Raw genomic sequence first — 124,919 nt, forward strand, 5'->3', positions numbered from 1 at the left:
GGGATTAGTATTGCTTTGTGTCTTCAGTATTGCATTTTTCTGTAGTCTCTGTTGTATGCCTTGCTTCATATCTGTAATGCAATCTTTTATGTTTAGCATGTTCCATCATGTAGTTGTTCGCATGGTGAAATATCGATATGTTCCAACCACATGGTGCCATGTGTCAGGGACCGAAGATGTGTCTAAGGCCCTGCTATATTTAGTCCACTTTTATGCACATCAACCATATACCATAGAAAAAGATCTTATTGTTAGCTGGTAGGATTTTAACCTTCAGAAATGTAACTATGTATTGGTGTCTTGGTTTGAAAACAAACCAGTGGGAGATCACAAGTCAAGATTGAAATGAAATATAAGTGAAATAATACAAGGAAAAGCACTGACAAAGTCAGATACAACCTAACACCCTGTTAGGGTGGTAGTAGCAGTCCAACTGAAGTAGTCCAGTTGAAGCGGTGATCCTGTGAAGGTCTAGTCTCCAGCTGAAGATCCAGTGGTAGCTCTGGTCCTCTGGGAACCCAGTAGACCGGGCTAGCTCAGGCACTTCCAGGGCCAGGTTATATCCAGGTGGGGACACCTGGTTCCTCCCTCCTGGGCAGAGCATCCCACAATGGGATGAGATAAGTCCATGAGTCACACGGTGGGTCCCTGATGGCCCATTGCCTGTCATGCGGGGTGGGTCATTAGCAGCTGGTAACAGCTAACGGATTGGCCCATTGCCTGTCATCTGGAGTGGGTCATTAGCAGGTGATAGCAGCTAACGGCCCACAGCTGGTGGTAATAGAATACTTAACTACATCTATATTGCAACCTAGGACATTATCCACCCCTTATTCTATTACCATCTACAGAGTTCTCACTTAAGATAAGGTCTCCTTGTGGTACACAACGGGTTTCCCCATCTGCCTTCATCACCCACCAAGTATACCCAGGTCCTTGGGCAAAAACCACTCCACGGATGGGTTTGCCTTTGCCTGAGGTGGGACTAATCCAAACAGTCTTTCCTAAGAAACCTCTTACGTGTACCACAGGGACTTTATCTCCATCCACTGTGTGCAAAGGTTCGGACTCGGCAGGACCGGCTCGATTGATAGAACCCCTTGTGTTAACCATCCAGGTGGCCTTTGCTAAGTTCAGTTCCCAATTTTTGAAGGTTCGCCCGCCAAGTGCCTTCAAAGTTGTCTTAAGTAGTCCGTTGCACCATTCAACTTTCCCGGCAGCTGGTGCATGATAGGGGATATGGTATATCCATTCAATTCCGTGCTCTCTAGCCCAGGTGCTTATGAGGCCATTCTTGAAATGGGTTCCATTGTCAGACTCGATTCTCTCAGGGGTACCATGTCTCCACAGGACTTGCTTTTCCAGACCCAAGATGGTGTTCCGGGCAGTAGCATGAGGCACAGGGTAGGTCTCTAACCATCCTGTGGTTGCTTCCACCATGGTCAACACATAGCGCTTTCCTTGGTGGGTTTGGAGAAGTGTGATGTAGTCAACTTGCCATACTTCCCCATACCTGTATTTTGACCATCGTCCACCATACCACAGAGGCTTCACCCGCTTGGCCTGTTTGATTGCAGCGCAGGTCTCACAGCTGTGGATGACCTGTGAGATGTTGTCCATGGTCAAGTCCACCCCTCGGTCACGAGCCCACCTGTATGTCGCATCTCTCCCTTGATGACCAGAGGCATCCTGGGCCCAACGAGCTAGAAATAATTCTCCTTTGTGCTGCCAGTCCAGATCCACCTGTGACACTTCCACCTTGGCAGCTCGGTCCACCTGCTCGTTGTTACGATGCTCTTCATTAGCCTGACTCTTAGGTACATGTGCATCCACGTGTCGAACTTTCACGGTCAGCTTTTCTGCCCGGGCGGCGATGTCCTGCCAAATCTCAGCGGCCCAGATGGGTTTTCCTCTGCGCTGCCAGTTAGCCTTTCTCCAGCGATCTAACCATCCCCACAGTGCATTGGCTACCATCCAGGAGTCGGTGTAGAGATAGAGCCTTGGCCATTTCTCTCGTTCAGCAATATCCAAAGCCAGTTGGATGGCTTTAAGCTCTGCGACCTGACTCGATCCACCTTGTCCCTCGGTTGCCTGTACAGCTTGTCGTGTGGGGCTCCATACTGCAGCTTTCCATTTCCGATCTGCGCCTACAATTCAGCAGGAACCATCAGTGAAGAGGGCATAGCGTCTTTCACTCTCCGGCAGCTCGTTATACGGGGGTGCTTCTTCAGCACGTGCTACTTGCTCCTCTGCTTCTTCTGAAGATAATTTAAAAGTCTCACCTTCAGGCCAGTTTGTTATAATTTCCAGAATCCCAGGGCGATTCGGGTTTCCAATACGGGCGCGCTGCGTGATGAGGGCAATCCATTTGCTCCACGTGGCATCAGTGGCATGGTGGGTAGAGGGAACCCTTCCCTTGAACATCCACCCCAGCACTGGCAGTCGGGGTGCAAGGAGAAGTTGTGTTTCTGTGCCGATCACCTCTGAGGCGGCTTGGACTCCTTCGTAAGCTGCCAAGATTTCTTTCTCAGTGGGAGTGTAGTTGACTTCAGACCCTCTGTAACTTCAACTCCAGAATCCTAGTGGTCGACCTCGGGTCTCACCAGGCACCTTCTGCCAAAGGCTCCAGGACAGACCATGGCTCCCGGCTGCAGAGTAAAGCACATTCTTTACCTCTGGTCCTGTCCTGACTGGGCCAAGGGCTACCGCATGAGCGATCTCCTGTTTGATCTGGGTGAAGGCTTGCTGCTGTTCAGGGCCCCAGTGGAAATCGTTCTTCTTGCGGGTTATGAGGTAGAGAGGACTCACGATCTGGCTATACTCAGGGATGTGCATTCTCCAAAAGCCTATGGCGCCTAGGAAAGCTTGCGTCTCCTTCTTGTTGGTTGGTGGAGACATCGCGATGATCTTATTGATGACCTCAGAAGGAATCTGATGCCGTCCGTCTTGCCACTTTACTCCCAGGAACTGGATCTCTCGGGCAGGTCCCTTGACTTTGCTCTTCTTGATGGCGAAACCGGCTTCCAGGAGAATTTTGATGATTTTCTCTCCTTTCCCAAATACTTCCGTTGCTGTGTCCCCCCACACAATGATGTCATCAATATACTGCAGATGTTCTGGAGCCTCACCCTTTTGCAGTGCAGCCTGGATCAGTCCATGGCAGATGGTGAGACTGTGCTTCCACCCCTGGGGCAGTCGGTTCCATGTGTACTGCACACCTCTCCAGGTGAAAGCAAACTGAGGCCTGCACTCTGCTGCCAGAGGAATGGAGAAAAAGGCATTGGCAATATCAATGGTCGCATACCACTTTGCTGCCTTGGATTCCAGCTCGTACTGAAGTTCCAACATGTCCGGTACAGCAGCACTCAGTGGTGGTGTGACTTCATTCAGGCCACGGTAATCCACCGTCAGTCTCCATTCTTCACTGGACTTACGCACCGGCCATATGGGGCTGTTAAAGGGTGAGTGAACCTTGCTGACCACCCCTTGGCTCTCCAGTTCCCGAATCATCTTATGGATGGGGGCCACAGAGTCTCTGTCAGTACGGTATTGCCGGCGGTGCACTGTTGCTGTAGCAATTGGTACCCGCTGTTCTTCAATTCTCAGTAGTCCTACAGCAGACGGGTTATCTGAGAGACCAGGCAGGCTATTCAGTTGTCTTATGTCTTCTGTCTCTACGGCTGCTATCCCAAAAGCCCAGCGATGTCCCTTCGGGTCCTTGAAATATCCACTCCTGAGATAATCTATGCCGAGGATGCATGGGGCGTCTGGACCAGTCACAATGGGGTGTTTCTGCCACTCATTCCCAGTTAAATTCACTTCAGCTTCCAGTACAGTCAGCTGCTGGGATCCTCCTGTCACCCCAGAAATAGAAATGGATTCGGTCCCCACATACCTGGATGGCATCAGGGTGCATTGAGCGCCGGTATCAACCAAAGCCGTGTATCTTTGTGGGTCAGACGTGCCAGGCCATCGGATCCACACAGTCCAATAGATCCGATTGTGCCTTTCCTCTACCTGGCTAGAGGCAGGGCTCCTCTAATCCTGTTTTTGGTGCTTGATGTTCTTCTCCTGTAAAAGTGTTCCTGAGGTCCCTTCAAGAGGATCAGTCATATTATCACTTCCATTCTGTCTGGAGTTCTGTCCACAAGAGACTGGGGCGGTGTTGTACCTAGATGAGCCTCCTGAAGTGGATGTTTCTTTTTTCAATTCATGTACCCGGGCTGCTAAGGTGGAGGTGGGTTTCCTATCCCACTTCCTCATGTCTTCCCCATGCTCCTGAAGGAAAAACCAGAGGTCACGTCGTGGAGTTTGTTTTCTTTCCCTGGCTGGAGTACGTCTGCTCCTGATGGCAGAGACTCTGGTTGGTTTCGGTGTGGCATGAAAAAATCCTTCTTTGAGCTCTTTCTTTAGTTTCTGGTGGCTCTCTTCAATTAAGCTCCGGACTTGCTCGGCCAGGTTTGTTTCTACCGATGAGACCTGGGTCCGTAGTGGAGCGGTGACAGTGTCCTCGTAAATTCTCAGTTTGTTTGTTAACATGCCCACCTGGTCTTCGCCTTCCCTCCACTGCAGTGTTGCCAGGTAACAAGAGTATATCTCTGGTCCGAGCCGTGCGAATCTTAGCCACATTTGTGAAGTGCACCGGACATTATCTGGGCTCTTGGGGAATCTCTCGTTGTCTGAGAAAATGATCTCTAGCACGGCCAATTCCCTCAGGCATCGGATCCATTTTCTTTGGTGCATCTGGAGGTCTTCTTTGCACAGGTATCTGTCCCGTACACTCGCCAGCAATCGCCGCCAGAGGCTGAGAGTTTCCTGGGTTTTCCCAATCCCCTGGTCAATAACCACATCCTGGGACAGGGATCCCAGTTGCCTGGCCTCACTTCCGTCCAGAATGGTGTCATTAGCGGCGGCATCCCAGATGCGGAGCAGCCAGGTTAAGATGGACTCGTTTGCCTGCCGGGTGAATTCCCTCCGTAGGTCCCGCAGCTCCCCCAGGAATAGAGAGCGAGTGATGATCTCCGGCTCTGTCTCTTCTGCTTGGTGAGATGGTCCTGCCGCATCCTCGTCAGTCACTATGTGGACTGATTTGCTCTTGGATTTCTTTTTCTGGACGGGGGCAACTGCTACCGGCTTCAACTGTTCTGATTTGGTGATGGTCTGTGTTGAGACGTCGACTGCTCCTTTGGTTCTTTTCCTCTTGCCTGCTGATTTGCTTCGTTTCTCCTCCTCAAGAAGACAAAGTATTGTTCTGTTCTTCAGCATGAGGTACACGGTGCTGGTCGCAGAGAAAAAAGAAAACAGAACTGACAGGAAGATTATGCCATCCTTAGCATCCAGGGAGAACTCAATATTGTCAAGGACGGCTGTGCCTGACCTGAAATGTTGGAAGAAACCGCTCTCTCTTCCTAGCCCCAGAGGCTGGGTGCGATTGCTGAGGAGGTCCCAGACGAAGCAGCTCAGGTTAGGCCAGGCAGACAAAGTCGAGTAAATATACCGAATGGTGTTCATCGCCTCACAGGTTACTATGCAATAGGCATAATAAACCAATAGAGCAATTCTCATGCCATTCCCTGGTCGCAACAGGAGCAATACGACGGGCAGATAGTATCCCATTTGAGGAAAAATATAGAGAGCGAGATTCAGTACCCTTATAGATAAGCTGAGCATCATGGTGATAGGATTTCTGAGTTTCCCCAGGTCGTGCCCCACGTTGGGCGCCAAAATATGTCTTGGTTTGAAAACAAACCAGTGGGAGATCACAAGTCAAGATTGAAATTAAAAATAAGTGAAATAATACAAGGAAAAGCACTGACAAAGTCAGATACAACCTAACACCCTGTTAGGGTGGTAGTAGCAGTCCAACTGAAGTAGTCCAGTTGAAGTGGTGATCCTGTGAAGGTCTAGTCTCCAGCTGAAGATCCAGTGGTAGCTCTGGTCCTCTGGGAACCCAGTAGACCGGGCTAGCTCAGGCACTTCCAGGGCCAGGTTATATCCAGGTGGGGACACCTGGTTCCTCCCTCCTGGGCAGAGCATCCCACAATGGGATGAGATAAGTCCATGAGTCACACGGTGGGTCCCTGATGGCCCATTGCCTGTCATGCAGGGTGGGTCATTAGCAGCTGGTAACAGCTAACGGATGGCCCATTGCCTGTCATCCGGAGTGGGTCATTAGCAGGTGATAGCAGCTAACGGCCCACAGCTGGTGGTAATAGAATACTTAACTACATCTATATTGCAACCTAGGACAATTGGTCACCTGGTGGGATTCATCCTGCAAGAGAGGAACAATGCAAAACAAGCTGTTGTTGGCATGGAGCTATTATCATGGGTCATTATGACCTCATCTCATATGTTGGCCCCATGTGAGATGATGTTGAAACTGGCCACTCCTGAGGAGGAGCTATGAGGTGTGGTCCCAGGGTGGAGGGGTGAGGACGCCATGATGCACACCATTTTCATCCAGGGGACATGCTGAAGGTGCGCTGCTTTCCTACCCCTCCAGCTCAGAAGCCATGCTCCATCTCCTCCTCTTGCTTGGCAACTTCTTCAGAATCCAGGGGGCGGAACATATTTATTGCTAGTGCAACTATGAAAATCAACTTGCTTTGCAATTCTGAATGTGTAATGAGTTTTTTGTGCATGAGCATCCTCATGAACCTGTAGCAGACAGGAAGGCAGCAAGAGATCCAGCCAGAGCTTGGAGCTGGTGGAGAAGCCTCAGGCTGGGGAGAAGCCCCACAAGTTCTTGGAATGTTGGAAGGACTTAAGCCGGAGCTTCAGCCTGAGGGAACACCAGAATATCCACACTGGGAAGTGGCCCTTCAAGTGTGGGGAGTGTGGAAAGAGCTTCAACTGGAACTCCAACCTGATCCAGCACCAGAGGATCCACCCTGGGCAATGACCCTACGAGTGTAGTGAGTGTGGGAAGAGCTTCAGAGCCAGAGCACCAGCCTTATCAATCACTGGAAGATCCACACTGATATAAACAAATTAACAAGCTGGCATTTTTAGAAATATAATATTGAACATTTATTAGGAGAACAAAGACTTACAGCTGGAGGTGGGAATGGCAGGTTTGTCTTTTTCAGCCCAGCCCCCCCTCCTGTAACCTATTCATTTTAATGTGAGCTTAAGTACTTTCTGTAACTGTTACATATTCATTAAGTCCCACAAAAAACTATTTACACTTCAACCACTCCTCTTTCTTTGATCTTTGCCCCCTTTCGCCAGCGTGGTGCCGTCTTGGTCCCTCTGATTTGGCTCAAGGCTGAAGGCTGAAATCTTCTTTAGCTCTAATTCAATTTGTGGCTGACAGCTGCTCAGGGCAGTGTGAATGGAGATAACAGACTTCCTGGGATGCATGAGGCCTGTTTCTTTTTACTCCTTTAGGGCTTCTTGATCTCTGGCCTTGTGGCTTATCAGTTTAAAAGACATTTATTACCATGTATTTTGTGAGAAAGGTCTGCTCACTACTTAAATTTTGAAAGAATTTATTCACTCATTTTCATAGTACAAACAATGATAAGATGCTTAGAATGGCTGTCTGCCCTTACACAAAGCGAAGTGCAGCACTGTGTGTGGCTCAGACAACCTGCAGCCAGACAGCCTCGAGGACTGTGTGGCTACATTCGATTCCCCACAAACCCCACCCTATCACCTCCCTTAAGCCCTCCCCCAAGCTCTGAGGTGATTTTCTGGAGATTGTGTCAGTCCCTTCAATTGGCTTGTCACTTGCTTCCAGTTGTCTGGGATCTTGTCATAGGCTCGGTCTTCACCCCATGATCTCCTTGCATTTATCCCTTTATACAAAAATTATATTCAGACTCTTCCTTTGATTACTTCCCCTGTGTTCTGGAACATTCTAATCCTCCATATCATTGAAATATATTATGAACCTAAGCTATAACTATCATTAACTTACAATAAAGGTATTAATTTGACACAGTATCAACTGCCCAAAAATACAACTATTTTAGCAAAAAGGCAATGGGGGACAAATAAAAAAAAACTCATTCCACAAAGTAGAGGGTACAGTGCTGGGTGCTTAGCTGCTTGCCCAGCTCTCCCCTTTCTTAACCATAACATTTAAGTTAGCCACAACAAATTCACAATTAGACATAACAAACCTATAGAGGTAACCATAACATTTATCAGATAGCCCCAACAAATCTATGGAGGTAGTCATAACATTTATCAGTTAGCCCCAACAAATCTATAGAGGTAGCGATAACATAAACACAACCATTAACCATAACAAATACTTCATAACCCTTTACAAAAGTCAACTCCATGACTTCATTTATAACATATTTCTTACCACGTTCCTAGCATATTACAACTATTTTCAAATTATAATTCACTCTAACTTTGTTTCTACTTAACTATATTTTATCTTAGTGCTACTTTACACAGTACCTTATCACTTGTAAATGTTAAATTCATATATGTGAAAGCCAACCTTCACTATTCACTCATTTATCACAATAGTGAGGAATGGGCCTGTACCTGCTCCAAATGTGGGAAGAGCTTCAGGCAGAATGCCTACCACAGGGAACACCAGCACATCCATATTGGGGAGAGGCCCTGTGAGTGTCACGAGTGTGGGAACAGGTTTCAGAGCAGCTCTGATCTCCTTGTTACATCATGGATTCACACACAAGAGAGGCCCTTCCACTGCTCCACCTGTGGGAAGGGCTTTTGTTATAAATGAAGTTGTGGAGTTGGTGTTTGTAAAGGGTTATGAGGTGTTTGTTATGGTTATTTGTTAATGGTTGTGTATATGTTATGGTTACCTCTGCTAATTTGTTATGATTAATTGTTGAATGTTATGTTACCTGTATAAATTTGTTGTGGCTAACTGTTAAATGTTATGGTTAGCTCTATTGATTTGTTATAGCTAATTGTTAAATGTTATGGTTAAGAAAGGGAGAGGAATGGGTGTTAATTAGCATAAGGGGAGAGCTGGGCGGGCAGCTAACCTATCAGAAGACTCTAGAAATGACGAGCCAGCCGGGACTGAGGACAGTGAGCCAGTCTGAGCACTTTGGGGAGGCAGGGTTAGGGGGTTATAAAAACTGTATCCCCTAGCCAGGCGGTGTGCCTCTGGCTTCCCCACCTCAATGGGTAAGCACCCAGCGCTGTTCCCTCTACTTTGTGGAACGAGTTTTTAATTTTGTCCCCTATTGTCTTTTTGTTAATAAATGTTTAAAATATTACTATAGTGAGGTTCGTTTCACACACATTCAAGCTGTAGCAGTGTGAGGGGGTTGCCCATTGGATGGACTCAGGTTGGAGGAGTTGCTGCAGGACTCTCCCATGGGAGGACTCCAGGGTGCAGCAGGGGAATGAATCCTGGCCCTGAGCACTGGGAGAAGCCATGGGGGATGAACTGACCATGGCCCCCATTCACTGCACTGCTGGGGTAGGAGGTAGAGCTGAAACGAGGGAGAGGTGGGAGGAAGGTATTTTTAAGGGTTTTCTTTTACTTCCCATTCTCCTGCTCTGAGTTTGTTACCAATAAATTCAATTCATATCTCCAATTTTGAGCCTGTTTTGCCCATGATGGTGATTGATGAGGGATCTCTCCTGATGCTTATCTCAACTCATGAACCCTCAGTTCAATTTTCACTCCTCTATGCAGCTGTGGAGGGTACTGAGAGTGTGCCTTTGGTAGGTGCCTGACATGGGACCTGCTTCACCCCACTCCAATGTGACATGTCCTCCTGTGGCCCTGTGCTGTGGTGCCACTGCTGCTGTTGCTTTTGTCTTCCTTATTATCTTCTCTATTGCATCAAATGCTTGTGAAATGCCCCTGCTGTCCCTTGTGTTCTCTTGGCGCCAGCAGTCACATCTCTTGGCCTGCTCCCCCTGCCCCGTTCCATGGAGGCTGGCAGAGCCTTGGAGCTGCCGTGGGGGCCGTGGGGCTGCCCCGGGGGCTGCGTGCTGAGCTGGGGCCTCTTCCCAGTGCTCCCAGTCTGCCCATCCAGCCTCGAGCAGCCAGCAAGGGCTTCAGCTGGGTGGGCAGAGAGATGTTGCTGGGGGCTCCCACCTCAGTTTGCCTTAGTTCTTCCCAAGCTGGAAAAAAACGATTTGAGGAATTTTCTGCCAGAAATCTCTCCCCTCCTCCGCTCAGCCAAAGGTGTTTGGAGCGATTTTCTCCTTTTGGAGGAAATCAAAGCGATGCATGGATGCTCCTAATTAGGCGGTATAAAAAGTGAGGCTCCAGGGATTCCCGCTGGGCCGGAGCCACTCAACAGGCAGGGCGGGGAAAGCCGGGCCGGGAGGTGCGGAGAACTTTGTCGCTATTTGCAGAGCAATGGCGCCGTGGGCCCGGGCCCGTTGCAGGGCTGTTCCTCATGTGCGGCTTTGGCCTCGGCCAGCCCGGGGGGCACTGAGAGCGCGGGGCTTGGGTTGTGCGCTGTGCAGAGCCCGCGCCTCGCTGCCCTTGGCTGGCTGTGCTGTCACTCGGAATTGTCCCAGCGCAATTGCTGCTCGGTGCCAGCGAGCGGGGACAAGGCCGGCGCCGGTGTCGCCCCCAGGCAGGCAGGCAGGCAGGCAGGGCTTTAGTGGGGCAGCAGCGGCGCCATGGTGGGAGCGTGTGTGCGGCCCGGGAGCGGCGGCAGCGGGCGGAGCCCGGGGAGGCGGCGGCGGACCTCGGGGAGGCGGCGGCGGAGCTCGGAGAGGACGCCGCGCAGGTGAGGGCTTGTTTTGAGGCTCGGGGCTCGCTGCGGGCAGAAGGGGTGCCTGGGGATGCTCTGGTGGGTTCGTTCTCCCGTGTCCCCCACGTGTTCCCCCTGCCCTGAGGGAGCGGCTTCCCCCGGTCTCGTTGCTGCTGCTGCCTCGGCAGGAAGCGGTACCGGAGCAAGGCTGGCTCATTCCAGGGAGTAGGTAGGACAGAGGTAGCTGCCCTGGTTGCTGTAGGTAGGACAGAGGTGGCTGCCCTGTCGGCTGCCCTGTGTGGGATAATTCACGTGGCCAGAGGTTTCTGTCCCCAGAGAAGACAGGAGTCCTGTACAAGTGACTTCGTTTATGAACAAAGAGAGTGGCCATGGGGCATTTTCCAAGGGGTCTCTAAAACGCAGACTCCTTTTTATCCTAATTTTCCTCACTGCATCACCCTCTCCCTTTCCCCCTGGCAGAGGTACTTGGAAGGTACAGACTTCCCAATCCACCTTCTGCATGTCCCCCTTAATAGGTACCCTTACTTTGTATAATATATGATATTCGTGGCTCTTTTATGTCTTTGTTGTTGTGGACGTTCAGGAGTCTAGCAGGACCTTGGCTGAGCAGCAGTCGGTGTCAATTAAACAGATGGTTTCTCCTATTACTTCATTATCTACAAGTCCCTGGCCCTATCTCTGAGCAAATTCACATCATCTGTTTGTAAAGAGACATACCTCTTCTTACTCCGTTTGATCCCTCCACTTCCTATTTTCTCAATAATTGTCTTTACAAACTTTGATTACCATTGACTTAATCTTTTCTTCCTGAGCATTCTTAATTTTTTTGGATTATTCTCAGTGACCACACACTCTGTCCTTTTGTAGCCATTTCTGGATTAGGAGGCCTGGCTGCCATCTGCATCCCCTTGATCACCTGCTGAATGATCTGCACTCAGCAAGGTGTCGTGCATGGGGATTCGCCCCAAGTGGGCCAAGTGAAGTAAAGAGACACTTCAGAGACAAAGTCAGAGAAGTAGATATTTGCTTTATTCGGTGCACTGAGTGTGGGGGATTCCCTCCTCCAAACACACGCACCGGGCACTTCCAACAACAAAATGTTATGGGTAAAATTAATGAATATTCATCATATTCCCCTGGATAGGAGTGGTTATACAAATAATTTCTCGGAAGTCATTAATATCATTAGCATGTGCACCACACATGTGCTGTATGTGCCGGTCGTCTTTGGAGATCCCAAACACACCTCCAAGATGAAGGTCCCAGTAGTTTTCATCACAATGCACTTTTCACCTTTCTATCTGGAGCATGCATAGTCTTTCATGGGATGATTCAGCGGTTTCTGTGCTGGCTTCAAACAAATTCTTGTTCCTCTTGTCTTGACAAGATTAAGGGAATCCTGTTTTTCCAGGTTTGAGAATTCACATATTCTATCTCTCAGTAGTTAACTTGAGTTACCTATTGATTACTCTTTTCTCAATGATAAAAATATGAGAGTTGCTTCAGCACATAAGAGGAGAAACAGCATTCCTTCAACTGCTGGTCTCCCTGGGAACCACGAAAATGTGTCCCATTCCTATCCTTTCCACATTTGCATTGGTACCTGAGCTAGTTTCTTATTTCCTTTGTTATATATTTTACTACTTTTCTGCTGTCATCTATTTGCAAACAGCAGTTTGAGTAATTTAATTTTCCACAAACTCCTCCTCCTTCTCCTAATAGATAATCCAGTACCATCCAATGTTGAAGTATCTCATTCCTCATCTGAGTGGATTGGTCAGCAAGAAGGTTGGGAGCTGGAGGTGTGTCACTGTTTAACCGCTAGCAGAGTGAAGAAGTCCAGTCTTCAGTGTGGGAAAATGTCTGTTTTTGTTAATTAATTTCAACCTATATAGCCTTTCAAAGATCACCAGGATTGGTCAGTTCAAAACCTCCCCCTAGGCCAATTGGCCAGGCTTGAACCTTCCATATCTCAAGAGACCATTTTAACAACATCCAAACTTTATCTTTGTTTATAAAACACAGAGAAAATTTTCTCACAGGAAAGGTCTGTGCTTGCCACAGCTCCCCCTTTTTATTTAAGAACAGAAGGCATTGCTAGTGAGCCTCAGTGGATCAGCGTGAAGGATCTGCTTGGTAATGGCCAGTTACCAAACAGAGCCTGCTTGAAACTCAAGAAGGGGTCTGTCTGGCAGTGGCCAGCCACTGAACAAAGCCTGAACCAGATGCTGATTAAGATGGTCAAAGAGACTCCTTGCAATACCCTGGATAGAGCATATATAAAACCTAATTCTACATATAAATCTATAATTCAACAAAACATGCATTCAAAGTCTTTGCTTTCTGACTCCATAAAATAAATTTCAGTCTCTGCTTGTGGATGGACCAGCTTCTTGGTCATCATCAGAGGGATCACTTGGTTGGTGTTCTGCATTTTGGTTGTCATTTTGAGGTTGCTGGTTCTGTCTCGGGAGACGCAGATCAAGGCGGACGCATTTTGCAGGTAGCCATCGTACCCCAGTATCTGTGGAGATGCAAGCATACCCCCGACCCCAAGCAATAAGGCTCATGTGGGCCTTCCCAGGTGTTAGTAAGTAGGTTCCATACCCATACCTTTGCCTGGGGCAAACGCAACTCGCCTGGTGACTGCAATGCGAGAAAATGGTTCAAAATCACAGGATTATTCGAATTCGGTGGCACTGTAAGGTGATGGATTGTGTACAAAGCTTTTGCCAGTCGACTCTGTGGTGTTTCCTCATGCATTCCCCCTTTTTGCCTTTCCAAAACACGCTTCAGGGTACGTATGAGCGTTTTCAACAATGGCTTGGCCAGTAGGAGAATGCGGAATACCGAATGCATGTAAGAACTGCCGCATCTTCTGTGAGGTGTAGGCTGGACCATTGTCGGTTTTCACAGTGGCTGGCGCCCCCAGGACCGAGAAGGCTAATTTCCAATGGGCAATGGCATCACGACTTTTTTCTCCAGTATGAGCAGTTAGTTGCCCACGTAGCTGAGGAGAAGGTGTCAATAGGCACATGCACATACTTGACTCGGCCAAATTCAGGAATGTGTGTCACATCCGTCTGCCATGACTGTAAGGCCTTTAGACCTCTGGGGTTTACCCCCGGTGGCAGAGGTGCAGCAAGTCCGTGGCAGTCAGCACAAGCACTGACAATGTCACGAGCCTCAGCTGGCATCAATTGAAACTGCTTCTGCAGGGTATGTGCACTCTGATGAAAGAAACTGTGCGATGCCTTGGCCTGTGCAATTTTGTCAAGCTGAGGTGCCACCCATGCAGGGTTGGCTAACGTCAGCCCTGGCATTGCCATCCGTTATAAAACCTGGTAAATTGGTGTGGCTTCGAATGTGCAGAATATAATATGGATGCACCGGAGCCTGAATTGCCTTCCACAGGGTTCGCAATAGCAAAAATAGAGTCGCATTATTGACTTCTTTTAGAAGTTAACAATCCAAACGTTTGGTTATGTCTGCTACATAAGCGGAATCACTGACCAGATTCAAAGGCACCTGAGAGAACCTCTGAAAAGCCATGGCAACTGCTTTCAATTCAACCAGTTGAGCAGAGCCTGTCTTGCGGCCTTTCAGCACCTGCCACTCAGATCCTTCCTTCCAGCTAACAATGGCCTTTCCTGTTTTCCCAGAACCGTCCGTGAAGACGGTGGGTCCATGAACTAGCACCCGGCTGTTCTTTGGCTGTAACGTAAGATTGACTGAATTTGCCAGCTGCAGCAATTTGTGACTGGGCAGATTATAAGCAATCTACCCTGAGAAATTTTGCAGGGCACTTTGCAAAGGAGCGCTATTAGCAAGACTCCATTCAAAATTGTCCTGTGATACCGGAACAACAATTGTTGCAGGATCTGCTGCCATCAATTGTAAACACTGATATCGGCATTTAGTTATCAGGCAAGCTATCAATTCAAACAATGTGGGTGCTGTCTTTTTGGGCTGATGGGGCAAAAAATACCCATTCCAGGATGTGCAGAGGATCATCCCATTGTTTGTTCCACTGGCCAATGATACCTGTAGGATGGAGGTCTGGAGCAGTAATGAAAACAGTGATATCAGTAGAGGGATCTACTCGATAAACCTGATGAGCAGAAACAGCTTGCTGCACTTCATTCAGCACTTGTCGCGCCTCGGGAGTCTATTGCCGAGGTGAGTTTAGGTCAGAGTTCCCCTTCAAAATATTAAAAAGTGGGGAAAGTTGTGCATTGGTCAGTCCCAAATACGGATGTAACCAGTTGATGATGCCTAGCAACTTTTGGGCATCATTCAGAGTCTTAATAGTGTCTGAAAACTGCACCTTTTGATGCTCTATGGTTCAATCCAAAATTTTGACTCCCAAATATTTCCAAGGAGGCTGTTGTTGAACCTTTTCCAGAGCGACTTGCAACCCGTAGGAAAGCAAGGCATCGAGCAGTCGAGGCTGTAACCTCCGCAACTCATCCTGGGTGGCTGCTGCCACCAGGATATCATCCATATAATGGTAGCAGAGTGCCTCAGGGAACTGCTCACGGATTCCGGACAAGGCCTGCGTGACATATCATTGACAGATAGTCGGGCTATTTTTCATGCCCTGAGGTAACACTTTCCACTGAAATTGCTTTACACGCTCCGCATTGTTAATTGCAGGCACAGTAAAGGCAATTTTTGCCTGTCATTGGGGTGCAAAGGGATTGTAAAAAAGCAATCCTTCAAATCAACAATCAAGATTTCCCACTCTGTGGGAATCATCGTGGGTGAAGGCATGCCAGGCTGTAAGCTCCCAATACTTTCCATCACTGCGATAACTTATCGGAGATCTTCCAACAGTCTCCATTTCCCCGATTTTTTCTTAATCATGAAAACTGGGGTGTTCCAGGGACTGGTAGAAGGTTCTATGTGTCCCAGTTTCAGTTGCTTCTGAACCAGCTGACAAAGGGCGACTAACTTGTCTTTTGGCAGGGGCCACTGTGGTTCCCATATAGGTGTTTTGGTCAGCCATCGCAAAGATAGCGTGGAATACAGTGCGCCCTTGCACACAGTGACCCCTATTAAAAATTTGTTGTGATTCGCACCCCACAAGCTGCCAACACATCCCGTCCCCAGAGGTTCACTGGAGCTGGAGTGACATAAGGCCGAATGGAGGCCATGTGTCCCTCTGGATCCTTCAACACAGGCCACTTACTCAATCGACTCTGTGCTGTTCCTCCCAACCCCGCGATATTCAGTCCCACCGGGCACAAAGGCCACGTAGGAGGCCATGAAGCAGCAGAAAGGATCGTTGCATCAGCACCTGTATCAATCAAACCTCGGACTTGAATTCGATGCAGACGTGCTTTCGGCATGATGAGGGTACAAGTCATCTGTGGTGACTCATTGGAGATAGATGCAGCCCAGTAAACCTGCGAAAGTCCTGGCAGTTCAGTGCTGTCACCTCCACCAACTTGCTGGTCTACCCTGGGAACAGAAGACTCACAAGGCAACAAGTGAGCAAGGCAACTGTTTGCAGGAATGGTGACAGGGGGGGTCAGGTGTGGAAACCGTAGCATGAATTTGGCCCTTGGAAGAAGCAGTTATGAACTCTGGAAGAACTAGGATCCCTTGGCTGGTGGCCTCAGGCCCCGCCACAAGCAGTGCACTGGCCCCCTGATCCAGGGAACGATCTACTTCCAAGGGAACCCTGCAGGCATCCTCAGATTCTAAGACGACTGTTGCTGCGGTGTAGGCGTTGACTCGGGCTGAGCCTTTGGTGCCTCTTCCACACTGACCTGGTAAGCCTGGGTCATCACCCTGTTCTGGGGGAACTGATGTGATGGGGGGCAAATCCTCCTTTTTACACCCCTCTTCACGTTTCCCAAAAGGGGTTGACCATCTGCATGGTACTGTGACCTGCAGTACTCTGAAGTGTGACCTGGCCTACCACACCTCTTACACTGAGGAGTCTTGGTCCCTGAATCTCCCTTTTTTCCTGAATTTTCTTTATGTTTTGACTTGACTCATTTTCGTTTGTTCCCAGATTTGGGCTGTTTTTGTCCCTGATCAGAGGGTCCCTGATCTGAGGACAGAAATGCAGCCAAAGCGGATTTCCCCTGATTTTCTGACTGCACCCTGGCACAAGCTCACATCATCTCCTGGATGGAAGGATGCCCCGGTAGGGCATTGATGATCCTTCTACACTCGTCATTGGCATTGTCTCTTGCCAAATGTTTCATCAGGATCTGTCTTGTGAACCGATCCTCATCCTGCTTTTCCAAAGCTGCCGCCAGCTTCTCAATAAATTTCAGGTAAAGTTCAGATTGCTCCTGCTGTATCTTTGTATACCGTGTTTGCGGGGCAACCATCTCAATAGTTTTCAAAATGGCTCCCATACCGAGCTGTTGGGTTTGCTCCAGGATCCGAGGATCCCAGGCAGCTTGAACATTGGGGTTAGTGAAAGGTCCCTTAACCATGAGGACATCAGCCCCAACCATGCACCTAGGGTCCTCAGCATGCAAGGACACATTTTTCTTCAGCTGATCCTCAACCAGTGCTTTCCAATTGTCCTCAAAGGTGCTGTATTGCTTGGGGTGAAACAGCACCTGAGCCAGATACATAATATCAAATGGAGCAAGCAAATCACTATTTATCACTCTAAGAATTTGCATCATGGCTGGAGAAGACATGCCAAACGTCGCTACTTTGGTCGCTAAGTCATTTGTCGTGTACCATGCGATGGTGGAGTGGCTGTTCCTTGTGTCCATAGCATCTGGGCCAGGCACATACACTGGAAAATCCTGAGTGCCCCCTTGTGGGAAGCCACCACCATCCGAACCTGCCACAGCAGATTCGCACCCTGCCCGTGCTTTGGGCAATCTAATCTTTTCTGTAAGTTCCCAGTCTCCTGCCTCCAGCGCACCCTGCTTGACTGATTCCCAGAACTGCAGGGAGTCACGTGGGCGAAAAATCCCCATGCCATTGCAGCGTCTCCAAGGGTTAGCCAGAGCCCAATGCCTTTTCTTTTTTGTCGCCCGCGCGAGCCTCCGCCCAGGAGGGAGAATACCCTTCTCATCACTGTCTGAGTTGTCTGAGTAGGGCTTGCAACCAGCACTTCCCATCACAAAGGACAGTGACTGGCTGGAGGCAGCGCCCACGCCAAGAAACTGCGCGGTGACTGGGATGGGGGAGGGGCAGGGACACGGCGGCATCACCAGCGCGCTGCCGGGCGCGTTTGCCAAGCCTGCCGGCACAGCGCCAGTACGCTGTGCCAGGGCTGCATTCACCACAGAACCTGGCAGGGGAACTGTCATCTGCCTGGGGACGAAATGTCCCCGTGCTGCTGGCACCAAGCCGGCTGCCGAGCCACCGGGAAGTCCAGACCCCATTCGGGGTCCCGGGGGATGGACTTCCGGCCTAGCCACGCACGGACAGGAGGGCCTGCGTGAGAAGACCTCCATCTGCTGTCGGATCCCTGCCACCTGGGTCAGTAAATCATGAAGAACCGCAAGCGGAGGAGTTTCCGCCACGCCCGGCACTGATGCCGTGTCCGCCAAGCCGTGGGGGAGTCAGGTCGGCCCCGCTCCCGCGGGAGTGCCAATCAAAGTCTCCGCAGTAGAAGCACCGCCTGCTGGAGGCTCCTCTTCTGGCCCCTGCGCTGCCAGAATGGCGGCTGGGTCCAGAAGTTGCTCCCCAACCACCCCGGGAAGCTGCCCTGACTGCCAGGCATCCGCCGCAGCCGGCGGCTGAGCTGGGGCCGGCTCGCATGGCCATGGCGCCACACCAGTCTCACCCGCGCTGGCTGCAGCCGGCCGCAAACCTGCCGCTGCCGTGCTGGGGTCCGATGGGGTGCCAAGACCCCCCCCAGAGGCGTCCCTTCTGGTCTCTGCACAGCCAGAATGGCAGTGCATCCTGGAAGCCGCCCCGCGAGGGAATTGGCTGGGCCCGCAGCTGCCGCAGCCTGGGGCTGCACTGCTGCCAGGTTGTCCAGGCTCGGCAAAATGCCAGCTTTGCCCGAGCCAGCTGCTGCCCGCACGGGAACTCCTGCAGCAGCTAAAACCACTGGCAGGTCCAGAATCGGAACCCCCGCAGCCTCGAGTTGCTGGAACGCAGCCAGGGTGAGCAGCAGCAGATCCCGGTCCGCGGCAGCACCCCCCACGTGCGTCCCTCCAGCCCCCGTGGCGCACACTGGCTGCCCGCGGGGGAGGGGCATCCCAGCGCCATTCTGCGGGGGCAGGGAGGGTTTCTGAGGCTGCGCATTGCGCGGTGGCAGAGGTGGGGGGGACCTTCACGGTGGCCATGTCAAGAGCCGATTTGCGGCCCTCCTCTCTTCATCATCTTGGCTAGCTGTTTAGTCGGGTGGACATAAGTACGTTTCGGCAGGTCAGTTGGAGAAACATACTGAGCTTTCGCAGCTGCATCCGCCGCCAGGGACGGGACTTCAGAATCTGTCTGGATCGGCGCGTCCTTCACACACAGCCCCACGAACGAGAGCAGGGGTTCCACGCCCATGCAAGCCGCGAGCTGCGACTCATAAAATGCCTGTCCCTTCAATGCGTCCGAAATGTCTCTCCAAACCCCATGGAAGCGGACTGTAGTCCTGTCTCCAAGCATCATCTCGGTGGCCAGGGCCTGGCCGACAGTGAACCAAAAGTCACAGCTCAGTTCCATGCCCCAAATGTCCCAGGCCACGTGGTCCACAACCCACTCCAACAAGGCCCAAGCGACCTGCGGCGTCTGATTGGCCGCTGGGTCATCCTCAGAGCCCTCCAGAAAAGCCCGCAAAAGTTCATCGGGGGGGGGGGTCCCTCGTCCACATCAGAACCAGCCATGCCCAACGGCAGGCAGGGGGTTTGGGCCCAGTCCAAGACTGCGTACCTGTAGTTGTGCACAGTACAGATTGGTGGTCACCAGATGTCGCTGTCAGACTGCTAGCAGAGTGAAGAAGTCCAGTGTTCAGTGTGGGAAAATGTCTGTTTTTATTAATTAATTTCAACTTATATAGACTTTCAAAGATCACCAGGATTGGTCAGTTCAAAACCTCCCCCTAGGCCAATTGGCCAGGCTTGAACCTTGCATATCTCAAGAGACCGTTTTAACAACATCCAAACTTTATCTTTGTTTATAAAACACAGGAAGAAGAGAGAAAATTTTCTCACAGGAAAGGTCTGTGCTTGCCACAGATGTGTCTGGTTGGTTATTTCCAAGACAGCTTGTAATCTAATGATGCAATTCAAATTATAAATGGGTTCTCTGGCTCCTGATATGAATTTATTAGGGTTCCCAGGGGCTGGTCCATGGTGTTGTAGGATTTATTCTGGTGGCCATTTATATTTTCCCCATTCCCCAATCCAAGTGTACATCATCCTACACTTGGTTTCCCAATTGATTTCCTTGAACATGCTGTAGCAAAAAAACCCAGTGCACCCTCTATACTGTAGACAATGATAGCACATGTTGTAGTGGGAAGAGGGATTATCCCCTGCCACTTTTTTAGTGAAGTTTTCATGACATTTTCCATTTGCTGTGTTCCTTTGCAATTTAACCAGTTATCCTCATTATGGGCTCTGCCTTTAACTATACAAATTCCAAATTGCAATCACGACAGCCTGTCCTGGGGTGAGGGTAATCCTGTTTATTCCCCTCTGATTGTTCATATGCTCACAAAATGTGGTCCTGCAGCTTTAACTGCATTCAGCAGATGGGAGGAGAGAGGGTTGTTTAAAACCCTTCCCCAGGCCTCTCTGCAGGGGAAGCAAGGCAGAGGAAAAGACACTCCTGGGACTGGCTGGTGGCTGCTGTCGACGCTGCGAGTTTTTCCCTGGGGGTGCCTCTTCGTCATCTTCCTTTTTGGACCCTTTTCTCCAGTTCGCTTTCTTGCCAAAGGAAACCCAAGGAGCTCTGGAGGACGGCAGACGAGAATCCTCCAGGGAGTTACTGGAGCAACTCCGCCCATCCTCTGGGGGCCTCCGGAGAGGGGAAACTACGCCTGGGAAAAGGACACTAAAGTTTACCACCTGTTAAGTCAGGTTTAATAACTTCTTTTCCCCTGTTTTCCATTCCCCTGTGCTTTGCAGGGCACTCTGTGTTTTGTTAAATAAATAGGTTGGGGTTTTTTCACTTTCATTTAAGAAATTCTGTTGTGAGTGGGGGGGAGGGGGTACCAAAGCCCTTGGCTTTCTGGGGAGGCATTTGTTCGGAGCGCTCTCCACCTAGAGAAATTTGTCTCTAATCCAGGACAATATTTGGCGCCCAACGTGAGGCTAGAGAAGATGAAAAAAAACCCCTTAATAATTGCATTCTGGTTTTGAACGTTTTGTATTGGATTACAGCTATCAGTAGTCACCATGTTGTTTGATGGGAGGTTGATGTGATACTGTCTGTTTGGAACTTAGGCCTGTTTCCCTACCAACAGGTAGGGACAATTTTGTCCCTAATGTATAATTTTCACAGATCAGGGACACGACTCTGGCTTGGTATAGTGTTTTGCATGATCCTGACAATCAGTAAAAAGGTACTGAAAACAGTTAAAAATATACATGCTCTGTTGCTTTCCTCTCCTAGTTTTAGTAGCTTTTTTTGGGGTTTTGTTTGTAATATTACCCAACGTGCTAGAGGAATAGATGATGAAGCTTCCTGGCTCCTCACCTATTTTCTTCCCTGTAAATCCAGTGTATCACCTTTTGAGAATGTCCAGTTTCCCCTGGATGTTAAAGAGACCATTTTCCTGGTAGTACTGGTGCTTCACCTGGTAGTTTCCATGTATATGATGTTCAACGTTTCCAGAATGAAGGCTGAGAAATCCAGCGGCTGAGCAGGAGCAGACACCTGACCCAGATGTGGGAAAATTTGAATGGTGTGGAGTATGGGAGGACATAGGTAAAACTTTAAGGAAATTCTCTGACCCAATAGATTGGGAATTTTACCCTGGACAAATCCCGAGACCAGCTGAGGTGGGGAAATATCTGAAAGAGAAGTGCAGAGACAACTGTAGTGCAATATGTTGGGCCCTGGCATATGCTTATTGTACACTGTCAGAAACTATAGAACAGGAAGTCAGGGAGCCTAAGCCAATGGCAGTTGCTCCCGTTACGAGAAGCAAGAAAACCCAAGTCAAGACTGATCACCCAGGTGACGGTGGGGAGGGATCCTCAAGGTCAGCAACTGAGTCAGAGGTCATTGTCGAATCCACGACTGTGAGAGACTTTCACAGTCTCTAAGAAGAAAAGATTATGTCCTAAGAAAAGATTATGTCCAACGAGATGATGAATCTGTAATTAGTTGGTTAGTCCATCTTTGGGATGCCGCAGGCGATATTACACTTCTAGACGCTACTGAGGCAAGGCATTTGGGGACTGTGTCACGTGACCCAGATATCAGCCAAGTGATACAGGATGGGACTGACTGTTGCAGCCTCTGGAGACGAGCTATCAGAGCTGCGAGGGAAAGATACCTGTGCCTCGACGATCTCTATATACAACAAACCCCGTGGAGGACCATAGAACAAGGGATTCAATGTTTGAGAGAAATGGCGGTGGTAGAGATTGTCTTCCCAGAGGACATAGGAAACCCGCTTGTGGACCCAGATGGGGTAGAATGTACACCTGTGATGTGGCAGAAGCTCGTACGGCTTGGCCATCAGAGTACTGATGCCTAAAATGCTGGTAAAAAATGAGACACAGACACTGCAGTATAGGGAAAAGGGTACTACCGTGGTTTAATAGGATCCCAGGTGCACCTTCATCAAAGGTGGTACCACGACGAAAAGGGTGCCCAGGTACAACGCGTATACAATTTTATGGACCTCACCAATTAGCATACTTATCTAAAATTCCCCAATAAGAAACCTAACAAATGAAGTAATTGCCCCCTTATTCTAAATACCCCTCCCTCAAAAAGGCTACAACTTAATTTACAAAAACATGTTCCAGAGATGAGGCTCCGTTCAAGTTTGGTGCCTCATGTTCTTGAGATTGTGGGGATGTTTCGTCTTTTCCAAAGAATTTTGAACAAGGCTAAAGTACAAGGGTTATAAACATGTGGGGCTAAGATACAGGGAGTGAAAAGTACAAGAATGGGAAAGGGTAAAAAGCATATAAAAAGGGTATAAAAAGAGTATAAAGAGAAAGGACAAAAAACCATCAGGCCTCAGTATGCTTCTGCTTTAGCAATGATGAAGCAAGATGATGGGCGTGAGACCATGCGTGATATGGCAAGGAAGCTCCGAGCATATGCAGATGCTGTGCATGGCCCAATGAATGCAAGAATCTCAGCTGTGGAAACACATCTGAAGAAACTAGAAGATAGAAGAAAATCATGAGAAACTCAGTAAGGAGATTAAAGACAGCCTTCTCCAAATCTTGACAGTACATATCAGAGGTTCTGTTACTCCACGCAGATGCTCCTCAGCTATGAGAACTGGATACACCCCTCAACGTGAGTTGGGGTACTTCCTGTGTGAAAGAGGAGAAAACTTGAAGAGATGGGATGGACAACCCACTACTGTCCTGGCACGATGAGTGCATGAATTGAAGGAGGGCAAGACTCAGAGAGGGAACTCTACCAGAAGGGAAGTAGCTCCAGTCAACATGTCCGATCCCCTCGAAGGAACCTGTAATACACATGCCCACCAGTGTTAGAGGGGCCTTGCCTCTAGCCCAATAGAAGCCAGGGAAAATCGTATTTTTTGGACAGCGTGGATTCGGTGGCCTGGCACATCAGAGCCACAAAAATGCGAGGCTTTAGTAGACACTGGTGCGCAGTGCATGATAATCCCATCGCGGCATGTGGGGGCAGAACCTGTTTCTATTTCTGGTGTGACAGGAGGATCACAAGACCTGACCCTGGTAAAAGCTGAAGTGAGCCTGACTGGAAAAGAGTGGAAAAAACATTCCATTGTGACTGGCCCAGAGTCCCCATGTATTCTGGGTATAGACTTCCTCCGAAATGGATATTTCAAAGACCCAGAGGAACTCAAGTGCGCATTTGGGATAGCTGCTGTGGAGACAGAGGGCATTAAGCAATTGAACACCTTGCCTGGACTGTCAGAGAACCCATCTGCAATAGGACTCCTAAAGGGGGAAGAGCAACAAGTCCAGATTGCAACCTCAATTGTGCACCGTCAACAGTACCGGACAACTCGTGATGCCATGATTCCCATTCACAAACTAATCTGTGAGCTGGAGAGCCAAGGGGTGGTTAGCAGGACCCATTCGTCCTTTAACAGCCCCATCTGGCCTGTGCGCAAATCTGAAGGAGAATGGAGATTGGCTGTGGACTATCATGCCTTGAATGAGGTGACTCCACCTCTGAGTGCTGTCGAGCCAGACATGCTGGAGCTCCAGTATGAGCTAGAGTCCAAGGCAGCGAAGTGGTACGCCACTATTGACATTGCTAAAGCATTTTTCTCCATTCCTCTGGCAGCAGAGTGCAGGCCTCAGTTTGCTTTTACCTGGAGAAGTGTGCAATATACCTGGAATCGACTGCACCAGGGGTGGAAACATAGTCCCACCATCTGCCATGGGCTGATCCAGGTTGTGCTGGAAAGGGGTGAGGCTCCAGAACATTTGCAGTATATCGACAACATCATTGTGTGGGGGAACATGGCAGAAGAAGTGTTTGAGAAAGGAAAGAAAATCGTCCAAATTCTCCTGGAAGCTGGTTTTGCCATCAAAAAGAGCAAAGTCAAGGGACCTGTCCGAGAGATCCAGTTCCTGGGAGTAAAGTGGCAAGACAGACGGCATCAGATTCCCACTGAGGTCATCAGTAAAAGCCCCGCAATGTCTCCACCAACCAACAAGAAGGAGACACAAGCTTTCCTGGGAGCCATAAGCTTTTTGGAGAAGGCACATTTCTGAGTACAGCCAAATCGTGAGCCCTCTTTACCTGGTTATCTGTAAGAAAAATTATTTCCACTGGGGCCCTGAACAGCAGCAAGCTTTCACCCAGATCAAGCAGGAGATCACTTATGCCATAGGGCTTGGCCCAGTCAGGACAGGACCAGAGGTAAAGAATGTGCTTTACTCCACAGCCAGGAGCCATGGTCTGTCCTAGAGCTTTTGGCAGAAGGTGCCTGGTGAGACTCGGGGTCATCTATTGGGATTCTGGAGCCGAAGTTACAGAGGGTCCGAAGCCAATTACACCCCAACAGAGAAAGAAATCTTGGCAGCTTACGAAGGAGTCCAAGCTGCCTCAGAGGTAATTGGCATAGAAGCACAACTCCTCCTGGCACCCTGACTACCAGTGCTGGGGTGGATATTTAAAGCAGAGGTTTCCTCTACTCACCATGCCACCAATGGCACATGGAGCAAATGGATAGCTCTTATCACATGGCGCGCCCGTATGGGAAATCTGAATTGCCCTGGGATCTTGGAAAGAATTACAAATTGCCCTGAAGGTGAAGATTTTAGTCTGATTGAGGAAGAGGAGGTGGAACAGGTGACTTCTGAGGAGGAAGCTCCACCATACAACCAACTGACAGCAAATGAAGCACATTATGCTCTTTTCACTGATGGTTCCTGTCGTCTTGTAGGGACAAAACAAAAATGGAAAGCAGCCATATGGAGCCCCACACGACAGGTCACAGAAGCTACAGAAGGAGAAGGTGGATGGAGTCAACTTGCTGAATTCAAAGCCGTTCAGTTAGCCCTTGACATTGCTGAAAGAGAGAAGTGGCCAAAGCTCTGCCTCTACACCAATTCATGGATGGTAGCCAGTGCTCTGTGGGGCTGGAAAAGTGGAAAAAGGTTAGTTGGCAGCTTAGGGGAAAACCAGTTTGGGCAGCTGAAGAATGGAAAGACATCACTGGCTGGGCAGAGAAACTATCGGTGAAGGTCTGCCATGTAGACACCCATGTCCCCCAGAGTCGAGCTAATGAAGAGCACCGAAACAATGAACAGGTAGATCAGGCTGCAAAGATAAGGGTGTCCCAGGTAGACTTGGATTGGCAGCATAAGGGAGACTTGTTCCTAGCTCAATGGGCCCATGATGCCTCAGGCCATCAAGGCAGAGATGCCACCTATAAGTGGGTGCGAGACTGAGGGGTGGATATAACCATGGACTGTATCTCTCAGGTTATCCATGACTGTGAGATGTGTGCTGAGATCAAACATCTCAGCAAGTGAGTGAAACCCTTGTAGTATGGTGGAAGGTGGTCAAAATACAAGCATGGTGAGGCCTGGCAGATTGATTACATCACACTGCCTCAAACCCGCCACAGTAAGCGCTATGTGCTCACAATGGTAGAAGCCACCACGGCGTGGTTGGAAACCTACCCTGTGCCTCACGCCACTGCCTGTAACACCATCCTGGGCCTTGAAAACCAAGTCCTGTGGAGGCACGGTACTCCTGAGAGAATTGAGTCAGACAACAGAACTCCTTTGAAAAATAGCCTCATAAACATCTGGGCTAGGGAACATGGCATTGAGTGGGTATACCACATTCCTTATCATGCACCTGCTGCTGGCAAAGTGGAATGGTACAACGGACTGTTAAAGACCACCCTAAAGGCACTGGGTGGGGGGACTTTGAAAAATTAGGAGTGACTTTTAGCAAAGGCCACCCTAGGTAGTCAGTACCCGAGGCTCCAGCAACTGAGCAGGCCCTGCCCAATCTGAGCCTCTGCATACAGTGGATGGAGACAAGGTCCCAGCAGTACATGCCAGATGCTTGTTAGGAAAAACTGTCTGGATTAATTCTGCCTCACATAAGGACAAGCCCATCCGTGAGGTTGTCTTTGCTCAGGGACCAGGGTGTACTTGGTGGGTGTCTTGATTTGAAAGACAGGTGTCTGCCAAGAGAGGTTGAACCCTCCCTTAGAACAGAGAATGTGATTTTTTTCCCCTCCCTCCGAATTATTTAATTTTGTAAATCAAGGGCTTTCAGGCAAAGGTATGGAAAAAAAGGAATATCAGTTCTTTACTAGTATCTATAAATAAACAATAACAATAATAGCAAACACAACTAGAACCAGAAAACCAATAGCAGATGACTTGTGAGCTGCCGAGCCTTTTCCTGTGTGGTGTAATCACGGTTGCAAGCAGCAGGGGCGCTGTTGAGCTCCCGGCCAGGCAGGGCAGGTGCGATGACTCCCGAGCGGCTGAAGGTGGCGCTGTGGCGCAGGGTCAGGTCAGCCTCTGGCAGCTGTAATGGCAGAAGAGGCTGAGAAGCACGCAGGGCAGCGAAACAGCTCGGAGCAGCGAGAAAGCAGGGCGGCAGGGGCGGGCACCGGTTCTCTCTCCCGGGCCAGCCAGCGAGGCAGCAAGGATTTCTGCAGTCACAGCAGACGCCGCAGTCTTGTGCGGCAGAGGGCGGGGGCAGGCAGCAGAGGCCGTGGGACTCTCCTGGCAGCAGCCACTAGGAAACGCAGCCCGGGGGGGGAAACGTGCCCTTCCCCATGGGGAGAAAGGTTGAATCAAAGCTCACCCAGCCAGGAGAAGAGAAAAACAGGGCACAGTTGGATTTCCTCTGGTCCCAGCCGAAAAGCAAAAAGAGCAGCCTCTCCCCTCAGCGTCCGAACCACGAGAGACCTGTTCCAAGGCCCGGCTCTTCCCTTCACCTGCCCTGCCCAAGCCCAGCTTTTGTCTTTTACAAAAGGCTTGATGGTTCTAAAACACCCAACTATTTGTTGCTTAGTAACAGGAATGGGGAGAAATTCTAATGTACTCAACCCCCGACAGTGGGTAATGCAGGAAGATGGAGAAATGCGATGTGTCCCTCAGGGAGATTTAATTATGGGCGAGGACCACGTGTAATGTTGGGAGACACTGACACTAGTTGTACATAGTTATGTGTATATATGTGTATATATATGTGTGTGTGTGTGTGTGTGTGTTTAGAGTTGAAACTTGTTAGAGTGGACTTTAAGCCAACGATATGGAATAAGGGGTGAAATGTCCTGGGGTGAGGGTAATCCTGTGTATTCCCCTATCGTTGTTTGTATGCTCAGAAAATGTGGTCCTGCAGCTTTAACTGCATTCAGCCAATGGGAGGAGAGCAGGTTGTTTAAAACCCTTCGCAAGCCTCTCTGCGGGGGAAGCGAGGTGGAGGAAAAGTGTCTTGGTTTGAAAGTCAGGTGCCTGCTAAGAGAGGTGGAACCCTCCCTTAGAACAGAGAGTGTGATCTCCCTTCCCTCCGAATTATTTTAATTTTGAAATCAAGGGCTTTTGGGCAGAGGTTTGGCAAAAGGAATAACAGTTCTTTACTAGTATCTGTAGCAGACTAAACAAGCAATAACAGGAATAACAACAACAAACAAAACCAGAAACCAGAAGCAGATGCCTTTTTGAGCTGCTGAGCACTTTCCCGTTTGGTGTAATCACGGTCACAAGCAGCAGGGGCGCTGTTGAGCTCCCGGCCGGGCAGGGCAGGTGCGATGACTCCCGAGCGGCTGCAGGTGGCGCTGTGGAACAGGGTCAGGTCAGCCTCATGCAGCTGGTAATGGCGGGCAGGCTGAGAAGCAGGTAGGCAGCTCGAGGTGGCAAAGCGGGGTGGCAGGGGCAGGGGGCTGGCTCTCTCCCGGGCTAGCCAGAGAGGTAGCAGGGACTCTGCAGTTACAGCAGACGCGGCGGTCTCATGTGGCAAAAACGGGGTGAGTGGCAGGGTTAGCCGGACTCCCCGGCAGCTGCTGCAAAACGCAGCCAGGAGAGTGTGCACTCCCAGTGGGGAAAGGGGTTGGGTCCCACGCCTTTGCCCAGCCAAAAGCTCACCCAGCCAGAAGAAGAAGGCAGAGCACAGTTGGATCTCCCTCGGTCGCAGCAGGAAGCAAAAGTAGCTACTTTCTTCCCCGTGTCCCACAAACAAGTGTCTGGCCGGCCGGGAGAGCTTCCTCTCCACACCACACCCAGCCCAGAGCCTTTGTCTCTTAATAGCTCTGAGCACCCAGCCATTTGTCTCATAGTAACAGGATGGAGGAAAATTCCACCTTCCCCAACCTCCAACAAAAAGACACACCTGGGACTGGCTGGCGGCTGCTGTCGACGCTGCAAGTTTTTCCCTGGGGGTGCCTCTTCGTCATCTTCCTTTTTGGACCCTTTTCTCCAATTCGCTTTCTCACCAAAGAAAACCCAAGGAGCTCCGGAGGACAGCAGATGAGAATCCTCCAGGGAGTTAATGGAGCAACTCTGCCCATCCCCTGGGGGCCCCCGGCGAGAGGAAACTACGCATGGGAAAAGGACACTAAAGTTTACCACCTGTTAAGTCAGGTTTAATAACTTCTTTTCCCCTGTTTTCCATTCCTCTGTGCTTTGCAGGGTACTCTGTGTGTTTTGTTAAATAAATAGGTTGGGGTTTTTTCACTTTCATTTAAGAAATTCTGTTGTGGGGGGGGGGGTACCAAAGCCCTTGGCTTTCTGGGGAGGCATTTGTTCGGAGCACTCTCCGAACAAATTAGAGAAATTTGTCTCTAATCCAGGACACAGCCACGTACACACATACCCCCAAAAAATTTTTTTGAAGCAATAAAAATTTTTTCTTCTTCTTCTCCTAAGACTAGGAATGGATTCTCACACCCCTGGCCCAAACCTGACAATATAAAAGTAGGATTATTAAGAAAAAATGTTCTAATAGTGTCATCTAATCACAGCCAGCCCAGTGGTGGAGGATAACCAGGGTAAGGAATTCCAAATATCGATTACGAGGGAGATGATTGAATATCTGCCCTGGGTGTGGCTGTTGTTCTTGCCAAAGCAAATGGTAAAAGCCATACCCATAGCATCTTCATTTCCATCACCAGCTTCAAATGTTGTTTTGTTATTTTGCCATTTATTCTTTCTACCTGACCCAAACTCTAAGGGTGCCAGGGGTTTAGAGGTCCCATTGTATTCCTAAAGCAGCCATAACCCCCTAAAGGATCTTTCCTGTAAAATTAATTCCCCTGTCTGAGTCTATTGCTTTCACAAACTCATATCTTGGAAAAACCTGTTCCAAAAATACCTTAATAACTGCTCCAGTTGTTGCTGAAGCTGTTGGAAATGCTTCTGCCACCCTGTCAGCTGACATGCTGTTACCAGAAGATATTTAAGCCATCCTGTGTAGGGCATTACACTCACAGGCTCTTACAAGCTCACACAGCTCGGCCATTTGGGCTGATGATGGGGACAGTAAGCTGTGCTTTGTCTAATTCCCTTTCCTTAATAATAGCTTATCCTATGACCCATTTCCCTTCTACAGCCCTTCAAGACCCATCAATAAACACATTTTCTCCATGGGGCAAGGGTGTGTCTCATGAATTTCTGCTAGCCCAAATCTGGAGCTCTGTCACTTGAATGCAGTCATGTGTTTCTTGCCAGCCCCCTGTCGAGGGCCATTCAAACGGGAGGCTGGGTTAAACCCTTCCCCTGTCCTCAATTCTAAATCCTCCTGTTCAGTTAAACAAGTTTCCTATTGTAATAACTGAGCACTGCTCATCCATTTAGAGGGTCTTTTGGTTACCAAAGCTTTAACTTGATGCCAGACTTTAACAGTAAGAGATTCTGCTGTTGTCAGTTTTTGGACCTCGGTTCCCATTAAAGCCGTGGCTGCACAATTCTCCAGACAGTGAGGCCACTGTGGCCACTAGGTTAAACATTTTAGCACTAGAATTCCTTTGGTATGGCCCTGTTTACCATCTACATACAATTCAAATTCTTTTTCTGTGTCTGGGAGGACCAGGGCAGGAGCCTCTGTTAATCTGCTTTCTAAAAGTTGAAATTTTTGCTTTCCTTCTGGTGTCCATTATCCTGTTTCTTGTCTGGCAGGATAGGAGTATTATAAGGAGAGATCCCTGGCTCCAAAAGCCCTGCCTTTAGCAGGGACTCAATACCAGGCTGTAACCCCTTCCTTGCCTCCCTTGGGATAGGGTATTGCTTTTAGACACCACTTGTCCTGGTTGCTTGAAATTAATTTGGAGAGGCTCCATATCTAATTTTTTCCTATTTTCCTGGAGCTGCCCACACTTCTGTGTTCACTTCAACATAGGCTTTCTCAGACATTTCACACAAAGTTACAACAGCATTAGCCTCTGTATCATCTTTTACACTGTTAATCCCTTACCATTAAATTACAATCACAATTAGGAGCAAACAGAAATTCCTGCATTTCAAACCCATCCCCAGCATCTCCTACTACTAGTGGTTGAATAATACACACCTGTTCATCTGTCCTACTTCTTCCTGAATAATCCAAGAACTTCTTGACTAATTTCCTGCCTTAGGTTTAAGATTCAAAGTGGATCAGGATGCCCCTTTGTCTATCAGGAAATGCCTCCTCTTGCTCCAGACCCAATGTGGATGTTCTCAAGGGCTCCAGTGTGATGGATCCCTGGTCTAATGGGAGCTCTGACACCCCTACCAATGATCTCCATTAATGGGTGGACTTCCTCCTGCTGAGAGTCCTCCTGCTTCTACTTCCAGTGTTCTTGTGCCCTGCAGATGGAGCCCTGCTTCCTTCCCAGGGGCTGTTTGGGTCAGCTTTCCCCTGCTGAGGAGGGCAATGCCTGTGCCACATCCTTGTGGCTGACACTGTCCCCTTGGTCCTGGAGCCCCCTTGGGCCCTGCAGTTCATCCCTCAGGGGCTGCAGAAACTGTGCCATGGCCTTTGCCTTCACCTTGGCCTTTTCCTCATCCCTTCTTCCATTCCCCTGCTGTGCCTTTGTGACCAGCTCCTCCAGGGGCTTATTCTGCAGCTCCTCCAGCCCTGCTCACTGCCTATGGGTGCTCATCCTGTGACAGCTGCTGAGCTTTCTGCAAAATCATTAATTTCTCCAGTGACCAAAACAAAATCCTTAAAAGAAAATCATGATCCTTCCACGTATAATCCACATTTCCCAGATATTCCTTCCTCCTCCTCCTCCTTGTGCTCACCCTGTCCTCCATTCCCCATATCCCAGAGCCACTCCCTGACCTGCCGCAATGTCCAAACACAGATCCCTGGGGCCTGGCAGGTGGCCGGGATGCCCTGCAGCCTCATGGCGGCCTGTGGCCACTCCCAGCCCTGCCCGGGGAGTTAAGGGGTCAGGCAGTGCCCAGCACTGAGCCCCGGCTGCCCCATAGTCCTGGCGAAGCCCTACACTTCCTCACAGGCCCCCATGCTGTGCTCCCATCCTGCACCTCTGTGCTCACTCCGGCCACTCCCCACTACACAGAAACTCCCTGAAATCCTGATCTCCTTGTTTTCCTGTCCTGGAAGCCACGGATACAAAGGATCTGCAGCTGGCAATTTTTGAGGATAAGACCGTGCTGAAAACCAGCTCAGTCCTCACTATTTTTCTCTTCCTCCTCTTTTCCATCTTCCTTTCTTTTACCACATAGATTTCCCCTGCTGCCACTTGCCTTAACCATATTCCTGCACATTCCACTTCAACCAAACCTTTCCCAGCACACCAGCACCATCCGTTGTCAGACCCCTTCCCAGCTTCCTTTATTATCTCTGCTGTGCGTCTACGTCCTTAATTACCTCTGTGAAAACGTTCAAACTACCTCGACATTCTTCACCTTATGTATTACATACAATATTCATTGCCCTGTTAAGTCTTTTTTCTTCTGGTAGTTCAGGAATTTAGCAAGACCCTGGCTGAGCAGCAGTCGGTGTCAATTAGTAACATTTTCTGGAAGTGAAGGTTTCTCCTTTTACTTCTTTTTCTCCAAGTCCCTGGCCCTATCTCCAAGCAGATTCACCACATCCGTTTGTGAAGACACATTCCTTTTCCTCTCTCCATGGGGGGTCCCCCGTTTGCGGGACATTCTCCCTGAAGCAGGGTGTCTTGCTGCAGACTCGGGCAGCGCTCAGCCAATGAGAGCTCGCGGCGCTGATGACTCGTTGCCAGGCAGACCCGCAGCGCCCAGCGCTCCCAACCTGGAGCCCACCTGCGCCCGTCCTTCGCCCCCAGTGCTCCCCGCCAGGGGAATGTGGGGAGGGGCAGGTGGGGGACACCCATGCCAGGCCCCCCTGGCAGGGGGGTCTGCAGCACAGGCTGTGTGCGGTCGGGAGCGGCCGAGAGCCCAGCACTCCCCCCGGCCCGACCTGCCCCAGCTCCATAGCTGCTCCTCCCGTGGGGTGGGATGTGATGGATTTGGTTGGGAAGAGGGAGCCAAGAATGGGTGCTGGGCATGGGTGAGGAGGAGAAGGAATGGAAGAGCAGGGTTGTATAACAAAACAGAGGAGAGATGGACGTGGGAGCAGGAGGAAGAGGAGGAGGAGTAGCAGCATAAGGAAGAGGAGTGTGAAGAAGAGTAGGGATACAGGAGGAGGAAGAGGAGCAGGAAGAAGAGGAGCCACAAGGTTCCAGCACTCCCTGCATCTGCAGCCTCCCCAGGCCCAGGAGCATCGACCTCCCAGATCCAGCAGGTGACCAGGGAGGGAGATCCATGATTTTCACGGATCCTGAATCTTGGTATTTTTAAGGTGCATTGGGCTAAATGTTGGTGCTTTGGTTGTTTTGGAGGCTAAATCTTTATATTTTGGAGGAGGTTTTGGCTGAATCTTGATGTTTTGGGGGTTTTTACAGACAGAAGATGCCAAATGACTTCCTGAGATGGACTTGGGTAGGAGGAACCCCCAGCCCAAGGTGCTCTCCCCTTGTTTTTCCCACCTAACCAGGATTTGTCATTGCCAAAGTGTGGCCAGATGGAGTAGGAAAAGTTCCAGAGATCACGCATGAGGAGGGGCTGCAAAGCCAGCCCAGGGAGCTGCAAGAAGGAAAGACTCTCCCTGTGCTGGGAAGGCAGCCAGAAATCTAGCTGGAGCTTGGAGCACGTGCAGAAGCCTTAGGGTGGGGAGAAGCCCTACAAGTGCTTGGAATGTGGGAAGAGCTTCAGCCAGTTACAACCTGATCCAGTACCAGGTGATCCACACTGGAGAACAGCCCTGTGAGTATGGGGAGTGTGAGAAGAGCTTCAAACACAGGTCCCACCTGATTCGGCACCAGATGCTCCACACTGGGGAATGGCCCTACAAATGGGGGGAATGTGGAAAGAGCTTCAGATGCAGCTCCGACCTTATCCAGCACGAGAGGATACACACTGGGGAAAGGCGCTATGAGTGTGGGGAATGTGGGAAGAACTTTAATCACATCTCCAGCCTCATCAATCACTGCAAGATCCACACTGGGGAACGGCCCTACAAGTGTGGGGAGTGTTGGAAGAGCTTCAGCCAGATCTTGCAGCTGATCCAGCACCAGAGGATCCACACTAGGGAATGGCCCTATGAGTGTGGGGAATGTGGGAAGAGCTTTAGCCACAGCTCCAGCCTCATCAATCACTGCAAAATCCACATTGGGGAATGGCCCTACGAGTGTGGGGAATGTGGGAAGAGCTTCAGGTGGAGTGCCAACCTAAGGGCAACACCAGGTGATCCACACAGGGGAATGGCCCTATGAGCGCAGGGAGTGTGGGAAGAGCTTCAGGCGGAGCTCTCACCTATGGGAACACCAGCGCATCCACACTGGGGAACAGCCCTATGAGTGTCCTGACTGTGGGAAGATGTTTCAGACCAGCTCCAATCTCCTCCTCCATGAGCGCATTCACACAGAGGAGAAGCTCTTTCGATGCCCCGCCTGAGGGAAGGGCTTCAAGCAAAACTCCACCCGCCTCACCCACCAACACATCCACACTGGGGAGAGGCCCTACAAGTGTGGGGAATGTGGGAAGAGCTTCTCACAGAGGTCTCGCTTGACCCAACACCAACAGAGGCACCGGTAAGGGAAGCCCTGCGAGTGTCCCGAGTGCAGGAAGAGCTTCTTGTGCTACTCCAACTCCATCCCCCAGGGGAGGATCCACGTTGGAGAATCCCCAGTTACCCCCATTCTGGGTGATCCGTGTTGAGTGTGGGGAAGGTGTTGTAGAGATTTCTTTCCCTTTTCCTCCTGCTGGGATTTGATTGGGATTCACTCCCTGTGCTGGGACTGGGTCTGTTTTGCTCATGCCCCTCCAGCCCTGCTGTCACTCTGCCCCTGCCTGGCTGCTCCCAGTGTTCCCAATAAAGCTTTCCAGCTCTCCTTGGCTTCGTTTATTGCAGGACAGTGGGGAGGGACTTGGGGGGACCCCAGGGGGATCAGTGACTCGAGGGCAGGTTGGGAGTGCTGGGCGCTGCTGGTCTGCCTGGCAACTGGTAAGTCATTAGCGCCATTTGCTTTGGTTGACTGAATGTTGTTCAACACCATCTATGATTGGCTGAGGAGAGCCCCAGGAGTTGAGAGAAGACCACGAGTGATCCCAGGGGCTGTGGGACAGTGTAGGAGGGTCTCGGCACTGGGGTTCAAGGGTCTCGGCACTGGGGTTCAAGTGCCTCCCAAGGCCCCCCCAGAGTGGGCTGACATGGGGGGCACACATGGGGGTTACCATTCCTGATCCATCCCAGGGCCAGGTCTGCTCCCCCCAATCACAACTTCCCTGCAGGGTCCCCCGAAGTTCCTCCCCACTGCCCCCCAATAAACAGTAACAGTGCAAACTGGGAAGCTCTGTTGGGAACACTGGAAGCAGCCAGGCGGGGGGACAGCAGGGCTGGGGAACACACATGACACCTCCAAAATCAGCGTGGGGACAGAGTGGGGGGGTCCCGGCCAGGCCTGAGGCCACGGGGAGGGGCTGCGGCCACCAGCAGCTCAGGAACTCTGTGGGCAGAGAAAAGGGGGTGACATCAAGCTGGGGGTCCCAGGGGGAGCACAGCCGCTCCGGGGCAGGGGGGACACGACCCCCGGGACCCCCCTCACCTTCTTGCGCAGGTAGAAGCCGAGCCCCAGCGCCAGAAAGGTGAAGCCCAACACAAAGCCCCCGATCCCCATCAGCATCTTGCTGTGGGCAGCATCTGGTGGCATCTCTGGTGGGTCTGGAGTTATCAGGATCCCCAAAAACCTCTCATAGACACCCCCAGACCCTCCAACTCTCCTCCCAGCTGCCCCCAGTCAATCCAGGAACCCCTGAAATTGGCTCCCAATCATTTCCCAGCTTTCGAAGGACCCACCAAAGTCACTCCCATCCCTCTCAGGATCCCACAACCCCCTCCCAGTGTCCACCCATCGCCCAAGGACATCCAAACCCTCTCCCTTCCCGGCCCAACCAGGACTCACCAAGACCCCTCCCAGTCTCTTCCCAGAACAACCTCTCGCTTTCCCATCCCCAGTCTTCTTCCAGCACTACAAGCTCACTCAAACTCCTTCTGCGTTACCCACAGCACCCTCAAACATCATCCCAGTGTCCACTAGGACCCCCATAACCCCATCCCACCTTCCCCAACATCCTTCAAAACCCTTCTCAGACCTTCCAGACCCCCTTGCCTGTCTCCCAGTTTAAGTCAGCCTACCTTGACCTCCCTCCCAGTTACTCCCAGCACATCCCAATCCCCTTTCCACCTCCCCCAGTGCCTCCCCCGCTCCCCCCGGCGCTGTGGGCTCTGGTCGTACCCCAGTGCCGCCTCAGGGGCTGCTCCAGGCTGACGTGCTCCACCTGGCAGCTGTAGGTGACCCCGCGCCGGGGGGGCGTTTCCAGCAGCACCAGCAGCTGGTAGGTCCAGTCCCCATTGGGGAGCAGGTCGGTGGCCACCACTTGCCCTGAGAGCTCCTGCTGGCCCTGGAACCACCTCACCTGCACCTGCGCAGGGTAGAAATCCATCACGGAGCACAGCAGGCGGCCAGGGCCAGGCTGGGAGCTCGAGGGCACCAGCGAGATGGACACGTTGGGGGGCACTGGGAGAGAGTGCAGAGATACTGGGATCAGCTGGGGGTGCATTGGAAGAGAGTGGGGAGGGGTGATGTGGCATTGAGATTGAAAAGAGGGCACTGGGAGGGAGTGGGGGTGCACTGAGAGAGATGCGAATGGGTTGGGTGGCACTGGGAGGGCACTGGGAGAGAGGGTGGAAGTTTGGGAGTGGATTGAGAAGGACTGGGGGTGCACTGGGAATGGACTGAAAGGGAGTATGAGGGACTTGGAGGGTCTTAAAGAGACTGTGGTGGCACTGGGAGGGACTGGGAATGAAGTGCGCGGCACTAGGAGGTCGAGTCCAGCGCGGGGCACTCAGCGCTGCGGGTCTGCCTGGCAAAGGATGAGTCATCAGAAAAGCGCACTCTGATTGGTTGAGGGGCGTCAGCTCCACACGCGGCTGAGGACACGCAGGCGGAGGATCGCTGGGAGAGACTGCGATGGTCTGGGAGAACGCCGGGTTACTGCGGGATGGGCAAGAGGCCACGGGGATAGGCACAAGGAGGACTGAAGGGTCTGAAGAGATTCCCAGGGATGTTTTGAGGGGCTCCCGGGTCATTCCCGGGGCAGGGCCCGAGGGGACACAGTCTGCGCCACGCTCACCTCTGCGCTTCACAAGGAAAGGGGTGGACAACTCGTAGTTGTGCCGGCAGTGCCTGTCCACCGCAGCTCGTCTGTACTCCAGCCATTCCGGGTCGCTGTTCCAGTGCCTGGCAACCTTCTCCCCAAAGGGGGTGTCCCCCACAAATTGCCCCACATCGCTGTCGAAGTGCACGTACTGCTCCCGATTATAGATGAATCTTTTCACGAATCTCACTCCGTCGGTGCCGTTAATGAAGTGACACTCGGACTTAACGATCTCCTGGAAGACCCCTGTGTGTGCAAGAGACAGGTCAGCAGCCCGCAGCACCCCGCAGCAAGCCAAGACCTCCGGGGCAACCCCCACTCCGCACCCCTTGTGCACCATGGCCGCCATGGGACCCCCCTGCCCGCGGTCCCACTTCCTCTTTCCCACCTTTCTCCGTATTTTCCTCCCCCATTCCCATAACTCCCCAGTCGCAAGCCCCCCCACATCCGTTTGGAAGTCCCACCTCCCTCGTTTCCTTCCTCTCCTCACCGTTCCCACCGTCCCACGCTTTCCTTCCCACGTCTCCCGCTCACCCGACAGCTCCGCGTTCGCAGCCGGGGGGGCTCCCAGCACCATCACTGCCACCAATATGGCCCCAGCTGCCGCCACACGCCCCATGGCCAGCTCCGGGCAGGTTCTGACACCTCTCCCTTCCCCATATTCCCCTGGCGGGAGGCGCTGGGAGCGAGGGCAGGGCGCAGGTGGAGTCCAGGTGGGAAGCGCTGGGCGCCTTCTTTGATTGGCTGAGGAGAGGCCCGGAAGTTGAGGGAACGACGGGGAGGGATGCCGCCTGGAGAACCGGCGCGGCCAAGACAGACCCAGCCTGAGCACAAGGAGTGAATTTAGTACCAACCAAATCACAGCAGGCCAAGGACAAGGGAAAGAAATCTCTCCAACACCTTCCCCACACCCAACGCGGATCACCCGGAATGCAGGTCACCAGGGCTCTGCCCAACGGGGGTTACTGGGGACCATCCTACGAGGATCCTCCCACGGAGGATGGAGCTGGAGAAGCGCAGGAAGTTTCTCCCACAGTCGAGGCAGTCTCTGGGCTTCCCTTACTGGTGGCTCCTTTGGTGTTGCGTGAAGTGAGAGCTCTGGGTGAATCTCTTCCCACACTCGGGACATGCATACGGCCTCTTCATGGTATGGATGTACTGGTGGGTGATGAGCTGGGAGCTCTGGATGAAGCTCTTCACCTATTCCAAGTACTTGTAGGGTCATTACCTAGTGTAAATACGGTCCTTGATGAGGTGGGTGTTCTTGCTGAAGCTCTGCCCGTATTCCAAGGAGTTGTAGGGCTTTTGCCTGGGGTGGATCCTAAGATGGGTGAAGAGGTCAGACTTCCATATGAAGCTCTTCCCACATTCCAAGCACTAGTAGGGATGTTCCATAGTTTGGATCTCCTGGTGCCAGATCAGGTGGGAGCTGTGGCTGAAGCTCATTCCACATTCCAAACACTTGTAGGGTGTCTCAATATGAGAGATTATTTAAAGAGGACACTCTGGAGTGACTGTCGTCTCCTCTAGAGGGTTCCAATGATCCCTTTCCACCAATAGGAAATTAATATTAATAGATGAAAGTGAAAAAACCTCCAACTCTCTTTATTAACAAGCAAAATGCCTACAAGGCAAGGGAGAAAAAATGGAAATAACTGCTAGATATTGTCAGACCTTACCCCTCATACACAGACTGGGACAAAAGCTCCAAAATGCCAGAGAAATCCCCGCTCACGACACATGATACAGGACGGTGCTGGCTTCTCCCTCTAGAGAAAAACCAACCAGGGGCTGTCTCGAAGGAGATGAATGCCCGGAGCTCGCCTGGCATTGAACTCCTCCCCAGGGCAGAGCTCCGCGGGCACGGTCCCGGCAGCTGAAGCAGTGACCCTGCAGTCTCAGGGTGTTTTCTCTCCTGGCTCAGTTCGGCTCACAGGGGCTTTGGGCTGGAGCGGCGCTGCTCAGCTCCTGCCGGCGCGGAGCCCCCGGGCTCCAACAAAGCAGCTGCTCAGTTCGCCTCAAGGCACTCCAAGGCTGCCACTGCAGCCTCTCCGAACCAAGGAACGGGAAAAAAAATCCCTTTTCAGGCAAGCAAAAAACCACAGTGGACAGAGAGAGCCACAGTAAACCTAGGCAGCGAGGCTTCAAAACACCCACACAGCAAACAAGGAGCTTTTCCCTGTCCTGGCCCCACACACATCCCGTCCCGGGCTCCTGGGGCTTAAAGATACCATAAGCATTCTTTGGGCACAAAGTAGAGGATCATTGTAAGGGTCGATCAAAGAATCGAGCTCTGTCTCAACATTTGTCATCAGAAACCACAGGTGCAGGACTTACACAGAGAATGCTTTGTACTGCCAAAAGCTGGTATGGAATGAGTGCTTTGCACCTGCCAAAGCTGGTACATGACAAAGGCTTTACACCGGTCGCCCTGACACCCATTATCGTGAAAAATCTATGACGCAAAATCGGACCACCAGCCCATAAACTCCCCGCTATTCACTATTGTGAGAAAACCTGTCTCCAAAGCCAACCATGCCTTGGACATTCCTCCCTTGGCACGTATGGCCTGCCAAGTGGAGTTTGGCATGTCTCCACAAGAATTAAGGGGGAGCAAAGGCAGGTTGCATGGAGGGATGAGGTGTATGGACTAGCATAAAAGACAGCTCTGGAATGACTGAATTCTGAAGATCTTTCCCACCATGAGATCACGCTGATCGACACAAAGGGCAGAGGAATGCCTTCTGGACGGGACTCCCAGAGACACCAGCCATCTGTGGACCCATGGTAGTAGCTATAAACCCATTTTCTTCCCTTTTCTCCCTATCTTTCCCCAATTCTCTCTCTCTCTTTCTATTGCAGGCTACTTTGTGGGCTAAATTAATAAAGTTCCTCTTTGGGTTGAAATTTAACTCCCTTGACATGTTGAATTATTTGTGCTTTATTTTCTTTTTGCACTCTGAGATCATAGCTGGCACGAACCATCACATGTCTGCTTATAAGTGAACCGTGACACTCATGGAATGTACTGTCATAATAACTCACTCCAAGGCAATTGTATATTCAATAATCACATATATATACATACACAAAAGCATGTTCTGAGCTCTGGATACATCAATATGCATGGAGGACAGCAGTGGAGAGGCTGAGCGAACACCAGGGGAGATGTGGAATGTATGGACAGAGCAAACTCTCCAAGTGTTTTAACGTGATTCCCAGCTTTTCCGTGTTCCAAGGGAATTGACTGCTGGATTTGAATGAAGTGAGATCTCACAGTGGCAAGCAGAGCAGTCTGCAACCAGACACTGCTGTTGGGGTCAAAGTTGGGACTTGTCACATCTCAGTTTTGAAAATATGTAATAAAAAACTCCATTATCCACACTGTTTCCCTCCCCAACCCTCCTAACATGTAACAAAAAGTAATTGATATCTTTTTAAAAGGTAAAAAAAATTAACATTGAAAATGTCCCCTCAAAAAAACTCAGGTTGAGAAAATACAGAATAATGAAGTGCTTGTAGAAAAACGTGCTGTAATTCCTCAGATGTTTAGCTCAGTGTCAGCTCAGAGCCGGGCTCTGTCTCCCAGGTGCCCAAGTGCCCTGGCCAGCTCTGAGCAGCCTCTCCCAGCTTTCCAGCCCACCTTTCCGCCGGCTCTGCCCTGGGCAGGCACTCGGTGTTTCCGTGGTGCCCCTGCCCCGCTCAGATCCCCATGCCCTGCATAGGTGCCAAGGTTGCACTCAGTGTCCTGGGTGTCACTGCTCGAGGCACTGACAAGCTCCGGTGCCCAGGCAGAGCCCTGAGGGACACTCCTCATCCCCAGCCTCTCGCAGAAGCCCTTAGGACAGCACAGAGCCCCGCCCTGCCTGAGAGGTAAATAAGGGGCACAGAGCTCTGGGATGCCACTTCCAGGAGAGTTGCTCTCGCAGGAGGAAGCAGCTGCTGGGATTCCTCTATGCTAGAGAAGGATAAGGACAAGGTGAACCCCAATTCCCAGCCCCCCAGCCCCTTTCTCAGCTAGTTGGAAGCCCAGGCCCTCAGTGAGCAGCAGGAGGGGCAGCAGTGGGGTCAGTCCTGGCAGTGCAAGGGAGCAAGAAGGGCATCGCAGCTGGGGAGGACAAAGACTGGGAAAACTGCATCGATGAAGAGCTGTCCCAAGGGGAAGGTGAGAGAGACCCAGAGCTGTACCAGGGAGAAATTAACAAGAAGTGTTCTGAAGGGAAGACTGCATTGAGCAAGAGCTGTCTCAAGGAGAAATCAACAGCTCTCCAGAACTCTCTGACTGGGAAGACTCCATTGACCAAGATCTTTCCCAGGAGGAAGCCTCTGTTGGCCATGACTTGTCCCAAGGGGATGTTGACAGAGCCCCAGTGCCCCCTTGGGTATCCAACAGCATCAAAGGGGTCTCACAGGAGACGTGGGGACACATGGCCATCCAGATCATCTGGGTCAAACCCTTGCATCCGGAGGAGGACAGCTGGGAAGAACAGTGTCCTGGAGCTGTCCAAAGGAGAAGACAGAGAACAAAGACTGAGAGCTTTTTGGGCAGATGGTCTCCCAGTGCCTGTCTCTCATATGGCCTGGGCTGAGCTTCAGGCACTGGGGCTGTTCTGCCAAGGGCGGCTCTGTGCCTCACCTCCTCCCCTGCAAGGCCAAGGCCTCCAAGGACACACAGTTTCTCCTGCCTTGGCCGAGCAAGGGCTCCCGGGTTGGGATAACAGCAGGCAAGATCTCTCATCAAACACTGTCATAGGCAAAACAGACCCAGCCTGGGCACAGGGAGTGAATTTAGTACCTACCAAATCACAGCAGGCCAAGGACAAGAAATCTCTCCAACACCTTCCCCACACCCAACGCAGATCACCTGGAATGCAGGTCACCAGGGCTCTGCCCAATGGGAGTCACTGGGGATCATCCAATGTGGATCCTCCCACAGAGGATGGAATTGGAGCAGCGCACAAAGTTCTTCCTGCACTTGGGACACTCGTAGGGTCTCTCCCTAGTGTGGATCCTTTGCTGAGCCCTCAGAGTGGAGGTCCACCTGATGCCTAAAATGCTGGTAAAAAAATTGAGACGCAGACACGCAGTATAGGAAAAAGGGTATTACCTTGGTTAAATAGGATCCCAGGTGCACGACGACGAAAAGAGCGTGACGATATCCCACGTATACAATTTATGGACTTCATAGATTAGCATACCTATCTAAAATTTCCCAATAAGAAGCCTAATAAATTAAGTAATTGCCCCCTTATTCAAATTACTTTCCCCAAAAAAGGTTACAACTTAGTTTACAAAAACATGTCCCAGTGAAGGGGCTCTTTCAAGGTTAGCGCTTCATGATCTTGAGATTGTAGAGACTGTTTCATCGTCTCCAAATAATTCTAAACAAGGCTATAGTACAAGAGTTATAAACACGTGGGGCTAAGATACAGGGATTAAAAAGTAGAGGAATGGGAAAGGGTAAAAAGGATATAAAAAGAGTATAAAAGTACAATGAAAAAGGACAAAAACCCATCAGGCATCACACCCAAAGCTCTTCCTACATTCCAAGCAGGCTGTCCTAGGTTGCAATATAGATGTATTTAAGTATTCTATTACCACCAGCTGTGGGCTGTTAGCTGTTATCACCTGCTAATGACCCACCCGGGATGACAGACAATGGGCCATCAGGGACCCACCACATGACTCATGGACTTATCCCATTGTGGGATGCTCTGCCCAGGAGGGAGGAGCCAGGTGTTCCCACCTGGATATAACCTGACCTTGGAACTGCCTGAGCTAGCCCTGTCTACTGGGTCCCCAGAGGACAAGAGCTACCACTGGACCTTCAGCTGGAGACCAGACCTTCACAGGATCACCGCTTCAACTGAACTACTTCAGTTGGACTGCTACCACCAACCTAACAGGGTGTCAGGTTGTATCTGACTTTGTCAGTGCTTCTCCTTGTATTATTTCATTTATTTTTACTTTCAATCTTGACTTGTGATCTCCCACTGGTTTGTTTTCAAACCAATACACAGGTGTAGGGCTGTTCCCCAGTGTGGATCACCTGGTGCAGGATCAGGTGGGAGGTTGTGTTGAAGCTCTTCCCACATTCCCTGCACTCATAGGGCTTTTCCCCACTGTGGATCATCTAGTGCTGGTTCAGTCTGGAGCTCTTGCTGAAGCTCTTCCCACATTCCAAGCAGGTGTAGAGCCATTCCCCAGCGTGGATCTTGTGGTGCTGGTTCAGGTTGAAGCTGTGGCTGAAGCTCTGTTCGCATTCCCCACACTTAGTAGGGCCATTCCTTGGTGTGGATGCTCTGGTGGCGAATCAGGTGGGAGCTCCATCTGAAGCTCTTCCCACATTCCAAACACTCATAGGGCTTCTCCCCAGTGTGAGGCTTCTCCACCAGCTCCAAGCTCTGGCTGCATCTCTGGCCACCTTCCTGGCACAGGGTGGGTCTTTCCTCCTCACAGCTCCCTCACAGATCCCTCTCTCCTCATGAGGGATCACCTGAGCTTTTTCTCCTGTCTTGGTTTGAAAGACAGGTGTTTGCCAAGAGAGGTGGGACCCTCTCTTAGAATAGAGAATGTGACTCACCCTCCCCTCCAAATTATTTTAACTTTGGAATCAAGGGCTTTCAGGCAAAAGTATCTATAACAGAGTAAACAAGCAATAACAAGAATAGCAACAACAAGCAAAACCAGAAATCTGGTGACAGATGTCCCTGGGCTGCCAAACTCTTTCCCGTTTGGTGCAGTCATGGTCACAGCCAGCAGGGGGCGCTGTTGAGCTCCCGGCCAGGCAGGGCATGTGCGATGACTCCCAAGCAGCTGCAGGTGGCGCTGTGGCACAAGGTCAGGCCTGTCTCACAGGGTTGATCATGGCGGCTGGACTGGGCAGCAGGGACAGTGTGCAGCAGGCAGCCTGGAGCGGCGAGCCGGAGCGGAACGGGCTGGCTCTCTCGGGCTAGCCAGCAAAGGTGGCAGGAACTTCGCAGTTACAGCAGACGCCACGGTGCGTTCTGGCGAGCGGGGCAGGGGCAGCAACAACCGGACTCCTCTGCAGTTGTTGCAAAAGCGCAGCCAGGAAGGCGTGCGCTCCCGGCGGGGAAAAAGGGTTGGGTCCCGCCACTTTTTCCCAAGCAAGAGCTCACCCAGCCAGAAGGAGAAGACAGAGCACAGTTGGATGTCCCGCGGTCACAGCCGGAAGCCAAAAGCAGTTGCTTTCCTCCCGGTGTCCCACGAGCAAGTGCCGGTCCCAACAGCCACAGTGTCTCCTCCCCTCACCCCACCCAGCTACAGCCTTTGTCTCTTACAAAAGAATTAATGGCTCTGGGCATCTGGTCATTAGTTTCCTAGTAACAGAGATGGAGAAAATTCCAACCCCCGCCTCAACCTTCAACACCTCCCCACTGGATTACAGCACCGTGAAGCCACTCAAAATGGCCTCTTCCATGAGGTTCTGCCATTAGGATTTGTTCTCCCTGGTCTCTATCTGCAGCTCAGTGCCTGGGGGAGGAAGGACAAGGAGAGGATGGGATTTCCCTCTGTGCCAGAGTGAAGGGGAAGGAGATCCCCCCAGTCTGTCCCTGGCAGGACCGTGTTGGCAGTGGGGTTGTCGTGCAGCTTGGGGGGATGCTGGGCTGGGAGATGCAGAGGCAGAGAGGGGGAAAGGGGCAATGACTTCCTCCTCACCTGCTTGGGTGTCCCAGGGCATCTTCCTCTTCCTCGTAGCCTCCTCTTCCTCCTCCATCCAGCCAAGGCTTGGGAATGACAAATCCTGGTTTGGGGGAAACAACAAGGTGACAGCACATTGTGTTAAGGGTTCCTCCTGCTGAAGTCCATCTCCAGAAGTCTCTGGGAATCTTGTGTCCGTAAAAACCTCCAAGATACTAAGATCCAGGCCCCAAAACTCCCCAAACACCAACATTCAGGCAAAAACTCCTTCAAAATATGAAGATTTATCCCCCCTAAAAAACAAACCTCCAACATTTAGCCCAAAACCCCTCAGAAACACCAAGAAAAACAGGAACTCCTCACACCCTCCTCCTCCTCAAAAAAAAAAAAAAAAAAAAATCAGGATTCAGCCCAAAAGATCCAGATTCAAACTGAAAACTCCACAATTTAGCCAAAAAACCCTCCCAAGAGTTGCCCTTCTCTGGGCTTCTGGAGGTCCTGCGAGTTTTGGGGTTCTCACAATCTCGGGGCTGTTGAAGATCTCGGGAATCCCAGGTGTCCACCCAACTCAGGTGTCCAAGGGGTTCCTGGTTCCTCTGCTCTCCATCTTCCCCCTCCCTTCAGGCTGATGGGGATCCCCCAGCTCTGGGATCGCCTGTCTCCTCTCTCCCCACTCCGGGCTCCTGGGCTTCTCCCAAACCCGGCTCTCCTGGGGGGTCCTCAAAACCGGTGTCCCACTCACCCCCTGCCGGCACTGGGTGACCACATGGCTCCGGAGCTTGACCCAGGGAGACCAAACCACACGTGGGGGCAAACCCCGCATCCGCCTGCCCACGGCCAGGGCCATGCCAGGAGCCACCAGTGGGAACCCTTCCCCCCCAAAAGAATCCTCTCAAGGGCCACCCAAGATATTTAGGGCGAGCTCCCCCTCCCCGGTCACCTGCGGGATGCAGGGGGAGTGATGGTCCCGGGGCCGGCAGATACAAGAAGCAATGGACGCACGTGGTGCCTCCTCCTCCTTTTCCTGCTCCTCCTCTATCCCTCCTCTTCCTCCTGGTCTTCCTCCACTTCCTCCTTCTAATTCTGTCCGTTCTCCTGCTCTTCCTTCATCCGTCCTCCTCCATCCCTGCTCCTCCTCCGCCCCCCAGGAGCAATGCCCATCTTTGGTCCCCCCTCCCCCCTAAACCCATCACATCCCGCGGGAGGAGCAGGGATGGAGCTGGGGCCGGTTGGGATGGGGCAGTGCTGGGCTCTTGGCTGCTCCCACCCGCTGTGGGGGAACCCAGAAAATGGAAAATAGGGAAAACTGTTGTGTGCAGAAAAAAATTGGGGAGTTGTGGTCACACTAGCTGGGGACTTGGATCCCTTTGATCTCATCCCCTGAGCATGGAGATTTTGGAGGGGGGAATGCAGAGGTGGATGGAAGATCCCAAGGGATTTTGAGGGCAGGATGCCGAGTTGTGTGACCCCCTTGCTATGCAGGGGGAGGGTCTGCCTGGAGATCCCCCAGTGCTCCTGAGGCCCTTGGATGGAGAGTTGTCACAGGTTCAAAATGCCTCAATCCCACCTCAAAATCCTCAATTTCACCGCAAAAGACATGATTTCACAGCACCCCCAAAACCCCCAGGTGGGGTGGGATGGGGATTGGGACTGGTGGGACAAGGGAGAGATTCTGCTTCTCAAAACAGATGAAGATAAACAGCAACAGGCAGAATTGAGGGGGTTTCCCACAATGACATTCTCCAGGCCTTGGCATTCCCAGCTGCCAGGTCCCTTGGGGGGAAATCCAGCTGCTCCTTGTCATCCTTCTGTGTTTAACCCTTTCCTCTCCACACCCTCGATTGGCTTCTTTTCTGGAGAAAGACTCAGACCCACCAACTCCTTGCTCTCCCCTCTCCACATGCAGACAGTTCTCCATCAATTAAATATTGTCAATCCTCATGTACTCTGTGAGCCTGTAAATACTGGACAAGGTTTGGCCCCTGAGGACTGGATTTTTTGGGTTTGTGTTGTTGGGGTTTTTAAAATATTGATGACTCTCCTCCATTTCCTCTCCAGGCTGGGAGGATGTAAAAACAGCTGCAATCTTTCAGTGTCTGGGGAGGGAGAATTTAGCACCAGAGACTGTCCCAGGCATGGAGCCACAGGGATACTGGAGGGATGTTTCCCTGCACACCACAGCCTCAGCTAGGCAAGTACAGCCTGTGCTGAAAAGAGCCACTGGCAGAGATAATTTCTGCTGAATCTTGTCTGCCTCCCAGGAACTGGTTTGAGAAGAAAAACCTCTCAATTTGCTGGGGCAAAGAAAAAGAAAGTATTTAATCAAACAAAAAGTAAGGCCTCCATGGAGTTACAAGATATTGGCAGCAGAGCAACAAGCCTTGAAAGCCAAAATGACCTTCTGTCTCTGGTCCGGAAGATGCCCTGGGAACAGTAAAAACATCCTGGTTACAGAAGTAGAAAGAATGCATTGTGGGCCTGTGAATTGCTGGACCTGTCAAAAGTGAAGAACACCATTTGTTACATTAATAGGTATTGTTTACCTGTTACCATAAATAATAATGTTGTGAAACACAATATTTAGAGTACTTCGTAGTGTAGAGTAATTTTCTGTTTGTGTTGTATATAAGCAATTATCACTGCACAATAAACATCTTCACCATACCATCGTAAAGTCCGTGTGTGTGCCCTTAAAAAGCACTGCAGGCATCTTGGGACAGCAGTTGCCTTTAAAAAGTCAGTGCCAACAATATTCTGTGCACTGGGGTAGACACTGATTGGAAACAAAAAGCTGCCTCATGATTTCCCTATTTTGCATATCTGTTATCTTTTGAAAAGTTGTGGTGGTGGTTTTTTTTTAAGGTAGAGATCCTGAAATACTTCTAGGTAAAGAAAATTAATAGGAAATTTCTCCGTCCCCAGTCAAATTGTGTAGTTTGTCAACAGAATTTAGACTGTATGTCCAGTAAACCTGTGCCATTCCAAAGTGCTTTCCTTTGAAAGGACAGCTGTGTGTTCCTTTGTGGATAGATGCAAATAAAATCTGTCTTGGAAACAGAAACTGTCTCTCCTTTCTTCCCTTCTTACAGGAATACAAACATTTTTTGTTCTGGTGAATGCTTTGCACAGAGGGCAGCCCATCTCCAGCCCAAATTCCTCTTTCGCAGGAGTCTCTCCCACGGACAAAGCTTGAGCTGACAGAAAAATGGAACCTCACAAGAGAAATTAAGTCTTCTAAAGAGAACAGAATTGTTCAGGTTGGAAAAGACCTCTGAGCTCATCGAGTCCAACCATCAACCCAGCACTACCAGGGCCACCACCACCATGTCCCAAGTGCCATATCTACGGGTCCTTGAAATACCTCCAGGGATGGCAAAATACCCTCTGCCCTGCTGGCCTGTTCCAATGCTTGACCACCCTTTCAGGGAAATTGTTCCTCTCTCCAATCTAAACCTTCTCTGGTACAACTTGTGGCCATTTCCTCTCGTCCCTTTGCTTGTTCTGTGGGAGAAGAGACCAATTCTCCCTTGCCCCAAGCCCATTTCAGGGAGTTGTGCCCAGCTGGCTCCTGTTCCCCTGCTCTAGACCAGCACCCCCAGAGCCTTTCCTAGCAGGCCCTTTCCAGCCCCTCCTGAGCTGTTGTGACCCCAGCGCAGGATCCAACATTTAGCCCTCCACCAACTGGCCTCGGCCCATCACTCCAGATCCCTCTGCAGAACCTCCCTGTCCTCCAGCACAGCAGCACCACACTCTGAAGACAAGACTCCAATTGCACCACCATGCATTGTTTTTCCAGCTGAATTCCTTGATTAGAGCAAAATCACTCACAAACCTCCCTGACTGCTCAGGGCCCAGCTCTGCTGCTCTGAACCAACTGTGGTGGTTTTGATTGGCCCAAAACATCAGTAAAGTATTTTTTAACATCTAAGAAAAATTTGGACCCCTCAGAAGCTGTTATGGTAAGCCTGGGGAGGTGTCTGAGGGGTGAGGAGTGGCCCAAAGATGGCTCCTGTGTGTCCTGAGTGCAAGTTCTGGAAGTTTTTACATCAAGTCCAGCACAGCCAATCTCTGATGGCTCTGAAGGTGATAGACATGCTGCTAGCCAAGTTTGGGCCAATTAGAAGTGCTAGTTACGCCTCTGTGAAAACACATTTAAGAAGAAATCAAAACAAAGCAAGCACGCACTTCTTTGTAGTTAGAGGAAGAGGAGGTAAAAGTAAAAATATGTAGAGAGAGAACAGCATAGAGACGCCAAAGTCAGTGAAGAAGGTGAGAGAAGAAGTGCTCTAGTGCTTCAGGCGCCGGAGCTGAAAACTCTCTGCTAGCCATAGTAAAGACCATGAAGAGAGCAGGAGGTTCCCCCTGCAGCCCATGGAGTCCACAAGAATGCAGAAATCCACCCACCGCCCATGCCAGAGGAGCAAGTGAATGCCTGGAGAGAGCTGTGATCCAGTTTGGAGTCTCATCAAAAGAGTTACAGCTACAGAGGCCTTGCAAAAGAAAGAAAAGCCTTGCTCCTGAGATAAAAGCAGCGTGGCCTCAGCTTGAGAGAGTCTGCACCTTACAGACAAGAAAACTCATCTTGCAGCAGAATTCAGGCGGGATGTTGCTCATGAGATTAGACCCACACCAAAGAAGTTCCCAGAAGACTGTCTCTCGTGGGAGGGACTCCATAGCTAAGTAGAGAACCCCTCTCCCTGATTGGACTGACCAGAAAACCCCTACCCTGTCCCCTGTCTGTGTTGCTAGTTTAAAAAGAGAGAAGGGAAATGAGCAGAGAAATTGCTTCCTAAGAGAGTTAGAGTGAGAGCAAAAAAAACTGTCTAAAAAGAGAAAGAGAGAGAAATAAGTAGAGATTAAGAGTATTTGTAGTAGAAAAATTGTAGTGATGAATAGATTTATAGATCTGCTCTGTGAACTGAGAAAATACCTCACACCCTGCCTCCCTACCCAGGCTTGTTAGTTATAAAAAAAAAAGAGAGTAAATATTATAAGTTCATAAGAAAAAAAAAGCGAACAAAATAATGTATAAAAAGTTTCTTTTTGCCTTGCATTTTATCCTCCAACTCTGTTAAGTAATTAAATCATTTTTTGCAACTTTAAGTTAGATCCTGTTTACCCTCTTTTTTTCTTCTATGCGTCCTCCTACCAGTGTTCTATCTCATTTAACTCACGAGATTAGTGTGTATTTTTACAGGTTTTTCTGTAGCAAGAAAGAATCAAAGTGCCTAGCGTTTAGTCAAACTCTGACACCAACCTTCAGAAAAAGAACAGATCAGGTTCCAGCATTGTTTTCACCACTATTTTACTTATCCTGAGGTGACACCAGAAGGCTGTTGTTGCCTTTGTCTTGTGAATTGGAGATCATGGCTTCTTGTTGCCCCTCTTCTGGTTGCCACCTGTATTTTTTCTCTTTCAATCAGTGCTCCCCACAGTGCTTTTGTGACAGGATTAGTATCCCACAGGAACTCAGTTTTAGGACTAGGATTAGCTATAATCCTAACCCTAACGGGGGACTCCCATGAAAGGAAGAAGAGGAATTGTCACAGACATCATGATTAGCAGATCTTGAAATGCTCACAAGTCCCTGAGCACTAAGTTGAGGGCAATTAAAGCCACACAGGCCACACTCACAGTGCTCAAACACAGCCCTGTTGCTGGTGCTGTTGAAATAGAATCAATTTACAGAGGCTATCACAGAAATTGCCTGTGGAATGTCAAATAAACCTAAAAAATCTACCAGGAGAAAGGAAAAACAGAACTTCTTGACCAGTTTCATTGCTTCTTCGGACCAGCAGAAAATGGAGATGACACCAAGCTGGGTGCAAGTGTGGATCTGCTGGAGGGTAGGAGGGCTCTGCAGAGGGACTTGGACAGGCTGGATCCAAGGGCCATATCCAATGATGTAAGGCTTAACAAGACCAAGTGCCAGGTCCTGCACTTTGGCCACAACAACCCCTATGGCACTACAGGGTGGGGACAGAGTGGCTGGACAGTGTTCAGGCAGAAAGGCAGATGGACGGCCGGCTGGTGATGAGCCAGCAGTGTGCCCATGTGCCCAAGCAGGCCAATGGCACCTGGCCTGGATCAGGAACAGTACGGCCAGCAGGACCAGGGCAGTGATTCTTCCCCTGTACTTGGCACTGGTGAGGCTGCACCTTCACTGCTGTGTCCAGTTCTGGACCCCCAGTTTTGGAAAAATCTTGAGATGCTTGAACACGTCCAGAGAAGGGCAGAAAAGCTGGTGAAGGGTCTGGAACATAACTCCTGTGAGGAGAGGCTGAGGTAGCTGGGCTTGTTTATCATGGTCGAGGCTCAGGGGAGACCTTATCACTCTCTACAACTCCCTGACAGGAGGCTGCAGCCAGGTGGGGTTGGGCTCTGCTCCCAGGGAACAGCAAAATGACAAGAGGACACTGCCTTCAGTTGCACCAGGAAAGATTTAGGCTGGACATTAGGAAGTACTTCACAGAAAGAGTGATTGTGAATTGGAATGGGCTGTCCAGGGACATGGTGGAGTCACCATTCTCATAGGTGTTTAAGAAAAGATTGGACGTGGCACTCAGTGCCATGGTCAGGATGACAGGGTGGCATTGGAGCACAGGCTGGACTTGATGATCTCAAAGGTCTTTTCAACCTGGTTAATTCTGTGATCCTGACCTGTGTGGCCCCAGTTTTGGGGGAAATTCCCTTCAAATTCCTACAAACATGCCCTAATCTTCCTAAGCCCTAAATTTTCCCCCAAATGACACTAAAATTGTTGGGTTTAGAGGTCTTTGTTAATTTTTTTTATTTTTATCACAATTTCAGATGTTTGTAAGGGATGAAAGTGGATCAAATAAGATCAAAATTAAAGGAGTTACTTGTCAGCATCGTAACAGCATCCATGGGGTTGGGCTCGGTGCGTGGAAGAGTCTTTGTTGGAGGAGTTTCAACCCCATTGTCTCCAGTATCTTGGTCTTTGCCCCAGTCCACTACCATTTCACTGTGGTAGAAACCCATGGGCCATAAAGAATCAGAATCATGGAATCATTTAGGTTGGAAAAGACCTCCAAAACCATCCAGTGATGCTCGATGCCACAGGAAGAAATGATTGGATGGAACAGCTGAGACTTTTGGGGATCTAAAGTCAATATATCCATGATTCCCAATGAATTTCTGGTATCAGTCTGAGTCCCAGTGGAGGCTCCTACCCCTGTCTTCATCCAGGTGCCTACAGAAAACCAGGAGGATGTGGAGACCACTAGCCAGCTGTCTTCCCCACACGGATCATCCAGAACAGGGGTCACAGGGTTTCTGCCCAATGGGGGTCACTGGGGATCATCCACTGTGGATCGTCCCATGGGGGATGGAGTTGGAGCAGTGCACAAAGTTCTTCCCGCACTCAGGGCACTCACAGGGCTTCCTTTACTGGTGGCTGTGTTGGTATTGGGTCAAGGTTGAGCTCTGTGAGAAACTCTTCCCACACTCAGGACACTCGTAGCACATCTCCTGGTGTGGATGCGGTGGTGCCTGACAAAGTTGGAGTTTTGTTTCAAGTCCTTCCCGCAGTCGGGGCAGCAGAAGGTCCTCTCCTTCACGTGTGTGTGCTAATGCTTGATGAGATCTGATCTCCTCAGAAACCTCTTCTCACACTCGGGACACTCATAGGGCCTCTTTCCTGTGTTGATCTTGCAGTGTTTCCTCCGGCTGGAGTTCCACCTGAAGCTCTTCCCACATTCCAAGCAGGTGTAGGGCCGTTCCCCAGTGTGGATCACCTGGTGCTGCATTAGCTCAGAGCTGTTTCTGAAGCTCTTCCCACATTGCCCACACTCATAGGGCTTTTCCCCAGTGTGGATCTTGCAATGACTGAGGAGGTTGGAGCTCTTGCTGAAGCTCTTCCCACATTCCCCACACTCATAGGGCCATTCCCCAGTGTGCATGTTCTGGTGTTCTATCAGGTTGAAGCTCTGGCTGAAGCTCTTCCCACATTCCAGGCACTTGTAGGGCTGTGCCGCAGTGTGAATCTTTTGATGTTCCCTCAGGTGAGCATTCTGGCGGAAGCTCTTCCCACATTCCCCACACTTGTAGGGCCGTTTCCCAGTGTGGATCTTGTGGTGTTCCCTCAGATGGGAGCTCTGGCTGAAGCTCTTCCCACATTCCAAGCACCTGTGGGACTTCTCCCCATCATGAGGCTTCTCCACCTGCTTCAAACTCTTGATGGATCTCTGGCTGCCTTCCTGGCACAGGGAAGGTCTTTCCTCCTCACAGCTTCCTGGTCTCTGCTTGCAGCCCTGCCTTGCAGGGGGTCTCTGGGACTTTTCCTCCTCCTCCTTCTAGCCACACCTTGGGAATGACGAATCCTGCTTTGGGAGGGAAAAAACAAGGGGTGAGAGACTTGGGTTGGCAGGTTTCCTCCTGAATAAGGCCATCTCAGGAAGTCACCAGTTGTTTTGTGTCCATAAAAACCTCCAAAACACCAAGACTCAGCCCAAAAATCCCCCCAACATCCAGTCACAGTTCCAAAACTCCCAAAACATCAAGATTCAGCCAAAACTCCCTCCAAAATATACTCAACCCCTCAAAAAACCCTGAAGCACCAACATTTAGCCTAATTCACCTCAGAAACACCAAGGTCCAGCCCTGTGAAAATCATGGCTCCCCCTCCACGGTCACCTGCTGAATGTAGGGGGTCCATGCTCCTGGGGCTGGGGGGCTGCAGATAGAAGGAGCAATGGAACCTTGTGGTGCCTCCTCTTCCTGCTCCTCCTCCTCCTATATCCCTACTCTTCTGCAGCGTCACAGCCTTGTGTTTCACGGACGGCCACCCCACACCACACAGAGGGGGGGCCATCTGGGGCCAAGACACGCTGGGGCACAAGTGGCAGTGGCAGGGCGCTGTGGCAGGCAGTGGCGCTCAGGGGACACGAGTTGTCGTGGAGATGCAGCGAACAAAGAAGTGCAGGATCGCAGTCTGGGGTTCCAAGGGAGTTTATTAGGATCCACTGGCACAGGGCAAGGGAAGGCGAAGGGAGACGGAAAGTGAGGGGTGGGTAAGGTGCAAGGAACCCAGAGACTGTGAACCCAGAACAAAGGGATGCAGAGGGTTAAAAGGAGAGGGAAGAGGGGAGTGGTTAGCTCTGAAGAGCCAACCAGGGAAAGCCAGAGGGGAGGAGATAAGGAGGGGAAAAGGGGTTACAACCAATAGGTTTACAGGAGAGGAGGGTACAAACTCAAGAAACCAGTAATACATAGAGCTAGGGAGAGAATTCTAGGACATAAACCATATACAAAATGGGGGCGGGGGAGAGTGCAGGACCAATGATATGCATACCCTAAATCCTGCTAGCACACTGCAACACTCTTCCTCACACTCCTCTTCCTCCCACTACTCCTCCCACTACTCTTACTTCTCCTGCATAATCCCACCTTCTGCTCCTATGTCCATTCCTCTTCCATTTTGTTCAACCCTACACCTCCATCCCTTCTCCTCCTGCCCCTATGCACAGCACCCACACTTGGCTTCCTCTTCCCCCCCTAATCCATTGCATTCAACAGGAGGAGCAGATATGGAGCTGGGGCAAGTCAGGCTGGGGCAAGTCGGGCTGGGGCTTTGCTGGGCTCTTGGCCGCTCCTGACTGCACTCAGCCTCCACCGCAGCCAGGGACAGTGCTGGGAGAGCCTGGCCTGGGGTGGCCCCCACCTCCGCCCTCTGCAAATACCCCTCGCGGGGGGGGTGCAGGATGTGTCGCAGGTGGCCCAGGTTGGGAGCGCTGGGCACTGTGGGTCTGCCTGGCAACTGGTGAGTCATCAGCACCATGTGCTCTCATTGGCTGAGCGCTGCCTGAGGGCTGGGGTGGCAGGAAGGAGACACCCTGCTCCAGCGGGGATGTGCTGTAAATGGAGGACTCCCATGAAAGGAAGAGAAATGTGTCTTTACAAACAGATGGGGTGAATCTGCTTGGAAATAGGGCCCATGACTTGTAGATAAGGAAGTGAAAGGAGAAACCATCGGTTTCAGAAAATGTTACTAATTGACACTGACTGCTGCTCAGCAAATGTCCTGCTAAATTCCTGAACTTCCAGAAGAACAGAATTAACAGAGCTATGAATATCGTATGTTATTGTGTTGGTTTTGTTTGGTCCAATTTTTAGTAGTGGGGGGCCACAAAGATGGCTCCTGTGTGTTCTGTGTGAATGTTCTGGAAGCTTTCACCATGTCCAGCAGAGCCAATCTCTGATGGCTCTGAAGATGATGGACATGCCGCTGGCTAAGCCTGGGCCTATTAGAGATGTTGGTTACGCCTCTGTGATAACATATATAAGAAGAAATCAAAACAATGTGAGCACACACTTCTTTTTAGCTAGAGAAGGAGGAGAGAATACGTGAGGGAAAACAACATGGAGACACCAAGGTCAGTGGAGAAGGGCAGGGAGGAGGTGCTCCCGGTGCCAGAGTGGAAATCCTCTGCCAGCCATGGTGAGGATCATGGGGAAGCAGGTTGTCCCTCTGTAGCCCACGGAGTCCATGGGGGGTGCAGAGATCCACCCACAGCCCATAGGGAGGTGCCCACAGCAGAGTGGGTGGATGCCTGGAGGAGGCTGTGATCCAGTGGGAGACCCCATGGAGAGAGAGGCCTTGCTCCTGAGATGGAACAGCCTGGCCTCAGAGGGCTGCACCCTGTGGACAAGGGGTCCCCGTTGCAGCAGTTTTGGGGGGACTGTCTGCCTGTGGCAGGGGGGGTGGTGCTTACATTGTGGCAGGTTTTGGCAGGCTACTGCTCCTGAGATTTGGACCCATGCCGAAGAAGTTCAAAGAGAACTGTCTCCCGTGGGAGGGACCCCCATGGCAACGCAGAGGATGACTCCTCTCCCTGAGCAGCAGAAGATCTCGGTGATGGACTGACCAAACCCCCATACCCTGTCCTCCTGTGCTGCCGGTGGAGAGGAGGGAGTGGGGGTCAGTAGAGAAATGGTGTCTTTGAAGGCTTTATTTTACTTCTCATTTACCCTTCTCTGACTCTGTTAACAATAAATCACTTTGCAACTTTAAGTTTCAACCTGTTTTGCCCTCAGTGGGTCTTGTTCCAGTTCCTTATCTCAACTCATGAGCCCTTTGTGTTTTAACTTTCTTCCTCTCCTCTGCCAAGCTGTGACAGGGGAGAGCAGAGAGAGCAGATGTTGTAGGTGTCTGGCATTTGGCCAGGGTTAAACCACGACAATTATACAAAAGGGGAAGTGCATATTTAGGAGGTCATGCAGTAGGTAGATCAGGAAGTCTGTAGTTTCCAAGTACCTCAGCCAGGGGTCAAAGGGAGAGAGAGCTGTGGCCAGGAAATTCAGGATAAAAAGGAGGCTACATCCTCCAACAGTCGGAGAGACCCCATGGGAAGATTCCCCATGGCCTCTCCATCTTCTTGAAAGAAGTTACTTCTACAGGACTTCTCTGTCTCCTTTGGGGACAGAAACCTCTGGCAATGTGAATTTTCTGCATAACTTTGGGGTCTCATCCAGAATTCCTTCCACTGTCTGGGGCTTGTAGGTGGCAAGCAGAACTGAAGGCACCTCACCCAGTTTGGGTGATCAGCTACCTTTCCTGGCAGCTGGCATTGGGCAACTGATTGAGTACCTGAGAATGTCCAGTAGACAGATGAATGACACACCAGGGGGCGTCCATGAAGAGTCCACAGGGAAGGAGCACTAAAAATGTCACTGGTGAGTACAGTGGCATATTCCAGGAGTAAACATGGCAGGGCACACATGAACGGTACAACAGAAAAAGCCAGGGAGGCATTCAGGCAAAAGGGATGTTGGCCCCAAAATATCTCTCAGGGATCCCTTGAGAGAATGTTGAGGTAGTTTGCACATTCTCCCAGAGGTAATTAGGAACATGGACAACCCAAGGGGAGGGCATAAGGCAAAGTTGAAAAGGAGTCTCAAAAACAGGGGATGGATGCTGTTGGTGTGCTGGGAAAGGATTGGTTGAAGGGGAGTGTGCAGAAATATGGTTAAGGCAAGTAGCAGCAGGGGAAATTTTTGTGGTAAGAAAAAGGAAGATAGAAAAGAAGAGGAGGAGAAACATAGGGAGGGTTGGGATGCTTTTCAGCACCTTCACTGGTCTTATCCTCAAATATTGCCAGCTGCAGGTCCTTTGTATCCCCGCCTGGTTTCTATGACAGGGAAAACAAGGTCAGGATTTCAGGGGGTTTCTCTGTGGTGGGGAGTGGCAGGAAAGAGCACAGAGGTGCAGGACCAGGAGCACAGGCTGGAGGCCTGTGGGGAGGTGCAGGGCTGGCCGGGGCTGTGGGGCACCCGGGGCTCAGCGCTGGGCAATGCCTGACCCGACTAACCCCCGGGCAGGGCTGGCAGTGGCCCCAGGCCCCCATGAGGCTGTGGGATGCCCCGGCCACCTGCCAGGCCCCAGGGAGCTGCCAGCCCTGCCCACTGGGGGAAGGAGGGGGGGAGGCGAGCCATGTTTGGACACTGCAGCAGGACAGGGAGTGGCTCTAGGATATGGGGTACGGAGGGGAGGGTGAGCACAAGGAGAAAGAGGAAGGAATACCAGGGAAATGTGGATTATATATGGAAGGACTGGGTTCCTTTTCTTTTAAGAATCCTTTTTGGGTCACTAAAAAACCACATGATTTTGGAGAACACTCATCAGCACCTACAGGCAGTGAGCAGTGCTGGAGGAGCGGCAGAAAAAGCCCCTGGAGGAGTTGGTCACAAAGGCACAGCAGGGGAATGGAAGAAGGGATGAGGAAAAGGCCAAGGTGAAGGCAAAGGCCATGGCAGAGTTTCTGCAGCCCCTGAGGGATGAACTGCAGGGCCCAAGGGGGCCCCAGGACCGAGGGGACAGGGTCAGCCACAGGGATGTGGCACAGGCATTGCCCTCCTCAGCAGGAGAGAGCTGACCCAAACAGCCCCTGGGAAGGAAGCAGGGCTCCATCTGCAGGGCACAAGGACACTGGAAGCAGAGGCAGGAGGACTCTCAGCAGGAGGAAGAAGTCCAGCCCTTGATGGAGGTGGACTGGTAGGGGTGTCAGAGCTCCCATTAGACCAGGGATCCATCACACTGGAGCCCTTGATAACATTCAGAGTGGGCCTGGAATGAGAGAAGGTGATTTTTGATAGACACAGGGGCCTCTCGATCCACTTTGAATTTTAGACCTAAGGCGGGAAAATTGTCAAGAAGTTCTTGGATTATCCAGGGGGAAAAGTGGGAAAAATGAGTGGCTGTGTTTTATTCAACCACTGTTAGTAGATGTGGGGGATGGGTCTGAAATGCAGGCATTTCTGTTTGCTCTTTATTGTGATTAGAATTTACTGGAAAGGAATTTGATGGCTAAATTGAGAATGCAAATTAATATTGTAGAGATACAGAGACTAATGCTGTTGTACCTTTGTGTCAAGTGTCTGAGAAGGCCTATGCTGAAGTGAACACAGAAGTGTGGGCAGCACCAGGAAATAGGGAAAATTAGATGAGGAACCTCTCCTAATTACTTTGAAGCAACCAGGACAAGTGGTGTCTAAAACCGCACCCTATTCCAAGGGAGGCAAGGAAGGGTTTGCAGGCTGTTATTGAGTCCCTCCTAAAGGCAGGGCTTTTGGAGCCAGGGATCTCTCCTTATAACACTCCTATCCTGCCAGACAAGAAACTGGATGGATAGACACCAGAAGGAAAGCAAACATTTCAACTTTTAAAAAGCAGATTAACAGAGGCACCAGCCCTGGCCCTCCCAGAGACAGAAAAAGAATTTGAATTGTATGTCGACCTTAAACAGGGCCATACCAAAGGAATTCTCATGCTAAAATGCTGAACCGAGTGGCCAGAGAGTTGGCCTCATTGTCTGCAGAATTGTGCAGCCACGGCTTTAATGGGAACTGAGGCCCAAAGACTGATGGCAGGAGCTTCTCTTATTATTCAAGTCTAAGCATCAAGGTAAAGCTTTAGTAACCAAAAGAGCCTCTAAATGGATGAGCAGGGCTCAGTTATTACAATAGGAAACTTGTCTAATGGAACAGAAGAATTTAGAATTGAAGACAGGGGAAAGGTTTAACCCAACCTCCTGTTCGAATAGCCCTGGGCAGGGGGCTGGCAAGAAACACATGACTGCATTCAACGGACAGAGCTCCAGACTTGCGATAGGAGAGATTTATGAGACACCCCCTGGTCCCAGGGAGAAAATGTGATTATTGATGGGTCTTCAAGGGCTGTAGAAGGGAAATGGGTCACAGGATATGCTGCTGTTAAGGGAAGGGAGTTAGAGGAAGGGAGGAGGTTCCAGGCTCAGCTCAGACAGCAGAGCTGTGTGTGCTCCTGAAATCCTGGGAATTATATTGGGAAAATATTGAACATTTGTACTGATTCTAAATACACACATGGGGTGGTCCATGGGTTTGGAAAACTGTGGGAGGGAAGAGCTTTGTTAACTCGCAGGGGAAAAACATTTGCTCCTGAGACCTGAATTACTCACTTGTTGGAGGTGGTGAATTTACCAACAGGGGTGGCAATAATCCACTCTAGGGGACACCAGGCAGGGTGCTCAGGGGAGGCAATAGCTCATGGACTGCTGGAGGAAGAGGCTTGGAAAGCAGCACTTTTGCCAGAGGTCTCCAATATCCTCCCCTTGCTCCCTGTGGCTCAACTGCTGCCAGGGAAACTGTCTTTACCACCAGAGGAGCTGGAGATAAATAAAAAGAGCGGGACAGAGAAAAAAGGCAATAATTGGTTTACAAAGGATGGCAAACAATAGATCCCAAAAGCTTTGGCCCTAAAAATATTAAAATTACTCCATGAAGGGAGTCATTGGGGCTCTCGTGGACTGGAAGAAGCCTTCCTCAAGATGTCATGCCTTGGGTCTTTCTGTTCTGCCAAAATGAGCTGTTGAAGATTGTTTGATTTGTGCCAAAGACAATAACCAGGTTGGAAAGACATTTGTCAGGGAAGGAGGCCTTGGGCTGTATGTTCTTTCCAACCATGCCAGGTGGATTTCACTGAAATGCGCTGAATGGGAATGCTTAAATATCTTCTGATAACAGCATGTCAGCTAACAGAGGAGTGCCAGAATAAGCCTCTGGATCAGTTATTAAGGTATTTTGGAAGAAATAATTCTGAGATATGAGATTGTGGAAGCAACAGATTGAGATAGGGGAATTCATTTTAAAGGAAAGATCCTTCAGGGGGCTATGGCTGCTTTAGGAATGCAATGGGACCTCCGAACCCCCAGGCACTCCCGGAGCTCAGGTCGGGTAGAAAGACTGAATAGGGAAATAAAGAAACACCTTTCGAAGCTGGTGATAGAAACTAAGATGCCATGGGTATGGATTTTGCCATTCGCTTTGGCAAAAATAGGAGACAGATCCAGGGCAGATATTCAATCATCTCCCTCGTAATTGATGTTTGGAATTCCTTACCCTGATAAATCTAGACGTAGTGAGGGAGGTGGAGATAAGATGTACACTTAAAGCACTCTGTGGCCAGAATCCTGTCTCTTGTGAAATCTCTTCCACAGGAAGCTTGGCTGGCACTGACCCTGCCTTTGCACTTTGCTGTTCACAACACCCAACCAGGACATTGGGGCCTGGATAAGGAGTGCAGAGAAGCACCACTGGTGGCCAAGTGCAATGGCCCATTCCAAGTGTCACTGAGCACAGAAACAGCTGCCAGTATAGCTCAACACGGGGGCACCGCTCACCCTAGGCTCAAGGTCTCTGAAGCCTCACAGATTTGCACTGCCTGATTCGCTCCAAGTGAGCCTGGAGACACTTCAGAGACAAAGTCAGCGTAGTGGGTATTTGCTTTTATTTGGTGCAGCGGGTGTGGAGAGTTCACTCCTCAAAACACACGCACCTCAGTACCTCCAAAGACACAGTGTTTATAGGTAAAATTCATGATTATTCATCACATTCCCCAGGATAGGAGTGGTTATAATGATTTCTCGGAAGTCATTAATATTAGTAGCATGTGCATCATGCATGCTCTGTATGTCCCAGTGGTCTTGGAAGACCCCCAAAAACCCCTCAGTTTTCACCTTCTCTCTCTGGGGCATGCGTAGTCCTTCGTGGGATGAATCAGTGATTACTTGTGCTGGCTTCAATCGGATTCTTTTTGCCCCTCTTATCTTGATAAGGGAATCCTGTTTTTCTGGGTTTTTAGGATTTACATATTCTGCCTTATCAAATAGCTTGGGTTATCAATTTGACTACTCCTTTCTCATTCCCAGCCGCAGGAGGAGGATGGGAGGCTGCGACTGACCCTGCACACAAGGGGCCTGAGCAGCAGCCAGGGCTCCACATCGGGGGAAGCCCCTGGGCCTGCCCACACATCCCCTGCTGAAACAGTCTGTGTGGACACCCTCCTTTGGCATCTCCAGGCACTGGGGGCCAATCCTTGCTGGCACTGCTTGAGATTCAGTGCTTTCTGTGCCTGCACTCACCATGGTGGTGTGGAAGACAAAGTGAGAATTAGACTCTAGGTCTAAATTACACTGGGCTGGCTGTGATCAGATTACACCATTACAATGTTTTTTCTTAATAATCCTACTATTTTATTGTCACCTAGCTTTGGGCCAGGGTGTGAGAATCAATTTTTAGTCCTAGGAGAAGAAATAGCAAAAATCTTTATTGCTTTGGATTTTACTTTTGTACGTATGTGCACAGCTGTTAGTGATGGGATTTTTAACTTGTAAACAGGTAATAGAACATTGTCTAAAAAAAGAAAAAGGAAAAAAAAAAGGCAGCTTGTGGTGGGGCTACGTGTGCGTCATCTGATAGCTGCCCTGGCGGAGAAGCTTTCGGTTCCAGGCAGCCACAAGAGGAAGGAGCTTTAGAAATGCAAATTAACACTGCTGGGGCAAAGGCTGGACAATGGACCAGGGCCTTCTGGCCTGGGGAGGAATTGGTCCAATTCCCTCTGTCCCTCAGCCCAAGCTCTGCCTGCTTGCACAGATGGAATTTGCACAGCTCAAGGCAGAGCCCAGACTGAGGAGATCTGACTCTGCAACAGAAATTGGTGAAGTTGCAAAGGACAACAGCAAAGGGAGAATGTTTTGAAAAGTGCACTACAAAAAAATGGAGGGAGATCATCCCTCTCCCCACTCCAACATGTGCTAGCATTGTGGATGCTTTATAGGGTATATTAGGCCACTGGGGGTTTTTTGCTACCAAAAGTTCAGGGAAAACAGTTAGGAATCCAAGAATATGATGATTTAATTAGAGAAAAGCAGTTGATGAATTGCTGCCTGGAGAGAGCACCCCTAAGATGGTGAAAAGATGAACGGCCAACAGAACAAAACCTACAACACCATGCACTAGCCCCTTGGAACCCGAACGAATTCATATCAGGTGCCAGAGAAATCATTCATCATTTGAAATGCATAATTAGACTACATGCTGTCCTCAAAATAATAACCAACCAGACAGCTCCAGCTCCTCAACTTCTGGCCAACCTACACACTCAGACAAGGAACATATTTCAAGGTCACTCCGGTATCAAATTATCGTTCAGCAGAGGGAGGAGGAGTTTGTGGAGAATTAAATTACTCAAGCTGCTGTTTGCAGATAGATGACAACAGAAAACTGGTGAAACAGATAACAAAGCAAATAAGAAAACAGCACATGTACTGGATCAAACTTGGAAAGGATGGGAATGGGACATGTTTTCGTGGCTCCCTGGCAGAGACAGGTTTAAAAAATGCTCTTCCTCTCCTTATGTGCTAAAGCAACTCTCATCTTTTCACCGTGCACCACACCTTGCTGAGTGCAGCTCATTCAGCAGGTGATCAAGGGGATGCAGGTGGCAGCCAAGCCTGCTGATCCAGAAATGGCTACAAAAGGACAGAGAATGAGGGGACTGAGAATAATTCCAAAACCAAAGAAGACCCAAGAAGAAGAGACTGAGTAAATTAATTCAAGTTTGTAAAGACAATTACTGAGAAAATAAAAAGAAGAGAGATTGAAAGAAATACGATGAATGTGTCTTTACAAACAGATGGTATGAATCTCCGTGGAGATACAGCCAGGGACTTGCAGATAAAGAAATAATAGGAGAAACCATCGGTTTCAGAAAATGTTACTAATTGACACAGACTGCTGCTCAGCCAAGGTCCTGCTAAATTCCTGAACTTCTAGAAGAAGAACAAACACTTGACAGAGCTAAGAATATCTTATGTTATACAAAAGAGGGGGCGCATATTTAGGGGGACAGGCAGTAGGTGGATCGGGAAGTCTGTACCTTCCAAGTACCTCAGCCAGTGGGCAAAGGGACAGGGAGATGCAGCCGGGAAATTCAGAAAAAAAAGGAGGCTGTATCCTCCAACAACTGGAGAGACCCCATGGGAAAATGCCCCATGGCCTCTCCTTTTGTTCATCAGTAAAGTCACTTATACACGACTCCTCTGTCTCCTATGGGGACAGAAACTTCTGGCCACGCGAATTTTCCCGCACACTGCCGCCGACAGCGCAGCCACCTCTGTCCTACCCACAGCAAGCGGGACGAGCCAGCGCTGCTCCGGCACCGCCTCCTGCCGAGGCAGCAGCGGCAAGGAGACCGCGGGCAGCCGCTCCTTCAGCGGCCTCAGGCCAGCGGCAACACGGCGCCACAGCCAGGGAGGGAGGGACACAGGAGAACGAACACGCCAGAGCCCCTCCGCCCGCAGCGAGCCCTGAGCCCCGGCACAAGCCAGCGCGGCTCCCACCCGCGCTGGGACAGCCTCTCCGAGCTCCGCCGCCTCCCCGGGCTCCACCCGCTGCCGCCGCTCCCGGGCCGCACTCACGCTCCCACCATGGCGCCGCTGCTGCCCCACTAAAGCCCTGCCTGCCTGCCTGCCTGCCTGGGGGCGACACCGGCGCCGGCCTTGTCCCCGCTCGCTGGCACCAAGCAGCAATTGCGCTGGGACAATCCCGAGTGACAGCACAGCCAGCCAAGGGCAGCGAGGCGCGGGCTCTGCGCAGCGCACAGCCCAAGCCCCGCGCTCTCAGTGCCCCCCGGGCTGGCCGAGGCCAAAGCCTCACATGAGGAACAGCCCTGCAACGGGCCCGGGCCCAAGGCGCCATTGCTCTGCAAATAGCGACAAAGTTCTCCGCACCTCCCGGCCCGGCTTTCCCAGCCCTGTCTGTTAGGTGCCTCCGGCTCGCAGGGAACTCCTGGAGCATCAATGCATCACTTTGATTTCTCCCAAAAAGGGGAAAGTCGCTCCAAATCCTTCTGTCTCAGTGGAGGAGGGGAGAGATGACTGGCAGAATACTCCTGTGTTGGTTTTGCATGGCCTGGTTTTTGGTAGCTGCCAGGGCCACAGAGGTGGCTTCTGGAAAAGCTGCTTGGAAGCTTCTACCATGCCCAGCAGAGCCAATCCCTGATGACTCTGAAGATGGACATGCCGCTGGCTAAGCCTGGGCCAATTAGAGATAGTGGTAATGCCTCTATGATAACAGATTTAAGAAGACAACCAAAACAAAGGGTGCATGCAGTCTTTTCTAGACAGAGAAGATGGGGGAGGTGAGAAGATGTGAGGGAAACAACGTGGAGACACCAAGGGCGCTGGAGAAGCGGGGGAAGAGGTGTTCCAGGCACCAGAGCCGAGACTCCTCTGCAGCCTGTGGTGATGATTGTGGTGAGGCAGCTGTCCCCCTGCAGTCCATGGGGATCCACAGGGGATGCAGAGATCCACTCGAAGCTCATGGGGGTGGTGCCCAGGCCGGAATGGGTGGATGCCTGGAGGAGGCTGTGATCCACTGGGAGACCTGGTGGTGAGAGGCGGCCCTGCTTCCAGGCTGGAACAGCCTGTCCTTAGAAGACTGCACCCCATGGATGAGTGACCCACGCTGCAGCAGTTTTGGGAGGACTGCTGCTCATGACATTGGAGCCATGCTGGAGAAGTTAGTGAAGAACTGTCTCCCGTGGGAAGGGACCCCAAGGCCTCACAGGGGAACAATTCCTCTCCCTGAGTAGTGGAAGAAAACCTTGGGTGATGAACTGACCAAAACCCACATGCCCTGTTCCCTGCACTGTAGGTGGGAAGGAGGAAGGGGTTGAGGAAAGAAAAGGTGTTTATTAAAGGCTTATTTTACTTCTCCTCATCCTCCTCTGACTTCAGTGGTAATAAATTCGCTTTGTGCCTCTAGGCTGAGCCTGATTTGCCCTCGATTCCAGAATCTGCAAGTTCCAAACACCCCCCTAAAAAAAACGCCACTCAGGGACCCCCTAAACAGATTTGAGATGAGCTCCCCCTGCCTGTTCACCTGCAGGATGCTTGGGGGGCAATGCTTCTGGGACCACAGTGGATAGAGTGGGCAGCAAACCTCGTGTGTCTCCTGTTCCTCCTCTTCCTGCTCCTCCACTTCCTTCTCCTCTTCTTCCCTCTCTCTGCTTCATATTCCTCGCTCTCTTCCTCCGTGCCCATCCAGGACTGCCCTTTCCTATCCCCCTCTGCCCCACAGTACCTGCAGCACTGGCTGTTGGGTGGGGGGAACCCCCCATGAGCTGTCCAGGGATGGACAGGGGCTTTGGGGATCCCCCCAGTGCAGATCTATCCCTCCCCAGGGCCACAGGGAATCACTCCAGGAGTGAAGTGATGGGGAGAGGATGGGACACCCATGGGATACCCCTTTCTTGTTGTCCTCCCTCCCCTTATCCCCCTCTTCCTCCCCTTTCTCTTCAACCCCCCAAATCCCATCTCCCCCCAGCTCGCTTTGGGGGTGACCCACCCCCTCTCATGCCCAGTTTAGGGGTTCCAAACTCCCATCTTTACCCCTTCTCCCCCCCTTTCCCATCATTAGTGAAGCCCCGTTTTCAGCCATAGGGTTCTCATCCACTTTTTCCCACAGAAGCTGAAGTTTCCCTGAGTGTTCCAGTTCCTAACTGTTGACCCTTTTTGTAGGCATAAGGTCCTCACCCTGTAGTCTTCTAGTCACCCCCAAGTTGTAGATTTTTAGAGTAGTCAAGTTAATCAAGTTCCCATTTTCTAGACATTGCTGTGTTATTTTCTTGATATTTCATGTGAGAGGGAGCACAGCAATTGATAGGTTTGCATGGAAACACCAGATCCCCTGGAATGAAGAGCCTGAGTGTCCCAGCAGGATTTGCAGGAGTATGGAGGGCAGCTGGAAAGAAGATCATGGGCAATATTTTTCTGCCTCCATCCATCTTCGAAGGAAGCTTTGATTTGATCCCTGTCTTCACTGTGCCAAGGGGCCCCCAGAGGCCCAGGGGCATGTCTGGGTGGCCCCAGAAGGCACTTGCAAGACCCTGGGGCAACAGAGAAGCCCTCTGGGCTGGCTGCAGAAGTGGCTCCTGGCCAGGCCCAGGCTGTGCTGGGCAGTCCTGGTGCTGCATCCTTCCCACTGGTGTCTGGTCGCTGGTGGTGTCCCCCAGGAATCATCAAGATCCCTGTTGAGCTGTTGAAGCTCTTTCTAGATGATCTGGAGGAGGGGCTTGAGAAGCGAATTGGTGATAATCAAGTGGGCTGGGAGTGGGGTGTGCTGCAGACTGGGAAGGCTCTGCAGAGGGCCCTGGCCAGGCTGGCTGGCTGGGCTGAGAGCAGCGTCACAAAGTTCAACAGGACCAAGTGCTGGCTCCTGCCCTTTGGCCACAAGAACCCCCTGCAGCCCCAGGCTGCTCCATCCTTCCCGCAGGGCTCTATGTGCAGCTCCAGCTCCCTCCTGTGCCAGGGGCACTTGCTGCAGCAGCTGCTCCCACCAAGCCCTCAGCCTTATCCATGCTGGTGCTGAGCAGCCTCGAGCAGGGCCACCCTACTTTGAGCACCATTCCTGCCTCCTGGCCAGGGCTGCACACCAGCTCCCAGGATCCCCGTGAGCTGGGCCTCTTGGCTGCGCTCCTCAGTCAAGAATTCCTCTTAGCGCCTACAGAGACTTTGGTCCATTCTGGAACTTTGTGTCCTTTCTCTGACACCTTTTCTCAGACCTGTCTCAGCTGACTGCCTGTGCTCCCCGTCTCTCTGCTCTTGTTCTCGGGGCATGCATCCAATCTTAGACTTCAGAGAGAGATCAGTTCTGTCCCTTTGATACAAGGGAATTAGGAGTTAAAGAATAACTTGTTAGAAACTGCTTGCTAAACAGTGTATATTGCTTACTTAACATTCATTGTGTTTGCCAAACAAGGACTGTGACCCAGTTAGTATTCGTGAAACCTCCAAGCTAGCAAAAATCAGACCTGTTGTTTTGGCTTTTGGACAGAGACTCAGAACATATGCATAAAACAAAAAGGTGAAAAGGTCAGTGAAGAGGACCTCCTGTTCTTTTTCAGAGGAGACCCCTGAAGCCCACTACCAAACAGAACTACGCAGGCGCAAAGACATGGAAATTACTTTTGAACTCATTATAATATGAAGAGAAGATAGGTCATGCATATGTATAAGTGTATTGAGAAACTCCATGAATGTGTAAGTACTGAGCTATACGAGACTGACAATGCACATGTCTTTGGAGGGTTACCTCCCACATGCCCGGTGCTGTAATAAACATACCGGCATTACAACTTAAAATTATATAGGTTGTGAATACTTGCCTCTTTTTTTCCCGTGAATCACTTTTGCCCATGATTGTGTTTGATGAGGGATCTCTCCCGGTGCTTATGTCAACTCATGAACCCTTGGTTCAATTTTCTCTCCCCTATGCAGCTGTGGAGGGCAGTGAGAGAGCAGCTCTGGTGGGTGCCTGGCGTGGGGCCAGCATCACCCCACTCCAGTGTGACATGTCCTCATGTGGCCCTGTGCTATGGTGTCACTGTTGCTGTTGCTTTTATCTTCCTCATTATTTTATCCTTTGCGTCAAATGCTTGTGAAGTGCCCCCACTGCCCCTCGTGTCCCCTTGGCGCCGGCAGCCCTGTCTCTTGCCCTGCTCCCCCTGCCCATTCCATCGCAGCTGGCAGAACCTTGGAGCTGCCATGGGGGCCGTGGGCCTGCCCCGGGGGCTGCGTGCCGAGCTGGGGCCTCTTCCCAGTGCTCCCAGTCTGCCCATCCAGCCTCGAGCAGCCAGTGCGGGCTTCATCTGGGCCGGCAGAGAGGGGCTGCTGTGGGCTCCCACCTCAGTTTGCTTTGGTTTGTTCTTCCCAGCCTGGAGAACAGCGATTTTTGGAGTTTTCTGCCCAAAATCTCTCCTCCAGTCAGCCAGAGGTATTGATACATGGGAATCAGAAGTTAAGAAATAACTTGTTAGAAACTGCTCACCACACAATAAATCTATTGACTTAACATTTATTGCGTTTGTCAGACAAGGACTGTGATACTCTGGAACTTCCACGCTGGCAAAAAACCAAATTTGTTGTTCTGGCCTTTAGACGGAGACTCAGAATGCACACATAAAACAGGAAGGTGAGGTCAGTGAAGATCTCCTGCAAAGACCCCGGAATCCCCCCACAAAACAGAACTACACAGGTGCAAGGAAACAAAAATGACATTTGAACTCATTATAATACGAAACCAGGACAGGTTATGCATATGTATAAGCGTATTGGGAAACTATGAATTTGTAACCTGTAACCGTATATATACCAAGCTATATGGGGGCTGACGGCGCATGTGTCTTTGGAGGGTTACCTCCCACTTGCCCGCTGCTGTAATAAACATACCGGCTTTACAACTTAAAATTATATATGTTATGAAGTTTTGCCTTTTTTCGGTAAATCAGTATTTGGAGCGATTTTCCCTTTTTGGGAGAAATCAAAGCGATGCAATGATGCTCCTAATTAGGGGGTAGGAGAAGTGAGGCTCAGGCGTGGTCACCGAACACGCAGGGCTGGGAAAGCCGGGCCGGGAGGTGCGGAGAACTTTGTCGCTATTTGCAGAGCAATGGCGCCTTGGGCCCGGGCCCGTTGCAGGGCTGTTCCTCATGTGCGGCTTTGGCCTTGGCCAGCCCGGGGGGCACTGAGTAAAAGTGGCTTTGTTCATGAGTAAAGTGTTCATGCCTGATATAAACAAATTCACAAGCCGGCATTTTTAGGAATATAATATTGAACATTTTATTCGGAGAACAAAGACTTACGGCCAGGCAGGAGTGGCTGGTTTGCCTTATTCTCAGTCCCGCGCCTTATTCATTTTAATGTGTGCTTAAGTACTTTCTTTAACTGTTACATATTCATTAAGTCCAAAAAACTATTTACACTCCAATCATCCCTCCTTCTTCGCTTTTGCCCCTCTCTGCCAGGCCGGCGACATCTTGGTCTTCTGGTTTGTCTCTGGGCTGAACGCCAAAGTCTTCTATACCCCTAATTCAATTTTATGGCTGGTACTCTTCTCAGGGAGGTGTGACTGTGAATCACAGACGTCCTGGGATGCATGAGGTCTGTTTCTTTTTCTTCCTTCAGGGCATCTTTGTGGCGAGCACAGACCTTTCCCATGAGAAATTTTTCTCTCTTCTTCCTGTGTTTTATAAACAAAGATAAAGTTTGGATGATATGAACAGTTCAAGCCTGGCCCGTCGGCCTGGGGGGAGGTTTTGAACCGACCAATCTGAGTGACCTTTGAAAGTCTATATAAGTTGAAATTAATTAATAAAACCAGACATTTTTGTCACACTGAAGACTGGACTCCTTCTCTCTGCTAGCGGTTCAACAGCGACACATCTTGATCTCTGGCTTTGTGGCTTATTAGTTTAAAAGACATCTACTACCATGTATTTCTTACCACATTTCTAGCATATCACAACTATAACATAGCTAATAATTCACTCTAGCTTTGTTTCTACTTAACTATATTTTATCTAAGTGCTACTTTACACAGTACTTTATCACTTATAAATGCTAAATTCATATATGTGAAAGGTGACATTCACTATCCACTCATTTATCACAATGCCCACTGGCTGAGGGACTTGGAAGGTACAGACTTCTTGATCCACCTCCTGCATGTCCCACTTAATATGCACCCCCCTTTTTGTACAGCAGACGATATTCATAGATCTGTTAAGTCTTTGTTCTTCTGAAAGTTTAGGAATTTAGTGGGACATTGGCTGAGCAGCAGTCCGTGTCAATTAGTAACATTTTCTGAAATTGCTGGTTTCTCTCATTACTTCCTTATCTCCAAGTCCCTGGCCCAATCTCCAAGAAAATTCACACCATCTGTTTGTAGAGACACATTCATCTTATTCCTTTCAATCCTTCATCTTCCCATTTTTTAAGTAAATTTCTTTACAAATTTTAATTACCGTTGGCTCAATGTCTTCTTTCTGAGACTCCTTTGGTTTTTGGGGTTGTTCTCAGTGACCTCATTCTCTGTCCTTTTGTAGCCATTTCTGGATCAGCAGGCTTGGCTGCCACCTGTATGCCCTTGATCACCTGCTGAATGAGCTGCACTCAGCAAGGTATTGTGTATAGTAAGAAGATGAGAGTTGCTGTAGCACATAAGGGGAAGAACAGCATTCGTTTAACCCATGGTCTGCCAGGGAACCATGAAAACATGTTCCATTCCTATCCTTTCCATTTTGGACCGGTACAAGCTACTTTCTTAAGTCCTTTTTAATCTATTTCACCCCTTTTGCGTTGCGATTTATTTGTTCTCAGGCCCTTCCTGCATGGCTTTCTGGAGAAGTACAGTTTTCTTAAGAAAATAAGTGCAGCTGCAGGCCCCTGTGTTTGGCTGCCAGACACAGCTACATCCCCTCTGTGTTCCTTTCCATTTGGTCTGATTGGTTCCAGACCAAAATTTTTGAAAAGAGATTTGAGTTCCCTTTCAATGTTGCCATGCCAAACAGAATTCTCATCTGCCTATATAGGCTTCTGTGGTAGAGTTACTATGGGAATTCCTATGGGAATTCCTTTAAGGGTACCTTTGTATTGCCTTCATAAGGAGGCTTTACCCAGCCATGATTAGAGATCTGTGCATGGGTTTGGTTCCATTTCCTCTATACTGAGTAGAAAAGATCAGTTTACAGCGTAGAGGGATTCAATCCATTCCAGTAAACAATGTCCATTCACAGACACTTTTGCCTACATATACACCCCTTGTCCTACTTGAGCAATGAATGTCTTTTTTGGCAAAATGAAGTGGCTGTAGCCTTGCTTATTTGTCCCCAAACCTGTCCCATTGTGGACCTCAGTTAGGGTGCTGATGCACCATTTAGGTTCCAGTGGGCTATCCATGGCCTGTCTTCAAATCCTCCTGGTCCTCCTGACCCAACAATTGCTAAGGTTTGAGGTTTTTGCTACTTCTTCTCAGATGAAAAATTGATTTTTCCATTCCTGGCCCAAACCTGGCTGACAATATAAAAGCAGAAGGATTAGTATTAAGAAAAGACATTCTAATGGTGTAATCTGATCACCCAGTCTAATTCTCACATTGTCTTCAGCACCACCTGTGTTGAGTCCAGGCACAGAAAGCACTGAACCTCAAGCAGTGCCAGCAAGGATTGGCCCCCAGTGCCTGGAGATGCCAAAGGAGGGGTGTCCACACAGACTATTTCAGCAGGGGATGTGTCGCATCCCCTGCTGGTGAGCTTCAGTCACCATCAGTTGCAGGTGAGCTTCCTGTGGAAGTGATTTCACAAGAAACAAGATTCTGGCCACAGACTGCTTTAAATATACATAAATATACATCCACACCCCCACACCCCCACCCCCACCCCCCCCCGCCCAGGTCTAGAATTACCAGGGTAAGGAATTCCAAACATCAGCTCTGAGGGAGATAATTGAATATCTGCCCTGGGTCTGGCTCTTATTCTTGCCAAAGCCATGGCATAAGCTGTAGCCGAGGCATCCTAGTTTCTATCACCAGCTTTAAAAGGTGTTTCTTTATTTGCCCATTCATTTTTTCTAACTGACCTGAACTTTGCGGTGCCAGGGGGTTTAGAAGTCCTGCTGTATTCCTAAAGCAGCCATAAACCCCTGATTTCCCGTATCTGAGTGTATTACTTCCACAATCCTGTATCTCAGAATTATTTCTTCTAAAAATACCTTAATAACTGATCCAGGGGTTGCTGAAGCAGTTGGAAATCCACCTGCCAGCCTGTTAGCTGACATGCTGTTGCCAGAAGATACTTCAGCCTTTCCACTCTGGGGCATTTCAGTAAAATCCACCTGGCATAGTTGGAAAGGACATACAGCCCAAGACCTCCCTCCCTCCCTGGCAGGTTTCTTTCTAACCTGGTTATTGGCTTTGGCACAAATCAAGCAACCTTCAACAGCTCATCTTGGCAGAACAGAAAGACCCAAGGCAGGACATCTTGAGGAAGGCTTCTACCAATCCTTGAGAGCCCCAGTGACTCCCTTCATGGAGTAGTTTTAATATTTGTAGGGCCAAAGCTTTTGGGATCTATTGTTGCCAACCTTTATAAACCAGTTATCTTTTATCAATTATCTTTTATCAACCAATCATCTTTTATCATTATCTTTCCGCTGTCCCGCTCTTTTTAATGATCTCCAACTCCTCTGGTGAAAAAGACAGTTTCCCTGGCAGCAGTTGAGCCACAGGGAGCAAGGGGAGGATATTGGAGACCTCTGGCAAAAGTGCTGCTTTCCAAGCCTCTTCCTCCAGCAGTCCATGAGCTATTGCCTCCCCTGAGCACCCTGCCTGGTGTCCCCTAGAGTGGATTATTGCCACCCCTGTTGGTAAATTCACCACCTCCAACAAGTGAGTAATTCAGGTCTCAGGAGCAAATGTTTTTCCCCTGCGAGTTAACAAAGCTCTTCCCTCTAACAGATCTCCACTCCCATGGACCATCCCATGTGTATATTTAGAATCAGTACAAATGTTCAATATTTTCCCGACATAATTCCCAGGCTCTCACAAGTGCACACAGCTCTGCTGTCTGAGCTGAGCCTGTAATCTCCCCCATTCCTCTAAATCTCTTCCCTTGATAGCAGCATATCCTGTGACCAATTTCCCTTCTACAGCCCTTGAAGACACATCAATAATCACATTTTCTCCCTGGGGCCAGGGGGTGTCTCATAATTCTCTCCTATCCCAGGTCTGGAGCTCTGTCACTTCAACGCAGTCATGTGTTTCTTGCCAGCTCCCTATCCAGGGCCATTCAAACAGGAGGTTGGGTTAAACCCTTCCCCTGTCCTCAATTCTAAATCCTCCTGTTCCGTTAAACAAGTTTCCTATTGTAATAACTGAGCCCTGCTCATTCATTTAGAGGCTCTTTTGGTTACTAAAGCTTTACCTTGATGCTTAGACTTGAATAAGAGAAGCTCCTGCCATCAGTCTTTGGGCCTCAGTTCCCATTAAAGCCGTGGCTGCACAATTCTGCAGAGAATGAAGCCACCGTGTTACCCACACAATTCAAATTCTTTTTCCCTATCTGGGAGGGCCAGGGCAGGTGCCTCTGTTAATCTGCTTTGTAACACTTTAAAATTCTGCTTTCCTTCTGGTGTCCATTACCCTGTTTCTTGACTGGCAGGGTAGGAGTGTTATAGGGAGTGATCCCTGGCTCCAAAAGCCCTGCCTTTAGCAGGGACTGAATAACAGGCTGTAACCCCTTCCTTCCCTGCCTTGGAATAGAATATTGCTTTTAGACACCACTTGTCCTGGTTGCTTCAAAGTAATTTGGAGAAGCTCCCTATCTAATTTTCTCTATTTCCTGGTGCTGTCCACACTGCTGGGTTCACTTCAGCATAGGTCTTCTCAGACATTTGACATGAAGTTGCAGCAGCATTAGCCTCTATATCTTTTACAATATTAATTTGCATTCCCAGTTTAGCCATCAAATCACTTCCCAGTAAATTACAATCACAATTAGGGAGAGCCAGAAATTCCTGCATTTCAAACCCATCTCCCACATTTACTAATAGTGGTTGAATAAAACACAGCCACTCATTTTTCCCACTTGCCCCCTGAATAATCCAAGAACCTCTTGACAATTTCCCCCCTTAGGTCTAAGATTCAAAGTGGATTGAGAGGCCCCTGTGTCTATTAGGAATTGCCTCCTTGTGACTCAGACTGACCCTGAATGTTATCAAGGGCTCCAGTGTGATGGATCCCTGGTCTAATGGGAGCTCTAAAACACTACCAATCCACCTCCATGAATGGGTGGACTTCCGCCTGGTGAGGATCCTCCTGTCTCTACTTCCAGTGTCCTTGTGCCCTGCAGATGGAGCCCTGCTTCCTTCCCAGGGCTGTTTGGGTCAGCTCTCCCCTGCTGAGGAGGGCAATGCCTGTGCCACATCCCTGTGGCTGACCCTGTCCCCTCGGTCCTGGGGCCCCCTTGGGCCCTGCAGTTCATCCCTCAGGGGCTGCAGAAACTCTGCCATGGCCTTTGCCTTCACCTTGGCCTTTTCCTCATCCTTTCTTCCATTCACCTGCTGTGCCTTTGTGACCAGCTCCTCCAGGGGCTTATTCTGCTGCTCCTCCAGCCCTGCTCACTGCCTGTGGGTGCTCATCCTGTGACAGCTGCTGAGCTTTCTGCAAAATCATGTGTTTCTCTACTGACCCAAACAAAATCCGTAAAAGAACATCCTGATCCACGTAAAATTCATATTTCCCAGATATTCCGTCTTCCTTCTCCTTCTGCACACCCTCCCAACCATACCCTGTATCCGAGAGCCGCTCTCTGCCCTGCTGCAGTGTCCAAACCTGGCTTCCCCCAGCAGGCAGGGCAGGCAGCTCCCTGGGGCCAGGCAGGCAGCCGGGGCATCTCGCAACCTCATACGGGTGCCTGGGGCCACCGCCAGCCCTCCCCAGGAAGTGTTGGGGTCAGGAAGTGCCTGGCACTGAGCTGCAGCTGCCCCACAGCCCTGGCCAGCCCTCCACCTCTCCACAGGCCCCCAGCCTGTGCTCCTGGTCCTGCACCTCTGTGCCCACTCCTGCCACTCCCCACCACAGAGAAAACCCCTGAAATCCTGACCTTGTTTTCCCTGTCATAGAAACCAGGGATACAAAGGACCTGTATTTAGCAAATTTTTAGGATAAGACAGGTGAAGGTGCTGAAAAGCATCCCAGTACTCATTGTTTTTTTCTTCCTCCTCTTTTCTATCCTCCCTTTTCTTACACGTAGATTCCTCCTGCTGCTTCTTGCTTTAACCATATTCCTACACAGTCCCCTTCAACCAGTCCTTTCCCAGCATATCAACACCATCCATCCCCTGTTGTTGAGACCCCTTCTCTACTTCCCTTATTTCACCCCTGTTGCTGTTGAGCCGCTAGCAGAGAAGAGGACCCCAGTTCTCAGTGTAGCAAGAAAAGCGTTTATTATTTTGATTTCCATATATATATATAGACTTTTCAGAGGTCGCCCAGATTGGCCAGTCAGAAACCTCCCCCTAGGCCTAATTGGTCAGGCCTGAACTGTACAAGTCTCGAGACACTGTTTGAAAAACATCCAGACTTTATCTTTGTTTATAAAACACAGCAAAATGTTCTCACGAGAAACCTGTGCTAGCCACACACCCTGTGTGCGTCCATGTCCTTAATTACCTCTGAGAGAATGTGCAAACTATCTCAACATTCTCCCATGAGACCCTTTAGAGGTATTTCAGGATCATCATCCCTTTTGCCAGGAGCCCTTCTCGGCTTTCCCTTTTCTACCCTCCATGGCTGCCTTGCCATGTTTACTCCCCAAAGATGCCACTGTACTCGTCAGTGAGATTTTCAGTGCTCTTCACAGACACCCCTGACAAATGACTACTTGTCTGTCTTCTGCACACTCTCAGGTACCCAATCAATCGCCTGGTGCTGGCTGCCACCGAAGGGAGCTGATCACCCAAACTGGGCAAGGCGCCTTTAGCTCCACTTGCTGCCCACTGGCCCTGGATGGTTTAAGGATCCCAGATGAGCCCCAAGTTGAGTAGAAAAATTCACCACACCAGACTTTTCTGTCCACAAAGGAGACAGAGGAGCCCTGTTAAATTAACTTAGTTCATGAATAAAGGGAGAAGCCATGGGGCATTTACCATGGGGTCTCTCCAATTGTTGGAGGGCACAGCCTCTTTTTATCCTAATTTTCCTGGCCGCATCTCCCTCTCCCTTTCCCCCTGGCTGAGGTACTTGGAAGGTACAGAATTCCCGATTCACCTATTACATGTCCCCTTCTAATGTGAACCCCATCCCCTTTGTAGCTTTGCTCTTCTCCAGGTTCAGGAATTTAACAAGGCCTTGGTTGAGCAACATTCCATGTCAAATAGTAACATTCTTCTGAATTGCTCCTCTCTGTTACTATCTCTCTGTCAATCTCTGGCCTTATCTACATGACTGTTTGTAAAGACAAATTCCTCTTACTCCTTTCAGTAGCCATCCCAGCCCCAGGAGCATCACCCCCTCCACATCCCCTGCAGGTGACCAGGGAGGGGGAGCTCACCCCAAATATCTTCATGGGATCCATTAGAGGGCTCTTTTCAGTGAGGGCGTGGATATTTAGAGCTCGCCTGAAATATCATGGGGAGAGGGGAGGCACTGTGGGTTTTTCTTTTTTTGGGAGGGATATTTGGATCTTGCAGGACTCCAAAGCTGAGTTGCAAATGCCCCTTGGGAAATATTGGGTGGCCCTCAGGAGGGTTTTTTCAGGGGTTGTTTCTGGTGGTGGCTGCAAGCCAAGCCCCAGCGGTGGGCAGGGAGATGTGGGGATCCCCCGTGCTGGGGGTTTGTCTTCCTGGTTCAGGCTTTGGTAGCACGTGGCAATTGGCAGTACAGGAGGGAGAGGGGGTAACATGGCTTTTGGGGACCCCCCAGGAGTCCAGGGTTGGGGGAACTCCCTGACCCCCTGAGTGGGCAGAATGGAGAGAAACAATACTGGGCATCCCCCTGCAGCTTGGAAAAGGGGGAGAACACAGACAGGGGAGGCCCTGGGACCCTGGACCTTGAAAGGAGAGGCTGGGAAAGGGGGGAAACCTGACAGCCAGGGGAGGGCAGCTCAATGAAAGTTGGGCTGGGAGATGAGGGGACACTGGAGAGGTACCCCCAGCAGGCCTGAGGGGGTGACCCCCAATAAATTTGGGACCTCCAGCAGCCCAGACAGATCCCCAGAACATTAAAATGGAGACACAAGAGAGGGATTTCTTTGGGTTGAATCTTTTTGTCTTGGAGGTTTTCATGGATACAAGATGCCAGGTGACTTCCAGACATGGAGTTGGGCAAGAGGAACCCCCAAGGCAATGTGCTCACACCTTATTTTCCCCCAACACAGGATTTGTCGTTCCCAAGCCTTGGCCATATGAAGGAGGAGGCTGCAAGGAAAAGGAAGATGCCCCAGGACACCCAAGCAGGTGAGGAGGAAGTCATTGCCCCTTTCCCCCTCTCTTCTGCTCCATCTCCCAGCCCAGCATTGGCCCCAACTGCAGGACAACCCTGCTGCCGACACTGTCCTGCCAGGGAGGGATTTTGAGGGATGTCCTTTCCCTTTGCCTCTGGCACAGAGGCAAATCCCATCCTCTCCTTGTCCTTCCTCCCCCAGGGAATGAGCTGCAGGCAGAGACCAGGGAGAACGAATCTTTGCAGCAGAACCTCGTGGAAGAGGACATTTTGAGCAGTTCCACGGTGCAGGAATTCAATAGGGAGGAAAAGCCCCAGAGATCCTGCACAAGGAGGGTCTGCAAACCCAGCCCAGGCAGCTGTGAGGAGGAAAGACCCTCCTCCCTCTGCTGGGAAGGTGGCCAGAGATGCAGCCAGAGCTCAGAGCTGGTGGAGAAGCCTCCCAGCAGAGAGAAACCCTACAAGTGCTTGGAATGTGGAATGACCTTCAGCTACAGCTCCAGACTCCACATCCACCATCGAGCTCACACTGGAGAATGGTCCTACAAGTGTGGGGAATGTGGGAAGAGCTTCAGGCAAAGGCATCACCTGACCTGCCACCAGAAGATCCATGCTGGGGAACGGCCCTACAAGTGTGGGGAATGTGTGAAGAGCCTCACTGAAGGCTGCGACCTCATCATCCATCAGCGCCTCCACACTGGGGAACTGCCCTATGAGTGTGGGGAGTGTGGGAAGGGCTTCATCCGGAGCTCCCACCTCCTCACCCATCATCTTGTCCACACTGAGGAACAGCCCTATGAGTGCCCTGACTGTAGAAAGAAGTTCAATGACTGCTACTCTCTGAAGCACCACCAGAAGATCCACACTGGGGAGAGGCCCTAGGAGTGTCCCAAGTGTGGGAAGAGGTTTCAGACCAGCTCCCATCTCCTCATGCATGAGCAAACACACACAGGGGAGAGGCCCTTCTGCTGCCCCGACTGCAGGAAGAGCTACAAATGCAACTCCCACCTTGTCATGCACCAGCGCATCCACACTGGGGAGAGGCCCCTATGAGTGTCTGGAGTGTGGGAAGAGCTTCTCCTATAGCTCTGCCTTGACCTCACACAAATGGATCCACTGGTAAGGGAAGCGCTGTGAGTGCCCCAGCTGTGGGAGGAGCTTTGTGCACTGCCCCAACTCGTTCCCCCGTGGGAGACCTGCATTGGATGATCCCCAGTGACCCCTGCAGGGCAGAGCCCTGGTGATTCCCATTCTGAGAGATCCATATTTGGATCCAGTGTATTGGGTTTGCATGGCAAGGTTTTGGTGGGGGGGGGGGACTCCAGAGGTGGCTTCTGTGAGCAGCTTCCAGAAGCTTCCCCCGTGTCCAGCTCATGTTCTGCCCCAACTCTGAAGGTGAGGAAACCCAGTTTCTGGTTAACAGATCCCATGGGACAGATTAGAGTGAAATGAAAGTGATTGATCTGTGTTTATAAATATGTCTCTGTGAGGTTTGTTTTAGAACAGTTTGGTTGCTGTGTAAAGTAGTTTTGGAGTTTTTTTGGCTACCATCTGTTGTAATATTAAAAGCACAAAAGTAACAGTTAAGAAAATGTATAAGGGAGAATAAAGAAGGCATAAGAGTAGAAAGATACACAGTCATGAGCCTCAGATCTGGCAACAAAACTTTTGGTTTTGATTGTTACAATGTAAACTCCCTTGGTCCCAGTGGTGCTACCAGGCCGGATCCATAGAGGGTGAGGAAAGCCCCAGAAACATCAAGTTCAGTGGGTTTATCCAGGTTCAGCTTTGGGTGAACGCCCAGGTACCTCTCCTGGGGGGAGTTTTACACTGTCTAATATCACATTGTGGATCCTGGGGCACTTTGCGGGGCTGTGATGGTTTATGGCTCCTTTTAAGACATGGCCCTGCCTCTCCCAGCAGTGCAGTTGAGCCAGGTATGGAAAGGGATGAAAAACTCCAGTCCTCTGTGTGAATGTCCCAGGCCTTCCCTGGGGGAGTTTTCAGAGCTGAGCCAGTTGTGTAAGGGAGGCCATTGGCCTAGTCCAAAGTCCTGTTCCACCTGGCAGGATCTGCTTCTGATCAACCTCTTCCCTTCCCTGGCTCCAAGCCCAGCTCATCTCCTCCAGGGTTGGGTGTTCACCCCCTCTGCCCCGGGTGCTTCCTTTGCCCATGACCAGCAAAGCCCCTGCTGCTCTTGCCAGTGGCCAGTGGTTTGAGCCATTAACCTGGAACATTTCAGTGCCTCACAGCTCTGCACCCCAAAAGCTAAGAGGGATTGATGGTGTCTCAAAACTACTCCATCCAACTGAAAATGGCTCCATTTAATCTCAAAACAAGTCAATTCCACCTCAGAATTTTGGGGTATGCCCCTGTACCCAAATTGCTCCCAGTTGTAGATATTCCTGTCCATGGACTTCACCCAGTTGTTACCATCAAGAAAGTGACACTGCTTTTTCCCTGAAAATGGAACACATCTGTGTGGGAAAGGAGAAGGCCAGGGGGTGCTGCCCCTGCCCCCCAGCTGCCCACAGCACTCCATAGCAGGTTGGGAGCTCAAGGGACTACCCCAGACTCCACTTTCCCACCTCCCTCTGCCCCACAGCTGCCATAGTACCAGCTGCTGGGTGGGGAGGAACCCCTCATGAGACCCCCAGGGAGGGTCAGGGGGCTTGGCGACCCAGCAAGGTTCTGGCCACCCCCAAGAGCCCAAGGGAACAGCTCAAGAGATCAAGTGATAGGAACATGAAGGGACTCCCATGGGTGCCCCTTTCCCACTGTCCCCCATCCCCTTACCCCCGTCTTAAACTCCTTTCTCATCGTCCCTGCGCCCCTCCTCTGCTCAGCCAAGAGCTCCGCTACCACAGCCAGGGGGCTCCCAGCACCTCAGAGCAGGGTGACAGGGGTGGGGACATGTGGGAGTCCTCATTCCCGATCCATCCTGGGGCCAGTGCTGCCCCCCCCATTCACGGCCCCGCCATGAGGTCCCCCGGTGTCCCTCCCCACTGCCCCCCAGTAAACAGGACCGGGGTGAACTGGGAAGCTCTGTTGGGAACAGCTGGAGCAGCTGGGTGGGTGCAGAGTGAGTGACAGCAGGGCTGTGGGACACACACTCATTTAGGGGGCTAGAAGTTGGATAATTTTCTGGAACTGATTTAGGAGGCCAGAGGTTGGGTAATGATTTACTAGAAGCTGCTTGCTGAAAATAATATATCATTTGCTTAATGATTTTTTGTGCCTGCCTAGGAAAAGGGAGGATAGAGAAAAGAATGCCAAATAATTGGGAAAAATTAATCACTGTGACTGAGCATCCTGCTCTCAGACCCCAGAACTGCCTCAAGTCAGCTCTAAGGTTTGGACTTGGACCAAGACCAAGGAGACGGCACAAGGAGATGGGGTGAAGAATTCATCCCGAAGTTACTTCCTCCCAGCTTCCTGCCATGACCACCGGGACCCCTGCCCACAATTAATCAAATGGCACTGTGCCTGCGCAAGGATGTTTAAATGAACTTTGAGGTCATTGTAATATGAAGAAAGTATAAGTAATGAATATGTATAGGGGCACTGTGTAACTTCATGGTAACCTGTAACCTGATATAAACCCAGTGAAGTGCTGCTGAGATGTGCATGCTTTTGGAGGAGCTACCCCCCATGCACCCCAGCGCTGGAATAAATGCATACAACTTTGTAACTGTTTGAGTTATGGAGTTAACCTGCACCTCAACACGGCCCCTCTAAAATCAGTGCGGGGACAGAGCGGGGGGTCCTGGCCAGGCTTGAGGCCATGGGATGGGGCTGTGGCCACCACTGGCTCAGGAGCTCTGTGGGCAGAGAAAAGGGGGTGACACCGGGCTGGGGGGCCTCGGGGGGAGCACAGCCGCTCCGGGGCAGGGGTACACGACCCCTGGGATCCCCCCTCACCTTCTTGCGCAGGTAGAAGCTGAGCCCTAGCGCCAGGAAGACGAAGCCCAACATGAAGCCCCGATCCCTGTCAGCATCTGCTGTGGGTGGCGTCCAGCGGCATCTCTGGGGGGTCCACAGGGCTCAGGACCCCCAAAAACCTCTCACAGACACCCAAAGCCCCTCCACGCACCCTCCCAGTTGCCCCCAGCCCACCCAGGATCCCCTGAAACCTCTTCCTAATTCCTTCTCAGCCTCTCCAGAATCCACAAAAGCCACTCCCATCACTCTCAGGATCCCACAACCCCCTCCCCCTTGCCCCCCACCAGTCGAGGACCCCCAAACCCTCTCCCAGTCCCTTCCCAGCACAACCAACCTCATTCAAACCCCTTCCAGGCTCCCTCAGCTCCCTTCCAGTTATACCCAGCACACTCAGATTCCCTCCCAGTGTCCACCAGGACCCCTAGAATCCCATCTCACTCTCCCTAACATCCTTCCAACCCCTTCTCAGCCCTTCCACACCCCCAAGTCCCGCTCTCAGTATAAATCAGCCTCTCACCACCTCCCTCCCAGTTACTCCTAGCACACCCCAAGCCCCCTCCCAGCCCCCCCAGTTCCTCCCCCCGTTCCCCCTGGCGCTGTGGGCTCTGGCCTTACCCCAGTGCCGCCTCAGGGGCTGCTCCAGGCTGACGTGCTCCACCTGGCAGCTGTAGGTGACTACGTGCCAGGGGGGCGTTTCCAGCAGCAACAGCAGCTGGTAGATCCAGTCCCCGCTGGGGAGCAGGTCGGTGGCCACCACTTGCCCCAAGAGCTCCTGCTGGCCCTGGAACCACCTCAGCTGCACCTGCGCAGGGCAGAAATCCACCACGGAGCACAGCAGGAGGCCAGGGCTGGACTGGGAGCTCGAGGGCACCAATGAGATGGACACACTGGGGGGCACTGGGAGACAGAGGGGAGACTCTGGGATCAGCTGGGGAGGCACTGGGAGAGAGTGAGAAAAGGCTGTGGAGCACTTAGTGGGCACTGGTACAGGGAGGGGATGGACTGGGATGCACTGGGAATAAAATTGGAGTGATGTGTGGAATGAGAGGGAGTGGGAGGGATTAGATGGACACTGTGAGGGACTGGGAATGACTTGAGTAGGACAGAGTGGAACTGGGAGTGCCAAGAAGGGAACTGGGAGGGACTGTCGCAGCACTGGAAGAGAGGAAAGAGAGATCGGTGGCACTGGGAAGGCATTGGGAGGAGAGGGGAGAGGACTGGGAATGAACTGAGAAAGACTGGGAGCAGACTGAGCGGGACTGTGAGGGATTGGGGTGGAACTGGAAGGGACTGGGAATAAAATGCGCAGCACTGGGAGGCCAAGTCCAGCTCGGGGCACTCAGTGCTGTGGGTCTGCCTGGCAGCTGATGAGGCACTCCAGGGTCATTCCCAGGACAGGGCCTGAGGGGACACACTCTACCTCATGCACACCTCTGCACTCCACGCTGAAGGGGGTGGCGATCTCATAGGTGTGCTAGCAGTGCCTGCTCACCGGACACCATCTGTTCTCCAGCCATTCTGGTTTGTTGTTAAAGGACCTGGCCTATTTCTCCCCATTAATAGTGTCCCCCACATAGCTTTGCTTCCGAAGTGCAGGAGCTGCTTCCGGTTGTAGATGCATCTTTCCATGAACCTCACCCAGTCAGTGCCATTCATGAAGTGACACTGGAGATTTCCCACATACTGGAACACCCCTGTGTGTGCAGGACACAGGTCAGGGGCTGTAGCCCCAGTACCCCACAGCAAGCCAATACCTCCAGAGGCCAGCCCACATCCTCACTAGGCACCCCCTGTGCCCCACAGCCATAATAGGACCCTCCTTCCCACAGTCCCACTTCCTCTTTTCCACTCTTGTCCCTATTCCCTTCTTCCTTTGCCCTCACTCCCCAGTCACCAGCAACACCCCACATCAGTTTGCGGGTTCCAGTCTCCCTTTTCCCCTCTTTCCATCCCTTTTCACATAATCCCCCCAATTGCCAAAACCCCTCCCACTCAGTTTGGGGGTGCCACTCCCTCCTTTTCCCCCCTCTCCTCACCTTTCCACTGAAAGCAGTAAGGTGAAAGTGTCTTTACAAACATATGGTGTGAATCTGCTTCGGGACACGACCAGAGACTTGTAGATAATGAAGTAACAGGAGAAAATGTTTATTTCAGAAATTGTTCCTAATTAGTACCAAACTGCTGCTCAGCTAAGCTCCTCCTAAATTCCTTAACTTTAAGAAGAAGAACAAAGACTCAGTAGAGTTATGAATATTAACTTCCCTACCCAGGGTGGGCTTAAAGCTAATTTTTATGGTCATGTATAATACATTAAATAGGGGGTTTCATATTAAGGGAGACACACAGCACACAGATCAGGAAGTCTGTCCCTTCTAAGTACCTCAGCCAATGGGCAAAGGGAGAGGGAGATGCAGCTGCCAAATTAGGATAAAAAGGAGGCTGCGTCCGCTAACAATTGAGGAGACCCCATGGGAAATGCCCCATGGCTTCTCCCTTTGTTCATGAATAAAGTTACTTTTACAGAGCTCCTCTGTCTTCTTTGTAGACAGAAACCTTTGGAAACATGCATTTTGGACACCTACTCAGGAAGCCACACCCACGGTGGGGCTGGTTAATGATGGAGTGAATTATTGCAAGGATTATTGGGGTGGGCTGGGCCTGTCTGGCTGCCTGGGGCCTGCAAAACCGCTCTGTCATTCACCTCCTCAACCTGGGGAGGGAACAGAATATATAAGGATGGGTGGGATAAGGGCAAGGGAGAGTTGACTCATTGGGCATAACAGACGTGAAGTGGGGAAACTGATTGAATTTATTATCAGATAACGCAAAGTAAGAGAATAAGAAGTAAACCAAATCCTAAGAAAACACCTTCCCCCCCACCTTTCCCCCCTTCTAAGTCTTCAGTTTATCCCTGATTCCATCTCTCCATCCTGCACAATTTCACAGGCTGGGTCACGGTCAGGTCATGGCACTGCTTTCCTGTCAGGCAGAGGAATCCTTGTCCTGCTCCAGCCTGAGGTCCCTCCAGGGGACACAATCCCTCAGGAACAGGCTGCTCTAGCGGGAATCCCTCACGGCCCCACAAGTCCCGCCAGGAGCCACTTCCATGGCTCTGCAGGAGCTTCCCATGGCTCAGGGCCTCTCTCAGGCATCCCCTGCTCCGGCCTGGGCTCTTGCCGGGGTTGCAGGGGAGTCCCTGTTCCATCCCGGCCTCAGCCCCAGCTCACAGCAACTTCAGCTCCAGGTCACACCGAGCTCCCGGCTGTTATAAATTAGGTTTCAATAATCAATCAGAGACAATGTCCAATTAAGTATAATTTGATTTATTTAGAGCAAGCGGATATCAGCGAGGCAGCGCTGGGCAGATAACTGCACTGAAATAGTCCGAACTCTCCTCTTTTATGCAGTCTCTATTTTCTGACCACGTATATCTTCCGGAGTTGGTACAGCCCCTTCATCATGTTGTTTGCTAGATGGTCTTATTCTTGCTCTTCGGTGGTCGTGGGAAACAAGTCCTTGTATGTTCGCAGTGTCGTCCCCCCCCCCAAGCAATGATTCTATATCAGCTCACTCCTCAACAAATACAGGATACACGATGTGCAGGGTGGGGGTCTCCCTCCCCTTTCTATTCGGTTCTGTGGGCAAACAGGATGCCTTAACAGGATGTGTTGAGGCCCCTTTTCCTCTCTCTTGCGATTCTTGCGAATTCTTATCACACCGGCGGTTCAGGGCAGCAGCGGTTCCTTGGCCTCCTGCCCGGGCCGAGCACTTGCCCCAGCCTGAAAGCACCACGAGCCTGAGAGAGCCACGGGCCTTCTACCGGGGGCCGATAGGGTTCTGCTGGACAACGAGCCCTCGTTGACATTGGCTGATTCTGCCGTCAGCCTTGCTTCTCGCGCGTTGCTTGGTGCCAGCGAGCGGGGACAAGCCCGGCGCTGGTGTCGCCCCCAGGCAGGTAGGCAGGGCTTTAGTGGGGCAGCAGCGGCGCCATAGTGGGAGCGTGTGTGCGGCCCGGGAGCGGCGGCGGAGCTCGGAGAGGCTGTCCCAGCGCAGGTGGGAGCTGCGCTGGCTTGTGCCGGGGCTCGGGGCTCGCTGCGGGCGGATGGAGGGGGCGGCAGGGGGGCTGTGGCGGCTTCGTTCTCCCGTCTCCCTCCCTCCCTGGCTGTGGCGCCGTGTTGCCGCTGGCCTGAGGCCGCTGAGGGAGCGGCTGCCCGCGGTCTCCTTGCCGCTGCTGCCTCGGCAGGAGGCGGTGCCGGAGCAGCGCTGGCTCGTCCCGCGTGCTGTGGGTAACACAGAGGTGGCTGCGCTGTCAGCGGGAAAATTCGCGTGGCCAGAGGTTTCTGTCCCCATAGGAGACAGAGGAATTCGGTAAAAGTAACTTTATTCATGAACAAAGGGAGACGCCATGGGGCAATTCTCTAAGTGTTGGAGGATGCAGCCTCCTTTTAATCCTAATTTTCCTGGCTGCATCTCACTCTCCCTTTCCCCACTGGGTGATGTACTTGGAAGGTACAGACTTCCCGATACGCCTACTGCATGTCCCCCTTAATATGCAGTCCCCTTTTTGTATAGCATACGATATTCATAACTGTTAATCCTTGTTCTGCATCTGGAAGTTCAGGAATTCAGCAATGCCTTGGCTGAGCAGCAGTCGATGTCAATTAGTTACATTTTCTGAAACTGATTGTTTCTCCAGTCACTTCCTCATCTACCAGCAGATTCACACTATTTGTAAAGACACATTCACCTTATTCCTTTCAAACCCTCCTCTTCTTATTTTGTCAGTAATTGTCTTTACAAAGTTTTAATTACCATTGACTCAATCTCATCTTCCTGGGTCTTCTTTGGTTTTGGGATTATTCTCATTCTCTGTCTTTTTGTAGCCATGTCAGGATCAGCAGGCCTGGCTGCCACCTGCATCCCCTTGATCACCTGCTGAATGAGCTGCACTCAGCAGGGTGTGGTGCATGGTAAAAAGATGAGAGTAGTTGTAGCACATAAGAGGAGAAACAGCATTGGTTTAACCCATGGTATGCCAGGGAACCATGAAAACATGTCCTATTCCTATCCTTTCCATGTTTGGACTGCTACATGAGTGACTTTCTTATTTGCTTTGTTTTCTGTTTTGCCACTTTTCTGTTGTCATCTATTTGCAAACAGCAGTTTGAGTCATTTGGTTTTCCACCAATTCCACCTCGTTCTGCTAATAGATAAATCTGATACCATCTCATGGTGAAATGTTGCATTCCTCGTCTGAGTGGATCGTTTAGCTAGAAGGTCAGGAGCTGGAGGTATCTGGATGGTTATTATGTCCAAGAGGGCTTGTAATGTAATGATGCAATTCAAATTATAAATGGGTTCTGAGAGAGATTCTCTGAGCTTTTGCCCCCTTCCACCAGCACAGGCGCCTGTCTGTGGCTTCCAGGGCTGAAGGCTGAACTCTTAATTCAAATTCAAATTGTAGGTAACAGCTCTGGCCTGATGGCTTATCAGCTAAGCATGCATTTGAAACCAGCACAGAAACCGCTGAATCGTCCCATGAAGGACCTTCACCTTGGAGGGGGCTTTGGGGGTATCCAAAGACCACCAGGACATACAGAGTGCATGGTGCACATGATGCCTTAAATTGCTAGGAAAAATTTTAGACGCAGACACACAGTATGGGATAGGGGTTTTACCTTGGTTTAATAGGATCCCAGATGCGCACCGACGAACAAGCCAGCTCCAAAGGCCCGCCAAAAAGCCCCCCGCCCAAAGCTCCCATATACAATTTATGGACAGCTTAGATTAGAATACCTATCTAAAAGTTTCCAATAAGAAGTCTAACACATGAAGTAACTGCCCCCTTATTAAAATTGCCCTCCCCCCAAAAGATTGCTACTTAGTTTACAAAAAACATGTCTCAGTGGTGGGGGCCCTCTTCAAGGTTGTGTGTCATGCTTTTGAGATTGAGGGTTTGTTTCGTCTTCTCAAAGGATTCTGAGCAGGGCAAGGGGTACTAGGGTGATAGAATGCAGGGTTAAGATACAGGGAGTAAAAAGTACAGGAACGGGGAAGGGTAAAAGGTCATATATAAAGGATATATATATAAGGAGAGTATAAAAGTAAAATAAAAAATCCAAAAACCCATCAGGCATCATTTCTTCCTTTTTTGGAGACTAACAAGCTTTTACCTTGTTTAGTCTCTAACTTACTCTAAACTACTTTATTTACAACATCGGTTTACACAACTAGCTATGGCAAAAATAATAACTACAATTACAATAATTATAAATGTTTTTTTCATCTAGGCTCAGTCTGGTAACTATGAGGTGAGGGCATGGAAAATTTGGTCAAATTTCAAGGTGTAATTTTTTGAACTTACTTTGTGTAGAATTTGAGGTTTTTTCTAAATTTTTTTTTAAATCTTCTCTGATTTTCTTATTTTGGTCTACAAAGGAACAACAGCTGTCATTGATAATATCGCATACTTTTTCATGAGCGCCAAGCAAAAATTTGAGAGCTATTCTGTACTGCGTTATTGTTCTTGACATGTCATGGACTTTTTCTTGCAAAGCTATAATTGCATCAGCAGTATGTTTTTTAATATTTTCAGTAACACTCGATATATTTACAATTGTCTTTTTTAATTTAACTGTTTTATAAGAGGGAAGGAGGGCTTTCACTATACTATGGAAAACTGTGGGATGTTTAATGAGGGGATTAAGAGGTTTTTTTTTTCTTTTACGTGGTTTTTTAATTTGGTCAAATATTGTTATATTTGGAATTACAGCTCCGAGGGCACAGGCCTGGTCTTTATTTACAGGTAGAATTTTCTAGGCTTTATTATCACATATTTAATATACTCTCGTTTTAAAGGGTAGAGCTAGTTTCTATTTCAGCAACTTTATTTTTGTTACAGATCTTGGGTTAAGTATTTTTTTAAAGTTGGTTTTATGACAATATGGTGGAAGAACGGCCTTTTTTGTAGCATTCATGAGCACACAGCGAACTGTATAGTTCTCACGTTCTATCAGGTCGCTCAGCGGTATAGGAGGCAGCAAGGTGGTGTTGGGCTTGATTTGTTGCTGCCTTTCTGTATGTTTTTTTTCCATTGCAATACTAATCAATGACTATTTCCCCTTCCCATTTAGAGGTGGTAATTGAGTACAGATCTAGCAATTGCTCATATTAAGAGCTTTGGATACATTTTGCATTACAGTATTGTGCAACTCCTGGGCTGAGTCCTGAATTATGGTTACTAGTTGGAAAAACAGCATACAAGTAAGGAACAATTTAACTATTATCTTGATTTGTATTAGTCTCTGTTTTCTCGGTAGTTTCAGGAGTAGAAGCTTTTTTCACTCTGGAATAGTGGATTTACGGTCTTTTTTCAGCAACCTTGACAGCAGTGAGGGTGGTCAGTAAGACTTGGAATGGTCTTTTCTACTTTTTTCTCCACAATCCATCCCTGGCAGGACAGGGTCAGCAGCAGGGTTGTCCTGCAGTGGGGGGCGATGCTGGGCTAGGAGATAGAGCACAAGAGAGGTGGAAAGGGGCAGTGACTTCCTCCTCACCTGCCTGGGGGCATCTTCCTCTTCTTTGCAGCCTCCTCCTCCTCCTCCATCTGGAAAAACTTTGGAAATGGGAAATCCTGATCTTGGGGGAAAACGAGGAGTGAGCGCATTGGTTTGATGGTCCCACTGCCCAAGTCCATCTCTAGAAGTCACCGCCCCTTTCAGCATCAGGGAGGCCCAGACCCTGCTCATCTCCAGCATTCCCCACCCCCCCAGCCAGCCGGGTGTTCCCCAGCTCCGGGATCGCCCCTGCTCTCACCACTCCCAGGAAGCCCTAAAACTGGTGTCGCCCACACCCCCTTCCACCCCGCCGGTACCAGATAATCGCCACATGGACTCTCCTATATGCCACCAAGGGGCATTTGCGGCTCAGCTTTCGGGGTCCTGCAAGAGTCAAACATCCCCTCCCTAGCACAAAAACCCTCCCAGAGACCCCCAGATAGATTTGGGCCCGTCTCTTCCTCCCCACTCACCTGCAGGATGAGGCAGGGTGTGATGCTGCCAGGGCTGGGGAACCGCAAGCTCAGCAGGCAGGCAAGGGGTTCTGCTACTGCTGCTCTTCTTCCTCCCGCTCCTATTCCTGCTCCTCCTCTTCCTCTCTCCTTCCTCTTCCTTCCGCTTTTTCGCCACTCCCAACCCAACCCCCCCCCCCTTTCCCACCCCTTTCTGCCGCACTGCCGCAGCAGCAGCAGCTGTTGGGTGGAGGGAACCCCAGGCCATGAGCCCTCTAGGGATGGGCAGGGGGCTCGGGGACTCCCCAGATGAGGATTCATCCTCTCCTAGAGCCCCAGGGAATTGCTCCAGGGATCGAATGATGGGGATACGAAGGGACCCCCATGGAACTGCCCTTCTTCCATCCCAGCCACACCTTTTCCTCCCCTCTCCCATCATTCCCCCAATACACAGTCCCCTCCCAAATCAATTTGGGGGTACCAGCCCCTTCCCACTCTCTTTGGGGATCACAGTCCCCTCTTTTCCCTGCTTTTCCCCCCCTTCTCCATTGTCTCCCCAATCCCCCACCCTCGTCCCCCATGCATGGTTTTCGGGGTTCCAGGCCCTTCCTGCTCAGTCTGGGGGTCACATTCCCTGTTTCACTCAATTCGGGCAGCTCCTGGCAGCTTTTTTCTGAAAGGAATCCCTAAGCTTGGAGATTTTTGGGATGCAGTTTCAGAGCGGGACAGCTCTGTCTGGTTTTGCCCTCCCTGCTGTGGCCTCTCAGCTGCCCCTGACACCCTGGGGTGCTGGGATTTCCTTCCTGGGGACAAGGACGTTCATTCCCTTCCAGGAGCCCAGTGCCTGCCTGGGGGTCCATCCAGCTCAGGGGGTCCTTGATCAGCTGCCCCAGAACCTCTGCCAGGGTCTCCCAGCACAGCCAGAGCTGCTCAGCCTGGGGTCCCCAAAGCCCTCAGTGACCTCCAAGTCCCTGCCAGGAACCCTCAACTCCCTCAAACCCAGCATTCCACTCATCCCCTGGAGGTTCCCCCCATGGCACTGGCCATGGCCATGTCCCCACACATGTCTTAGTTCAGTGTCTTTATTTTTACCCCAGTTTCACGTGTTTTGAAGGGATGAAGAGAAAATCAATGCCAAAAGAAAAGGATTTACTTGCTCATAACGGCTGAGGATCCATGAGCTTGGATAGGAGGGACGAACCCTTTCTGGAGGGTTTTCCACCCCACTATCTTCAAAATCTTTGTCTTTGCCCTAGTCCATCACCATTTGTGTGAGGAAGACACCCTTGGGCCAGAGAAAATCAGAATCATGGAATCAGTGAGGTTGGAAAATACCTCCAAGGCCATCCAGTGTTCCTTGATGCCATAGGAAGAAAGGCTTGGATGGAGCAGCTCAGATTTTCAGGGGTCAAAAATCAACAAATCTGCTCTTCCAAGGGAATTCCCAATGTCGGTCTGTGTCCTGACAGATGTTCCAGCCTGTGTGCTCATCCAGGTGCCCACAGGGAGCCAGGAGGATGTGGAGCCCCTCAGCCAGGTGTCTTCCCAACACAGATCACCAGGTCTCTGCCCAAAGGGGGATCATCCAGTGCGGATCCTCCCACAGGGGGTGGAGTTGGAGAGCGCACAAAGCTCTTCCCGCACTTGGGGCACTGGCAGGGCTTCCCTTACCAATGCCTCAGTTGGTGTTGGGTCAAGGTAGAGCTCCGGAAGAAGCTCTTTCCACACTTGGGACACTCATAGGGCCTCACCTCAGTGTGGATGTGCCGGTGGGGGACAAGGGTGGAATTGTGCTTGAACCTCTTTCCACAGTCAGGGTAGCAAAAGGACTTCTCCTGTGTGTGAATCCGCTGATGCTTGATGAAATGGGAGCTACTCTGAAATTGCTTCCCACACTCAGGACACTCATAGGGCCTCTAGCAGGTGTTGATGCACTGGTGTTTTTGCAGCCTCTTTTTATGCTAATTTTCCGGCTGCATTTTCCTCTCTTTCTTCCCATTGGCTGAGGTACTTGAGAGGTACAGACTTAGCGAATTGCCTAATACAGACCCCCTTCTAATATACATTGCCCCCTTTCTTCTTTTCCTTGTTCTTTCTTTCTGTTCTTTCAGCTTAATCTTTCACTGTTCCTTTTTTGTTTTCACACTGTTCTTTCAGCTTAATCCAGCGATCTAACACAGTCTTGTGTAAATCATTTAGTGGAGTTCCTATAGAAATCCTTCCCATTGTTTCTTCTATTACACAGTATTGGCTTTATCTACAAGCAGACTAAGAGTTTGTTTGTAAAGACACTCCCTTCTCATTCCTTTCAGTTATTAAGGCATTTTTAGAACAAATAATTCCAAGATATTTTACAAAAAAGATTCCTCAGGGGGTTATGGCTGCTTTAGGAATACAATGGGAGCTCAAAATCCCCTGGTACTCCCAGAGCTTGGGTCGGGTAGAGAGAATGAATGGGGAAAGAGAGAAACACCTTTTGAAGCTGGTGATAGAAACTAGGATGCCATGGGTACAGCTTTTGCCATTGGCTTTGGAAAAAATAGGAGAGTGATCCAGGGCAGATATTCAATTATCTTCCTTGGAATTGATGTTTAGAATTCCTTACCCTGATAATTCTAGACGTAGTGAGGGAGGTGGAGATAAGATGTACACTTAAAGCACTCTGTGGCCAGAATCCTGTCTCTTGTGAAATCTCTTCCACAGGAAGCTCGGCTGGCACTGACCCTGCCTTTGCACTTTGCTCTTCACAACATCCAACCAGGACATTGGGGCCTGAATAAGGAGTGCAGAGAAGCACCACTGGTGCCCAAGTGCCATGGCCCATTCCAAGTGTCACTGTGCACAGAAACAGCTGCCAGCACAGCTCAGCACGGGGGGACCCCTCACCCTCGGCTCAAGGTCTCTGAAGCCCCACAGATTTGCACTTCCAGCTGCAGGAGGACGATGGGAGGCTGCGACTGACCCTGCACACAAGGGGCCTGAGCAGCAGCCAGGGCTCCACATCGGGGGAAGCCCCTGGGCCTGCCCACACATCCCCTGCTGAAATAGTCTGTGTGGGCAGCCCTCCCCTGGCATCTCCAGGCACTGGGGGCCAATCCTTGCTGGCACTGCTGGAGGTTCAGTGCTTTCTGTGCCTGCACTCGCCATGGGTGGTGCGAAAGACAATGTGAGAATCAAACTCTGGGTCTACATCAGACTCACACTTTGGGCTGGGTGTTGGATTACACAATTAGAATGTTTTTCCTTAATAATCCTACACTTGTCAGTTAGCTTTGAGCTTATATTGTCAGTTAGCTTTGAATCTGGGGTGTGAGAATCAATTTTTAGTCATAGGAAAAGAAGTAGCAAAAACCGTCAATGCTTTGGATTTTTTCTTTTGTATGTATGTATGTGTGTGGCTGTTAGTGATGGCAAAATTTTTGTATGGGTCTTACGATGTTCACTTTTAGGTGGCATTTTACAATACTAGAAGAACTTTAAAGGTGAGCTTTTAACCCCTGAACAGTTAATAGAATACTGTTTAAAAAACTAAAAGAAAAAACAAAACATCCAAAAAACCAAAAAACAAACAAAAAAAAGCTTGGGGGGGGAAGACACACATGAGCCACCAGATTGCTGCCCTGGAGGAGAAATTTTGGTTCCAGGCAGCCAGGAGAGGAGCTTTAGAAATGCAAATTAACACTGCTGGGGCAAAGGCTGGACAATGGACCAGGGCCTTCTGGCCTGGGGAGCAATTGGGCCAATTCCCTCCGTCCCTCAGCCCAAGCTCTGCCTGCTTGCACAGATGGAATTTGCACAGCTCAAGGCAGAGCCCAAACTGAGGAGATCTGACTCTGCAGCAGATGTTGGTTGAGCTGCAAAATAAAAAAGCAAACGGAGAATGTTGTGAAAACTTCAGTAAAATAGCACAGGGTATCATCCCTCTCCCCACTCTAACATGTGCTACCATTGTGGAAGCTTTATAGGGTGTCATAGACCACTGGGGGCTTTTTGCTACCAGAAGTTCAGGGAAATAAGTTAGGAATCACACTATAGGATGATTTAATTAGAGAAAAGTGGTCAATTGATGCATCTCTGGCTGGAGGGAATGCCCAAAAATGGGGAGAAGATGCATGACCAACAGCACAAATCGTAAAACACCATCAACTACCCCGTGGGAACGCTAACGACTTCATATCAGGTACCAGAGAACCCATTTAGAATTCAAATTGCATAACTGGCTTACAAGCTGTCTTGGAAATAATAACCAACCAGACACCTCCAGCTCCTGACGTCCTTGCCGAACAATCCACGTTTCTGTGGTTCCCTGGCAGACCATGGGTTAAACCAATGCTGTTTCTCCTCTTCTGTGCTACAGCAACTCATATCTTTTTACCATGCACCACACCTTGCTGAGTGCAGCTCATTCAGCGGTGAATCAATAAGATGCAGGTGGCAGCCAGGCCTCCTGATCGAGAAATGGCTACATAAGTGTCAGGAAATATACCAGTTTAAAAATCTTCTATAACTTTAGTCAAAGGGTTTTGTTTGTCTTTACCCCGGGAAAAGGAATTTCAGGTTTCTTGACAGGGCATTTTTCTACCAGGTGAGGTCTGGTGGACTCAGCATATCAATAGACTGGGAGTAACCCAAAAGATAAAGGGCTATCAGCAGAACATCAGCGGAACATCAGCGGAACATCAGCGGCTATCTATAAACATCTACCTCAGAGGCCACCTCCAGCAGGGGTGAAGATATCTGGCCCCGGAGGGACTGATAGAAGAATTGAGTGAAAAATCTAATTAACATCATAGGCGAGGAGATTTTGATGCAATGGGCAACTGAATAAAGGGGATTTTCTCAACTTTGGACCAATGAACACTGACCCAATACTTTTCTATGTATTTTTACTGTATAAAAGATCTGAAGAATCGAGTAGAAAGCCATGTATCATAGAATGATTCTCCCTGCACACCAGGGCTGTGTGTGGATGAGAAGATTTCTGTAGTACATCCTGGCCAGAACAACGTCCTGGCCAGATAATAAAGTAATTCCTTGGCTCTCTAACAATAAAAATGCTGTCGGAGGGTTTTCGTTTTTATGGCAGTTTCGGTGACATAGGCACTAGGTAGATCGGGAAGTTTGTACCTTCCAGATACCTCAGCCAGTGGGCAAAGGGACAGGGAGATGCGGCCGGGAAATGAGGATAAAAAGAAGGCTGCGTCTTCCGACAATTCCTGAGACCCCATGGCAAATGTCCCATGGCCTCTCCGTTTGTCCATCCATAAAGTCACTTTTACACGACTCCTCTGTCTCCTGCGGGCACAGAAACGTCTGGCCACGCGAAGTTTCCCGCACACTGCCGCCGACAGCGCAGCCACCTCTGTGCTACCCACAGCAAGCGGGACGAGCCAGCGCTGCTCCGGCACCGCCTCCTGCCGAGGCAGCAGCGGCAAGGAGACCGCGGGCAGCCGCTCCCTCAGCGGCCTCAGGCCAGCGGCAACACGGCGCCACAGCCAGGGAGGGAGGGAGACGGGAGAACGAAGCCGCCACAGCCCCCCTGCCGCCCCCTCCATCTCCTCCATCCGCCCGCAGCGAGCCCCGAGCCCCGGCACAAGCCAGCGCGGCTCCCACCTGCGCTGGGACAGCCTCTCCGAGCTCCGCCGCCGCCTCCCCGGGCTCCGCCCGCTGCCGCCGCTCCCGGGCCGCACACACGCTCCCACCATGGCGCCGCTGCTGCCCCACTAAAGCCCTGCCTGCCTGCCTGCCTGGGGGCGACACCGGCGCCGGCCTTGTCCCCGCTCGCTGGCACCAAGCAGCAATTGCGCTGGGACAATTCCGAGTGACAGCACAGCCAGCCAAGGGCAGCGAGGCGCGGGCTCTGCACAGCGCACAGCCCAAGCCCCGCGCTCTCAGTGGTCCCCGGGCTGGCCGAGGCCAAAGCCGCACATGAGGAACAGCCCTGCAGCGGGCCCGGGCCCAAGGCGCCATTGCTCTGCAAATAGCGACAAAGTTCTCCGCACCTCCCGGCCCGGCTTTCCCAGCCCTGCCTGTTGAGTGGCTCCGGCCCAGCGGGAATCCCTGGAGCCTCACTTTTTATACCCCCTAATTAGGAGCATCATTGCATCACTTTGATTTCCCCCAAAAAGGGAAAACCGCCGTGTGATAAATGAGTGAATGGTAAATGTTGGCTTTCACATATATGAATTTAACATTTACAAGTGATAATGTACTGTGTAAAATAGTGCTAGGATAAAATAAAGTAGGAAAAAAGTTAGAGTGAATTATAACTTCGAAATAGTTGTAATATGTTAGAAAACGTAATAAGAAATACATGGTAATAAATGTCTCTTAAGCTGATAAGCCACAGAGATCAAGACAGCCTAAAGATACAAAAAATATTAACCACATGCATCCCAGGAAGTCTGTTATCTCCACACTTTCCTGAGAAGCTATCAGCTACAAATTGGGTTGGGGCTGAAGAGACATCGAAGGGGGATTTCTGCCTTCAACTCTGAGACAAACCAGAGGACCCAAGACTACACCACGCTGGAGAAAGCGGACAGAGATCAGAGAAGGGGGAATGAGTGAAGTGTAAATCGTCTTCAGGGCTTAAGGAATATGTAACAGTTGAAGAAAGTACTTAAGTTCCCAGTAAAATGAATAGAATTCGCCTGTGGCAGAATTTCTAAGCACCCAGTGCTGTTTGCTTTTGCACTCGTAATAAATGTTCAATATCATACTTCTAAAAAATTCAGATTGTGAATTCGTTTATCACAGCCCCAAACCCCTTTGGCTGAGTGGAGGAGGGCAGAAATTTCGGGCAGAAAAGTCCAAAAATCGGTTTTGCCCAGCTTGGGAAGAACAAACCAAAGCAAACTGAGGTTGATGCCCCAGCAGCGCCTCTCTGCCCACCCAGCTGAAGCCCTCGCTGGCTGCTCGAGGCTGGATGGGCAGACTGGGAGCACTGGGAAGAGGCCCCAGCTCGGCACGCAGCCCCCGGGGCAGCCCCACGGCCCCCACGGCAGCTCCAAGGCTCTGCCAGCTGCCCTGGAATGGGGCAGGGGGAGCAGGCCAAGGGACGGGGCTGCTGGCACAAAGGGGACACAAGGGACAGCAGGGGCACTTCACAAGCATTTGATGCAATAGAGAAAATAATAAGGAAGACAAAAGCAACAGCAACAGTGGCACCACAGCACAGGGCCACAGGAGGACATGTCACATTGGAGTGGGGTGAAGCAGGTCCCATGCCAGGCACCCACCAAAGCCTCTCTCACTGCCCTCCACAGCCACACAGGGGAGAGAAAATTGAACCAAGGGTTCGTGAGCTGAGATAAGCACCGGGAGAGATGACTCATCAAACACCATTGTGGGCAAAACAGGCTTGAAATTGGAGAGGTGAATTGAATTTATTGCTAACAAACTCAAACAGAAGGAGAAGTAAAAAAAGACCCTTAAAAATACCTTCCTCCCACCCCTCCCTCCTTCCAGCTCTACCTCTTACCCTGGCAGTGCAGAGAGACAAGGGAATGGGGGCCATGATCAGTTCGTCCCCCGTGTCTTCTCCTGCTGCTCAGGGACAGGAATTGTTCCCCTGCTGCACCCTGGGGTCCCTCAGGAGAGTTCTCCTGTCAGAAACAATATAACTTTAGAAATTTTATTGTATCTCTCTAGCTAGCTTTAATTGACTTTACCTACGGAAAGGAGCTTTTCTTTAGTTCTTTTAAGAGATATAGTATCACCCTACGGAGATGGGATTAACATACCACGGATTGGGAGTAACCCCGAAGATAACCAGAAAGATAAAGACCATTAACAGAACATCTGCAGGACATTGTGGCCACCCACCGAACATCCGCAGGTCATGGGGTTACCTCAGACATTCACCAGATACCACCTCCAGCCGGGGTTTTGACTGTATAAAATTTGGGAGAAAATTCTCTGATGTTATGTGTTCTTGGAATACTTTCCTAGGCACATCCTGGCCAGAAAATAAAGTAATGCCTGATTCTCTATCACTTCAAATACAGTGTTAGAGGGTTTTTCTTATTTTCCCGCAGATTTCGGTGACACTCCAGGAACTTCTCAAACCTGAGTCCATCCCCCAGGAACAGCCCCCCTCTCACACTGCTGTAGCCCCGTGGGTCACTGTGCCACAGGGTCAGTCCTTCAAGGACAGGCTGCTCCAGCAGGGGCTCCTCTGTCCAGGGGCTGTGGGGGGATCTCTGCATCCTTGTGGATCTTTGCATTCAGCACCTCTGTCTTTGGAGGGGGATTGGCTCTGCCAGACATGGAAGAACCTTCCAGAACCTTCTCTCACTACCCATACCTGCAGCCCCCCCACTACCAAAACCAGACTGTACAAACCCAATAAAGCTCAATGTAACAGTGTCCCAGATATCCAGAAGCTCAGCTGCAATCAAAAATGGGGATCGGGATGTCCAGGGGCTCAGGGACCAAAAATTAGGTCCCAGGTGAGGGCATTCTCTGCTGGGCTGAACGCTGCCTGAGGCCTGGGGCTGCAGCAAGGTGGGACACCCTTCTCCAGAGGGGATGTCCTACAAAAAGGGAACCCCACAAGCCCCTTGGAACCCCCGGGGCTACACTGGCTCTGCCTGTATGCTGGGAGACACCAAAACCACTCTGTCTCTGCCCTCTGCAACTGCACAGGGAGAGGAAATACAACGAAAAGCCCAGGAGTTGAGAGAAGGACCAGAAGAGATCCCACACCAAGCAGTCACACAGGCAAAACAGACACAGCCTGAGCACAGAGAGTGGATTTACTCCAAACCAAATCAGAGCAGGACAAGGAGAAGGGGAAGAAGTCTCTCCAACACCTTCCCCCCACCCAAAGGGGATCACCTGGAGTGGGGGTCACCAGGGCTCTGCCCTGCAGGTGTCACTGGGGACCATCCAACGTGGATCCTCCGTCCTCCTGGGGGATGGAGTTGGAGCAGCACATGAAGCTCTTCCCACACTCAGGGTACTCACAGGGCTTCCCTTACCGGTGGCTCTGTTGGTGTTTGTTCAAGGCTGAGCTCCTGGAGAAGCTCTTCCCACACTCTTGACACTCATAGGGTCTCTCCCCAGTGTGGATGCGCCGGTGGGTCATGAGGTTGAAGTTGCGTTTGAAGCCCTTCCCACAGTCAGGGCAGCGGAAGGGCCTCTCCTCTGTGTGTGTTGTCTGATGCTTGATGAGATCTGAGCTCCTCAGAAACCTCTTCCCACACTCGGGACACTCATAGGGCCTCTCCCCAGTATGGATGTCCTGGTGTTCCATGAGGTGGGAGATCTGGATGAAACTTTTCCCACATTCCAAGCACTCATAGGGTCTGTCCCCAGTGTGGATGCGCTGATGGATGACAAGCTCAGAGCTCCATCTGAAGTTCTTCCCACATTCCAAGCATGTGAATGGCCACAACCCAGTGTGGAGCATCTTGTGCCTGATGAGGTTGGAGCTCCGGCTGAAGCTCTGTCCGCATTCTCCACACTCATAGGGCCTTTCCCCAGTGTGCATCCTCTGATGTTGCCTAAGGTGGGAGGTCTGGCTGAAGCTCTTTCCACATTCCAAGCAGGTGTAGGGCTGTTCCCCAGTGTGGACCATCTTGTGCTGGATCAGGTGGGCACTCCGGCTGAAGCTCTTCTCACATTCCAAGCACTTGTAGGGCTTCTCCCCGCCCTGAGGCTTCTCTCCCAGCTCTGGGCTCTGGCTGGATCTCCAGCCAGGAAGGCCATCTTCCTGGCGCAGGGAGGCTCTTTCCTCCTTGAAGCTCCCTGGGCTGGGTTTACAGCCCCTCCTTGCAGCGGATCTCTGGGGCTTTTCCTCCTCCTCCATCCAGCCACGCCTTGGGAAGGATGAATCCTGGTTTGGGGGGAAAAACAAGGGGTGAGCGCCTTGGATTGGGGGTTGCTCCTGCCCAAATCCATTTGTGTTGGTTTTGCATGGCCTGGTTTTTTGGGGGGGGGGGGGGAGGCACAAAGATAACTTCTGTGAGAAGCTGCTAGAAGCTTCCACCACATCCAGCAGAGCCATCTCTGAAGATGGACATGCTGCTGGCTAAGCCTGGGCCAATTAGAGACAGTGGTAATGCCTCTATGATAACAGATTTAAGAAGAAATCAAAACAGAGGTGGTGGAGCAGTTTTAATTCCAGCCAGAGAAGAGGAGGAGGTGAGAAGATGTGAGGGAACAACGTGGAGACACCAAGGGCACTGAAGAAGCGGGGGAGGAGGTGTTCCAGGCACCAGAGCCGAGATTCCTCTGCAGCCTGTGGTGATGACCATGGTGAGGCAGCTGTCCCCCTGCAGCCCATGGGGATCCACAGGGGATGCAGAGATCCACTCGAAGCTCATGGGGGTGGTGCCCAGGCCGGAATGGGTGGATGCCTGGAGGAGGCTGTGATCCACTGGGAGACCTGGTGGAGAGAGGCGGCCCTGCTTCCAGGCTGGAACAGCCTGTCCTTAGAAGACTGCACCCCATGGATGAGTGACCCACGCTGCAGCAGTTTTGGGAGGACTGCTGCTCATGACATTGGAGCCATGCTGGAGAAGTTAGTGAAGAACTGTCTCCCGTGGGAAGGGACCCCAAGGCCTCACAGGGGAACAATTCCTCTCTCTGAGCCAAGCAGGAAAAAACCTTGGGTGACGAACTGACCAAAGCCCCACTCCCTGTCTCCCTGCGCTGTCATTTGGAAGGAGGGAGCAGTTGGGGGAAGAAAAGGTGCTTTTAAGGGCTTATTTTCCTTCTCATAATCCTGCTCTGATTTTGTTAGTGATAAAATCACTTAATATGTATATATCGAGCCTGTTTTGCTCTTGGAGTGTTTTCTCGGGGTCCCTTAACTCATGAACCCTTTGTTAAATTTTCTCTCCTCTGCCCACCTGTAACAGGGGAGAGTGACTGAGTAGCTTGTTGTCGGTGCCTGGTGTTTGTCCAGTGTCAAACCAGGGCACCATCCCAGGAAGTCACCGGGGGTTTTGTGTCCATAAAAACCTCGAAAGAAGCAAGATTCAGCCCCAAAAACTCGGCCCATGAGCTCCCCATCTCTGATCTCCAGACACTTTGGTGTTTTGCAAGTCTCCCTTCCCTAGTGTGATGGGGGACTCGTGACTCCTGGGCACCCCCTCTCCAGGATCTCGCTTAGGGATTATCCGGGGATCCCACATTCCCACCCCCCCCCCCCCCCGCCGGGGCTCTGCCGGCAGCAAGCACCTGCCCCCCACCTCCTCCCTTTCCAGAGAACCCCAACCGATCAGGGAGACCCCATTATCCGCCCAAGGGGCAGTTGCGGCTTAGCTTTGGAGTTCCCCCAAGCTCTAAATATCCACCACCCCTTGCAAAAATAAACCCGCCAGAGACCCCCCGATATATCTGGGAGCTTCCCCTCCCCGCTCACCTGCGGGATGCGGGGCGCGGAGGGGCGACGATCCCAGGACCGGAAGCGCTGCAGACACAGCAAGCGGCGCAGCCCCAACTTTCTTCCTCTTCCTCGTCTTTCTCCTCCTTTTCCTGCTCTTGCGCCTCCTTCTCCTCTCTCCGTGCTTTTCCTGCCGCACCTCCTCCCGCTCCTCCTCCATCTTAAGCTCGCCTCCTTCTCGGATCTACCGCCCTTCTCCCTCTTTTCATCCCTCCTCCTCCATCCCTTCTGCTCCTCCCCCCAAGCCCAGCGCCCACCCTTTCCCCCCCTTTTCCCCACGCCGTCGCATCCCGCGGGAGGAGCTGGGATGGAGCCGGGGCAGGTCGGGCTGGGGCAGCGCTGGGCTCCGGGCCAGGCCTGGGCGCCCCCCAGGCGCCCCCTCCCCAGATTGGCCTGGCGGGAAGCGCTGGGGACGAGGGGGGGGCGCAGGTGGGGTTGGGGTGGGGAGCGCTGGGCGCTGCGGGTCTGCCTGGGAACTGGAGAGCCGCACGCTCTGATTGACTGAAGGTTGTTCAGCGCCTTCTCTGGTTGGCTTCTTTTCGCGAGGCTTTTTTTGGGGGGGAATTTTTCTGTGGGGTTTGGGGGTCCTTGGGGACTGTGCGGCGGCGTAGGGGGGTCCCAGCGCCTTTTTGGGGTTTGCTGGGTGTCGTGTTGCGGTTCAGTGGTCCCCCAAAGTCCCCCAGAGCAGGGTGACACGGGGGGGACACACGGGGGTCCCCATTCTCGATCCGTCCCGGGGCCGGGTCGGCCCCCCTAATCACGGCGCCCCCGCGGGGTCCCCCCAAGTCCTTCCCCACTGCCTCCCAAGAAGCGGGACTGGGGCGAACCGGGAAGCTCTGTTGGGAAGACTGGGAACAGCTGGATGGGGGTAGAGTGACAGCGGGGCTGGGGGGACACACGACCCCGCCAAAATCGGCGCGGGGACAGAGCGGGGGGCCCTGGCTGGGCCCGAGGCCATGGGGAGGGGCTGCGGCCGCCGGCGGCTCAGGAGCTCTGTGGGCAGAGAAAAGGGGGTGACACCGGGCTGGGGGGCCCCGGAGGGAGCACACACGCTCCAGGCAGGGCGGGCAGGATCCAGGAAATGGCGAAGGCTGCCAGGACGGGACTGGGACCGAGTGGGAAAGGCTGGGATGGATTGGGACAGACTGGGATACTGGGATACACCAGGACCAGGACTGGAACCCAGCAGGACCAGAATTGGGGCACCAGGAATCATACTGGGATGTATTGGGACCACACTGTGGGCTACTGGGAGCAACTGGGAACATGCTGAGGGCCAGTGGGTGCTTCTGGAATATACTGGAAGTGATTTGGAATAATACTTTGAGTGACAGGACCCATAGTAGCGGTGAATGGGTGCAATTAAAAAATTGCAAGGGCAACTGGGCTCGTACTGGGATCATACTAGGACTGACAGGGTCATACTTGGAGTGACCGGAATAATACTGGTAGTATCTGGGAGTGACTGTGATTATACTGGGGGTGACAGGGATCAAACCAGACTCATACTGGGAGTGTCTGGAAATTACTGGGATTATACTGGGGGTGACTGGACTCATACTGGGATCATGCTGGGTGCAACTGGGACTACAATGGGGGCAAATGACATCATAGACAGAGTGACTTGGATTGGCTGGGTTCATGCAGAGCATAACTGGGGCCATACTGGACTCCTACTGGGAGTGACTGAAAGAAACCATACAGGGTGTGACTGGGAGCAACTGGGACCATCTTGGGGGCAACTGGGATCTTACTGGAAGTGACTGGGAACATAAAAGCTTGAATGCAGTTTTTATCCCATGACATTCCCGGGGAGCAGCAGCAGCTCCGCACCCTCAGCCTCAGGGGTCAGAGCAGAGGAAACTCTGGCAGCACCTTCGGGGCATAGCCGAGGGCTGGGGGGGGCTCCTCCTCCCACTTCATTTTCAGGGTGGGAGAGACGTGTCTGCTAAAGGGCTTCATATTGCCAGAACTAAAATATCGAACAATTTGAGGTTACAGAAGTCCCAGCGACCACGTTGGATTCCCTCATTTCACACTGAAAGCCGAGTTCCGCTTGTGACTTTGCTTTGAGATGATGAATATAAAAATTCAACACAATCTCCAGTTCCCTGTCTCCTCTGCCCAGTGGTGCAGGGAGAAGGGATGGGAGTTACGGTCAATTCCTGCCGCTGCTTCGCCCTCAGGGACAGGAATCCTTGCCCTGCTCCGGCGCGGGGTCCTTCCCATGGGCTTAGTCCCCGTCCTGTCCAGTTCCCCCCACCCGTGCGGTCACTCCTCGGCCCAGCCCTGAGGCGCGGGACAGTCGCATAGCAGCCGCGCTCCGAGCCAGTCAGCGGCACCGGCGGTTCGTGCCGGGCAGGAGCGGCAGAAGGAGCCGGGCGGCGGCGGGGGCTGAATCCCGGCAGCAACGAGAAGAAGGGGCCGAGGCAGCCTGCGGTGTGCGATCCCCGGGGAGCAGAGGGGAGGCCTCGGGGAGTGGCAGCTGGCGGGGCCCTTTGGAGCTGCCCCGGGTCCCTGAAGGAGTCACTCCGCGGGACGGGCGAGGTGGGAACGAAAGAAAATACAGAGGAGAGAATAAAATACAATCAAAGAGGCGCACCGAGGGCGTCTCCCCCGCCCACATGTGAAGGAGCTGCACCGAAGGACGGGAGGAGGGTGAATACTATGAAATACAGAGAATAGAGTAAAATAGAATAAAAAACTACACCTGGGGGTCCCCAACGCCCCGTGTCACTGAAGAGCCGCACCGCGGGACGGGCGCTGCCGGGTGTCGCCAGAAGGGCAGTTCCGAGGGGGTGGAAGTGTGAATTGAATAAAATACAGAAAATAGAATAAAATACAGAAAATAGGATAAAAGACAACAAAAGAGCCGAAACCCGGGCTCTCAGCGGTCCGTGTCAGTAAAAGAGATGCCCCAAAGAATTAGGGAGCCATGGTAGAAGAGCCGCAGGGCGGGATGGGCACTGCTTTGGCTCGGAAGAACCGCACCGAGGGCTCTCGGCCGTTCCGTGTCACTGAAGGAGCCGCAGCGAGGGACGGGCGGGGCGCGGCCCGGATCGATCCCCTCCAGCTGAGCGATGAGCGGCGACCCCGGGAGCGCGCCGGGACTGAGAGGAAGCGGCAGCCGGAGCCGGGGAAGAGGCTTCGGGCAGCGGAGACGAGCCGGGTGTTCCCAAGCAGCTCCGCTCAGCCCTCGGGCACCGCGCTGGCTCCGCCGCGCACTTTTCAACCCCGGCCGCCCTCACGGGCCGGGCCCAGCGGAGCCCAGAAGCCCCAGGAAATTGTTCTCATGCACTAAAAATACCTTTTCGTGCTCAGCGAGGGGCGCGGGAGGGTCCTTATGAACTCCCCTCCCCTTCGTCCTTCCCGGGCACTGCCGGGCATTAGGGCAGCTCCCGGGGCTGCTGCCACTGATTCGCCTCAGTCGAACCCAGAGACACTTCAGAGACCAGGTCAGAGAAGTGGGTATTTGCTTTATTCGATGCATCGGATGTGTGGGAAATTCTCTCCACCAAACACACACACCGGTACCTCCAAAGGCACAGTGTTACAGGTAAAATTCATGAATATTCATTACATTCCCAGGATAGGAGTAGTTATACAAATTACTTCTCATAAGTCATTAATACTATTAGCGATTTCTTGTGCTCAATTTCAAAAGAATTCCTTTTGTCCCCTTTTATCTTGATAAGATTAAGGGAATCCACAAGGCCAGAACTGTTACCCCACTGCCGAAGTGGGGTTTGAATTACCCATCCTCCCTTCACTTTTTGGTGGGAATTTTAGCAGACAGAGGAAAAAGGAAAGAGAAAAGCATCATATGGATGGTAACTGCTATTTTAAATTTAAAATAATCTTTAAATTGCAGAGCCCAAAGCTTGGCAGATTGGTCCATGATGTCTAGCGAATTTTTCAAAGGCAGTATCTTTCTTTTGTGGGACTTTAGCATTCTCAAACACTGGACAAACAAATATGCATGTAACAGCAACAGTTAGAAATGTGACAATTACTAATACTTAGTAGAATAGCCAGCTATCCTTTTGAAACCTTTTCATTTTAAAATAAAATTATTTTGTTATTGTTATACTTCAATTTCGCAAATTTAGATTTAAGTCCATAAACTAGTGTGGCTGTTGTTTCATGTGCATGCATTAAAAGGGTATAGCTTTCTCTCTCTTTTTTTTTTTTTTTTTTTTTTTTTTTTTGGCTTACTTACCCCTTTGCATCTGGAGCCATACTTGCCTTTACAATTATTACAAGGTTTTGCTAGGATAGCTGACTGTGGATAACACTGTACTGGAAGTACAAAAAGCAAAACGATTTAATGTGTTTCATTTTGGCGTTGCAGCTTTTAAGCAATTTACTGTATATTATATTGTCCAATATGGTTCTTTTGTGTCCTCCTTGTCTGGAGTTTCACATTAGAGAGGAGTCTGGCAGAAGATCTCACAGTCATGAGGGAAGTCAGCAGTTGTTTTTTGCTTCTGTGGCTTGAGTAGCTCCTTGTCTCATGTCTGGACACAGCTTTTTGTCTGATGAGGACACACTCAAGGATGTTAAAACAAACTTGCACAGTGATAACACGTTAGAGTGGGGAGAAGGATGAATTCTTGCTTCTTTCAATTCCCCATTGGAAAGTCTTATACAAGTCAAGTCTCTAATAAGTGAGGAATTAAGATCTAATGAACTAATGTTTTACCCCTGCAGGTTAATAAACCTCTTTCTTCCTATAATTTCTTAAATGCATGTATTACTCTATATGCATATTTAGAATTAGTGAAAATATTCACTATCCTGACTTGATATAGTTCACAGGATCTCACAAGAACCTACAGCTCTGCTGCTCGAGCTGACCATGTGAGAGGCAATGTTTCATTTATTTTAACTTTCTTTCATTAATTATAGCGTATCTTTCAAATTGTTACTCTTCTAGTGCTTTTGAAGACTCACTACTAAACACATTCTCTCCCCAAGGCTAGGGAGTGCCCGCGAATCTTCCCTAGCCCGGGTTTGGAGATTTATCACCTGAATGCAGGGCAGTCATGGGTTCTCCTCAACCCCCTAAAGGAGGCTGTGTCAAACCCCCTCGTTTTTCAATTCTAAATCTTGTTTTACTAAACAAGATTCGCAGTACAATAACCGTGCTGGTCATCTACCCAGATGCTCCTTGAGTCAATAAATCTTCAACTTGGTGTGAAACTTACGAGGTATATTCCTATTGTCAGCCCTCAGGCTTCATTTACCATCAGAGCCCTGGCTGCACAACTTTTGCAGACAGTGCGGCCAGCCTCTGGCTACATTCTGAGACAATGAATAGCCGCCAGCCACTGGATCTGGCAACTTACAAAAATTAGCATCAGGCCACCGTGTTCTCCAAAAGTGGATGCCAAATTCCCAAAGCATGGGAGAAAAACACTTTCTGCAAAAGCTACTTGCAAACTAACAGTATACTTTACAGAATTGGCCTCAGGATTTTAACCTGCCAATTTTGGCTTTTCATGACAACAAACCATGCAGAGAGGACTGAACCTGCTCGGGGACTTGAACTAAGCACACATTGTCACACTCTTGGCTGCCTGAACAGCCCGGACAGTAGCTGAGAGACACACCTTGTCCACACCTTCCCCTCAGCAGTTCAAAATTTTTTCTCTTCAGCAGTTAATTTGCATTTCCTCCAAGGCAATTTGTCTGGCTGCTTGAAGGCTAAAGAACTTAAAAGCACTTGAGCAAAACTTTGTTCATAAAAACCAACCACTCAGAGTAACCCAGGCAGGAGACTTTAACTCTGGAATAGTTAATTACAAAATTTGGTGTATCCTTTATGCAAATTAAGTTTCTGAGGGTTCTTACACATGGAACTTTAGGGGTTTTGTTTTGTTTTGTTTTGTTTTGTTTTGTTTTTAACTAAACTCCAAATCCTCGTGTACACCAAAAGAATTTGAATTCACCATGCACTTGTATTTTAAGCACAATAACATTTTGGTAGTTACTTCAAATAAAGAATAGCCAATTATACTATTACGATTGATTTATTTTGAGGCTGCCCACACTTTTGGGTTTATTTCAGCACAACCTCTCAGGCAAAGATACCACGGTGTTAGCTTTTGTAGTTCCTTACAATATTAATGTGCATTTCCACTTTAGCCATCAAATTTATTTCTAGTAAATTACAGTTACAATTAAGAACAAACAGAAATTCATGCATTTCAAACTTATTCCCCACATCTACCAATAGTGGCTGAATGAGGAGCACACTTCAACTTTTCCACTCATCCCTTGAATATTTGAAGATTTTGTTGACCATTTTCTCCCTTGGGGATAAAATTCAAAGTGAATCAAGAGCTTTCACATTTCTTCTCGATCTAGGCCCACCTTAAAAGTTATCAAGGGCTCCTGTGTGGGGCATCCTTGGTATAATGGAGCTCTTGACATCCTTAACAATTCATTTCTATTAATTGCTGGACTTCTTCCCCCTGAGGATTTAGTTGTTTCTACAGATATTCCTGCTTTCAGTGTCTCTCTGCCCTGCAAATAGCACTCTGATCTCTTATCAGCCATTGCTCTGATCAGCTTTCTCCTCCTGAGGAGGGAATGCCTTTGCCACAGCCTGGTGGCTGGCCCTGTCTCCTCTGTCCTAGTGACCCCCCTAGAGGCCCAAAAGTTTATTCTTTTGGGGCTGTAATACCTTTGGCATCATCTTTGCCTTTGCCTTTTCCTTATCCTTTCTTACTTACATTTGCTGTATCTTTCTAACCAGTTAATTCAGGGGCTTATTTTGCCCTTCCTCCAGCCCCCACCCCCCCTACTGCCTGGGGTGTTCATTGTCCCACAAAGTCATTCCAGTGAGCCAGACAAAACTCTTAACAGACAATCTACATTTCTAGACATTCTCTCTGCAGTATCCAAACGCAGCCCTGCCCCCTGCTGCGCTCTCAGCAGACACGGCCAGCAGCACCCCAAGTGACCAGGGTGTCCTGCAGCCTCACGGAGGCTGGGAGGCCACAGCCGCCCTGCCCCAGAGGGTGGCAGGGTCAGGGACTGCCCGATGCTGAGCCCACAGATGTCCCACAGCTCCAGCTTGGCTCCACACCTCCCCACAGGACTCCAGCCTGTGCTTCCAGCCCCGCATCTCTGTGCTCGCTCCCGCCGCTCCAAAAGCAGAGGTTACAGGGGACTGAAGCTGGCCCTGGGTCAGCTGCCAAAATTCTGAGCAAGATGGGGGAGGGTGCTGAAAAACATCTCAGTCCTTTTTCTTTCTCCTCTCTTCCTTCTTTTTCTTTCTTTCTTTTGCTCTATTTACTTGCATGCTTTTTCTACGACAATATTTTATACAACCATATTTCAGCAGCTACACACAGGTGTTCCAAGACGTACTCATTAGGTTCAACTAATTGTTTTTACCTCGTGGGCGTCCCCGCATAAATTTATATGCTAGCAAAAATACAAATTAACACAGGTAAAATTTTGCACACACAGCACACGCACACACATTAAAAAAATTTCAAAAGCACTTGAGCAAATAGACAATATCACTCCCTCACAATTAATATAAGTGCACTAAGTCCAAGCTTCACAACTGTTTCTACACACAAAACACAGGATTTCAAAAGCAAAATCAAATGGAGCAACATTAGAAAGGCATTGGGGTCTGGGTGTTCTCAATTCAGTAGTTAAAATCGTTCCCCTTCAATAATACAATCTGCCCCCCTCCAGACACTCCAAATCAACAGTTTATAACAACAGACAGAACAAAAATAGCAGTACGATGGTACAGTATAGTGGGGTACTCTCACAGTCCACTCATAAGCAGACGCATGATGGTTCGTACCAGCTACGATCTCAGAGTGCAAAAAGAAAAGAAAACACAAAATTCAACAAGTCAAGGGAGTTAAATTTCAATCCAAGGGGGAATTTTATTAATTTGGCCCATAAAGCAGCCTGCGATAGAGAAAGAGAGAGAGAGAAAATTGCTGAGAAATGGAGGCTTGACAATCCAATATGGATTTACTACAAGTTTCAGTTTATTGATTTACAGTTTACAGTTTTATAATGTAGTTAACTAGATCATGCATATTCTGTAATTGTACAATATTATTGGTTATATACTTCCACGCCCTAAGTTTGGCTACTTGCCTTAACATGTATCTATGTTTACCTATAATGCCTGATTTCAGCATTCTTGCTACCAATTAACGCATTCTCGACGGCTCCTACAACCTCCATGTTGTAGAAAGTCATGGTGACCTTAGATCGCTGATTGGACGAAGGTATCTAATTAATAGTTGGCTGAATATGGCTATTGTTAAGAAGCGGCTTGTTAAGAAGCAATCTATCTACAGCTGCGTGTCCCTTCTCTAGAAGCCAACTTTCCACAGAAAATTGGGAAAAGATGGGGAGCAAAGGGAAGGAAAGGGGGCTATAGCTACCACCATGGGTCCACAGACGTCCGTCGTCCCTGGCATCCCATCCAGCCAGCATTCCTTGGCCTCTGCAAAGATCGATGTGATCTTTCGGTGGGGAAGATCTTTGGAGTTCAGCCACTCCAGAGCTGTCTTTTATGCTAGTCCATACACCTAGTCCCTCCTTGCGACCCGCCTTTGCTCCCCCTTAATTCTTGTGGAGATTCGCCAAACTCCATTTGGCAGGGCCAAGGGAGGAGTGTCCGAGGCATGGTCGGCAGGTTTTTCACAATGGGTGTCAGGGCAACGGGTGCAAAGCCTTTGTCACATACCTGCTTTGGCAGGCACAAGGCCTTTGTTCTGTATCAACTCAGGCAGGTGCAAAGTCTTCGTTCCGTACCACCTTAGGCAGGTACAAAGCATTCGCTCCGTACCAGCTTTGGGTAGGCACAAAGCATTCTTGTCCCGGGTTAATGATAAAACTCTCTCTCCTCCGAGAGCGAAGGGCCCCGACACCCCCTCCCCCACCCACAACAGAACCTCTCAGATGAAAGTGAAGACAAAACTATTTATTTAACAAAACCACGCAGAGTGCCCTACAAGGCACAGGGGAAGGGGAAAAACAAGGTGAAAGGCAGTTATTCAACCTGAATAAAAAGTCCTTTTCTCAGACGCAGTCCCTCTCCTCCTCGCCCCCCACCCGGGGCCGGGTGGAGCTCCCTGGAGAGCTCTGCTGTCCTCTGGCCCTCCTGGGTCTCCGGATGGCAAAGCAGATCGAAGAGAAGGGGTCCAAACGAGGAAAAAAGAAGAAGAATGGAAAAAACGGGAACAGAGCTCACTCCGACCCCCCGTCCAGCACGCAGTCTCTGCCGAGCGACGAATCCTCCCCCGGAGCGAGGCTTGGGGAAAATGTTTTCAAAAAAACCCGCGTTTCTCTCTGCGGCTGGGTGCAGTTAAAGAGACAGGACCACACATTTTTTTTCTTTCTTGGGCATATAAGCCAACGATAGGGGATAAAGGATTATCATATCATCAATCCAAGACATTCCACCCCTTATTCCATAGCGTTGGCTTAAGGCCCACCTTAACATCTTCCAACTTCAAACACACACATATATATATACACATATATACATATATACATATATACATATATACATATATACATATATACATATATACATATATACATATATACATATATACATATATACATATATACATATATACACATAACTATGTACAAATAATGTCACGAACGGTGAACGGTGGTATGTTGCCATCCCAACCTTACATGTGGCCTTCACCCAAAATTAAATTTCCCTGAGGGACACATTGTGTTTTTCCATCTTCCTGCATTATCCACCAAGTACACCCCGGTCCCTGAGCAAAGACAACCCCACGGATGGGTTTGTCTTTATGTGAGGCAGAATCAATCCAGACAGTTTTCCCTAACAAGCCTCTGGCATGTACTGCTGGGACCTTATCTCCATCCACTGTATGTAGAAGCTCAGATTGGGCAGGACCTGCTCGGTTGATGGAGCCTCGGGTATTGACTAACCAGGTGGCCTCTGCTAAATGTCGCTCCCAATTCTTATAAGTTCCCCCACCCAATGCCTTTTGGGTGGTTTTTAACAATCCATTATACCGTTCCACTTTGCCAGCGGCTGGTGCATGATAGGGAATGTGGTACACCCACTCAATGCCATGGTCTCTAGCCCAGTTGTTTATGAGGCTATTTTTAAAATGAGTTCCGTTATCTGACTCAATTCTCTCAGGGGTACCATGCCTCCACAGGACTTGGGTCTCAAGGCCCAGGATGGTGTTACGAGCAGTGGCATGAGGCACAGGGTAGGTTTCCAGCCACCCAGTGGTGGCTTCTACCATTGTGAGCACATAGCGCTTGCCATGGCGGGTTTGAGGCAGTGTGATGTAATCAATCTGCCAGGCCTCTCCAAACTTATATTTTGACCACCTTCCACCATACCACAGGGGTTTCACCCACTTGGCTTGCTTGATGGCAGCACATGTTTCACAGTCATGGATAACTTGAGAGATGCAGTCCATGGTTAGATCCACCCCTCGGTCTCGTGCCCACTTATAGGTGGCATCTCTGCCCTGATGGCCTGAGGCATCATGGGCCCATCGAGCTAGGAATAAATCTCCTTTATGCTGCCAATCCAAGTCTGCCTGGGACACCTTTATCTTTGCAGCCTGATCTACCTGTTCGTTGTTTCGGTGTTCCTCATTAGCTCGACTCTTGGGGACATGGGCGTCTACATGGCGGACCTTCACAGGTAGTCTCTCTGCCCGGCTAGCGATGTCTTTCCACTCTTCAGCTGCCCAAATTGGTTTTCCCCTACGCTGCCAACCAGCCTTCTTCCACTTTTCCAGCCAACCCCACAGAGCATTGGCTACCATCCATGAATCAGTATAAAGGTAGAGCTTTGGCCATTTCTCTCTTTCAGCAATGTCCAGGGCTAACTGAACGGCTTTGAGCTCAGCGAATTGGCTCGATCCCCCCTCTTCTTCCCTAGCTTCTGCAACCCGTCGTGTGGGGCTCCACACAGCTGCTTTCCATTTTCTTTTTGTCCCTACAAGACGACAGGAACCATCAGTGAAAAGAGCGTAGCGTGTTTCATCTGCTGGCAGTTGGTTGTATGGTGGGGCTTCCTCTGCACGGGTCACCTGTTCCAGCTCCTCTTCCTCAGTCAGACTAAAATTTTCACCTTCAGGCCAATTTGTAATTATTTCCAAAATCCCAGGGCGATTCAGATTTCCCATACGAGCACGCTGTGTGATAAGGGCAATCCATTTGCTCCATGTGCCATTGGTGGCATGATGAGTAGAGGGAACCTCTGCTTTAAACATCCACCCCAGCACCGGTAGTCGAGGTGCCAGGAGGAGTTGTGCTTCTGTGCCAATTACCTCTGAGGCAGCTTGGACTCCTTCATATGCTGCTAGGATTTCTTTCTCTGTTGGGGTGTAGTTGGCTTCAGACCCTCTGTAACTGCGGCTCCAAAATCCCAGTGGTCGACCTCGGGTCTCACCAGGCACCTTCTGCCAAAGGCTCCAGGACAGGCCATGGCTCCCAGCTGCAGAGTAAAGCACATTCGTTACTTCTGGCCCTGTCCTGACTGGGCCAAGGGCTACTGCATGAGCAATCTCCTGCTTGATCTGGGTGAAGGCTTGCTGCTGTTCAGGGCCCCAATGGAAATCGTTCTTCTTGCGGGTTATGAGGTAGAGAGGACCCACGATCTGGCTGTACTCAGGGATGTGCATTCTCCAAAAGCCTATGGCACCTAGGAAAGCTTGCGTCTCCTTCTTGTTGGTTGGGGGGGACATTGTGATGATTTTATTGATAACCTCAGTAGGAATCTGACGCCGTCCATCTTGCCACTTCACTCCTAGGAACTGGATCTCTTTGGCAGGCCCTTTGACTTTGCTCTTTTTTATAGCGAAACCGGCTTCCAGGAGAATCTGGATTACTTCCTTTCCTTACTCAAATACTTCTTCTGCTGTGTCCCCCCACACAATGATGTCATCAATGTATTGCAAATGTTCTGGAGCCCCACCCTTTTCTAGTGCAGCCTGGATCAGTCCATGGCAGATGGTGGGACTGTGTTTCCACCCCTGGGGCAATCGGTTCCAGGTGTACTGCACGCCCCTCCAGGTGAAAGCAAACTGAGGTCTGCCCTCTGCTGCCAGAGGAATGGAGAAAAATGCATTTGCAATGTCAATAGTAGCATACCACTTTGCTGCCTTGGACTCTAGCTCATACTGGAGCTCCAGCATGTCTGGCACAGCAGCACTCAGAGGTGGAGTCACCTCATTCAAGGCAAGATAGTCCACAGTCAATCTCCATTCTCCTTCAGATTTTCGCACAGGCCAGATGGGGCTGTTAAAGGATGAATGGGTCCTGCTGACCACCCCTTGGCTCTCCAGCTCACGGATTAGTTTGTGAATGGGAATCACGGCATCACGAGTTGTCCGGTACTGTCGGCGGTGCACAATCGAGGTTGCAATTGGTACTTGTTGCTCTTCCCCTTTCAGGAGTCCTACTGCAGATGGGTTCTCTGACAGTCCAGGCAAGGTGTTCAATTGTTTTATGCCCACTGTCTCCACAGCAGCTATCCCAAATGCCCACTTGAGTCCCTTTGGGTCTTTGAAATATCCATTTCGGAGGAAGTCTATACCCAAAATACATGGAGCCTCTGGGCCAGTCACAATGGAATGTTCTTTCCACTCTCTTCCAGTCAGGCTCTCCTCAGCTTTCACGAGGGTCAAGTCTTGTGATCCTCCTGTAACGCCGGAAATAGAAATAGGTTCTGTCCCCACATGTCTCGATGGGATTATCGTGCATTGTGCACCAGTGTCAACTAAAGCTTCGTATTCTTGTGGCTCTGATGTGCCAGGCCACCGAATCCACACTGTCCAAAAAATTCGGTTTTCCCTGGCCTCTACCTGGCTAGAGGCAGGGCCCCTCTAACCATGGTGGGTATTTGTGTTAGAGGTTCCTTCAACGGAATCAGACATATTGAGTAGAGCTACTTCCCTTCTGGTGGAGTTCCTTCTCTGAGTCTTGCCCTCCTTCAATTCACGCACTCGTCGTGCCAGGACAGCAGTGGGTTGTCCATCCCACCTGTTCATGTTTTCTCCACTGTCACACAGGAAATACCACAACTCAAGTCGAGGGATATATCCAGTTCTCATAGCTGAGGAGCGTCTGCGTGGGGTAGCAGAACCTCTGGTCTGTACTGCTGAGATTTGGAGAAGGCTGTCTTTAATCTCTTTACTGAGTTTCTCATGTTTCTTCTCTATCTTATTTTCTAGTTTCTGCAGATTTGTTTCCACAGCTGAGATTCTTGCATTCATTGGGCTATGCACAACATCTGCATACGCTCGGAGTTTCCTTGTCATATCACGCACAGTCTCATGCCCGTCATCTTGCTTCATAATGGCTAAAGCAGAAGCATACCCTGATGGCCCAAGCTTTAGGAATTTCCGCCACATCACAGGTGTACATTCTATCCTATCTGGGTCTATAATCGGATCTGGGTTTGCTATGTCCTCTGGGAAGACAATTTCTACCACTGCCATTTCTCTCAAGCGTTGAATCCCTTGTTCTATGGTTCTCCACTGGGTTTGTTGCGAATAGAGATCGTCGGGATGTAGGTATCTGTCCCTCGCAGCTCTGATAGCTCGTCTCCAGAGGCTGCTGCAGTCAGGCCCATCTCGTATAGTTTGGTTGATATCTGGGTCACGTGACACAGTCCCTAAATGCCTTGCCTCAGTAGCATCTATAAGTGTAACATCGCCTGCAGCATCCCAAAGACGGACTAACCAACTAATCACAGATTCATCATCTCGTTGGACATAATCTTTTCTTAGGCTGTGAAGGTCTCTCACATTCATGGATTCAACAATGACCTCTGACTCAGTTGCTGGCCTTGAGGGTCCCTCCCCACTGTCATCTGGGCGATCAGTCTTAAATTGGGCTTTCCTGCTCCTTGTAATAGGAGCAACTGCCATTGGCTTAGGCTCCCTTACTTCCTGTTCTATAATATCTGACAGTGTACGATAAGCATATGCCAGGGCCCAACATATTGCACTGCAGTTGTCTCTGCACTTCTCTTTCAGATACTTCCCCACCTCAGCTGGTCTCGGGATTTGTCCAGGGGGAAATTCCCAGTCTATTGGATCAGAGAATTTCTTTAAAGTTTTACCTATGTCCTCCCATACTCCACACCATTCAAATTTCCTCACATCTTGATTAGGTGCCTGCTCCTGCTCAGCCCCTCTGGACTTCTCAGCCCTCATTCTGGTAACACTGAACATCATATACACGGAAACTCCTAGGTAAAGCACCTGTACTACCAAGTTAATGGTCTCTTTAACATCCAGGGGAAACTGAATATTCTCAAAAGCTGATATACCAGATTTAAAGGGAAAGAGATGGGTGAGGAGCCAGGAAGCTTCACCCTCTACTTCTCTAACAGGTTGGGTAATATTACTAACAAAACTCCAAAACAGGTTACTAAAACTAGAGGAGGAAACTAACAGAGCATGTACATCTTTAACTGTTTCCCATACCTTCTTACAGATCGTCAGTATCACACACATTACTATAACAAGCCGGAGTCATGTCCCTGATTGGTGGAAATTATACATTAGGGACAGGATTGCCCCTACCTGTTGGTAGGGAAACAAACCTATGTGCCAAACAGACAGTATTACATCAAACAACCTCCCATCAAACAGCATAGTGACTACTGATGGCTGTAATTCAATACCAAGCGATTAAAACCAGAATGCAATTATTAGGGTTTTTTCTTCACTTTCTCTAACCCCACAAAAGGTGTAGAACAAGTAATCGAGGCCCCACGTTGGGCGCCAAATATGTCCCGGGTTAATGATAAGACTCTCTCCTCCGAGAGCGAAGGGCCCCGACACCCCCTCCCCCACCCACAACAGAACCTCTCAGATGAAAGTGAAGACAAAACTATTTATTTAACAAAACCACGCAGAGTGCCCTACAAGGCACAGGGGAAGGGGAAAAACAAAGTGAAAGGCAGTTATTCAACCTGAATAAAAAGTCCTTTTCTCAGACGCAGTCCCTCTCCTCCTCGCCCCCCACCCGGGGCCGGGTGGAGCTCCCTGGAGAGCTCTGCTGTCCTCTGGCCCTCCTGGGTCTCCGGGTGGCAAAGCAGATCGAAGAGAAGGGGTCCAAACGAGGAAAAAGAAGAAGAATGGAAAAAACGGGAACAGAGCTCACTCCGACCCCCGTCCAGCACGCAGTCTCTGCCGAGCGACGAATCCTCCCCCGGAGCGAGGCTTGGGGAAAATGTTTTCAAAAAAACCCGCGTTTCTCTCTGCGGCTGGGTGCAGTTAAAGAGACAGGACCACACATTTTTTTTTCTTTCTTGGGCATATAAGCCAACGATAGGGGATAAAGGATTATCATATCATCAATCCAAGACAATTCTCTGCGTAAGTCCTGCACCTGTAGTTTCTGATGAGAAATGTTGAGACAGAACTCAATTCTTGGATCGACCCTTACAGGTACAACCCATTAAAAGTACCTTTTCTTGACAGTGGGGTCCAACCCTGGTGGTCCAACCCCTTAAAGGTACCTTTCTCTATAGCGGGGTCCAACCCCGGGGGTCCGACCCCTTGCCTGGGACTAATTTTGGGAGACCTAGTCTCAACTCACCCTCAGGGACTAGCACCCCAGACCTGCAGGCATTTCTGGTTTTGTAAAAGTAGCAAATACCTTAATTTGGTGCAGATGGTCCTTGGTCTACCCCCGCCGTGAGCCAAAGGACACCTGAGCTCCCCCTGAAAATTCAGGGTCGCAACTGGCAGGTCTGCTTACCCCTGGATCCAGCAGCCGAGCAGAGTTAGGGTCCCATCTGGGGTGCCAACTTGATTCGCCCCAATCAAGCCCAGAGACACTTCAAAGACCAAGTCAGAGAAGTGGGTATTTGCTTTATTTGATGTATCAGATGTGTGGGGAATTCTCTCCACCAAACACACACACCTCAGTACCTCCAAAGGCACAGTGTTATAGGTAAAATTAATGAATATTCATTACATTCCCCAGGATAGGAGTGGTTATACAAATTACTTCTCATAAGTCATTAATATTATTAGCGATTTCTTGTGCACGATTTCTTGTGCTCAATTTCAAAAGGATTCCTTTTGCCCCTTTTTATCTGGATAAGATTAAGGGAATCCACAAGGCCAGAACGGTTATCAGCCTTCAGCCCTGGATGGGCGCCGTGCTGGTGGAAGGGGCAAAAGATCAAAGAAATAAGGATGGTTGAAGTGTAAATAGATTTGGGTTATCTATTTGACCACTCCTTTCTCACCACAGTGCACGGGGTTGCCGCACTTGGGTATTAAACCCGATGAATTTGGGGAGCAGGGACACCCTAGAAACCAGGATTTTGCCCTTGGGAACTTGGAGCTGCACGGGGGTGATAAAGGATCCCCTGCACACACCAATGCCCCTAGCAGAGGCACTGCTCCCCCCAAGAACTGGGCTGTGTTTAGGAGAGATTGGATGGCTGCAATGGCGTCTGGAATGAGACAGCCACATGTTGGGATGAAGAGGATGGGGGGATCCATTACTGACGGGGTTTTGGGACACCCTCCAAGCCTAAGGGATGTGTTACTGAGAGGGGACTCACCAGGCTCTGACATTGGAGTGGGGTCCCACAGGGAAGGACATGGGGAGCCCATACTGGGGAAGATCCTGCTGCTTTTCACCAATTTTGGGGGGTATAAATGACTTTGGAGGTTTTCCCAGTCATTTTAGGGAGTGGAGATGACCCCTTTTCTGGGAGGATCCTGATGCTTTCCACCAGTTTGGGGAGTTATAAACGGCTTGTGGTGGGCACACTTTCATTTTGGCGTGTTGGAGTTTACCCGTGGCTGCACTGATGGCTGAGGGAGGATTATAACCCCAAATTTTGGGAGTTTATAGGCGGCTAGAGGGAGGGAGCACATTCGATGCACATCCCCCCGGAGCAGGGTGTGTCACCTTGCAGCAGCCCCACCCCTCAGGCAGGCTTCAGCCAATCAGAGCACGCGGCGCTGATGAATCGCCAGTTCCCATGTAGACCCGCAGGGCCCAGGGCTCTCCACCTGGACACCCCAGGCTGGGCCCCTTCACCCTCAGCAACTTCCGCCAGTGGAACTTGGGGATGAGAAGCTGGGCGACGACCAGGCCAGGCTCCCCAGAACTTTCTCACCGAGGGCGCAGGGGCGGTGCCGAGTGCGGGTGGGAGCCCAGCGGGGCCCGGTCTCGCCCTGATGCCACCCGCCCACGCTCCGCACTGGTCTGGGCTGGTGCTCCCAGTGCCACGCGCGTCAAGGCCGCTTTGTGAACCCCCCCAGGGCACAGCACGGCCGCTTTGGGGCTGTTGTCAACTGCCCAGCGCTGGCCATGGGGCGTGTGGGGGCAGCTGGGGCCGTACTGGTCGCACTGGTGGTGCTGGGAGCCCCCTCGGCTGCGGGTGAAATCTCGGGTGATTAGGGGGGTGTGGGGTTGTGGAAAAGGGGGGGCCGGTTGCGAAGGGGGAGAGCAGTGAAAAGGGGGGTAGGCCCCCCAAAAATAGAGAAGGAGAGAGGCCTGTAATCCCCCAACCAAGCATTTGGGGCACTGAGTATTTGGGGGAAGATTAGAAATGAGGGGGATGGGAGGAGGAGTGGGAGGGAAAAGGGGAGTGGGATCTTTAGGCTTAACGGGGGCATGTGGAGGCTGAGGATTGGGGGGCAATTGGAAAAGGGTGGGTAAGAGGGAAAAATGGGAAGGGGACACCCCAAAATGGAGTAGGAATGGTGTGGGAGCCCCAGACGTACCATCATGGTGAGAGACTGATCTCCTGTGGGAAGAGCTTTGGCTAGACCATGGACCTGATTTCCCACCATAGGACCCAAGTGAGGGAGAAGTCCTGTGCCTGCCCAAGCTTTGCTCAGAGATACTGGTGGTGCTGGGAGCCCCCTGTTGCAGGCAGAGTTCTCGGGTGAGCAGGGAGACGATAGGAAAGGTGCTTGAGAGGGAAAATAAGGGGAGCTGTTCCCAGGGGCTGAGCCCAACTGGGGGGTCCCCAAGGCCCCTGTCCATCCCTGGGTTCCCCCCACCCAGCAGCCAGTGCTGTGGCTGCTGTGGAGCAGAGAGAGGTGGAAAGAGGGAGCTGGTGTGGGCCCTTGGGTTCCCAAAGTGGTGAGGGGTGGTGAGGGGGGGCAACGTGAGGGGCAGCACTCCATGACCTTTCTCCTTGTCTCTTTTCTCACACAGATGTGTTCCATTTTCAGGGAAAAAACGCAGTGTCACTTTCTTGATGGCAACAATTGGATGAAGTCCATAGACAGGAACATCTACAACTGGGAGCAATTTGGACACAGGAGATATCCCAAAAGTTTGAGGTGGGATTTAGTTGTTTTGAGGTTGAATGGAGCCATTTTCAGTGGGATGGAGTCATTCTGAGACACCATCAATCCCTCTTAGCTTTTGGGGTGCAGAGCTGTCGCTGTTGAGCCGCTAGCAGAGAAAGGACCTGGGTTCTCAGTGTGGCAAGAAAAAAAGAGACCTTTATTATTTTGATTTTAGTTTATATAGACTTTTCAGAGGTCACCTAGATTGGTCAGCCAGAAACCTCCCCCTAGGCCTGATTGGCCAGGCCTGAACTGTCCAAATCTCGAGACACTGTTTTAACAACATCCAAACTTTATCTTTGTTTATAAAACACAGGAGAAAGTTCTCATAGGAAAACTTGTGCTAGCCACACAGAGCTGTGAGGCACTGAAATGTTCCAGGTTAATGGCTCAAACCACTGGCCACTGGCCAGAGCAGCAGGGGCTTTGCTGGTCATGGGCAAAGGAAGCACCCGGGGCAGAGGGGGTGAACACCCAACCCTGGAGGAGATGAGCTGGGCTTGGAGCCAGGGAAGGGAAGAGGCTGATCAGAAGCAGATCCTGCCAGGTGGAACAGGACTTTGGACCAGGCCAATGGCCTCCCTTACACAACTGGCTCAGCTCTGAAAACTCCCCCAGGGAAGGCCTGGGACATTCACACAGAGGACTGGAGTTTTTCATCCCTTCCGATGGGCCATACCTGGCTCAATTGCACTGCTGGGAGAGGCAGGGCCATGTCTTAAAAGGAGCCATAAACCGTCAGAACCCTGCAAAGTGCCCCAGGATCCACAGTGTGACATCAGACAGTGTAAAACTCCCCTCAGGAGAGGTACCTGGGCATTCGCCCAAAGCTGAACCTGGATAAACCCACTGAACTTGATGTTTCTGGGGCTTCTCCCACCCCCTATGAATCCAGCCTGGGACCATCACTTGGACCAAGGACATGGACATTGTACTAATCAAAAACTAAAGTTTTGTTGCCTGATCCAGGGTGGCTGACTGTGTATCTTTCTACTCTTTATACTTTCTTTCTTTTCCCTTATACGCTGTACTAAGTGTTGCTTTTATGCTTTTATATTACTAGAGATAGTAACTAAAAGGGCTCCAAACCTACTTTACATGACAACCAAACTGTTCTAAAATAAACCTCACAGAGACATATTGATAAACACTGATCAATCACTTTCATTTCACTCTAATCTGTCCCATGGGATCCATTAACCAGAAATTGGATTTCCTTGCCTTCAGGAACAAGGCAGAACATGAGCTGGACACGGGGGAAGCTTCTGGAAGCTGCTCACAGAAGCCACCTCTGGAGCCCTCCTGCTACCAAACCCTGGCCATGCAAACCCAATACACTGGATCCAAATACGGATCACTCAGAATGGGAATCACCAGGGCTCTGCCCTGCAGGGGTCACTGGGGATCATCTAACATGAATCTTCCTGTGGGGGATGGAGTTGGAGCAGCGCACGAAGCTCCTCCCACAGTCGGGAGACTCACAGAGCTTCCCTTACTGGTGGGTCTGTACATGTGAGGTCAAGGCAGAGCTATAGGGGAAGCTGTCCCCACACTTAGGACACTCATAGGGCCTCTCCTCAGTGTGGATCTTCTGGTGGTGCTTCAGAGAGTAGCAGTTGTTGAACCTCTTTCCACAGTCAGGGCACTCGTAGGGCCATTTCCCAGTGTGAAGGTGCTGGAGGGTGTGGAGGCTGGAGCTGTAGCTGAAGCTCATTCCACATTCGAAGCACTTGTAGGGCTTCTCCCTGCTAGGAGACATCTCCCCCAGCTCTAAGCTCTGGCTGGATCTCCAGCCACCTTCCTGGCACAGGAAGGGCCTTTCCTCTTCACAGCTCCCTGGGCTGGGTTTGCAGACCCTCCTTGTGTGGCATCTCCGGGGCTTTTCCTCCCTATTGAATTCCTGCACCGTGGAGCCGCTCAAAATTATCTCTTCCACGAGGTTCTGCCACGGGGATTTGTCCTCCCTGTGTCTGTCTGCAGCTCATTCCCTGGGGGAGGAAGGACAAGGAGAGGATGGGATTTGCCTCTGTGCCAGAGGGAAAGGGAAAGGACATCCCCCAAAATCCCTCCCTGGCAGGACAGTGTCGGCAGCAGGGTTGTCCTCCAGTTGGGGCCAATGCTGGGCTGGTAGATGGAGCAGAAGAGAGAGTGAGAAGAGCAGTGATTCACCTGCCTGGGTGTCCTGAGGGCATTTTCCACTTCCTTAAAGCCTCCTCTTTCATCTGGCAAAGGCTTGGGAATGACAAGGGAGAAATGTGTTGGGGGAAAAACAAGGCACATTGCCCTGGGAGTTCCTCCTGCCCAACTCCATGTCTGGAAGTCACTTGGCATCTTGTATCCATGAAAACCTCCAAGACAAGAAGATTCAACCCAAAGAAATCCCTCTCTTGTGTCTCCATTTTAATGTTCTGGGGATCTGTCTGGGCTGCTGGAGGTCCCAAATTTATTGGGGGTCACCCCCCTCAAGCCTGCTGGGGGTCCTGGGGTTCCTCTCCAGGGTGTCAAATTACTAATTGACACAGACTACTGCTCAACCAAGGCCCTGCTAAATTCCTGAACTTCGAAACGAAGAAAAAACATTTAACAAAGCTATGAATATCGGATGTTATACAAAGTGGGGGTGCATATTAAGTAGGCAGATCGGGAAGTCTGTACCTTTCAAGTACCTCAGCCAGTGGGCAAAGGGACAGGGAGATGTGGCCGGGGAAATGAGGATAAAAAAGAGATTGTGTACTCCAACAATTGGAGAGACCCCATGGGAAACACCTCATTGCGTCTCCCTTTGCTCAAGAATGAAGTCCTTTCTACAGGACTCCTCTGTCTCCTTTGGCCACTGAAACGTCTGGCCACGCGAATTTTCCCGCACACTGCCGCCGACAGCGCAGCCACCTCTGTCCTACCCACAGCAAGCGGGACGAGCCAGCGCTGCTCCGGCACCGCCTCCTGCCGAGGCAGCAGCGGCAAGGAGACCGCGGGCAGCCGCTCCCTCAGCGGCCTCAGGCCAGCGGCAACACGGCGCCACAGCCAGGGAGGGAGGGAGACGGGAGAACGAAGCCGCCACAGCCCCCCTGCCGCCCCCTCCATCCGCCCGCAGCGAGCCCCGAGCCCCGGCACAAGCCAGCGCAGCTCCCACCTGCGCTGGGACAGCCTCTCCGAGCTCCGCCGCCGCCTCCCCGGGCTCCGCCCGCTGCCGCCGCTCCCGGGCCGCACACACGCTCCCACCATGGCGCCGCTGCTGCCCCACTAAAGCCCTGCCTGCCTGCCTGCCTGCCTGGGGGCGACACCGGCGCCGGCCTTGTCCCCGCTCGCTGGCACCAAGCAGCAATTGCGCTGGGACAATTCCGAGTGACAGCACAGCCAGCCAAGGGCAGCGAGGCGCGGGCTCTGCGCAGCGCACAGCCCAAGCCCCGCGCTCTCAGTGCCCCCCGGGCTGGCCGAGGCCAAAGCCGCACATGAGGAACAGCCCTGCAACGGGCCCGGGCCCAAGGCGCCATTGCTCTGCAAATAGCGACAAAGTTCTCCGCACCTCCCGGCCCGGCTTTCCCAGCCCTGTGTGTGATGAGTGGCTCCGGCCCAGCGGGAATCCCTGTAGCCTCACTTTTTTTACCCCCTAATTAGGAGCATGAGCACATGGATTTGATTTCTCCCAAAAAGGGAAAATCGCCCCAAAACCCCTTTGGGTGAGCGGAGTAGGGGAGAAATTTCGGGCAGAAAAATCCAAATATCTTTTTTACCCAGGTTGGGAAGAGCAAACCAAAGCAAACTGAGGTGGGAGCCCCTAACAGCTCCTCTCTGCCGGCCCAGCTGAAGCCCTCGCTGGCTGCTCGAGGCTGGATGGGCAGACTGGGAGCACTGGGAAGAAGTCCCAGCTCGGCACGCAGCCCCCGGGGCAGCCCCACGGCCCCCACGACAGCTCCAAGGCTCTGCCAGCCTCCATGGAACGGGGCAGGGGGAGCAGGCCAAGGGACAGGGCTGCTGGCACAAAGGGGACACAAGGGACAGCAGGGGCATTTCACAAGCATTTGATGCAAAGAATAAAGTAATAAGGAAGACAAAAGCAACAGCAGCAGTGGCACCATAGCACAGGGCCACACGAGGATATGGTACATTGGAGTGGGGTGATGCTGGCCCCATGCCAGGCACCCACCAAAGCCTCTCTCTCACTGCCCTCCACAGCCACACAGGGGAGAGAAAATTGAACCGAGGGTTCATGAGTTGAGATAAGCACCGGGAGAGATGCCTCATCAAACACCATTGTGGGCAAAAGAGGCTCGGAATTTGAGATGTAAATTGAATTTTACTGGTAATAAACTCAGAGCAGGAGAATGAGAAGTAAAAGAAAAACTTTAAAATTAGCTTCCCCACACCCCTCCCTCCTTTCAGCCCTACCTCCTACCCCAGCAGTGCAGGGACATAGTGAATGGGTGCTGCAGTGAATTAGCCCTAAATTTATAATTTCTGTTCCAGAATATTCCCCCAGCTAAAACAGCCCACTGTTTAAAAATCATGTACCGTCCGCTGCAATACTGTTACAGGTTTGTAAGCCTGCTCTTCACTCTTCCTGATAGGTCCTCCGGGGCTGGGCACGCCCCGTTCTCGCCGCCCTTTTAACACGGTGCAGAACCGGGTCCGGGGCTTCTGGGTTTTGGATTCTAGGCGACCTTATCCTTTACCTCGTCTTCCGCCCCGCGTTCCTACAATAAACTTTCTAGAATCCCAAGCGCAGGAGTCTATGCCTCTTTCATATTTACCGCTTTCTTAAAGCGCTACCGTTCTCCTGGAAGCCGCACTCGCTCGATTGCGTCACCGCGGCTGCGCGCCCGGTCTGTGTTCAGCGCGACTAGCCGCCTTTTCGTTGCTGCTTTTGGGCGGCTGGCAGCCTTCCGGGGATCAAAGCAGCAAACGGGGGCCGTGGTCAGTTCATCCCCAATGGCTTCTCCCGCTGCTCAGGGACAGGAGTCATTCCCCTACTGCAGCCTGGGGTCCCTGCCGCGGCAGAGTTCTCCAGGAACTTCCCCATCCTGAGTCAGTCCCATGGGCAACAGCCCTCCTCACTGTGCTGCAGCCCCGTGGGTCACTCTGCTGCGGGGTCAGTCCTTCAAGGACAGGCTACTCCAGCGGGGGCTCCTCCAGGGGCTGCAGAGGGATCTCTGCATCCCCGTAGCTCTCTGCATTCAGCACCTCCGTCTTTGGAGCTGCCAGGAATTTGCTCTGCTGGATATGGAGGAAGCTTCTCTCAGAAGCCACCCCTGTAGCACACCCATTACCAAGACCAGGCCGTGCACACCCAATACAGCCCAAAAAGTGGGGTTCAAGATATCCAGGAGGTAAGATGTACCCCAGAATGGTGATCAGGATGTCCAGGGACTAAGGTGGGCCCAAAGATGAGACCCCAGGTGAGGGCATTCTCTGCTGAGCTGAGCACTGCCTGAGGCCTGGGGCTGCAGCAAGGTGAGACACCCTTCTGCAGTGGGGATGTGCTGCAAACAGGGAACCCTCACAAGCCCCTCAGAATCCCCAGGGCTGTGCTGGCCCTGCCTGGATGCCAGGAGCCCCTAAAACCACTCTGTCCCTGCCCTCTGCAACTGCACAGGGAGAGGAAATACAAGGAAAGGCCCAGGAGTTGAGAGAAGCACTGGGAGAGATCCCACACCAAGCACCAGCACAGACACAAGAGACCCAGCCTGAGCACAGGGAGCGAATTTACTCCAAAGCAAATCCCAGCAGGAGAAGGAGGAGGAAAAGAAATCTCTAAAACACTTTCCCAACATCCAATGTGAACCTGGTACATGGGTCACCAGGGCTCTGCCCTGCAGGTGTCACTGGGGATCATCCAATGTGGATCCTCCCACTGGGGATGGAGTTGAAACAGCATGCTAAGCTTTTCCCACACTCAGGGCACTCACAGGTCTTCCCTTACCAGTGGCTCCGCTGGTGTTGGGTCAAGTGACAGCTCCTGGAGAAGCTCTTACCACACTCGGAACACTTGCAGGGTCTCTCCCCAGTGTGGATGCACCGGTGCCTAACAAGGTGGGAGTTTTCCTTGGAGCCCTTCCCACAGTCGACACAGCAGAAGAGCCTCTCCCCTGTGTGAATCTGCTGATGTACAAGGAGATTGGAGCTGCTCTGAAATGTTTTCCCACATTCCCCACACTCATAGGGCCTCTCCCTGGTGTGGATCCACTGATGCCTGATGAGGACTGAGTTGCATGTAAAGCCCTTCCCACAGTCAGGGCAGTGGAAGGGCCTCTCTTCTGTGTGAATCCGCTCATAAAGAAGGAGACTGGAGGTCTTTGGAAACCTCTTCCCACACTGGAGACACTCATAAGGCCTCTCCGAGGTGTGAATCATCTGGTGCTGGATCAGCTCAGAGCTTGTGCTGAAGATCTTCCCACATTCCCCACATTTGTAGGGCCGTTCTCCAGTGTGGATCCTCTGGTGCTGGATCAAGTTGGCATTCCAGCTGAAGCTCTTTCCACACTCCCCACACGCACAGGC

General features: G+C 50.8%; 3 protein-coding genes and 1 pseudogene across 3 annotated transcripts; all 4 read right to left on the reverse strand.

Moving 5' to 3' along the window:
• Nucleotides 1-18,962: 18,962 nt before the first annotated feature.
• LOC146421277 (class II histocompatibility antigen, B-L beta chain-like) lies at nucleotides 18,963-37,662 on the reverse strand. The gene is made up of 5 exons (XM_085047106.1): nucleotides 37,490-37,662; nucleotides 36,932-37,201; nucleotides 36,034-36,315; nucleotides 35,344-35,459; nucleotides 18,963-19,427 (listed from the first exon to the last, which is right to left on the reverse strand). Exons 1-5 carry the CDS (start codon nucleotides 37,572-37,574, stop codon nucleotides 18,963-18,965), a joined length of 1,218 nt encoding a protein of 405 aa, XP_084903232.1. The 5' UTR covers nucleotides 37,575-37,662.
• A 12,198-nt stretch (nucleotides 37,663-49,860) lies between these two features.
• Nucleotides 49,861-54,416, reverse strand: LOC146421278 (uncharacterized). The gene is made up of 2 exons (XM_085047107.1): nucleotides 54,300-54,416; nucleotides 49,861-52,932 (listed from the first exon to the last, which is right to left on the reverse strand). Exons 1-2 carry the CDS (start codon nucleotides 54,414-54,416, stop codon nucleotides 52,207-52,209), a joined length of 843 nt encoding a protein of 280 aa, XP_084903233.1. The 3' UTR covers nucleotides 49,861-52,206.
• LOC146421279 (uncharacterized) lies at nucleotides 52,985-100,253 on the reverse strand. Its single transcript, XM_085047462.1, has 3 exons — nucleotides 100,057-100,253; nucleotides 97,667-98,523; nucleotides 52,985-53,601 (listed from the first exon to the last, which is right to left on the reverse strand). Exons 2-3 carry the CDS (start codon nucleotides 98,494-98,496, stop codon nucleotides 53,592-53,594), a joined length of 840 nt encoding a protein of 279 aa, XP_084903588.1. The 5' UTR covers nucleotides 98,497-98,523; nucleotides 100,057-100,253; the 3' UTR covers nucleotides 52,985-53,591.
• Nucleotides 80,545-83,879, reverse strand: LOC146421280 (class II histocompatibility antigen, B-L beta chain-like; annotated as a pseudogene).
• Nucleotides 100,254-124,919: the final 24,666 nt, after the last annotated feature.

Source organism: Lichenostomus cassidix, unplaced genomic scaffold (assembly GCF_008360975.1).
Source record: "Lichenostomus cassidix isolate B80296 unplaced genomic scaffold, HeHo_3.0 HiC_scaffold_33, whole genome shotgun sequence".
NCBI classification, from domain to species: Eukaryota; Metazoa; Chordata; class Aves; order Passeriformes; family Meliphagidae; genus Lichenostomus; species Lichenostomus cassidix.

Coding starts and splice junctions, on each gene's coding strand:
- LOC146421277 (XM_085047106.1), bottom strand. CDS start 37,574: ATGGGGCGTGTGGCGGCAGCTGGGGCCATATTGGTGGCAGTGATGGTG. Junction 37,202..37,489: donor TGCGAACGCGGAGCTGTCGG/GTGAGCGGGAGA, acceptor TTGCACACACAG/GGGTCTTCCAGGAGATCGTT. Junction 19,428..35,343: donor GCTTCTACCTGCGCAAGAAG/GTGAGGGGGGTC, acceptor GCTTTTCTGGAG/GGCTCTGAGGATGACCCAGC.
- LOC146421278 (XM_085047107.1), bottom strand. CDS start 54,416: ATGGTGCTGATGACTCACCAGTTGCCAGGCAGACCCACAGTGCCCAGC. Junction 52,933..54,299: donor GGTATTTGCAGAGGGCGGAG/GTGGGGGCCACC, acceptor AGGTGTGGCTAG/AAGGAGGAGGAGGAAAAGTC.
- LOC146421279 (XM_085047462.1), bottom strand. CDS start 98,496: ATGGAGGAGGAGGAAAAGCCCCAGAGATCCGCTGCAAGGAGGGGCTGT.